The sequence below is a fragment of the Erithacus rubecula genome (assembly GCF_903797595.1).
Source record: "Erithacus rubecula genome assembly, chromosome: 5".
Lineage (NCBI taxonomy): Eukaryota > Metazoa > Chordata > Aves > Passeriformes > Muscicapidae > Erithacus > Erithacus rubecula.
In genome coordinates this window covers 64,510,579-64,620,040 of record NC_136687.1, presented here as the reverse complement: position 1 = coordinate 64,620,040, position 109,462 = coordinate 64,510,579, and the positions used below count along the sequence as shown (strand labels likewise).

Here is a 109,462-nt window from a genome sequence, read left to right as displayed (position 1 = left end):
ATTGTTAACAAACCATTGATTTAATCTCAAGTGCCCAACAGACCCCGAAAACTCTGATGCCAAATATCTGTTCTTTTAATTAAAACAAATTCATTTAATGAAGATGACTGGTATGGTAATTAGATATATTATGAAGAATAGGCTACTTTGATCTAGAACATGCACCCTTTAATTCTTGTGTGAAGGTGTTCCCACAGACACAGCCCAGATCCGAGTTCTTGTTATATCCTTCTTCAAAGAATAATTGTTTCAGACATGTCACTGCACAGTGTTGATTTAAGACACTCTTTTCCCACCACAGTTTACACACTCACACAATGGAGCAACAAGAATCAGCTGTGCAGAAATGGCAATTGAAACTAAAGGCTAAATTTTTAAATTCTTTTTCATTTAATGCTTTATGTCCCCTTACCTTCGGCTCTGCACATGTGTGGGCAAATAGGACAGTCTGCTGCTCATAAATCCTCAGTGCAAGAGCAGTAATTGCAATTTTTAGGGCCAATTTGGGGACTGAATAAGTGGTTGCCTGTGAAATGCAAAAGACTGCAACACCTAGTAGACTGGAATGGATTTGAAGATCTGATTTTGGGTTCATGTGATGGCATCTGATCAAGAAGGATTTACTCAGGACAGACAAGAGTAGTCTGTAATGTCCTAATTCCTTCCAGGCCACTGACAAATCCATGGCATCAGCCTCCTCTGCTTCTCCTTCCTCTCTCCAAGTGAGGACCAGCCTTTGATATCCTCAGTTCCCATTTCAAGACTGAGACTTCTTCCCTTCTGGTTACCAGTGGCACCCAGGATTCCCAGGAAATCAGAATATGCAATTTACTGAACAGACAGAAAACACTAACAAAGAAAGAGAAAGGGGAAATAATCACTCATTGACCAGTGATAACATTACTGGGAGAAGCTGAAACACAGCAGAACTACTATTTGATTCTCTGTCCTTATTGACAGGGAGCAATGAGAGAACAAACCTTTCTCTTCTGGGGAGCCCCAGGTCCCAACTTTGTCCATTTTCAAGGTCTGCACTACAGGCTGTAACAACACAAGGAGAGGCTAAATTAAAGAGAGCTTAAATTAAGCATGGTGCCACATCTGGCCACTGCAGAACTACAGCCAGCACTCAGAGCACACATTCAACTCTGTTAAAGCACACATGCTCCTTTTTTTCCTACTCAAGTGCATCCAGCAGCACTCAGCAATTAGCAGGGATGTTTTGTGTGCTGGCACTCACATGCACACAGCAGAGGAGAGCTCCAGGCAGTGACAGAGTGAGATGGCCAGCTACAGAATGGTTCTTCTAAAGGCTTTACTGATGGCAAGCTCATCCTCTATGATATAGAATAAAAGCTCATCTCACTGGGTTTTGTCTCACAAAGCAAGAAATCCCATGGCACGAGGCAGGAGGCCCAGCTTCGTGCTGGCTGAAATTAAAGCCTGTTAAATATGAACACATTTTTTGCTTGGTTGGTGGAGCTTAAAACAAATCTGACAGCGATTCTAACTCAGCTTCACCTTACCCCCAGGATGTCCCCAGTGCTACCAGGATGGGTGGCAGGGAACTCGGGCTCTGCTCGGAGCAGGGGCTGAACCCACCGGTGCCTGCACCGCCCGTGTTGAAGATAAGCGCCGTGTCCTCAAAGCCAGAGTGTTTACACTGCTCCCTGATGTACTGCTGGAGCAGCTTGATTACACAAATAACAAATGGGCTGCTAAAAACGTGGTTTTAAAAGCTTTTGAAGCACAAGGCCAAGGGGTGATGTGCACACCAAAATTAGCGTGGCAATGATGTGTAGCTGGACATCTGAATTTGTGGATTGCACCTTTGCAGACTCAGACATGCTTAATTCTGCTTTCTTTGCCACACTCCAAAGTTTTATTAGCTGTCTTTTAGGTAACTAAGTTGGAGGCTGAATACCTTTCCTTTCCACTCCCTAAATGCTTGAGTTTTTTCCTTTTAAACCACTAAGGAAGTTCTCCACTGCTTTGACTTCACACAGATTTAGTAACTAAGGGGTGCAGTTATTATAATTAAATATGAGAAGCACACTAAGGGACAGATATATTTGAGGGGATGAGTGCTAAAACCGGTCTGCAAAATAAGGCAGTGACAAGAAAATTAAAATATCAGTGAAAGCTCCAAGCACTTGTAGCTGCAAAAACATTTCCTTTTTCCACATCGTTAGCACTGAATGTTTCCTGTTACAAGCAAGAGCTTGGGAAGCCAGGCTTGCTCAACTCACCCTGGTTGCTGAAACAATCCAATAAAAAACAGGTCTATGTCCTATTTTCCCAGCAACTCGCTGGAGCTTGATCCCTCAAACACGAGCTCCACCTGGTGGACTTTCCCAAAAAGTCAGAGCATCCATCCAGCCCTCCCCGGGGCCAAATACACATACCCCAGCATGGGAATTTCAGCCATAACCTGCTTCAGGGGATTGATTTTGGTCCTCAGGGTCGAAGCTAGAGGTACAAACAGTTCCAAGGACCGACCATCCAGCATCAGCCCTTTGTCATAGAGCTTTGGAAATTAAAGCTGCTTCAGTCTCCTGATGAAAGCACCCAACACAATCTGAGACATCTCTGGGGTCCTGCTTGGCCACCACTCCCTGTACTGAAGGGCAAAACCTCCCATTGCAAAAACCATGTCTGCAGATGCTTTGGTTACCCAGTGGCATCTCAGGTGGCACTGGGTGACTGTCCTTAGACAGAAAAGTGAGCCAGGTATGACACATGGTGAGCAGGGACAGCAGCCCCAATCCTCAGCACCCACTCCAGCAATTGCACAGAGCTCCATCGATGGGAGACAGCACAGCTCAGGAAGGACAAGTTCCCAAGTTTGCACTCCAGGATGTTATCAGAGTTTTAAATCCTCTCTTATAAAACTTGGTGTCCTGTGAAAGACATTTTGCTGTGTCTAAGTAGGACATCTCTTCCACAGATCTATAATTGCTTCCCGTCTCAAGCAAAGAGATGATAAAGCCCAATGCAGCAGATTACAAATTAATTGTAATAAACTGCATTGGCCAAGAAAGCAAAATTTAAAAACACACAAGATTGAAATGATAAAGAACACAATTATGCAAAGCTTCAAGCTCAACATCTTATGTAACTGCAGGAATTTTCCTCTGCCTCAAGAACAGGGCGTGTGGGAACGCACGTAACCGCTCTGCCTTCGGAAGCGCCCGCTCCTGGTCCAGCTTCCCCAAACGGGGCAGGGGAGCAGGATTCACATGGATACCACCTCACATGTGCATGTGGAGGCAACAAACCCCACTGGTGTGTCTGTTTTTTCATAGCATTCATATGTTGTGAGAGGCAAAAGGCACAACAGAGACTCTTCTATTGATTTGCCATTCCCCAGTAGCCAAGCACATCCGAGCTATTCAAAGGAAGTTGTTCTCCACTCTGGAAAAGCTGCTTGTTAGAAGGTGGGCAATTAGCAGAAAAAAAAAATGCCAGAAGAAGCTGAGTGTCTGTGTGGTCCCCAGGAAAGCCCATGGGAGAGCTTGCCTCAAGACATCAAGAAATCTGTACAGAAGAGCTGACTACCAAAGGGCCAAGGAGGAATTGATGGGATACATTTAATTAATCTTTCCTGTCATTTTTACAACTCCAGCTGGAGGAACACAGGGAATCAACTCAATCAGAGAGTGTGGAAAGAGCACCCCTGAACTAAGGCTGGAAATGCTTTTGTGGTATTACTATTCCAAGTAGAATTGTTTGCTTAAAGCTAATTATTTTTCTCAGGACTAGCTTTAAGGTTTTTCGTACAAGCTGATGAAATACTTTTCCCCAGTTTCTTCTCCCACTTCTCCACACATTTATTGTCTGTAAACATCCCAACAATCTGTTATATCTACCCCAAGGACAAGCCCCAGATAATAGGGCCATCCCCTACCTGGTAATATTCCCAATATTGCTGAGAAAATGGGCCTTCCAGAGTTCCTTTCTAAGATTTGCCAGGGTTGGCTCAGCAAGGAAAACAAGGAAAGGAAATAGCATTTTAAAATCAGACAAAAACCAAATAGGAAACACAGCTTAGAAGCTACTAATTTTCCCCATCACAATCTTTAAAAGCAAGGTAAAATGCAGCACATTTGTTTTCAAATGGCATTTTACTCCTGTTAAAGAAAGATGAAACACTAAAGAAATAGATGGCTTCAGCAAAAGGTGCTTCCTTAAAATGCCCCACTTTTCCAGACAAGATAAATTGGTTCCTCTGTTTAGCCATCAAGATGATGACCATGTCCACAAAAATCCCATTGCCAAATCAAGGGAAGGCCAGCATCCAAGCACTTCAGCCTGGCATCAGCAATGACATTCCAATGTATTGATGGGATCAGCTGCCAGCTCATTTATCATGCACTAATTCATTATGTTCTCCTGCTTTATTGACAACTTTGCAGATTTCCTCTGGGTTGGCCTGGATCTGGGTTACAAATGTCCCACAATTTACATGCTCATTCCCTCCAGGGCCAATGAAGATCCTTCCCAGTGCAAAGTCACACCTGCAGCTGTTTGAAGACATTAGGATCTCCAAGGCAGAGGTGAGTCTGTACAGAGTAGTGAGTATATTTTGACACCCTTTTTCAGACAAAGTTCCCACTGATAAAAATGGTCAGGTTGGATTCCATCTTCTGAACGTGCCCTGATTTTTACTCATATACACACAAACATGCCCATAGTATCACTGACACTTTGTCAGTGTGTAACACACATGCCACATTTATGTGTTATGGACTGGCTCTCCCCCTCAGAAAATCCTGCACCCTACAGAGGCAGGGATGGAGATCAAACAGGCCTGGTTCACTGAAGCTGGGTCTCCTGGGGACAGGTCCCACCTGGATGAGGTCCTGTTTGCATTCTCTGATGTCCACCAAGCCCAGAGAACACACTGACATTTCCTTGAGCTAAAAGGTTCTCCTACCTTCACCTCTGAAGAGCCAACACCCTTGAAACCTGCTGGCTTTGTATCAAATTTGACATTTCCTAGGTCTCTTTCTACAAAAGACAAGTGTTTAAATTGCCAGGAATGTTTTTTCAGGCTAATCTAAAATCATGCCATTTTGGACAAAACCCTTACTCTCAGCTGAGCCCAGCTCTGCTGGGGAGACACTGACCTTCTCCATACTGGTGAAACCTCACACACTGCTGGGTGGAGGAGGATGAGGAGAGGAAAAGTGTCCATGCCCATTCTCATCCCAGAGATGCACCAGGAGCCTTTCCACATCCTGCAGGCAGGGAGGAGACAGTGGTTTAGCTCCAGAGAAACTTCATCACCAAGGGAAAAACAGAAGCAGAGCAACTCAGTTTTGTGAGTGGGAGAAACTGCTTTGGAGCCCAATTAAACTCTTCCAGTAAACTGGGAGTAGTCTTATAAAAGAGTAAATAAAACCCAATGGAAACAAGTTCTCCCTCAGCAGAGGATAAACATAAAGCCTGCACTGAGAAAGCAAGCAGGGTGGCAGAGAGTGAGCTCTGCCAGCCCTGAGTGCAGCACATCCAAAAACTACCACAGGCAAAGCTGCTCAGCCTGGGGAGACTTCAAAAATCAGACCCTGGTGAAGTTTGAACTCCAGGCTGAAGAGAAATAATTTTCTCTCACTACAGCACTCCCCCCTGGGGACATTGAATCTTGTTATGTGGCCAGGTTAAAAGTTTTAGCAACCTTGCTAAACTTCCAGGAGATTTCTCTCCTAGAGGGAAGAGCACGTGTATGGATATATTTAGCTCTTACACTCCAACCTTCATAAGTGAACACTTGTTTTCTATGTATATAATACTAATAAAAACAAGCAAGTACACACAGGAGCACAGACTGTGCACAAACATCATCACCTGAACACACAGGCCCTGGACCACCTGGAAGAGGCTGATTTTTCCACACACATTTTTCCTACAGAGCAAGGAAAACCTGAGCAGTTTAGCAAAGCCAGACCCAGTCTGGGCTCTGCAGAGCCCTCCCTCTGGGGACTTCAGAGGCACAATGTCTGCACAATTTCAGGGGCTAATATGTCAAATCTTAAAGTAGCCTGAAGAATTTAATGGGGATTTAGATGCCTGCAACTGAAATGAAGTGTTTGTGAGAGCAGTTGCCTGAGATGAATGGCATGTGCCCAGGGGTCATGAGGCATCCTGGCAGTGCCACACCCTCCCAGCACACACAGATCGAGGTGCAGTGCCTGCATCCTTTTCTTCTCAGAAGGAGCAAGGCTGACAGCTGTCATAAGCTGAAGCTGTTCCAAACCAAAATGAAGCACTGCTTATAAACAGTAGTGGTGTTTACATACAGAAACTAAACAAATTTGGGCAGAATAGGCTGAATGAACACGAGCAAACAAGGAACTCATAAAGAATATTCCTTCCTTATTAATATCCTCCCCCTCCCTGGTACTACTCAGGCTTTTTGTTTGCATTTCCCACATCTCTTATCTGTGCTTTCAGGTACAGAAAGCCACACAGCATGCCACAGCTTGAATGTTTGCATTCATCAAAGTAAAAATGCCTATTAATAAGAATTCAATTATTTGGAAAAAAGTTCCTGCCAGTATAGCACCACCTTTCTAAGTTCTTTTCCAATGGGAATTTTACTTTCTACAAACCCTGTTTGATTAAAAAAAAAAAAAAAAAAAAAAAGACAACAAATTACAAATAGATGGCCTGCTGTGACTCTAAAGTGAAGGGCTGCAAAGAAATGAGCATGGAAAGCAGAACCTGTCACAAGCATCTGTGGAACAGCAGGAAGTTATGGCCAGCTTGTGACAGTAGCACTAAGACTCCACATGGGAATACTATTAAATTAACAGCACATTGAGATTAATTGCCTTTTTTTTTTTTTTTTTCCTGGGGATTTATTTATTTTTTTTTTAGTTGCCCAATAGGTATCTTGTAATGCAGTGGGTTTGATTTTGAGGGGAGGTTTTCTGGTTTTGCAGCTCTGAGCTGTGTTTCCAAGTCCTGTGTTATTAATTTATCACCCAAGAATAGAAAAGCAGCTCCAGTGCTCTGACCCAACCACACCCAAATCCTCAGGGAAGTCAGATGTCTCTTCAGAAGTCATGGGCAGTGAGATAACAACATCACACACAGGCTTTGAATTTTAATTATCACTATTAAGGATTAGGAACAATCCCTGTGAGCAACAATTTTTCTGGCATTACTAAGCCAGACTCAAGCCTGCTTTTAGTTAAATGTAATGCTATATTCATGCCTCAAACCTGATTTTAGCAAGTTCCCTTCCCTTTTGGAGCAAGAATATCACTGGAGGCTCCAAGTCCTCTCTTTGGCATCCCCACCCCTCAATTCTTGACCACAGGGGAATTTTAACAGGGAATAAACTAATCCTCTCTTGCTACTGCCAGCATGAGAGAGTATTATTATTTCAGTTCAGAAGAGATCAGCTTTTCTCCTGTTCAGCTTTTCTTTCCTAAAAGAAAGCTGGAAATACGGGGAGACTGACTGCCCCTCCAAAGCTGCTTTAGTGTCTGAACAGGTCACTTACACAGAAAGAATCTTCTTTGAAATATCCTGGTGTCAATGAACATGTTTTCCTGGTAGCATTGCTAATCCCCTCCATTCCATAATTAGGATTGTTTCTCCTGACATTATTTCTACAGATTCCATGCTGGGGTATGACTATAAAGGACAGGTTGCAAATCTGGCATTAAAGAGAAAGAGAGAAAAGGAATAGGAATTGCAAAAAATCAGCTCTCTTTTCATCCTTCAGAAAAGTGCAGTTTTAGCATAGGAAAATAATCTGGCTGATGCTTTGTGCCTAACCTTAAGTGAGAGTTTTAAGTGACTGCTACATGTAATCAAAGAGAGAGGTGGTGTGGTGAACAACTTGCAAAGAAGTTCTGCATGTGCCAGCCCTGCAGGGTGATGCCATTGTCTTAAATGGATTAATGTGGGATTAACATGACCAACAGCTGACACACAGGATGCCTGAACACAGGAAGGCACAACACGAAAACTTCCTCCAAGAAAATTAAAACATCTCCCTCTCTTCTCCCAGCTAAACCAAGCAACTCAATGAAAGGAACCACCCAGATGACAAAAAGGCCAACAAAGGAGTTTTACCATTCACCAGAGCTGTCACCTCTCTCTCAGTCAGCTTGTGTGCTACAAACATTAGCAGCACACATCCTGCTTTCACTCCACGAGACTTCCCTTCTCCAAATCCTTTCCCTCGGCCATGGGAAGAGCCTCAAACCCCTCCTTGGTCTGATATCTCCCATTAGACCAAAGTTTCAATCTACACTCTTGCTGTTGTGAGGTCCTAACCCCTGCACTGATGACCAGACTGTGAGGAACTCACCAGGTCCCTTCCCTGGCTGCCCCAGCCCTGCTCCACTGCCCATGGCCAGCCCATGGCCAGCCTGGGCCTTTGGCTCTCTCAAAAGCTTCCTTGGACAGGAAGCACCTGGGTGCTGCCCTTTTATAGGGCAGGTGGAAGCAGGGCTGTTGCTGCTCTAAGTGAAAACACAGCATTAACCAGCCTCCTGGCTCCTGGGGGGAAAGTGTTTTAGTAATCAGAAAAATGCTTTCCACCCCATGGTGTCTTGCAGACCTTTCAACTTGCATCTGCACAAATCAGAGAAATTCTTCTGTCATTCTCACAACAGTTAAAACACAGAAACCATTTTTAGACTTCAGGATTATTGTTTTTTTTTTTAAATAAAACAGACAAGTTTAGAATTAAACTTGATTAGAATTACCCTCTCAACTCGCACAGGGTGTTATGGGCAAGGTGGGATTTCCAGGGTACATTCCCTGTTCATTGTCATGAGAAGCTGAGACTGCTTGACCAAAAGGCATGGTCACAGACCACCTGCTTTTCCTCATTCTATTCTAGACTACTGAAAGAGAGGGAGAGGGATGAAGATCAGAAATGTTGGGCACTCCATAATCCTGAAACTGCTGTTGAGCAGTGGCTGGTAGGAAGCTGGGAGGATGATGTGAAGATAATGAAGTGCAGGTCTGTGGGTGTGAGGAGCCAAAGGGTACAGAGCATTATTTCACCCACAGCATTCACCATGCATTTCTAGTTCTACTATTATTACAATCCATTTCATCTGAGAAGAAAATATTTTCACGGATGGTGTGTTCTTACTATAATTCATGAGACTATGTATAAAAACAAAACATTTTTCTCCACAGAAGGAGAAAAAAGAAAAAAGAAAGGGACAAAAATTCCCCAAAGACCCCAAGTTTTTAAGGGAGAACTGGGAGTGTTGATATCCAATTTTGGCACAGCTCGAGGAAGGAAAAAAACCCCTGTTAAAAACACTATGGTTGATTTTAACTAAAATAACTCACCCCCTCAGAGTTGTCTGGGTCACTGCAGAAAGCATTTCCTTTGGGGGTGTTTGAGCCTGACAATGCTAATTCAGACAGATGACAGCACCTGCATTGGGGAAACATACATCATTCCAAGAAAATCGAGTGGAAAAGCAACTTCCAGGCACTTCATGTGCGTTTTGAAAGATACAAACTCTCTATCATACAACACCAGGAATACCCCGCGCTTGGTGGGATTTGTGTGAGCCAAAGTTTCCAGTGTTGTGCCCAAGCCTGCCAAACACAAAAAGCCCGTGAGTGTAGAGCTCGCCCCGCAAGCAGCGTTTTCTCCCGGTGGAGCGCACAGAGCGCGTCTGTTCGGGGATTCCCGCGGCTCCGAGCGCGGGGTGCGCTGCCCGCAGCGCCGGCACCCGCTGGGAGCTCCCATTCAGCGAGGTTACATCCTAATTGGATTTTCCGAAGGCAGCTCATTAGCATTTTCCACGATCTCACCCTTATTAGCCAAATCGCTCATCGGGAGGAGCGCGGCTGCATTGTGCGCTGGTTGCATTATCGGCTGCTGCAGTGTCTGCAAGCCAGCCCCAAATCCATGCAGAGATAAAAACTCCCCTCTCTCCCTCCAGCAGAGGCTCGGGAGTCTATTGTGGAGCTAAGGTTGCAGTCAAACTCCAATTTTCAATAGTTCACCAAAAAGCAACTTCTCTCCAGAGGCTGCCTGGCTCAGTGCTTTGCTCCTGCCCTTCCCGAGTCCATGCTGTATGTCAGGAATGTCTCTTCTTTCATCCCTGTTGGCAGAAGCAGCATCGCTCTACAATGCAAAAGCAGAAGAATCCTTTCCCATGGACTGTCCCCCTTTCATTCAGAATCAAATGCTGGACATGTTTAATCCTGTAAGGTTATTATTTCTATGCACAAGCCTTGGTATATTGAAAGGAACGGAAATACCTGTTCTATAAGCAGAAATGACACATGCAGGCAGTCCTGTAGCTGATGACTCTCCTTCGCACAGCTCAAAAAACTTTGTATCAGAACTTAAATCCACATGAAATACTCCTGAGGTACCAGAAAAGCAGGCAGGACATCTCACATTCTGCAAAAATCTGTTTCTTCTTTCAGGTGGGGTCCCAGCAGGTTTGGATACCTGTTTCTCAACAGCAGCCTTCTTAAAAACCTGAAGGGAAGAGACAATCTTGCACATAGATTACCAAGTAATGCTTGCTGGACACTTCTCCACCAAAATTTTCTGAAAACAATTAATTTTCTAAATTTAATTTCACTTATAAAGCCAGGTTTTATTCTTGGTTAGAGGTTACATGATGATGTTTAGATTCATCACAAGAATAATTTGAAAATATAAAGCCATATTCACTGAGAAGTTAAACCCATTCCATATTTCCACTAAAATTCTTGCAATACAAATAAGCACACACACACAAAATACCAAACCAAACCAAACCAAAACAAAAAAAACCCAACTCCATGATTATGCTTTACATGTAATTCTAGAGCCAAAACAAAAGGAGATTTGACCTGAACTCAAAAAGGGCATCTTTTACCTGGCCTGGCATTGGTGGTACCCTGATTACAATTACACAAAGGGGTTTCAACAGTGAAGCAGTTTCCTTTCTACCAACCAAGGGAAGACAGAATTCAAAGCGATATATGAACAAATCATTCCCTGGAATCAAATAAAACCCCTCATAATTCCCAAACAACAACAACATCATCACACCACTATTTGGCTTGTAAGCTCTTGAATCAAACCAGATGTGACAGTCTGAATCCCCAGCAAGAAGTGCATCTCTTCTCATCAGGCTTTTAAAGAGATTCTCACAAGGCAGCACAAACAGCATCTTCAGAACAAAGGGCAGTAAGGCTTTCCAGCAGAGTCTAACTGGATCCTGAGGATCACTAGCCTGTGTGAGCTGCTTTTCTATTGTCCTTGCAGGGATTTTACCAGACATAAATCACATGCACTGAAGAGATAAGGGGCAAAAAAATCCAGAAGAAAACAGAATAATGAAATTGCAAGGGTTCCTTGCAGCCTTTGGTTTACACTCCTCCAGGCCGGAGGCTGTCAGCAATGGGCTCCCTTCTCCAGGGAGGAATCTGCAAAACAAAATCAATGGGAGTTATTGTGACATTGAGAAATACAACTCACTTAGGAGTAATTCTCCTCTATTTTGTAACACTTTCACACACACACACACACCCCAAAGCCAACACTGTGCTTCATTACAAGACTGTAATCAAACCAATGCAAGTGGCAGTGGGGGTGAAGAAGCAAAAGAGAGGAGGGATATCACAGAGTGCTCCAGGAGTCTCTGTCTCAGCTTTGCTCTAATCCTGATGGTTGATACAAAGGGTATTGAAACAGTAGGGTCTAATGGCTTTAAACCTCCCTGCAAAACCTTTTCAGACTTCTAAAAAGATCAGCTGGCATTCAGCGAAGCTAAATTGCACTAGGTACACCCAAAAGAGCAGCTAAATCTGACAGAGGGAATAATTAGGTGGTAGTGGCTAAACAGGTGTCTCTGGTCCAAAAATGCATCTGATAATAAGTCACTCAAGCTAGGAAAATAAAACAAAATTGAAGAAAGGAAATACACTGTTGGAACACATGGTTCCTGAAGCTTCAAGAGGTTTTAGAAATTCTCTAACACATCTCTAGTGTCACAAGCACAAGTGCACTCAGTATTTCACTTAAAGAGAAACATTAGGAGTGATGAGTCCTGATCTGTTGGCTCATTGAAATAAAATGATCAAATCTTGCAGCTGTTTAAATCACATATCCTGTTCCTCTTCCCATGAGACTTTTCTGCCTGGTACTCTGAAGAACTACAACACATTCTGTGATCTTCAGCTCAAGCTGACTTTTAAAAACACTTTAACTACACATGTTCTGGAGTTAGGAATCAGAAATGTGCTAATGGCCTTTTTGCAGTAGCAGAAATTGAGTTGTATCAGTAAAAATGCTGAAAATAATCACATTTCCATTCCCAATGGGGATGGCAAGCTGCTAATTAAATCTGTCTTGACTACTTGGAAGCACTGATAATTTCTCATTTAATGTATGCACTGAGGACAGGCTAATACCAAAAATATTAAGGGTCTGGGAATTTTTCCAGGAAAATTAAGATGTCAATTACTTTTTTTTTCTGTCTGGTTTTTAGTGAACACCTCTACAAATCTATTTTTTCATATTTTCCCCTCTCTCCCTACAGATGTCATTATTTTCAGTGGCAAACCCCACACTTCTCCCTCCTCTCCTTCCAATTAGCTGTAATTATAACAACATTAGCAGCAAATTAGGTGCCTCGAGGGCAAAAATCTGGGAAGCAGCAGAGTGTGTGTGGAAAGGAAGAGGAGATGAGATTATAATGGAAGTAAATGGGCACATCCACGTGCTCATCTGGGCACCCTTAGGGCTCTGCAGGTTGAGCTCTGTTGTGCCAAGATGAGGAGCTGACCAGCTGCTCCCACGAGCTTCCAGAGCTGCCCCTGGAGAGGGAAGCAAAAGGCTCCATTTGGGCTTCTCCCTGTGCCTGGCATCACTGGGTCCAACACAAACCACCCAGCTCAGGCTGGAGAAACCCATATCTGTATCTGATCTTCTGATGGGGTAACTGGGACCCTTAAATGCATCTACTGGCAATCTTTCTGCCAAGGGAAGAAATGCAGTGGGATTAATTGTGGAAGTGAAAAAGCCAAAATGTGCCAGCAGTTGCAGCATGCAAAAGGGTTCTTGCTCTGAGTAAGCTTTTGAGCAATAAACCTTTTTTCCAGAGAATTTTGCATTAAAAATCCAGGGAAAATCTCCAAGATCAAGCTCTTTTTTACAACTGTCTTTTCAATTTTGCACAGTTGGATAAGGAAGTCAACAATGCTTGCCAAATAAAGTGACATTAAATACATTTGCTGGAAGTCTTTCTGCCTTGGTCCTTAAAAACTTTAAAAAAAACCCCAAAAAATAAAAAAACCCAAACACAAATCAACCTCAAAAACCAGAGTCATATAACCAAGAACAAAAAGGTCATCAGGAATGTGACAGAGCATAGAGAGACTTAGGAGCTAAAGTCCCTCCTAAGGCAGCACTGCTGGTCCAACCAGGCAAGGCTGGGAGAATTTAAGCACAATTAAGAACTAAGACTTTCTGCACAGCAAGGTACCTGGGGAGGCATCAGTCCAGAGATGGGAAAGAAGAGTTATACATTGCTAGTGCAGTAAGGAAACATCTCATCATCATCCTTAATCTCTGTCTTGTATCACCCACATTTCCACTTTGCTTCTCCTTCTTTATTGTGGCCTTAAAGGAAACACCTTTGCTTTTTTGGAAGACTAGCTGAACTCTGTTATGAGTTATCTGAACATTTTTTTGAGGGTTGGGGTTTTTATTTCCTCTCATTTTGTCCACCCTATTCCTCTCACCCTCTCCTGTTTTCTGATGAATTTATACCCAGTTTATTAGGAAGGGCTCAAATCCAAAAGTGCCAGAACCAAACCATCACACAACCTTGAGAGCTCAGTGCTGGACACAACATTGTATAAGTGATCCTCTGCCAACTACCAAAACACATCTCTGGGGAAAATAACAGTCTGGAGAGCAAGCTTCAGAAAATAACATCAAATAGTGTTGATTAAATTTCTGCAGCAAAGTTTGTTTTTTAATTTAAAAATTCTTCAGAGATAATCCTATATTTATAGAAAAAACATCTTATATTTATGTCAAAAAAAAAAAAAATTCTTAAACAAAACAGGGCTTAACAAAGGCAGCAGTCCTTTGAGACAAGCCTCCTCTTACCACAGGAGCAGGTAAGGAAAGTGGTGCCAGTCAGAAGAAAAGTACAGATATGGTTACAGGAGAAGCAGAAAACGTGAGATTACAGCTGGTTACAGAAGGACCTGCAAAATCCAAGTCAAATGCCAAAGGACCTCACAAGAGAGGGAGGAAAATGCAATGAAGGTGCATCTATTCAAAACAACAGAACAAAAATATTGCTTAGTGACATACACCTTTAAAGTCCAAATCACATTATGGGACTCTGACAGATTTCAGATATCTCCAAACCAGGATTTTTAATGGAATATTATCAAAAATATTGATTTCCCAATTCATTTCGCTTGTGTTCAGCTCTGAAGCTACAATGTGTGACCTGTGTTGCATAATTATTACTTAAGAAAAAAAATGCCCATTGTCAAAAGAAAATTTGTTAAGGGAAATTTAAAGGTTTTCCCTAGAAACTTCAACCTACTGAAATATCATTCCTAAAGGAAACTGTTTCATGCCTAGAAGTTGCTGCACTGCTGATTTTTTTCCTATAATAAAGACCTAGCTCAGCAGAGAGAAGATTTATTGGTCCATTTATAATCTACTGAGAAAATGAAGGATGAGAACTGAGAATCAGGAATGCTGCTGCACATACTGGCTCATTTAGACCAACCAGGGTAATTAGCACTTGTACAAAATGGTGCAAAGAAATGGGAACATCAAGAACTCTTGCTCATCACATATTCTTGGAGCTTCTATCTTGGAAACCTTTCTCAAAATACTTACAGGCAGATTTAACATAGACAATTATACATAAAGCCAGGCTAGTGATTCAATATTTTTGAAGTTTGACCTCTGTGTGATCAATGGATAAATGACCAAAATCATCTGTTTTAGCTGCCAGGATAAAAAGAATAAGAGCCCAGAAGGTGATAAAGCAGACATCCTACACAGCACTATGACAGGACTATTAAGAAATTATCTTTTAAGTGACTGGAGCAAAAAGGGAAGGGAAATGTGTCCAAGTATCCTAATCCCTGTCCTGTTGAGAAGGAGGTGTTTGGATATTTGGGCAAGGAAAAACAGAGCACAGATTTTCATGAAGTTTTTTTCAGGGAGTGGGAAGTCAAGTCACATAGTCAAGCAGGACAGAAGAAGAATAATAATAAGAATTCTCTTTCTTAGATCCCCCAAGTGCAGTGCCCTGGACCCCAGCTGCACTTGGTGGCCGGGCTGGTTTCATCCCCTGTTGCAAACATCCTCCCTGTATCCTCTGGTGCAGTAAATCACTTGGAGTTGGAGTGGGAGGAATGGCAAAATTCATCTCCTGGTCTGTTGTGCAGGCACAGCACTACTTTCCCTGGGACCACATCAGAACCCTCCAAAGAGCTGCTGTGCAATTATGGGATGCCCATCAGCCATTTTGGTGAGCTACATTCCCACCCCACCATCTCTTCTGGATGACAGCAAATAATGAAACATCTTCTTCTTCCAGATGTAACAAAACAGCTTCTGGACTCAGCAATTTCAAATCCAGATACTAATATTAATTTCTCCACCCTGTTTCCAAAAAATTGTTTGTACTGATACTTTGCCAGGTATTTAACTCTGTTCACTTGCATGGTTCTATCTTCAGACCTGGCACCCTGAACCTCCAGAATAGATCAGGAACAGCAATGGGCATTTTGCCTTTAAAGTGAAACAACACCCTAAATCTGCATTTTGTTACCAAGGACTCCTAAACCTGTCCCATGTTGGCCCCCAGTTTTGGCACATCATTAAATTCAGTCTTTGCTGGAGAAACAGAAGCTCTAAGGAGAATTCTGAGGGTATCTTTACTTTAGGACTGTTACTAGGTGTTTAATGAGGCAAATGTGTGATCCTATAATGTGTAATAGAGACATTTTATGAATTGCAACAAAGCTGTAACATAGATTGCATCAGAAACCTCACCTGCATTGCACACACACCAATCTTGACTCCCCCAGGCAAAGCTGTCACATAAGCACTCAACAGATAGACAGGAAAGTTTACTCTACATCCCTCAAAGGCCTCCATTTGAAAAAAAAGTACATTTAATGCATGCTCTGTACAGCTGTTGTCTTACCATTTGCCTTGTGCTGCACATCTGGCGGAAGCTGGTCAGGAACATACCACTGATAGTCTGGCTGCACAGAACAATAAAACATTATTGCAGCAATATGGACTTCACAGGCACTTCAAACAAAGGAACAGTGACATGATAAAAACATAATTGTGCTGTGAAGCTTCTCATTAACCTCAAAAAAGCAGTTTATGAAAAAAATCTTATATTTAGGTTTGTTTCCACCGATCCCAGTCTGCCAGTTGCTTCCTTTCCTATGGCTTTAGAAAAATTGGTGTCAACCTTTCTAGATCCTACAAATCACAACGAAACATTAAGAGAACCAAACCAGATTTTAAAAGAGCTAAGGAATAAAGTGCAGCAGAAGATACCAGCAGACATCTCCCTCTACCAAAGAACCCCCAGAGAAACCTGGCCCACCTGACAGGTGAAGCTGCTCCAGTTTGAATGCATCTGTAACAGCTGTAAAATACTCCAGGAATTAACCACAGAATAAAGTTCTCTCCCCTCCTCCCTTTCCTCACAGGTTAGCACTGCTGTTACTACAACATTAGTTATTATCAAATGACTTCCTGAAAACACCGTGGGATAGGGAAAATTCCCATCTTTCTCCTAAGAGGAAGTACTGGGAAGGTTATGTCCATGCAGACATAGTTTTGTCCAGGGAAATCTTGGAAGAAATAGTGCATTATAGTTTATACCACCCACTGTGGTAAATGAGTAGCAAATTACCACTAGAAAAAACAACTTTGGGACCAGCCATTTCAGCTGAAGCTGTGTTAGGCTCTGTCTGGAATAAGTAGTCCATGCAAGTTTGTCAAATTCTAGGTAATTGCTGCTTCAAATTAGTTACACTGGAAAAATGATTCTTGTTTTGCAGAAATTACTCTGACAAAAATCATTGAGTAGTCCCAAGAGGAATCTTGCAGATTTCAACTTGCAGGGAAAAAACTTCATACACTCCTACAGAAGTTTTGCCTGGATTAAGATGGCAGGATGAAGCTGTAGACAGAGAAAATGGATTTAACTTCTATGTTTTGCTGTCTTTTATGCTTATACAGCAGTAATCACTCCCATACACTGCCAGGAAAAAAAAAAGAGCATTGTATTTTAACTTAAATTGTACCAGTCACAAGAATTATTAACTAATTCTGTGCTTATGGGCAAAAAAAGTAGACTTTGATACAAAGATTTAAGCACAGGTAGTTTTTTACCAATGGCTCAAATTACACTCATTTGCATTGCTTCTTTTGAGTTTCTGTGAATTTCATGTTCTCTGATCAATTCTTCTCTTTTTATATACCTGTCCCTCATAACCTTGAATGAATTTCAGGAACAAAATATTTATTTCACATCAGACTAACTAAAATGTTTCTACTAGAGCATAAAAAGGAAAGAAAAAGTGCAAGAACAGAAAAAGAACGAAAAAGCAAAATCACAGTCTAAACATGCAGGATTACGTATCAGGACACCCATTAAATTCTAACACCTTTCTTCATTGCTAACAAATTGCTCAGGGAGGTACCCAAAGCTCAGAGCAACAACTCACACAGGCAAAGAATTGGGAAAAAAAGGGTCAGAATGAAACTGGGAGTTACAAAGCAACCAGTCAGACTGACACCGGCGCTCCGGCAGGAATGACAAAGTTGTAAACCCGGTGATCCCTCACAGAATTAGAAACCCAGATGATGAAAGTTCAGGGAGAAGAGCCAAAATAATCTGGGCCAGTGTCCAAATTGCAGGGAAAAACATTCTGCAATACTTCCAACTTTGATAAATAGGCAGATAAGCACACTCCTGAAGCACAGAAATTACTGTCTGACCACAGCTTTTCCATTGGATTTCTACAGCCTGAAAGCCTTACATGCATTTTGCAAAAATTCAGCTATAATTTCTCAAATAATGAGCATCTTTCCATATGCGACAGTTTTATAGCCAGAAACAGATATTGTGTATTTAAAATGACATTCACCATGTTTAAATGCATTCTCACTAGATTGGAACAAGCCAGCCCACTTAGATAACCCAAAGCACTTCAAAAATACTCTTTGAAGCAATATTTTCCTTGGAATAAATAACTCCCACTCACAGAACCTGCTCAGTGCAAAGCTATTCTTCATGCTGGGGGAGACAGGACCTTGTTATGTTCCAGGAAAAAGGGCACATTTCCCATTGTGTTAACCACACTCAGCTAGAACTTCCACTTCTGCTGATTTGGTTTTTATTATCTTCTGTTGAAGACTCAGAGCAGACCCCTACTTCTGAAGTGGGGTAATTATACAGCTAGAAAGGGCTCTGAATGTGTGTCATGGAAATAAATTAATCTAAGAAATCAGCAAGATTCCAATCAAACCACCTCTTTTTTTTTTTTTTTTTAATTAGCAAATGTAAAAGAATCCTGTTTTTCTTCCTAGTGCTGTTAGAGATAAGAGTATCTGCCAAAGTAAATTCCATCTTGATCTGGACTCAACAAGAGGCTAGGAAAGCACAGATGCAGTTGCTGCCAGGGATGGCAAGGTGATGGCACATGTGGTCCCCAGGCTGTGGCAGAATCACAGTGTCCTTGTCACACAGGAGGGCTGGGAGCCTTACCGAGCACTGCTGCTGCTGTGCCCTGTGGGGCACCGAGTGCACCCGAGGATCTGGGCAGTGAAGAACCATCCCACAGCCCCCATAACTGACACATGGAGAGAGGAAGAGTGGAGCTGGGAAACTGGGCCTCTCAGGCTGACCTGGCTGGTCTTTTGTCTGTCAAGAAAATAACAACAAGAAGAGATGCATCAGCAGTGGAAAACCAACAGAGCATTCCGGTACAAGTGGGGTGCAATGCTGCTTGTTTAGACCCTTCATACAACTTCTCATTGAAAAAATTACTTAAGACAGCTGACTTGTGCCACACCAGGGTCTTGATGCCTTTTATGTGAGGAAAACATTGGTTTCAAGACAAGACAAGCACATTTCTCTGCTTCTTTTATATTCCAAAACTATTCTGTATTTTCATTACACACAGTAGCTTCCAATAGTTTGAAGCAGAACTACATGGACAATCACTTGCATGACAAGATTAAATAAATAATTTTGGTATAAGACCAAAGTCGTTTGCCTCAGATTTGGGTCTGCCTTTTCTTAGGCCCCCTGCATTCCAGTAGAGTCAACAGGAATTAGCCTAAGGACAGACCAAGGAGGGGTAAAAGACAATTAATATTCTGCGACTCTGTGAGTCACAACTAAATAATTTGACTTAAGAAAACAAACTAATAAATATTTTATATGCTTGCTCTCATCTTTAAAATCCTCCACAAGCCCTGTTTAATCAAATCCCGAGGCAGGAAGAAACAAACAGGAAGATCTCCAGAGTGAACTGCTGGTGCACTGCAGGGACAGTCAAGCACAACATTGCTGAAACCAGCCAGAGCAAGGGGCACTGGGCAGCACCCAGCCTCTGACACTTCAGCAAGACCCTGCCACCTCTGATGCAGGGCTTGGTTGAGAATAAGATAATCCTGAAGTTTCTGTGTCACAACAATGTTGGGGAGGACAATAAATCACCACAGAGCATTTTGGTAATCAGCCATTCTTTTAAAGCATTGCACAATTTCATCAAGACAGGAAACCTCGGAATTTCGTCATTCTAAAATGGGGATTGAGAAAGCTCAGAGTTTTGCATGTCATGATTTTACTATGGCTTCCTACTGACACTACTTTGAAGAGATAAAAAGGATGTTGCAAGGAAAAATTATTGCAGAGGCTGCTTAGCTAATTTGTATGGAGACCATTTTTTTCCTCACTGATATTAACATCACTTTGTAATTCAATTGCAGAGGTCAGGATTAACTACAGAAGCTCTTTATTTCAAAAGTTGGTTTGATCTTACAACTCTTATATCAAGTGCCAGTGAAACAATCAAAGTCCTCTGGATTTGTTTTTGGCTGTGTCCACCCTCCCCCTCCTCCATTTTCAGATATGTTTGAAAAGTTCTTGCAATAAATACTCCCTTCATCTACTTATTTTGGAACTCTTCTCTAATCGTTTCTCATCTTCTTACTGCATTACTTCAGAATGATTTCATCCCAGGTGGTGACCTCATATAAAACCCAATGTCAATTAATGGAAGCCAGAAAGCCTTGAGTTGTGTGGAAAGTGAGAAAAAAAAAAATAAAACACACATGTGCTGGCAATGGGAGCTTTCTTTTGACTCATACCTGAGAGTGGAGTTTACTCAGTTGAGATTGCAATCTCTCATTAATTTTCTGCAATGCTTCTTTCTCCTCATTAAGCCTCTCTCGGTCAGATCTCTCCTTTCTGAAGTCTTCCTCGTATATTTGGACCTGCAATCACCATGAACAGCATGTGAACTTCAGCAGAGCCACTTTGTGGTTTGGTTGCTTTCTAAGCACTCCCCAAGCAGAAGGGTGAATTCCAAGGGGATCCCTGCTTGGTAAGATCCTCCAAACAAAAGTTTCCCTGGTTTATTTTCTTGTTACCAATACAAAGTGACAAATAATGGCAATTCTCCAGTGGCACACAACAACTGAAACAGTCCCCAGTGCCAGTTTTTGTACAACCTTGCAATTCAAAAAGCTGACTGGCAAATATCAGTTTTAAATATTTAAATGAGATAGCAAATACTAGTATTGATTTTTTAAGGGATTAGCAGTAGCAGAACAAAAATTTTACCAACATTTTTCCAGTTTTCTCTTCAGTTATGGGCACTTTCAACTCCCTTCTATACCTCAGGTGCAAGGACTTCCAGAAGAATATCCCCATCCCAGTGTAGAGGCAGAGGGGAGTGTAAGGTACACAATTCCAAATGGAATGTACACAATTCCCAGTGGAAATACAGGTGTTTGACCCTGTTCCTAGAAAATAAGCTGCCTTGCAAATGCTAAAGGATGGAGTGGCTTAGTTCTTTTTTATGTAGTCAGGAATCAGAGAGCTTCATTCCATTAAAAACATCTGACCACCTCAGGCATGTGCAGTAAGCACACAGATATGGAAACAAAACACAAATCCATAAATTATTTGGAATTAAGATGACTGCCTTAATTCTTCAGTTAATGGGCAGGCATCCACCTGGTGAGAAACTGGAGGTTGGTGGTACTTCTACTGACACATAACAGCAAAGGCATGTTTGGGTGGGAACCACCACCAGAACTTTCAGAAGCCCTTTCATGTCCTCTTGTTTGCTCAAAAAAGCCTGCTGACAGCCTCTTCCCAAAAAACTCACTTGCTGTGGCTCATGCCCTGCCCAGTGGACAGATCCAGTTTTCTTTTTGCTTTGACTTCACTGAAGGACTAGAAAAATGTTAATATCTCAGGGGAAGGAAAAGGTTAATACAGGGCTCTATGAATTCTTTTCCTGACCCTCTGAAACAGAGACAAAGCTGTCAGAAATCCCTGCATCCCTTGTCCATCTACACACTTTGTCCTCAGTATTTCCTCATTTCTTCTCTCCCAATTCCCTCTCTGCTGTCCCACCTCCCTCCCACTCCCCAGCTGCACAATTTGCTGGAGATGCAAGGGAACCTCTTTGGCAGAGTTTTGCCCTTTATTCTGTTGCCCTGAGAAAGAGGAGGCATCTCCTAAGGAATAAAAGCCTTCATCTCTGTTGCTGTGACCAGGGATGGGCTGATGACAGCCAAGTTCCCATGGGACTCTGTCACATCCCTCTTTGTCCCAAGAGTCCCTCTTCCATCCAGTTAGAGCCTTCTGCTCCATTTTGTACAGAAGGAAGTCTGGACTCACTGTACTGATTTATACAACTAGAAAAACACATTCATAAAATGGATAACCCATGAGAATTTTGGAAAAAAAAGGTTTACTCTATTTTATTGTGTAGAATGAAATAACTCATTACTGTACAATCAAGTGCAGGATTTTGTTCTCCAGCATGTGGCAAGCATTATATTAGAGAGCAAAATCTGGTTCTGCTGTCAAACGTGACAGAAACAAGTATTTTATTCCCATTGAATAAAATTCCCATTCTGATCACATCCATTTGTGTGTCAATAACATTAACCCTGGACACTATCCAGGACAACAGACCCAAAGTGTTAAAATTACCTGAAAACTGTATTGTTTTTAAACAGATTCTTTCATATGGAAAGAAAGACAGTGCTCTAAGCATTTGAGTTGCTTAGAACAAAGATGAAGAAATAAATAAATACAAATCTATAGCCCTTGGGATGCAGGCTATGGATGCAAATGGTTTGTCTCACACTTAGAAAAATTGCAGTGCTGGTGCTCTAGCTTTCCAAGACTAGGATCCTTTGATAATTCACTATACTGGTAATTTCTAAGATAAAAGGAGCAGAAAACAAACCAGTAATTGATGAAATTTGGCATTCTCTCTGGATAACATTCAATCCCTAGTAGAGAGCTGGCAGGACACCTCCAGAAGTCAGGAGACCCATTCTGCTCCTCTGAGTCGTCCACAAGTCCTCACTCCAGTCCTCTACCAGGACTCAGTTTCACTTTGTGGACACTGCTGTGATGACAACATCTGGGGAAACATCATTCCAAAGGGCTGTGGCTAAACTGGCTCTTCCTTTACAAAGCTCTACACAGCAAGTTCACCAAGCACAGCCCCTGGCAGAGAAGGCAAAATTATGCTGTGTGAAATCCATCCAGGCTCATTTAAGCAGTTCTTACCTGCTGTTTGAGAACTTCAAGTTGGGTTCTCATCTCCTCAATGCTATTCCTGTCACCCTTCCCTGGAGGAGTCCCAGCAACAGGTGGGTGCTGCTTTTTCAATGCATCCAGAAGGGCCTGCAATGTCAAACAGCAAAATTACTAAATAGAGATTTGCTACATGAAAAATAAAAAATATCCTTTAAAATTATTGGAAAGAGGTTTCTCCTTCACTTGTAGTTGCTTCAGTTATATACACTGGATATAAACCCACTTTACTACAGTAAAGTCTGACTGAAATGTTTTTTGCACTCAAAGTAGAGATTCCTTCCCATGGAACCAAGTAAATCCTCCTGTTTGAGAGGAAGTCATGTAGTCTCAATAGTTTGTCACTAGAGGGAGTTACAAATACACACAAAACTGGTACCACTCTTGACTCTGTTTTACACTGATATTATGCCACAGTTCTTTGCAGACTTTATGTATTTGTAATAATACCACACAGCTCTCCCTTGGACTGGAATCTTTAAATCACTCCTACATCTCTCTGTCTATACTACACATTATAATTACATATTATTTTCATTACTCAAACACAAATATATTTCAAATTCTCTCACATAAGATATGAAACCCTAACTCCACCCCTTTTAGAAACTGCATTAATGCTGATGATCCTCAGCTCTCCCTTGCTGCCCACACTCCATGTGGGAAGGATGGAAGGTGTTTGGAGGGGGAAGAGGCAAAGGGGGGAAGAAGTGGCCAAGCAGGATAACCAGTATCCAAAGTAATCCAAGGACTGGTATTAATTACCCAAGGCCCAATGAAAATTGAGCAATTTCCATGGAAGGCTCAGAAAAGGAAAGATTTCTATCTGATGAGGTGCAGAAGTGAAACTGGTACAATAATGGCAAAGCTAGTGTTCCATGCCAATACATAAAGAAGGTTGAACCTAGAACTGGGAGGGTGAAAATACACACACACTGATTACTGACTAACCCTTCTTCTCCCCCTTTAAACCCCCCTTTAATATCTTTCTGAGAAGGTTCTACAACTCAGAATTAGGGAGGGGGAAAAAAAAAGAAAAACCCAGAAAATTCAATCTTCTAAAGGTTAATGGTAAAGAGATTTAGGAACAATACTGTAAGACCCTGCTTTATCCATTCACATAAAAAGAAGAAAAAGTTGATTAATTTCAGAGAATTTATAACTCCAAGTGGCTGAACCTGGAATAGTAGGGGACTAAAGTTAAAAGAGCACAGAGGGTCCCTTCCTGCCTCGTGTATTCATGACATGAGATTTGAAGGATTCAAATGCACAGAAAAATCAGTAAATTACTGTTTGGAAAGTGTATATGAAATTGATGTTTCATTTAAAAGAATGGTCATATACCCATCTGTCTTATTACAGCCACTTCATAAGACAGCAAAACAAAACATTTAAATAAGTTGGTTAACAAACAAGGCCTTGAATTAAAGTTTGACTGGAGCTTTGACCAAGTCTTGTCAATGTATTTTAAAGAGTTAGAGATCATGGGTTCTGTCAGATTTTTTTCTTATGGCAACATTATGTTTTTTGGCTTGACTTCTGTACATCATGGCCCTCTAGCTTATTAAAGCATTTATTAAAGTTACACAGCAATGGTTACTGCAGTGCATTTCCTCAGGAAGTGTTTGTGGTTCACCATGAAATACAAAATTGCTAGAAAACACCCACTGCTTTATGCGATCTTTAGATGAAACTAAATTACTATACTTTACTTTTTATTTATTACTTTCCCTCTGTTAAAAAAAATCCCATGTAGCTATTTAACAACAATTTCCTCAGTGAGACATATATACACATAATATTAGAGGTATGAATGTGTGTGTGTATGGATATAAAAAATAGGACAGGACCCTGTCTTCTGAAGAGAAGCCATCATTCTCAAACACAGAATACATGTAAAATGAGTTTTTAAGCTGTGTGACCTTTCCTTTCAACCACAGTCTGACACTAGGTGCATACACAAGTATCTTTGTGCCATTTCCCTTTTGCTCTGAGGAGGGAGGATGTGAAAGGGCTTAGACATGACATATAGAGAGGTTTTATAGGAGAAGCCAAATACTCTCTGAATTTTTCTCCTTGCAATGCATGCCCTGTACCTGCCAAGAGCAGCATGCACAGATCTGAGCTGAAGTGAGTTCTTGCTTGTTTCCCCAGCTCCCAAATGGTGATCATGTGTTTGCCACCAGGTTGCTCATCCAGGATGGAAAAGATGGTATCTGGTAGGTCACTGACAACAGAGAGCCCAGAATTAGAGGCATCAGTAGCTCACCCCTGTTCCTACCTTGTTGAGACGACTTATTTCACTCTCATAGTGTTCTTTCTTTCTGGTCATTGAGGCATTCTTCTGCTTCAGGAGCCTGTTCTCTTCCTTCATTTCATGGAGAGCTTCACTAAGGACTTCTGTATCTTTCTGGGATGCAAAAATACAGAGAGATGCTGCAGAAATGCAGATGGAAACATTTTTCGAGAACGATTTTCAGAATAATCTTCTGTCTGACAGATGTGCTACATTTTTGTTGTCCCAAAGACAGTTAGGAAGGGAGGCAGCAGGAAGGCAGATCATTAGTACACCCAGATATGATAAAGTCTGTAGAAATTGTTTTGACCACTCACCATATGATGAGACAGACAACATACCAGACTAAATCCCTGCTCTCTGCAGTTGCACGAAGGCATGGGAATGCTGGCAGGCCAAGCAGATCAAAATCACATCCACAGTTACCCCAGACCTGCATTTCTGTTATGTACTCAGAGAATAAGACCAGGGCCAAATGCTTGTGGAGTCCCAGCCATCCCAATTGCCATATGACATTGAAGACAAAAACAGTAAAAAAAAGTATTTCAAATAGTTTCTGCAGCTGCTTTATGTGAATAAAAAAGTGAGATCCAACAATCACAGGCACAGCACACCACAGGAATGGGTTTTTTTTCTGGGTAAAAGGCTCATCTCTGTGCAGCCAGCCACAGTTAGGGCTCATCAGAAGTTCATCACTATGTGCTGCTAACTGAACCAGTAAAAACACCCCTGAGTAACTGCTGCTTACACACAAGGAAGCCTGACTCTGCTGTGTTCTAAGTTAGCTGGGACAATTTCATTTTCTCCAAAAAACTAGGAAAGATTAGCAGGCTATATACAATAATTATAAGAACTCATCCAGCAGCTAGCTCAAGGTGACAAGCACTTACTGGCTACGTGTGTAACTATAAAGAAATTAAAGATTTAAGACCAAAGTTCCATCCTGGTTAACCTGTTCCCATAAAAAGGTTTAGACTATACTGTCATTTAATTCATTACTCAAGTATGCAGTAAAGAATTCTGAGATAGTGTACTACCTATCCTTATTTTTATGGTAGGTATTTTCCCAGGTGTTATACATTAAAAGGCAGGCAGTAACATGAACAGAAATATAGACTGTGTCACAGTGAATCGATACTCAGGGCAAATACAGGCAGTGATTCAGCAAACACATAACACAGTTTGTGTTAAAACATGTAAATTGCACTACAGATTTGGAATGAAGCATGTGCTTAGCTAAGATTAATTGATAAGCAAGTAAGAAGAATATTCTGCTTATGCAGATGTAAGCTAAGGAAGTTGCATTTCTTTTCCTGCAGCAGCTAACTCACATCTTATCTGAGCCTGGAAGTGATACAATCGTGATGCAATTGCCACTTGTTTCAGGTTACCACGTGAATAGAGAAGCCCAGCTTCAGCCATCATCACCATCCAGAAACTCTCACTAGAGGTCATGAAGTACATGATATCATGAAGCAGAAGGAACAGGAAGCATTTTAGAAACCCGTGGGGTTTCTAAAATGGAGCACAAAGTTTTGTGCAGGTGCCCATCAATCAGGCTGGTGGTTTTACTGAGGTGGGAATCCAGCTCAGGGGTCTAAATTTGGATGCAAAAGCCCATCACAAGAGCCAGTGACAAGGGAGTCCTAACAGAGCAGGCCTACCACTCTGAGGTGAACACCACTCTGGAAGAGCTGATCAACCCAGACACTTTCAGCCCTGATAACTGCACTGAGAGTGTCACTAATATTTGCAGGGAGCTGAGATAGCCAGCACATCTATGAGAGCCTGCATTGTCAATGCCAAAACCCAGGGGACTGGAGCTGCATTCACTTCTCAAGTATTTCTTGCCAAGCACTTGATGCAACATCTGCACTGGTGTTACTCTTCCATTAGAAATAACTGGAGCATTTTCCTTCACAAAGAAATTCACCCTGAACTGAACTGTGAGGAGGGAAATCTGTGCAGTTTAGATACTAACCTGCTCTTTACTCCCCCACACACACTAATGCTGTGCTGTCTGCCAGTCATATTGGAATGACTCTTCCTCTGTACACAGTTCTGTGATGAGGCAGCTCAGCAGCCCCTGCCTTGGGTAGGATATTGAGGAGCCACAGTCTCACCTCTGGGCTGTGCACAACCCACGCTCTGCCTCACACAAGGGGAGAAAGATGAAAGGCAAGAGAGAGCTCACCACAGAGCACAAAAGGGGTGCCACAGGGCACCCTCCTACCTTTTCCTGCAACAGGCTCTCTCTGCCCTGTGCTCTCCACCTCTGCTCCTCTGGAGGCTGCCAGTGTCTCTCCTGCTGCAGCTCGCTCACTCTCCTCTCTGACACATCCAGCTTTGCCTTCATCTCTGCCAGCTGAAAAGAAAGTGACAGACCATGCTGGGCTCACTGGGGATTCTGAAAGGCACAGCACCTTCAGGGTGTTGAGCCAGAGGCATAAAACAGTTTCAGATTAAATGAGGAAGAGCCATTTGGATTCCTCTTCTCTTTGTGGGAAAAAGAAAACAAATGATTAAGATCTCAGTAAAGCTTTCTGGAAAATATTAGAGATAAAATTTTCCTGATAAGCACAGTAAGTCATTCTATAAACTTCCTTTTCATAGCAGGAAACAGTAGATGAGAAGTGTCAGTCAATGAACCAATCTGGGTTCTGGAATACCAGACAAAACTGTAAGCACTGAACTTCACTAGGCAACTGACAATAATGTCTGCAGCAATGATGCCACACAAACATAAGCAAGGAATAAAAGTTATGTCAATTGGATCTTGGAGGAAAAAAAATGGGAATCAAAATATTTATTTACAATTTATTTTGAAAGTCTATGCTTAGAGAGGGCAACTTTCATGGAGAATTTATCAGGGAGCTCCCAGGCTTCACAATAGATGGGATAAGAACCAGCACATGTGTGATGATGTGGATCAGGGGCTGTGCACACCAGGCTGATTTTCTGCTAGTTGTGCTCCCAGTTAGGTGCCATTCTTACCAGAGTGTGGAGGGCATGAAAATCTCTGCTGTCATGTCCACACTGGTTCCTGCTATTTTAGGGACACCCTGCTTCTCTGTTAGTTTTTCCTACTGAAGATTGACACACATTGGCTTCACTTTTATATGATGAAGCGTTTTCAATGTGAGCTCAAGACAAAGTAAGATATTTACCAAGGCTATGGCTGGCTGGTATTTAAACACACACAACTGTCAGCAGGTGGCACACATATTGCAACAGAAGCTGTCAGCATTGTTACCTGCTTTTCATAAAGCTGTTTCATACTTCTAAATTGATGATCCCATTGCTTGTTCACCTCCAGAAGCTGTAATTACCAGGAAGGCACAGTAAATAACCCTTATTTCAACATTTTCAGTAAATCAAAAACAGACTGGCATTCTAATCCTCTGTCAGTGAATGTTCCCAACCTCCTCATCATCTGGGCAATTCATTTATTCCAGAAGAAGCAAGTTTAAGGTTTGGCAAGCCTTGCAGCCCATCTGCCAGTGCTTTGGTATTTTGGCTAAAGCACATGAACATTCAGGAAGCAGCACTCAGCAAACATGCAAATATACAATAAGCTACAGGTGGATCATTTGCAACACTGCACAAATCCTAAGATGCAACTACTACAAGGCCAAGGACTTTGCTGCTAGTTTGCTACAAGTTACATGAACAAATTTCCAATTAGGTGGTCTTGGGCTTCAAACAAATGAATGGAAGACTTCTACTGGTTGGAATAGTATTGGGTGCAAACCCTGCTTGCTGTTCCTTGGCCATTAGCAATAGTGGTCATTAATAAGATTTGCCCTTTGTACTAAATAAAGTACAATAATAAATCTGCCCTTCCAGATTCATAGGCATGGTACAATCAGTCACCATGTGGCTAAGGGTATATTTAGGATTACCTCTCGTCTCTGTCTTTCCAGTGTGAGGATCTGTTGCTCCAGAGAATTGGATGATAAAGGCTTCTTTTTGCTCAGTAATGTGTGCCTTGACTGGAGAAAAGGAATGTAAAAATATTAACATTTCTTTTTAAGATTCTCATGTAAAGCTCCCATCCACCCTGACAGGTGCACATAAACAAAGAGAAACAAACATTTTCTTACATCAAATTTGTATGTAAATACCTTCACACCTGCTGATAGCTGATTCTGGAGTGTACATCTGCTTTACACCCACTCAGGCTCTGTTTTAATTGAACCATTATGCAAATAGTCACTGAAATAACCAAAATTGTATCTATTTGTACCATCTGAGACATACCACACAAAACAGGATTTTAATTATCTTGGAGATGACAATACAAACAAGGAGTATATGCCACAAAAGTTAAGCATGACCTGGAGTGGGTATGAGTAACTCCCCTCATTTACAAGAGCTAGAATAATTAGTTAATTGCCCCTGGTAAGTGCTTGCAGGCCCAAGGTGATAAACTTTAGCACAACGGGCTCAAAACAAGCAACACACAAAACAAATAGGCTATTTGGAGAAATTTAGAATATCAGTCTGTAACTGTTCTATTATTTTGAAGTGTGGAGTTTCAGCCATGCAGGACAGCAGCAGATAGATGCTCATTTATATAATGGCAGTGTTGTATATCATAATTTCCAGGAAGTTTCTATGGATTGTCATCAAAACAAACATGTGATCTACAGAGAACTGTCCTGGAAAAAAAAGAGACAGCCTCATAAAAATAGAACATACTCTGTTCAGATACATACTCAGGGATTTTTGTTTCCCTTCCTAAGTTCTCAACCAATATAAGAAAAACAAGAATAATAGTGTGAGACCTCTTCTGAGGTCTGGAATAAATTTTCTGTAGATAGATAATTTAATGCTGAATACCAGTGAAGATTAAAGGACAGTTTTGCTGTGTCTTTTCAAAGGCAAAAATCCCAACCACATATTTGCCCCATGGCCAGTCCTGCTGAACTCTGATGTGGGGCCCTTGACTTCCAAGCCAGAAAACACTTAATCCCTCTTGTAGTTCACAGACATGTTTAATTTAGAGTATCTGAAGCAATACCTGGCAGCTAATGGAGTTATTCCCATGCTGAATTGCTTTCAGCATTTGGGCCTTAGGCATATATTGAAGAGTATGTTTAAGAATAGTGATAAGGTGAATAGGACAGCTCACAAATCTAACAACTACACATACACTTGGCACCAACTAGCCCAAATAGTGCTCACAGAACTTGTGGGGTCACTCAAATGAACCACTTTGCACCCTTTGTGCAACTACTGGAGGAAAAAAAAAAAAAAACCCCAAAAAAAAACATTAGGAAAGCTCTTCTTTCTAAGAATGCCATCTGCAAAAATATTTCTAACATTTCCTTCCACTCTTACATATTTCATCATTCAGAAAAATCTATTAGAACACAAAGAGCAGCCCATAATTGTTAATCTACAAAGTGACCTGCACCAGCTCCTGTTAACCAGAAAACATTTCAGAGAACAACCAACACAGTCACTTACTTCCAATGGTTCTTCTGGAGCTTCCATGTCACTCCCACCTTGCCAGGTGCATCCAAAACAGCCTGGAGTGTTTCCTTCACTCTGGGTCTTTGGAGGAAGAAGAGCAATGAAACAGATTTTATGTTGGCTAAAGGAGCAGGAGAATTACATTCAGACCCAGAAGATCCAGGAGTGCTGCCTGTGGAAGCAGCCAAGGTCCAGAAAGAAGTGGTGGAATTCTGATTTTAACCTTTTCCTCCTTCCTGGCTGGGGCTTCCCAGAATGGATGAAGCACAATGCCTGTGACTAATGTGCCAGGCAAGGCAGCTCTCTGCTTTGTGTGCATGGAAATCACAATTGCCTGGCCAGTTCCCCCCAGAGAGGAAGTTGCATTTGTAAGGGAAGGAAGGGTATTTGCTCTTTCAGTAAATAAGAGGACAGGCTTTTCTATCCCTGCTTCCAGTTATATAAAAGGATTTCAGTAATTACAACAATTATTGACACTGAGAATGAACTACCAGAACAGAAAAATGAGTGAGTCATGCTTCTAAAGGAGCAATAGCAAAGTCTGTTAACAGCCACAGGGAAGAGCACCCCCATACAAAAACCCCAAGATGTTTAGGGGAAAACCAAAATTGGAAAACTGTTTTGTTTCCCCAAAGAAAAGCTGCACAATGATGAACAATGACAGATGTTTTATTTGCACTTCTACCCCTTGCTTTACCTGGGCATGGATCCAGCTTCAAGCTACTCAAGAGCTTGGGTGCTCAGAGGTACCCAGCACTCCAAACATGGGCCTGTCTCCCATTTGGAGGAAGATGTTAACTTTAACCAAGTTAAACTCACAGAAAAGATTAACAAAGAAAAGGCTTCCACAGCCTTCCTATACAAAGTCAGAATGAAACAGTAAAGTGTTCTCGTCTTCAGTCTTGCAATTGTGAATAATAATGGATTTCAGAGGAAAGCATGAAAGAAAAATCCTGTTCCTTATTGTGGAAATATCTTTGGGTCGATAGCTTTTGCAGTGACAACAGAGTTGCTTATTTTATTTTCAAGGAATGAAATGAAAGCTAGCCTGTGAAATTTGACATAAAATAATAGAAACCCTTCCTTCAATTTCCAACAATGGATTTAGACAAAGTAAAGCAATCCTGTGAAATGCTGGAGTTTTGCAGCCACGTTCCAGATCTCTGGTTCACAATGTGCGACTAAGAAACTCCTCTTTTACAAGATACAAACCACAATTTGGAAGAAAGCTACTATTCTATAATATTTGCATATGAAATATGTCCTGTTACCCTGAGGTTCTTTTCCATTTTTCTCCTGGTTTATGGAGCAGCTGGAAAGCTTGTGGTGCATCAAGAGAAAAACTAAAATAAAAAGGTTATTTTAATGAAGACATTTCAGATTCTACATAGAAGTCATCCTAAAATTAGAAGTCATCAAAAATTAGAAGAATTTCATCTGTACCTCTATCAAAACCAGACATGAGTAAAGATGAAGACTATAAACTGGTGCAGAAAAGCACCAACACTGGGAATTTGATTAATAAAAATACAATCACAAACCTCCCACAGTGCACATCTGCTCTTGAGGGAGATGCCTGGCCCTACCCCACTCCCACTCTCACCAGTCTCATCCCCACTCCAGCAGCACCTTCACTTTTGGGGAAGGCTCAGGTTGAACAGCTGCATTTTCTGATCTGGCCTACAAGGCAAAGCAGCCCCAGTTTTTGGTTTCCTCACCAGAGCACACTGGGGTGTGGTGAGTGAGGCACTGAGTGGTCCCCACAGTGAGGACAGAAGAGCAAACCCAGAGCACAGCCCCACTCATGAACCACAGCTCCCACTTGAAAGATATTAATGCTCAATTTACTTTGAAGAGAGGATGAGGCTGAGACCTTGGGTGATACTCTAATTTATATCACAGTAGTTTACTGGAGAGCTGAAGTAATTTCCTAGAAAGCTACTTGGACAATAGGACACCAAGTTCTTTGTTAATGATTTCTTCATGGCTGCAGTAATGACGACTTAAAGTGAATGATTTTACATAAAATTGGACAGACTAGAACTAAGACTAAAGTACTTTTCAGTGCCTGTCTCATCCAACTTAGCATTCATAGGCATAACTGTTTGCCACATAAAAACAGATTGGAGAGAGAAGAGTATGTCTGAAATTATGAATAGAAGAAATGCCAATGAATAGGGAACAAAAAGTCAAGCCCTTCAGAGGTATTCTGGTGGTATTCTTTCTGCAAAAACTGGGAGGTTGAAAAAAAATCACTACCTGTCTCTGTAAGAACAGTTAATAGCACCAAAAGGAAAGAGAAGGAGATGACAACATTCATTTTCATTGATATCACAGTGATAAAGATAAATTTGTTCACATTTACTGCTATCAAGAAAAACTTAGTTGTACAACAGCACTCCAGAAACCTGAGATATACAGAAATCCTTGAAAGAAGGACACTGAGACCTATCATGTTTCAGATTTCCACAAATGTTTTCAAGCATTTATACTAGATTTGAAGCTATTGAACAAAACACACAGCTTAAAATTGCTTGGAAAACTCCAGTTGAAAACCAGACCATAAATGTAGCCACAAACCTAAAAATCTGCCAGGTATGGAAAAAGCTGCCCAGGAAGTAAATTGGAGGATTTGTTGCCCCTCACACTCCTTAAGTTAACTCTCAAGTGGCATCTTACAACAACTTAGATGCCTCTTAATAATTTCTATCTTATTTCCATGATACTCTGCAATTTCTATTAGTAGAAGATTTGAGATTGTTGTTTTGTTTTCTTTTAATGTCTGTTTAATGTCCTGTTTAAAAACAAGAAATATTTTAGTTTGCATTCTAGGACAACCTGAGCTTCCTGAGCATAAAGGCCTTTTGAGCATCTTTGGGAAATTTGCAGTGGGAGAAAATCAGAGCCTTGGAGCTGTGGTCAGCCCTGAATCCTCTCACAAGCCTCGGCAGCACAAGATGATAAAAGTTCTCATTTTCAGAGTGCTGGATCTTAATTCTGGGAACAACTTGCATCACAGTGCTACAAAATATAACTCATAAATTCAGATAATGAAAACTATTTTTCACTTCTGAAAAATCTTGGTCTGTTCAGTAACTGCAGTGAAACCAAGAATCATCAAAAGGCCTGATGCAAGCAAATGTGAGGCTTTCCTTGACAGTAACAAAAGCATCCAAATGACCAAGACATTTTTTTCCCTGGCTGATCATGCATCTGCTGTGAGGTTTATTGGGGATTTTATCTTATTTTAATTTAATGTTCAGTTGCAGACTTGTAGAAGCTAGATTAACTCTGCAATTACTTTAATTAAAATTTGGTAGCTTTTTGGGGAGCCTTTACTTTGCTTATTTTTCAGCTGAGCCTTGTTTTTTGGCTTTATTGCTGAAGCTGTTATGCCAGCAGTGACTGCCAGAATATCCATTTTCCCATTCTGAGGCATGTGGTAAAATTGCAAAAATTGAGAGATTTTAGCTGAAGAATGAAATTGGCTCTTAAACCAGAAGAATCTGCCTCTTCCTGCTTCAACCTGGCTCCCATGTCTCAACAGAGAGGTGAGCTAGAAAGGGATTTCTCCTTCAGTAAGTTTGCCAGCCTCAGCCTTTTGTGGTGCTCAGTTACATGCTCCCTCTAACAGAAAAATAGGTGTAGATGCAAATTTGTGTCTTAATATGTGAGAACCAGATAAAATTAGAGCAAGATAAGGTTTTAGAGTAAATAAAAATATTTGAGCACAGGCTCCTGCATCAGGATTTCCTTTATTCACTCACCTTAAGGGCATGGCCTCCCATGTACCTGAGCATTTGCAAACTCAGGCCTGTTAATGGAAAACCAAGTTTCATGTGAAAGTAATTGGATGACATTTGTAAATCTAAAAAATGAAAATGTATTCCCTTTCCTAGAATGGAGAATGCAGCATCAGGACAAGCTGCAACTGAAGGAATCATAGACTGAAGGATATGCTGAGAAATTAATTCTGCAGATCTGTATTTTCTCTCTCTCAAATATTTGCTTTAAACCACACTAATATCACAAAATGTTATGGGAAAAAATCCTGGGAAAAAAGAGGAATTTGTTTACAGACATTTACAGATTTGCCTTGAAAGCAATTGAAGGTCAGATGGAAATGCCATTCTGCCGAGTGCAATTTGTACTCTTCACTCCAGAAAAAAAGTTACAGAATGAAAATGACCTGCTGGCTCTGACAAATAACTTCCTGATGAAAGACTAACAGTGTAGGGAAAGGTACACTTTTGTTTCATTATTAACTTTTTCTTAATTCTTAAACATATAATTTTAAGTCAAAGTGAGCATAATTTCACAAATGGATATTTTCTGGCGTGGGTTTTTTTAAATTATTATTTCATAATCTTAATGAAGTACTAGGTGTTAGAAAGTATGATGTCCTTTCCCAAAACACACAATCCAAGACAGGTACTCCTTACACTGAGGTTGTTGAAGCTCATCAGAACTGTCAAGTTCTCACTCACTTGAAGCCCAGCTCAATAACCAGCCAAGTGAAAAGATGCATGACTTTAAAGTATGAATAAAAAATAGTCTGTGTCTAGTGCAGAAATATCATGGAGTGTCCCTCTCTAAAAAAATCACACACATATATATTTTACAGCAAGAAGTCCTATAAGTGCAAAGAGCATAAAAGCACCACAGATTAAACGGTGCCATGGTCTCTTGAGTGAAGCACTGCAGCACCCTCAGAAAGTGTCCAGGTGAGCACATCTGTTCTCTTTCTTCCCCATATCTCCCAAATCCTTTCCTAAGTCTCCTTCTACTGGAGAGAGGCTGGAACTCGGTGTTTCTATGGATTTCCATCTGTAATTTCAAAAGTAGATTCTGCACTGACTTCTGCTTCACCACGCTGATTTCTCCCCTGCCTCCGGGAATTCCCCATCCCTCCCTGTGGCTTCTCTCTCACCGTTTCTAATCCCGCTGCTCTGACCCTGCGGTGTCTCCCTAGGCAGGGCTCAGCTTCATGCCCCGAGGTCATGAGTCATTCTGGAGATGGCGGTTTGCATGTGAAAGGAGCTGTGTGTAATTTCGGATTTCGTAGAAGAGTCATCTCCCTTTTACCTCCTCATTAATTTCCTGCATCGTGCCTCGGGGTGCAGCCTTCAGTTTTCCTTTCCCCATCCCGTGCTGGAGTCACACAGGAGGAGCGTCATGCCTTGCAGGTGGATCATTCATGGTTTAATCACTCCTCTCCTCCACACCCCTCCCTCCTCCTGTTCCCAGTTTGTGGAAAACGGGCAAATTCCTTCTATTCTGGCTATTTTAAGGGAGAGGAGTGAAACTGAGAGGGAAACCCAGAACACGTTTCTGTCAGGCTTGTTAACCACTGCATCACTGCAGGCAAAGAACCGCCTTAGCAGGTGGCTTCTGATTTTCTGTTTGCAATACCACAGAAATGTGGGTTTGAATCATCACCATTTTCCTCCTCCTCTCTTCCTATTCACCTAAAAGCTTTTTTGACACTTCCACAGGTCTTTGTGTCCCACACCTCTGCTCATTCCCAGTTAAATCAGGATTTCCAAATGCATCAAAAATGACAGTGCTTTGGGAGTTACACAGTTCCAAGGATCTGCATTATCCAAAAGGCACATCTGGCTACAGGGTTTGACACTTAGGATAACAATCAGCGGGTTTAGCTGACCTTTTATAGCACTATAAAATGTACCTCCTCAGTCACTCTTCCTCATACCAGGAAGTAGCTATATCAGGGGAAAAAAAATGTGTAGCAAGTTTATTGCATCATTTCAGAAATCCTAAAGTTTCATGCATAGTCAAGCCCTGCATAGAACATCCTCTGAATGTTCTTTCCTGGCACATAAACATTGCAAAAGCACACTGTGATTACCTTAAAGGAACACGAAGTTCTCTGAGAGCTCAGCCTCTCTTGGGCAAGAGGTTTGGGGTCCTCACACATCTCCAAAGTGCTGCTCTTCCCTATCAGATTCCTTATTTCAACATCCAGCTCTTTACTTTCACACCTGCTTAGGAAGAAAAAGGAATATTAAACTTTACACCAGAACTTGAGGCTTTGTTCTGAATTTAAGAGCTGGTCCTGCACCAGGCTCCTGCTCCCTCCCCTCCTGGTAAAACAAGCAGAGAGCACCAGGACAGTGACACACAATCTCTAATGCTTTGTAGCAGAAATTAATTTAAAATACTTACACCAGAAGCTTTTATGAATTGTACCACTTTTCACCTACAAAATCCAAATTAACCCTTTTGGGGATTATATGAAGTCTGCCACGTGCCCTCAACCTCATCCACTCACAGTTTTAAGAGTTTTAAATTCAACTTCAGCAAAAATGCAATCAGAATAGTTGAAAGGTTTAGAACTGCAAAACTAGGTGCTCAGTTCACAAAGTCTTTCAATGGCACATTTTGCTTTTTCTATCACTTTGTGGCAGAAACCTGGCATACATTTTCAATTTTTTTTTCCTTAAAGGTTCCTTATAAAAACATTAATATCTTGTTAAAAAATTGGTCTGTTAAGAACATTAAAAATTCTATTTTTTAAGTGGGAAAATTTTTTTCTTTCAGTCTCTCTGCTAAGGAGATACAAGCTAAGGGCTCGTTCCAAATTCACAGAACAATCTTACAACTAGGGCTGATTCATGTGATACAGTGTAATGGTGGAATGTGACTTCCAGATAATTAACTGAGATATAATTAACACAAATCCCCTAAATCTCCCAGATCAACCCAAATTATCAAGAAAGATTCATCTGTTTTGCAAGCTTAGATTTCATCATCTAACCAACTTAAACCAATTCTAAATATAAGTAATGCATGACCAGAATGCAAACTACAAGGCTTAAAAATATCACCAACCTGTTATAGCAAGATTACTTCTTAATTTAAGCAGAAAATACAAAATTCTTTATTTGAACCACCAAAAAACTGAAAGCTGTAGGAGTTTATCAATTATACTTCCTTAAGTTTAGACAGGCAATCCTCCAGGATTGCACCACAGGTTCTGAGGAAACTCCTAAAGCAAAATTGATAAAATTATCCAATAAACAAAACAATCTATCTTAATCATAAGAGTAAATAAGTGTGGTGAATTTCATGCTGATAGCATAGAATGATTCATTTAATGCTGTATATGTAAAAAACAAATGTATTTTCACTAAGCATAGATACAAAATCATTTCCAAGAGGAAATAAAATACCAACAGTGGCAAATAAGGGCTTGTAAAATTCTAGAGTTTTGTTTTTTGGGTTTTTTTAACTTGGTAGTTAGATAACCTGTACTTTCATGGCCATGAAGATTAAAAAAAAGACCTTCTAAGGCATATTTTCATGAGCTCCAGGGTGGTGCAGAAGGCTGCAGCTGCTCTGAGGGCTGGTGGCACTGGCTCAGCTGTGTGTGGGTGGCAGGTGAGCCCCAGCAGCAGCATGGGCAGCACGTGGCAGCTCAAGGAGAAAACTGCAGGAGGAAAGCAACCAAACTTGCAAAAGAAATCCAGCCCTTCTCTGTCTGGCCAAATGTTGCAAAATCCTGGATAAGCCAGAGCAAGTGGTACTTTTTCTAAGCAATTCTGTGCTGAGGTTCCTGGAGCTCAGGCAGCAGCCAGAGCAAGCACTCTGCACTCTCAAGTGCACTTCCCAGGAAAACAGCACCTCCAGCCCATTTGGACTCCAGCTCCTGATGCTGAGATAGCTCTGTGGAACAGAGGTGCACACACCCTGTGCAGAGCCTTGGCTGCTTCTGAGGCTGTTCAGAAGAACTGAAAAGCCACAGCACGGAAGCAGCCACTCGCTGCTGCCAGCACAACCTACTCCCCCAGCTTGGGTCAAGTAGCCAGTGCTTCAAAATGTTTTTAAGCCAAATAAAGCAGCTCAGGCTAAGAAAAAAATACTCAGAATAAAGGAGAAATGCTTAGATGCAGCCCTGGGGACAGTAAAAGATGAGCAGCAATCTGGCAGGAGTGCAGCACCAAATGCTTAGGCAGGCTGCACTCAGCTCTGCTGCTGGTTCAGCCACAGCAAGTGGAGATGTGTGACCACAACCTCCTGAGGTCAGAGCATGAACCAAGCTGAGAAATACCCCATAAACATGGGGGTTGGCTCTTAACATCTTTTCTCAGCCAGGAAGTGTTAATTCCTCCTCTCCCCACAGTTTGATGTTGCTGTAAATGACATTCACCTCTGGCTGCTCCTACCTTTGCCTCTCTCCATTCTTCTTTCTGGACTTACCTGGGCAAGACCAAGACCCAGCTGTGCCTGGGTGAAAGAAAGAGAACTGCAAAAGGCTCAGATCTCTACAAACCAGTTTCTGCTCTGTAACATCCACGTGTTTGACTATTATCATGAAAGTCAGAAAGTTACTTCATTTTTAGACTGAGAAACTATTACTGCAACTATCTGCATTTTATTATCAGCCACGTTGATAATCAGAAGGATACATTTGTGGTGAGCTAGAACATTAATCATAGCTGATGTGTAGATCTGATTTAGAATCTGGACTTTCAGAGCACAGAGATGCTCTGAGTGCCTGAATACATCAAGGCACTCGTGATTAGGAGCTACCCCAGACCAAGACAAGCTGACTACCAGAGCTTCCCCCAGAGAGCTCTAGAGGGCACACAGCATTCAGACTCTGCACTGAACAGCTTTCAAAACTGCTGTTGATTTCCTGAAGTTCTCAGGTACAGACCCTGCACCATTAAAATTTTTCAGAAAATATTAAAAAGCATTTTTTCTGTGGTCATACAAGACAAAGTATAACCCTTCTAGGTGCTAAAGCTTTCTAAAGTATACAAAGATATAAAAACTACTCTAGCAAGTTGAGATTGCTGCAGGAGACAATAAAATATTAGAATGCTAACTCTCCTTTGCATACTTTGAGTTAGTTGCAAAATTTGCTTCTTTTTTTTAATTAAGATATTTTACATGGAAGCAGAAGGTACAAATGCAGTGAAGGAAGCTGGCCTCCCAACACAAGTTTTAGCAGCTTGTAGGGAAAGAAGAGGACCCAACTTTATTCACAGTTTCCATGTCATATCTGAAAAGCCATGTCCTCCAAGACTAAAAGATTAGGCATGTTCCCTTTGGTTTTCAAGTTTTTACATCCATGCAGAACTTAACTGTGCACTCCATTAAAGGTGTTTTCATTTCTCCCACGTATTTAACTTGCTGCCTTTAAAATGGTTTTCACTTTATGCACCATGGTACATTTTGCACCACTTCAGTTTCTAGGCTCCACTGGTCTATTTATAATTATTGGTATTACTTTTAATAGTATAATGCTCTAAATAATAATGATCATATGTTTAAAAACTGTTGCATATTTTTGACAGCAATTCTCTTGTTAAGCTGAGAGCCAGAACACGATCAAACCCATACTTTGGGTTGAGCAGCATAGATTGAAGGCTGAGAAATACAAGTTTCTCAAATAAGAAGGTACAAGCTCCCTAAGTTTCACAGTTTTGCATCTCTTGGCTTTCCCTGTTTTTCACTGGCATTGTTCCTTACTCATAGCAGTTACATGGCAACAATGGACATACCTACAAGATATCCCAAGGCATTTATTGCACAATATTAATACCTAAACCATATAATTCTATTTTAAATATTAATTTCAAGGCTGGTGTGTCAGGGTCATTCTCTTGTGGTGGTGAAAGCACAAATACACACCATAAACAATTGTGAAAAAAGGCTTTAAGCCAGGATTTACAGCCAGACGCCAACACCATGGAGTCATATTTTGATGGGAAATGAATTCCAGAGTTTAATGGCAAAACATGTGCTTCATCCCCTTGGGTGGGCACTTGGGATGTAGGATTCTTGCTTGGCTAAGCCTAGAGAGTAAATTCATGGAAAGAAAGAAAGAAAGAAAACTCTGGATTTGAATTACAGAGAATGAACTAATGAGATAAATTAAAAATGTGGCAAATTCCAAGTGAAATTGTTTCAGCTAATATTTTGGCTGCTTATGATAATAGACTTCATTTCAGAAAAAAAGGCCTGTAGAATAAGGGGGAGAATCAGACTCAATTGCAGAATATTTGATCTAACTTATACTAGAAACAGACCTAATTTAGGAATAAAAATAGGGATGTAATTCTTTAAAATAACAGTTTATCTGTAGAACGAGCCTATTCCCATATATTCCATTTAATTTGGCTCCCTTTTAATTCCATTTTGTAGAATTCTTGGATTTTTTTTCATGCAAATGCATTGGGGTTTTATATTATAATCTTCTATATATATAATCTATATTATAATCTTCTTCTAAGACTAAATAATAGCAAAAGAATTTCCAGTCCAATAAGCAATATGAAGAATAAAATTTTGCCAAAAAAGACAAAAAGACTTTTGTTACTGAAAAAAAATTTTGCAGCCCTGTGAGTTTTTAGAAGTTGAGCAGACTCTGAGCTGATAGAGAATAGTTAAAAAGTGGTGCAGCTCCCTAAGGACCAGTAGTGCTATTCCAGTGCTCAACACTCCACTAAAAGTTTAGGCTTGGGAATTTGAGCCAGAACTTTTGAAATTGAGCTCCACTCGTTCTGTGTTCCACCTCACATGTACCACCATAAAAAATAGTTTATTGGGCATAAAGCATACTGTGCTGGGACAAACACAAAAAGAACACCTGCCTTTGATGATTATGAGTAGATACTTAAAAAGAGAGTTTAAGGGGGAAAAAAAAAGGCAACACATTATTTCAGATTGTTCCTAACTTAATGTTTTAACCTGAGTTTCACTCTCAAAAATGTACCCAGTATTTTAAAAGCATAGCTGGAAAGCCAGCCAAGCATCAGCTGAGATCTACCTGGCAGAACTATGCTGTCTTCAGAATGAGATGTCCCACAGCTCAGTGTGGGATTAGGAATAATCTCACCCCAGTGCCAAGAAGAGAGCTCCATAAGGTGTATGATAGGGGTTAAAACATGCACTGTGACCATAACAGAGAAACCACTTAAAACTTTCCCTCAAATCTGATGTAGCCAAAACATCTGCCTCTCACCCCATAAACGTCCCTACACTTCTGTTCCCTTTACGACAAAGAATGGGCCTTTTAAGGCACATTTAATAGCCAGCAGCTGTTGGGCTGTCAAATGCCACATCTGGAGAAGCTGTGCGCTGTTAATGTGAGCAGAAACAATTATTCCCTAATACTTTTGCTTAATTTTAAGAATTACACAAATGACAACAAAAGGGAGGCATGCTCTTAATGGAAACACATCTGGTTTTCTCTAAAAACTAGCCAAAAAAAAAAAAAAGGGTGGGGGGCCCCCAGTGATTAAGTGAAGCTGCACCTATAATCCATCCCAGCTCAGTGAGGACAGCTACTGGTACACAGGCACTCAGTGTCTCTCAGTGTTTGACTGCTCCCCTCAGGAAATTTGCAACATGCAAGAAGACCATGGCTGTTGGTTTGCATTAAATGATGTTGCTTATCACATGATGCTGTTGCCTCCATACCTGGATATTCCTGTCCCTTGGGAAGTTCCCATGCTGCTGCCTCATTCCTATACAGTTTGTACATCAGGAAAAGAGCATCATCCCCCTTCCACTTGAATCTTCTACTTAATTATACTACCAAGACATTGGCTGTCTTCCTGATGGACAGCATTTGGGCTGTGTTCAAACCTCAGGGAAGCCAATTAAATTATTTCCATCAACTTCCTCAGGCTTCAAATGGGCTGTGAATGAGTTGCAGACAAGTGTCTCCCTGGAGAGGCAGCAAGTGGGGCACTGTCCCCCAGACTCATCCCAAGGCCTCACGTAGCTGCGTGTGGATCACCAGCTGAAAGGGAATTGATTTTTGCCATGGAAATCAATCAACTGGAAAGCTTGGCCAAGCAGAGCCACCAAGCAGCACGTGCTGCCTGAGCAGATGAACTCCCCCACTGAAAGGCACACATGCAGAAAGCTGTGGGGAGGTGGCAGGAATGTGTTGAAAGAACTGAAAGCTAGAAAGACACGAAGGGAGGCAAATCTACATGTTTTCAAGGGCTCACTCTTTCTGTGGAGATCAATGCCTAGAAAAGCTTGTGCTCCTTTCAGGGCACTTTCCTGGCCTCAGTACATGCCTTTTTGGAATGGTGGCCCTCCCACAGCCCCTTCTGGACTGGCTGCTTGCCCTGCAGATTCAGGTGGAGTCCCACGAGTCTGTTCATGTCTTACATGTGCTTGTTCCTCTGGAAAGCTGTGACTCTGCACAGAGCTGACATTTTTAACTGGTGCTTGACACCACTACTCTCTTTTCCAATCAGGCATCACCACAAGCAGCCCATTCTGCCTCCTACTTCAGCCTGGGCCAGGATGGGGGTGCTTCACCAATGCCTTGCTGAGCAGGGCTCAGAGCTGAGCTGAACCTTTGGAGGAAAACAAGCCCATGATTTTTTGAGTCCACGTCTCCCACACAGAGCTGAGGTATTTGCAGTGATCTACTAACAGGAAGGACAGACAGATGAAAAACATTTGGAAATGCAGCCAGGAAATGCAACATACAGTAGCTGACAGGGGACAACCAGCTCCTTAAGTCAGGTCAGCTCCTTGTCTGTGGTGGCTGCCAGGCAGCCTCAGCTGAAAAGCAGAGGGCACTCACTGCACCACATTTAATACTCCCCAGTATTATCAGTAGACCAATACTACTTGTGAAACTGCAGGTGCCCAAAAAACTTTGAACAAAGGAGTTTTTCCATATAACATTAACACAGTACCTTTCCATCTCAACACACTGATGGGGGCACAGTTCCGTGCAATCCTCTACATCTTTCTTCTTCATTTTGAGCTCCTCACAGTGAATCTATTAGGAATAGGGATGAAAAAATATCTAAGAAGAAAAGGTTACATATCCAATTACAATGAGAACAGATAACAGTATTTTATATTTCTATTTTATTCTTCATGAACTACAAATGGTTGACAAGCAAGCCAGCAATCTACTTCCTCCTTCCCAGCACCATCCTCTATTAAGTTCACCACTGTGTCAGGGGCAGTTCTGCAAGGGCAGGAGCAACAGCAATCTCTGGTTGGGGTGACAAGCAGCTACACAAGGAATAAAGTTGCCAGCAGCCACAGGAACATTGGAAGGGTTGCAGAAAAGCCTTTAGTAATCATCCTAAAAGAATAAATTAATTTTCATACTTTAGAGTTCAAGCGTGTCCTCATATTGTTCAAAAAATTCCTATGCTTCATTGAAGGGCCCAGTAAAACTACTGCTCCAAAATTAAGGGAATTTTAGTAATGTCTGATCTAAATCACTTAGAGAGAAAAGGAGACACATGTAAGTTATTGAGCATGAGCGTGTTGTTCAAGCTCTCTATAAGCTCCTAACAAGTTCCCTCTGGTCAGGCAAGTTATTCTCCAGCACTGCATGTCCAAAGAAAAGGAAGACAAAAAGCCCCAACCAAGCTGCCAGAGAAAAAGGCTGCTACAGGGTAACAGTAGCAATCCACAATTAAGATAATCCATTCAAACTGGAGGTTTTGAATTAAAACTCTGAACATGAAAAGAAACAATCACCACCTTCCATCTCAAGTGGGAGAAGAGATTGTACGATGAGTGAGCCAACATCACCTCATCCAGAGGAGCCACTCTACTCCTGTGCTGGTGACAGGAGGGCTGGTGACAGCCCTGGGTGTGTTCCCTCAGACACCTCTAGTTCATCAGAAAAAGAGCCCAGAAGCCTTATTCTTCTCTTTAGATCAAACAATATAATTATGGTAGTTACTAGAATTGAAAATTGACAGGCTTTGTAAGACCTTCTTAAGGACAGCAAGGTGACCACTGAAATGAACTGGGGAGCCATCCAGAGCTAAACCTGCTATTTATAAGCAAATAAGTTTTCAATTACTCTCTTTATTGGCAATATCAACTTAATGTGAAACCACAGCTGAACATTTTATAGAAACCATGCTGCTTCATCTATGTGCAGGGCAGAAATTTAAAATGAAAGGTTGCCAGCAGAAGATCTGAGGTGTTTGGCATCCCTCCCCCTTCTTAATTCCAATTCCTGCAGGCACTTCACACATTCTATATGCATCTGGTAATCACTAATTACAAGGATCCTATTTAGAAAAAAATGTCAGTTCAGTTTCATGTGAAACTTGATTCCAGCTTGTCTGAGTTTTATGAGTGTCTGTTTCATCATAACACAATCACATTGAAGTATGGAAAGCTGCATTTGATTGATTTCAATGGGAGCAGCAGACACTGGGGACTAATGAGGATTAAACCTTATTTTGGAGCCCCTGAACTTGGCCTGCATATGTCTAAGTCAAAAATACCAAATTTGAAAAATATTGACCTGGAATAAATACATTCTACTGCCGCTGAAACAACAACAACAACAACAACAACAACAAAAAAAAGAAAAAAAAAAACAAAAAAAAAAAAAAACCAAAATGACTAAAAGAAATCAGAATGGAAAAAACCCAAAACTGACCCAGAACACAACCGAATTCAGACTGTTACTCCAGCTCTAATTTGTCCCACTGAGCTTTGACATTTCACCAGTTTCAGATGTATTTGCCAAGCTGGGCACAATATTGCAGCCCACATTAGAGGGATGCAGGTCAAAGTTACTGAAAATATGACGCCCATGTTGGTAAGAGTCACAGAAGAAGCAAGCAAAAAAAGAGTTTTCCTGCTGAAAAACTGGAAAGGAAAAAAGCCCTGGTGAATGAACAAGAAAAGTATTTATTTAGTTATTAATGTGATCTTTACTGGTTCATCAGAGTGAGCCAGATTTGGGGACCCTGCTGGGGAGCTCTCTGGGGCTGCAGTGAGGGGACTCCAGGTTTTCCTTGTCCCTGCTCTGCCGAGCCAGGGAAACACAGAAAAAGCTGCTAAAAGCTGACAAGTCCCACATCCCTGCATGGCCCAGCTGCACACCCAGGCAGCATAAACATGCATTTCTTGAGAAGCCCTGCTGCTGGGGTGGGGGACATTGTGCAGGTCTCCTGACTCTTAGTCATATGCAGATTTTGCAGCTAAAATCCAAATCTCCATTTGAGAACCTGAACGAAAGAGATGCGACCCAATCGTTGTGCCCCGTGCAAGTGTTTGTTATTAGGACAACCAGAAGTTTTTACAACCATAATATGCAGTGTAATGCTGTAGGTTTTTATTAGATCTGGCAGACTGAAGCCAAAATGGATAAAATTCAGCTACTTCAAAGAATTAAGGCTCTGTAAAAGAGGGGGTTGTAATGGTCATGTAAAGGATTGCTCAGAATTACATAAATTCTCTGCTTTCTGTCAAGACTTTTAAGAACAGGAACACCCTGAAGTAAAACAGCATCAGTTCTGCTCACAGATTTATGGGGTTTTGCAATAATTGGAAATGTTTGTTAAAAAGTGTGAAGAATTTCCTTGGTGCTCACCCACCAAATTTATCATGGCTCCAAGCCTTAGGTATTTCCTAGATATACCCAGAATAGGTCAAAAAGGCACTTTTTTCCTGGAGTATTAACTTGCATTAGAAACAAATTTCCCATATAGAAAAAAACACATTTGGAAAGGGAAAAAAATAACCCATTTTTCAAGAAAGACAATGAGGCTCACTAATTCTAATGAAATCTTAACTGCAAAATTGATTACAACCAGAGAGGCACTCATTGCACTGGTGTTCCAAAGTATTTTCCAAAATGCTTTTCACAAACATCCTCATTGTAAATGTTAAATCCTGCACTGCTCTTGCCTCACTCTCTTTTTCTTTCCCAAGTCTAGTTCTAGCTTAAAAGCATCTGATGCTTCCAAACCCTTGCTCATTTTACCCAAACTTGCTCAATAATTCACTTATATTTCATTTGAACCAAAGCAATATTTTGTGGGAATGCAATGTAAAATGGATGCAAAAGATGAGCCAGACTAAAAGTGCAGAAAAGGGGAAAGGAGATGTTTGGTTTGGTTTTCCTGCCTAGATCAACTCGATAGCTCAATTTTACAGATCATCACCATCTCCAGATATTGTCCCAGTAGAGAGAACAGAAAAGCAGCAATATGCCAAATAAATTAAAATACATGCAAACAAAATTCACATAAGGAATAAAACAACTCATAAGTACCTTTCCAGTAATACCCATTTTTATGTTGTGAAAGCTGCAAGGCCTGTCACAGCCAGTCTGAGTAAACTTACCTCATTTAAGCATTACCCATATTGCAAAATAACTCCAAAACAAAGTGGAACAAATACCATCACCAATGCTGTTGATAAACAAGCCAGCAGGTTAGATATTATTTGTGTGTGGCTGTCGTGTAGGAGGAGTGGGAGGGAGAAATGCATTATTACAGTAAATGTGATCAAAATGGAAGAACAACCAGACAAATAGAAGAGCATTTGAAAGAAAGAGAGCCTAAGCAACACTAATCTAAAACAGGCATAAAGCCTTCAAGACTTTTTTGGCATGAAGAAATCAAACACAGAACATGTCTGCCATCCCCCCCTACCTAGATATTCCCAGGTTTGGTTCTCAGAGCAGCACCTGAACCAGCCATTGCACTGTGTGTCTGTCTGCCCTTTGCTGAAAATGCAGCTTCATACACACAAATGCTGCCTAGAAAAAGCCACAAACACAGCAAGACCTGCCAGTTGTCTCCTCCCCCTGTTATTTCCTGAGAAAGTGCTGAAACTTCAATATAAGACAGTTTCTAACCAAAATTTTAAATCTGAAGCTTGATTTTAGCCAAAAATAGAGTAGATAGTTTCATCAGTTCTGTCTTGCCTCATTTAATTTGGACAAAATAAAACTGGTATCTGCCTTGTGTGATGCAGGAAAATTTAATGCTGCATACCTTAAGCTGATCTCAAGATTAAGTAGAATTATCTTGATGAAGGTAACAGTAGATTCTGAGCAGCAATCCCTGCAAAGAACTTAATTCCCAAATGCTCTCCCATGGAGTTGTGATATCCATAACTTGATAAGAAGTGTGGGCTATGCTCCCCCATACTGGGTGTGGGAAAATGCTCCTCCTGACACACACAGATCTGTGTCAGTGGTAACTGCAAAACGCTGCTTTAAACTACAAGACCTTATCCAAAATCAACACTTGTTTCTTGAATTGAAACTGAGACAAAACCAATCTAGAGGCATGTTTCTCCCTTTGCCAATCTGCAAAGTTTCTAAACATCTTTGGACTGAAGATCTTGAGATCTCCAAGTTAGAAAATGATTCCTCAGTGAGTATAAATCCCTTGCACAAATGTCACCAAAAAGCCACCACAATCGTGCTCAGCCTGGGGTGACACACATTCTACATTTGGGCTTAGCATGTGAGCCACTCCACACAGGCACCTGCACAAGTGAGTTTAAAGCACACAGACTCGTTTGAAAGGCCACAAAACACGAGCTCAGTGCCAAAAATATCTTGACCACAATTCCAACATGCAAAAGAGTCACATAAGAAGTGACCAGAGGAAATTGCAAATATCATCTTACCAAGCCATCAGTCACACACAGCCTACCTCAAAACAACCTTGGTACTTCTCCTGCTAAAAATGAGACCCCTCACTTTTAATACATTTAGAAGAAATCTTTTCTTCATGGCAGATGTTCAGTTCAGCTAAAGCCAATTAATGTACAGAGATCTGGGTGCTAAGTCCATGATACTTTGACTACACTTACTGTACACAATTTCTGTGGAAGCAAGTAGTTAATAGAATACAAAATAATTTTTAAAAAACTATAAAGTATGTTGATAAAATAAAGCCATTGATAATTAATATCTTTTCAATGTTATTTTCTCATTATCTGTGTCCAACTTTAATTTACTCAACAAATTATTAGCAAGTGGGCAAGATGGGAAGGAAGTACTTAGTTATTTGTTAAATGTTAACTGTAAATTATGCAGTAAAGAGGTTCTTTATTATTATTCACTGCCAAAGCACAGATAGGAAGCTTTCTGAAAGATAATATACAGAAGTGAGAAGGAAAAATGCTGCAGGGTAAAAGCAAGATGAATAACTATGATAGTCATTGATAGCACCTAAAATGTGGAGGTTTTGCTAAACAATTTTTAATAGAGATGTTACTGCAAGGAAACTGTGGTGCCGTGACAGGAAAGGACGAAGTTTTCTCATATAATCCAAACCAAGAGATAAAAGTTAGGATGTATCAAGTCCATGACTTTGGAATCAAATCTCTGCAGTATAAGGAGGTAGAATAGAAAAAAGTAAGAGAAAAGAGATTGTTCCAAGCACAGGAGCCACGTGGACATGAAAAAAAGGCACAGGCAGCCCTAGCTACAAAAAGCTGTGCTCTGAAAAGAAGGGAAGTTTAACAGCAAGAAGAAAAGAAGGGCTGATTTAGAAGAGGAATGCAGCTCTGTTCTATGTAAGATTCATGCCCTCCAAAAAACCTTCAAAATCCCAGGACAAAAAAAAAAAAAAAAAAAAAAAAAAAAAAAAAAAAAAAAGCCCACAGAAAGGTAGGAACAATCCAATCAGCCAGTAGCAAAAAATCACTGGCAGGAACACCAGTCCTAAATGACTCAGAAGCGTAGGTTGCTTTCTATATATTCCAGCACTCCCATATTTCTGCTGCTGCTGCTGCCAGAAATTTGGACTCTGCCAGCAGCACATCATGATGTCTTGAGGATCCAGAATCAAGTCAAGGGAAGATAAGAACTTTTGCTTCATTTTGGGAGGGAGGTAGAACAGTCTAGAGCTCCTAGAGCTGCCCCAGCACAAACACCAGTGTGCCTTCTGGCAGCAAACAAAATCTGTCCTGGAAAAAGAAGGTTGTAATACTGCAGCTCCAAGCATTCCTTACTCAAGGTTAGGATGCATCAAAACTTCTGAGGTGCAGGTTTAGTGCAAATTTACAGCCACAAGGCAAGCAAAATATCACCTAGCTCATTCCCAAATGCTATGTGGATTACAGAAAATAATAGTCGATGTCCTAATGATAGGACTACCTAAGGAAATCCTGTGCGTTCTCCAGGCAGAGTTAGTAGCTCAGGGGACATCCCAAACTCCACAGAACAGAAGAGACTTCCAAAGTTCTCAGTAGAAACCTTATCCAAAAAGAGGGATTTTGGTCAAACACAGTACAGGTGCACTGAATCTTTGTATCACTAAATTTACCCCAAAACAGCTGTTTAATATAGTCAGTAATATATATGGCAATATACCCTTTACTATTGCTGTACTCTTCATTGTCCAACTTTATTCAGGAAAAACAAATAAAATAACATTCCTATAGTGATTCTATATAAACAGGAGGAAGAAATTTAAAAGCCACTTAGAGAAAAAAACCAACCCTTGAAAATATCAGGTTTTGGATTTGAGGTCTTTTTGGTAGATGAGAAGGGAAAAGAGGCTAGGAAGAGATCCACCAGTAGAAATTTCCAACAAATGCAGATGTTACTCACCATATTTAAGGAAGCTGTCTGTCTCTGAACTGCCAGGTTAGGACATCCCAGGCTCAAATAAAGGCTCTGTGAATCAAATGAGAACTAAGTGGTTTGGAGGCAAATGTGTCTATATATCTCAAGGTATAAACTACACCCCAGGCTTAAGGGAAACCCCTTTCCTAAAGTCATTCTACCACTGAGAGCACGTTCATTTCTCTCAAACAAACACAGCCCACACAGACCTACTTGAAAGCACTGCATGTAAGAGACCACAGAGGATTCCCTCTCATTCTTCAGATTAGCACGGAACAGTGACACGACGCTGCGCCCACGCACACCCAAGAGCTGCTCTGTGGGAAAAGTGGTGGTCTGGCATGGTGGAAAAGCTGCATCAACTGCAATTGAACAGAATATAAGCATCAATCTAGAAGCAGAATAATTTACTGTAAGGGGCAAATAGGTCAGGGAGCCATTTCTAGGAATGCATTTTATTTAGAATTGGTTCTAAAGGTTTCCCTTACAGAATCAGTGCTCAGTTTGACCAGTTACAGTCTCCTCATCAGCAGTGACATTCAGCTCTGCCCCGACAAGAAACACCACCCTATCATATCTGATTTTCATTCTGAGGAAGAAGGCTCATAGAGGTGAAGGCTGCAGAAATGCCTCCCCTTCACCAGATAAGAAATGATGCAGCATTTTCAAGAATCTGCTATTCATTTCAGTCTATAGGCCACTGCACAGAGGAGTTGATTAATCAATTTTTACAGATGATAAAAATTAACATTATCATGCTGTCACCTAAAAGTGAAAGATTCACGGTAGGTAAGCTCAGAAAAACACTCATCTCTAAGTCTGATTGTTGTATCAGTTTCGGTTTTGATGACAACAAAACCTGTGCAGCTCGGCACCGAGGACTAAAAACCCTGCTGAGATTTTTAGGAGACTCCTGTTGTAACACTCATGATCTATCTGCCTTGAGAGCATTCCCATCCTCCTAGCAGAAATATCTCAGCTGCTCAGGAGAGCAGGATGGATTTTTCTTCTGTTAGAGTGCTTACTCAGCTCCTCACATGCAAGTAGAGAGCAGTCATTTGCAAATTCATGTTCAATTCACCACAGGTTTGCTCAAACAAAACTATTCTGGAGGCATTTACAATTATAACAGAGTAAACAACAGGCCAGGGTCAGGATTAGGATGTGAGAAACCAAGGTCCAATTCTTTCCCCTGCCTTCCCCTGAAGGGAGTTTAACTGTGTTTGTACTTCCTGGATTGATGCTTTAACTGATGGAGATGCAGGCTGATTTCTCCAGTCTTTTGCAATAGTGTTCCACTACATATGAAATATTTACTGTCACTTTCTCAGAAAAAAAATATTAATGACTTCAGTTTGATGGTTCACACATTTACCAACAAGAGTTCAGATTTACTGGCTGCCTGCTTAAAATAAATTTTAAAAAAATGCAACAGCATCAACATCTTCCACTTCTCAGAACAGCATCCTATACACTCAGCTCCACATCAGCCACTTGTTCTTACCCTGACCTCTTATTTAATTTTATATAAATATTTATAAAAAGCTGAACAGCCTCAACAGGGGACATTTGAAACCCAGCAAAGGCTCAGTAGCCAAGTGCTGGAGCAGTGTCTTGGAAAGTGAGTGACACATATTCAAATCCAAGCAGTAAAAGAAAGCAAAGCCAAGAGGTAATCCTCTGAGGGGAAATGCTTTTCCCACTGGATGACTGAATAAGAAGAGAATAGAATTAAATATTACTCAGCAATGCATTCACACAGAATACAGTGAATTTAGCCTTCTATGTTTTTGGGTTCCACTGCCCTCAAACACAGATTTCACTTTTGGACTGACCAACATGCTTGATTGCAATGGGACTGAAAATAGTTCAGGGTGTGTGTGTCATTCTGTCATCATCTGTCAGCTCAACAATGATGGGGCTAAATTAAAACTTTGCATGTGTGCAGCTCCTGGGTTTATTATCCATTACCTGTTCAACTGAACCACTGTGGTTTATGCCAGGGATGCCAGGAATAGACACTTCTCTCCTCAGGCAAGACTAAGCAAAGCCAGGACTGTTAAGGCTTCAAGGTCAGGTGCTTTCTTATGCCACCCCTTGAAGCAAGAGAAATGACCAAAGATGAGAATTGATTCTAGGAAGCATTCCCTGATTAAAATGCAAAACACAAATATTGAGTGCTTCTGAGCCTGGACATTTCCTGGGCTCCTCCAAACACCAGCCATGCCCAAAGTAAGCACAGGCAGGGATGGGATGCTCAGTCTGTGCAGCAGAGGTTAACAGGGTACAGCACCCTTCCAGAGAAGAGGAGATGAATATGTGGCCCCTTGCCTTCCTGTTAGGAGCAGCTTCACAACTCTCCTGACTCAAACAGTTAGAGGGCTTTCTTTCTTAATTCCTATAAATATTGGTGATATGAAAGTACTGACATTTTCAGCACAGCAAGGCAGGTACAACAAAATGTTTTATGGAGGCAGAGAAAAGCAGTCAATGGAAAATTTGAAGGGGGAACCCTTTCTTTTTAACCTCCAGTGGAAAATTGTGGGGGTACAGCAGAAATCACCTTTTTACCACTGTCCCCCATCAGAAGAAGAAAACCCCTTTGGCTACACCACACATAACTGAACAATAAAAAATTCATTGCTCCCTATGCATCCCCAAACCACTTATCTAGAAAAAGGCCAGGTTGGATGGCTGCCATTCAAATTATTTTATTGTCCACTGAAGAACTGCTTGTTTAGGGGCTTCCCATAGGGGAAAAATAAGGAAATGAGTTAGAGAAAATTTAATATAATGCAAAGACAACAGCTTAAAGTACCAGATCCTTGGTGACTTGTAAAGGGCTTAATTGACATGTAAGTATTATTCAAAGAGAAAAGAAAACTACAAGGAAGAAAGAAGACTGGGGGGAAAAGCAATTTCAAAAGTGCTCCAAACACTTTGGGGCTCCAGTATTCCGGAGAGGCAGCTTAAAACAGATTTGCTGCCCAGAAATGTTGTGAGATTTAGCTTGAAGTTGACACTTTGATACCACACTTAGGGCATTAGGAGTTTGTTCTGCTGAAACAAGGCAGCCTGAAACAAGCCTCACTTACTCCCTGCAGCTGTACTCCTCTCTCTGGTGCATGAATGAGAACTGCTCCCACGCACTCAGGGCTTTCTCAAGATAAAATACTCTCTTCTGCTTCTCTCCCAAGTAGGTTGGCTGCTCCTTTTTAGTTATCTAGTCTTGAACAGGTTCATATAGCTCAGATCAAGAAGTAGCAGTGGGACAGCCAGTCCCAGCTGTCAGGTTTGAGGTGAACCAAGCACTTAAAGGTGAGGTTATCTGTTATCCACTCTTCATACACTATTAAAATATATTTTTCTGCTTACAGAATTGGCTAAAATTTTAGTGAACTGCTTTAAGTTTGGACTAAAACAGCTTTTGCCTGAGATGTATTAAAAGTCAAGGCACTTCCCACCCCTTTTGTTCCTACACACTGTGTGGCTTTACTGCTTAGCCATGAACAGAAGACCACCCACAACAAAATCTCTCTTCCTTATGGGAAAATTGGAAATGCCACAGCTCCTTTATGAGGTCTTAGAAGTTGATTCTATGAAATTTTTACCTTTACTCTGACATATTATGCTATTTCACTGGATTTTCCTGAAGATGTTAAAGAAGTTCATACAACAAGTATGAAAATAGGCTTTGCATCAGGCCAGCAGTGGGTTTCAGCACAACATCCCTTCCATCACATTTTTCAATGCCACAATCTTTAAGCATGCAGCTTAGTGTCATTTTTCCTTGGCAATAAGGCCATCTAATTCTCCAGCTAGTTGCTCACTCACTGGTCTCTACCACTACATTTTTCATTGAATTACTGCAGTGGTTAAATTCTGGTTCAAACTGGAATAAAACCTAATTTTAAGCAGTGCCTAAATCCTCTAACAAAGCATTTTCCCTTTCTGTACCACCTTCTGAGAGGTTTCTACCCTATCCATAAGCACTTTCACCTGCTTGCCAATTACCAAGAGAGAAAAGTCAACCCTGGAGCTATACTAAATTTACTACTCTCCACATCAATGAAATCTTAAAGTAACATTTAGTGGTTTGACAGAAAAGTGACCTTTACCATATGGAGACATGGCATTTTTGCAGGAAGCAAAACATTTTCACCCAGATTCAGGGACAGCCAAAACCTGCCAGCTGCAGACACTTTGCTGCCTTTTGCTCTATCTTGGCTAAGCTGCAAAAACAAAATCAGACACAGAGCCCAGAGGATATAGAATTTTCTCAACAACTTGATCTACCACAAAAATAAATTTTTCTGGTCTTTGATTTTTATCTCCACAGCAAGGAGGGCAATGAGCTACTGTGTTCACTTAGAATAGTGGATAATTCCACAGACAGGGATGACAATGGAATAAGGTGATAGACAACAACATGAGTCTGGCTTAAAGCAAAAGGAAAAAGGAAGAAAGGAACTAACTCTCATGTATCCAGTGAGAGATGGTGTTTGCCCCAGTACAAGTGGCTGAATAGAAGAAGATGCCTCCACCTGGGTTTGTAGCTGACCAAAAGAGAAGTGAGGGTATCTCAGAGGAGATATCCTGGCTGTTGGTGGACAGGAGGAAAGGCACTTTGGAGGAGAGGAAAGTGGGGAGAGGTTACACATCTACATTTCAGATGAGAACTGTACTCTTTCCCAGCTTCTCTGGAGGATCTGATGACCTTTCCACAGCCACCAGTACTCATCACAGCCCTGAAGCAGAAGTTGTTTGCCCCACCTTCCTCATGAAGCATATGAACCTAATTTTCCCTTTTTGTGAAATCAAGAGTAATATCTGCTTACAACTCTGCAATATTGTTCTCCAAGTGTGTGGTAAAGCTAATAACCACACAAGAGAGAGCTCTCTGGCTGTTAGAAGCCAGATCCAAATATTCCTAAGGCAGCTCTCCATCCCATAAGCATGGAGACACACACACACAAATCTATAAAGGCAAACACTCCTATATATCCAACAAGCAAACTGCCTTAGAGCTGTTTCCTGTTACCAAAAGAAAGCACCATAAAAATGAAGGAACTCCTGATCTTAGGCTGCTATTTCCACCTCATATGACCTTAATTTTATGGAAACTATACCCTTGTGTTATTTAGATTTTACTCATAAAACATAGACAGAGGCAGTGTATAGGCATTGGGGAACAATCAAGAAAAATGTAAAACTTCTTTGAACAGTAAAGAAAAAAGTTGTTTAAATGATTAATTTTTATAAACAATGTAAGGAAAAGCCATTTGCTGGAGTGAAGATAAGGGGGTTTTTTTCCCTTTTCTGTTTTCCTTTAAGAAGGAAAAAAAAAAAGGAGAAAAATAAGTTCTTGGAGCACTGAAATGTTATAGCAAGCAAAGTTCTACTTCACTCATGTACTTCCCCTGCAATTATAACCTAGAAAAAACATTAAACACTGAGGATTGTCTTATAATATAGGGATATTTATCCACCTATTAATCATGACCTTACTTTAAGCTTCTGCAGTTCTCTGTGTGTCTTATTTTGAAGGAAGCCTTAAACTACAGCAGAGTGCCAGTGAGTCTGATAGATTACTACTTTTAAGTCTCCTAAATGTTTGCAAGCATTCAAGGTCAGTTCAATCTGAACTCCTAAAAAAGCATCTTCAGCCTTTGGTCCTGTTACCTAAGAGGGTTACAGCTAAGCAAATCTGGCATTATAGGGCATTGCTATGGGATTCTGAGTCTTCAGCATTAAATACCTTTGAAGAGATGCAAACCCAAAAGCATTTTGGAGGTTGAGGGATGGAGCTGTGTCCTCCCATTCAGCACAGGGACTTCTGTTAGGAAATGACTGTCTCCCAGTCTGGTTCAGAGCAAGGCCCTTTCCAAGTATTCTTCCTAAGGAAATCCCCCCCACCTTCAGCTCTGAGTGGTTTTTAAACTGTGTCTTTCTTACAGCATTAGTCAAAGGCTATGGGAAATTGTACATCTTTGTGGCTTTTATTAACTTATTTCCTTTTCAACAATATGCTGTAAAATCAGTAGTGAGACTCTTTTTACACTTTATACTGTGGAGCTAGCAGCAGCCTCATGATCTTTTTCAATGCTCAATAACCACAGCCTTCAAGACCTTGATATTGAGCACATTGATACAAAAATGCCTTTAAATGGTGCCTTTTGTGGTTTGGGAGGTTGTTTTGCTGTAGCCTGTGGAGGTTCTCAGGTGAACTCTGAAAATATGGACAGAAATGCACAGCTGAAAGAGGGTGCAAAGTCAGCACTCAGAGGATAGGCCTGGATTGCCTGCATCCCTGACACGAGCAAAATCTACTTCAAATTACCATCTCCATCTCTTGTATGCACACACAGGGATTTGGAAATTGCTCACAACTCCAGCATGACAGAGCACTGCAGCAGTTAGTTCAGATGAAACAAAGTGACAGACGATGGTTTCAGAACATTACAGCTTAAAGCAGTAGGGCTAAACCAACAGTAATATAGATATAAGGATAGTCAAATTCATAATGAAAGAAGAAAATTGAAAGCAATCTTCCATGCCTAAAAGAACCATTCCTAAAGCAATTCAATTTTGAATCCCTAATGAACAGACACAGACACAAAAAAGCCCAAACCAAACTATGCTTCTTGCTGAACTCCTTTTAATATCCATTGCTAGAAACACACAAACTATTACGGTTTGGGGGTTGTTTTTTGGTTCTTTATGCTCAGCTTCAGAGATACAGACCTGCTTTTCAGCTAGTGTTTGGTTTTGATCTACTGGACTTCTAAGCTGCTTACTTGTTACTGGAATTGCTAATAGGCCCTAGTAAACAAACTAGCAGCAACACTGCTTGCTCACCCTACAACTCCCCCAGACCTTTCTCTCTTTCAACTGCAACCTACGCAATGGAACAGGATTCTATTTTAGCAATAATACAATTTCATAGTTGGAATCCCCTTCAGTTAGAAGCAAACAGCAGCAGTGACTCATCACAAGGCATTTTTTTAAAGAGGGGGATTTCCTACTGAAGTAAAGCACCAATGAACATCACAGGAGGCAAAAATCGTCCAAGATCACAGTAAAGAGGAGACCAAGGATTCCTTAGCAAGGTGATACAACTACAGAAAAAAAATGGCTGTTTCAACTGGAGGCTCATGATCCAAACAGCTATTCTAAAACTGAAACCAGATACACATCAGAGTGTGAGGCTTCACTCTGAAAACCAGCAGAGCCAGCACAGAGCTGCTTTCAGCAGCCAGTAGTGGTTTTGGAGCTTTTGATTTATTCTGGATTCTGGCAGGGACAGAGCCATAATCTACGATATGGTACCTGACGCAGAACTAGGTTTGGTTTAACTGCTGAACCAGGCAGTAGAGGGAAATGCTATCATTCCCCAATACTGGGCTCCTTCCATGAGTCACAGCCAAGCACTCTGCTGCTTTCAGTAGGTAGGAAGGTCTCCTTTCGAGTTACTGTTTCTAGTGAAGATAAACTCCCCTGCACAGTGAAGGCAGCAGAGGGAAGGGGCAGCCTCCTGCCTTGCATACAGATGCCAGCAATTAGGAGTTTTACTAACTGGGTCTTTGCTCGGTGGGTGAGGCTCTCAGAGCACAGGCACACCAGCAAGTCCCCAGTGGCATCACATTTTTGGGGAAAGATCAGCAGGCAGAGTGAACTCAGGGTTGTTCTGCAACTAGACTACAGTGCTACTTCACCATGTCACAACTCCTTCAGTCCAGTCCAGGACAGAAAGAAAACTGCCCAGCTTCATGGCCCTCCTGCACTCAGCCCCAACAAGAGCTGCTTTAGCAATCATCTCTGCACTGAGTTTGGCTGCAGAAGTTCTACTTCACTACAGAGAGATGGAAAGTGGAGGCAACACCAGCAGGTCAATTGGTCTTCTGCCTCTGCCCTCTACCTGTACTATCTGCATGCGAACAAAACACCACAAAACCGTGCAACAATTCAAATATCTCACTTTCAAGTGCTAGGCATGGAAAGCAAGAAGCAAGCAGGCAGTATCAATTTACATGAACTAAAAATGAAAGCAATATAAAGGGTATAAAATAGCTTCATTTCTCCACAGAAGCTACAGAAGAAGACCTGGCTAAAACCTCCCCCAACTTGTTTGTGTATTATGAATTACTATATCAATTAGATATCAAACTCACCCCTTTATAAAGCTGTTACTCTTTCACAGCAGAGTTTTGTGGAAGGTCTTTGAATAGAAGAGCTCCTCTGGACTCATTAGTAGATTCAGGTGTTAGAAACCCCTTTTCACTTTTCTCAGGCTCAGCTGGCCCAGTGCTTCCATCTAGGGAAAAGACAGAAACAAAGAACACTGTCAATGGACTCAAGAGCATCAATTAAAGGACTAACCACACAAATCCACAGAAGCCTGCAATGACTAAGGGAAGGGTAGAAAGCCAGAGGCACCAGGCATGCAAGGGAAGGAAAGACTGAGTGTTTAGACAAAAAAAAAAAGAAAAAAAAAAAAAAGAAAAAAAAAAAAAAAAAATATTCTTTCCAGTCCTCTTTCCCAAATTCTCTTCATGTAGCAATTTATCTTGCTACATCTCCCACACTATTACCTCCACATCCATAGTCCCAGCAATAAAAATTCAAATTTTATTTGGTTCAAATTATTTCAGTTTGGTTCAAATTTTTCAGAAAAACTGGTCTATCTCAAAAAAAAAAACCTGCTCTGTTTCCCCAGTGTTAGCTGGGATTCATTTTCTGACCAGTGCAAAGCAGCAAGCATTTTGAAATGCCAGATAGGTGAAGCTGCAACCAGCATAGAACTTTAAGAACCTGAAACAGATCCATTTTTACATTCTCTACAAGAGATTTTGGTTACCCCTGAACTTGGCCATTTCCACAAAATGAGAGCAAGCAACAGGAAACAAATCTTTTAACACATCAAGCCAAAACAGTTATCCACTATCACTCAATAGGTAAAAAAGATCTTAGGTGAAAATCACCAGAAGGTTCTAAAAATGAATTATTGGATATCAATTGAAGTTATCTAAATACTAATTTTTAACAGAGAAAAAAAAATAAGCTGTAGGCAATTCTGTGAAACATCCCACCAGGTGTCACTAGAGATGCACCAACCAAAAACACTCCTCGAACGTCCCTCCCTATCCTTGCTCCCTCTTCCTTGGAAACGGGTTAGACAGCTTTGGAACGGGATGAGAAAGGGTTAATGCCAGAGCAGGAGCGTCCTGGTGCAGTGAGCACCTTTCAGCTGTAAGCAGCAAGGCAATGATTTCAACAGTAAATGAACCCACACATCAATGGGAAATGCAAACAGCTTCAGGCATCAACTTTTAATGAACTGCCTCAAAAAATTGACCCTAATAGAGAAAAAGAAATAAAATCAATCATCAGTTCTGCCTCAGTTCCATGCTAATGTTAGAAAAGATGGCTTGTCTCATTTTATTTTGATCATTCACAGTTTCATGCCCATCTTTCACACCTAACCCTGAAAGCTACACAGATGTCTTGCAAAAATCTGCTATCAGATATAATGGTGTGCTTGTTCCTCATCAATAGTTATCAGTTCAGGCCCTTTCTATTGAACACTGCATGAACTCAGCATGAATTCAAAACTACTGTGCTGGATTAAAAAGAAAAAACTACTAATTTCCCCCTTCTACCACTCTCCTGTATTTCCCTTTCTTGAAAAAAAAAAAAAATAAAACAGATCTCACTTGAGAGAAAGGTTGATTTATTTGAAAACCATCTCTGATGCAGCTCTCAGGCAGAAATTGCAATCCAGTATCTAATTTTTCTTAATCTCTAAAAAATCAGTAGGATTTGGAGCCTTAGAAGATGACATGATCACTCACAGGTGAACAGAGGCACAGCTGCTCCAAGTTGCCCCAAGTACACCAGGTGTAAGGACTTACTTTGCTTACTTTGTCTATTGCCTGGCAGACAGCTGCAGCACATCTTCCAGAAACAAAGTTCCAGGAGCATTTGGGATCTCCAAAACCTATTAAAAAAATCAGAGAGGGGTAACATGGTTACTCTGTAAGTTTACTTTGAAGAAGAAAATACCACATGTTAAGAAAGCTGCATTAATATGTTCCTTTAAAAATAAAAAAAAAAAGCCAGTATTTGCCTTCTTTTTCATAAGATTAATGAATATTTCCATTCAAAAGAGCTGATTGCTGTAAATTCAGAAAGTCCCTTTGCCTGTTCAGGTTATTTGCAAACAAACAAACCACTTTTGTGGCTCTCTGCTCCTCCCCCCTCATCAGTAGTGGGTTTATTCTATTTGAGACTTTATGAACACACATCAATACCTCACTGAAAAATGTTACCAAATGATGACAAAGACTTTCCACTTCTTCTCATGGTTTGTGTTACTTGGGATAGCCAAGAGTTTTATCCTCCATTTGCCTTATGAACAAGTTCAAATAATATCTTCATTTGCCCTTGTATTTGTGGAGCCTTAACTTAAATCACTATGGCAAGACTTGTATTTTATAGCTGATCTTGACAGGCTGCTAAATTTGTTTCCTTGCACAAGGGTATTTTTTTGGGTTTTTTTCAACTTTAATAGCAAAGTTCTTCCACACCCTTTGAGAACTTAGAGGGTTTTTTTAGTGCCCATAAAATGTTTAAACTAATATCTGTGAAGACTGTAAGAAAAAAATTTTTGTTTTGGCTTTTCCTCACTTTTTGAGACTCTTTATATTTTTAGGTTCACTATTTAGGAAGTGAGGTTTCTCCTAATTGCTAATAAATAAAACTTCCCTTTCCATCTCCCCCTTGGCTTCCTTCCACTATATCTCCAGATTTGGGAAGGGGGATACCTACAGCTACAGGCTTTTTAGTGCACTCTGGAGAATGACTTGTCTGAAGGATTTCAGAGAGCTTTGACTTCTTTTTTTTTTTCCCTTTGGTAGATCCATTCACTAATTTTTATTTCAAATGTTAAATTTCAAAAGCAAGAGAGATCTAAGGGTGGTATTTATTTGTCTTGGAAAACAAGTTTGCAAAGCAGAAGGGATGACTTGTAGATGAAAATGTAAACATCTGAAATACAATAAAACCAATTTTGACTGGGTTGTTTATACCATTGGTCCTTGTTCATTCACAAGCTCCAACTGCTCTTCAAAGCACTGTTTCACAAAGGGTGGAAAAAAATCCAACACTTCTCTCCACGTTTCTCTCTAATCCTAGGGAAAGAACTCCATCAAGCCCTTCCCAAGTCCTACCGTGATATACATTCTTCCAAAGGCCTGTGGGATAACAATTCCCCTGGGAGGGACTGGAAGAGCTCTGTTTTCATGTGCAGCAACGGTGCCATCTACAGCCCGAGCGAGGCCACAACAACACCAGCTGGAGCCACGCCGATGTGCTTTTGCCACATCTGCTCTTCCAAAATTCAGTTCTGCCCGAGAACGAAACTTTAATACAAAATTTAATACTGATATTATTAGGATATATTTTATACTTTACCCATGTAGACACGAGATATTTTCTAGCTGTTTATTTTCAGGTTGCATAGTTTTTAAGACTCTTTAGTTACGGACTGAACTCGCCAATAGCTAAATTGGGTGTTTAGCAGATGTATCTATGGAAACCATGTGGTAGAGGCAAGAAGCAGAAGGACATTACATTTCTGTTGTCACACACACACAAAAGACACTGCACAGAGCATATTTTACAGACTGCCAGAACAAAGTTACTGGACCTTTTTATAAGCCATAGTTTAGCTGTCATCTGTACAATAAAGACTGACATCTCTATTTGTTATTTAAAGGGAAAAAAACCCAAGTCTTACAGTGCAGCTGGCATATTAATGAGAAGCCTCACTTCCTAGGAACTAAAATGGAAATATGTCAATAAGCAGCCTGAGAAATAAAATGTCAATATATAAAGTCAGTTCAGGAACAATTTACACATGCAAGACTAATGTAACCAGTAGAGTGGGTAAGGTCTTTCCAAGGGTGCCTGAAATAAGGACTGGAAATGCAGTTTGGAATCTGATGATCAGACTTGATGGAATAAAAATTCTGAACCGCAGGGCTGCTTCACTTAGTTCTCAAATTTCATTGCTTGGTTATTCCAATCTGTATAAAAGTGATAAGGTTACAAGGAGTTGCTTCAGGCAGAGCAACAATAAAAATTAAAAAAAAAGGACAGAGACTAAGTGAAAAAGTAAAACAAACCAGTGAGCTAAATAAAAAGCAGCAAGGCAAAAGGCAGAAGTCAAAGCTTAACTTCCTACTAAACAAAGTTCAATAGTTAGGAAAAGAGGGATCTTGGGCAAAGACAGCTGCAGAGTTCAGTGACACCATGAAAGCAGAAGGTACCCAGGATGCCAACAAGCAGAACACAGAGTAGCCCTGATACAAACTGAGAACTATAATTCAGCCTCTTCCCATACACTCAGCAGCTTTCTCATCCTGCATAGCAGAATATGCACACTAGGGAAAGACACCCTAAAAAGTAATTAAAAATAATTTTTTAAAAAAACCCCAAACATGCTGACCTTTTTTCTTTTACAAGGAAAAAATGTTTTGCCTAAAATATTTGAAATCTTTTTCCCCTCCAGTGTGATGGATTTGTAAGTCAGTGCACTTCTGCCTTATCAAGTCAGTCAAGAATTTATGTGTCAGCATTGGAAAATACAGTTCAACCCTGACTGATTTTTGCTTGAGCAAACTGTTGAAGCAGAAAATGAAATTAAATATTGCACCTGTGATACCACAGGAGAACTATCCTGCAACAGTTCTATGTCCATATATTAGAATATTTATCAAGGTGGCATAAATGCAAATAGTGATGCAAACACCAGTCTTAAAGGTGCAGAACTTAATATCAGCATAAACAGAAGATTGAGGATACAGGCATCATAAAGCCACCCTAGGACACAAGGATGCCTGTTTCATATGGGAAAATAAAATAGATTTACAAATCAGATCTGAGAGCACTCAAAAAGCCTGAAAGCTTTATCATTAATTTCCAAGATGTGACAGGAGATTTATGGAGACTCTGCCATAGATTTTAAATAATTTAATTAAAGCTTTGATCAGGAGCATGGGGGAAGATGGTATAAGACCATACAATTTAATAAAGCATGGAAAATATTGGCGGAAGAAAAGGACCATGTCCAAGGGAACAGTAAATTCACTTGATGAGAGTGAGTTCTGAGAAACCCTGGTGAAATTAATTTAGAAAAAAACAGTCATGGCTTTGAAAAGAGCAAATAAAAACTAGAAGGCTGCAAAGAGATCTCAATAGAAACTTAAAAAAAGAAACCATTTTCCTCTAAGAAGTGCTAATGTAAAAAAGCTTTTCAACACAAGCACATTATGTCTTTTAGGACAGAGTCCCTTTCATATATTGAACATATTCCACAATATGTTTGGGGGAAAGGTATTATGATTATTTCTCCAAAGAATAAGAAATAAACAGAAATTTCTGTTTTGTAAAAGAAAAAAGATGGAAAATGCAAGGAAATAAGAGTATTTCATAGAAAGCTTTATATTACTCTACAGGAAGCTGAGAAACAAAATTGAACCTTTTTCAGGCAGCAAGTCATCTTTTCAAGTCTTGGTTGGCATTTTAAACACCCTACAGGGCACAGATGCAATTTGTAGATGTTTGTTTGCATCTCTACTAGATTTCTTCTTTTATGAATGCATAAGGTACACACAAATACCATTAAACCTTCTCAAAAACAGCCCTGGCTTGTAGGACAGCACTTTTGCAGCAAAACAGACCTTGTGTGAGCCTGACTTGTAGGACTGTGGGTCTGTTTTTCAGAATGAAAGGAATCAGGCCTTGCTGCTTTTGGCTTACTGCAGGTTTTGTTGTACTGATGTGGATGAGGTGTTGAGGGGAGATTGAACTCTCATAATAAACCAGCATGTGACCCTTCATCTCAAACCACACCAGAGCTTTTAAGATCACTTCATAATCCATCAGCTTCACTGTAGCTTTAACAGTGGAAGCTAATGTTGGCTTGAATGCCCAGCAGTACTCCTGGAAGCCAGTTTTAGGGGTCAAAACAGGACTTTGAGTAAATAGAAATAAAGAGATTGTTATGTCAATGTTTCTGAAGGGATATATACAATCAATCCATGTTTACCTGTCTCCTTCTCGGGCTGATGAAGCTCCTGGTCCCTTCAACTGCTCCCACTGGAGAGGCAACAAAAAGGCAGCATCCACTCTTCCCAGCCTTTTACCCTGAGATGCTGTTCTGCTCATAAATCTTCTCTCTGAATATTGTTCCTAAACTCTCCCAACTTTTCTAAATCAGATCAGCTCTAATCTATATAAAAATATAGTTTGCCATGACTATCTTCTGCTCCCATCTCTCCAAGCTAACAGCTCTACTAAATCCTCTACTTTTTTTTTTTTTTTCTTTTTTTTTTTTCCCCAGGCAATAATAATCTAAGTCTCCTCTTGAATGTATTTCTCCCATCTTTAGGTGTCCCTTTCACCCTGCTGGATCACTGTTTCAACAGCTTCTGCCAGGCTCAAACACTGCCAGCAGCACATCAAACCACTGCACATGAGCTAATCCAGTAATCAGCACACAGACAAGGCTAACACATCTCCAGGCTGAGAATTTATGTACTTACTCCCTGGATGCAGGCACATCACACATCTCTGCTGCTTTGGCCATCGTTGGCAATCGCTTATTCCTTGGAACAGGCCAACACTGGATATTTTTTATTGCTACTGTCACAGTTACTGAGAGGGTTCACTTCCTTCTACTCACTGTTTTCCTCATCAATGCTCTGGTATCAGTTGAACAAGCTGACAAATCTGACACTTCTTCCTCATCCACTCCATTTCCAGTCTTTGTTCAGCTGAATGTGTCCTTTCAGGCTCCTGTCTTCATCAGCCTGTCAGTTCCAGGCATCATCTCACTGCAATTTAAAAGCTTAGCCCCTTGCAGCTGAGAAAAAACAACTTTCTCTTTAATTTTATCAAAGAAATTATAAGTAATTCATAACTAAGATAATTAAAAACTTGAAGAAACACTTTTTCTCAAACAAGGCAACAGCTTTAGAAATATTCTCAGTTAAGGGAAATGAGCATGGTTATTTTTTCTGTTCTCTGATAAATTCATTAGCCAGGAATATTTTGCTATCAGAGGAACCATGCAATTCCGTTACTGGAAAATGGAAATAAAGCACAGGCAGGCTGAGGGACAGCAAGGATTTTCCTGGTCTGAAGCACTCAGTTACAGCCACACCCTGGGTACAAGCCACTGCAAGGGACAGGCTACCAGCCTGGACTCGAAACTGACACACTTCAACAGAACATTTGGTTTTGTTGGCTAAATCAAAGCTGAAGCTCTGACAGATTTTAAAAACATGGGCAAAATCCTGGTGTACTTATATCAGTAATGGATCTTTTATTCCCTGCAGCCAGGATAAGATTACCTACCTTCAAAACAACAACTCTGTCAAAAATGCACAAATAATATAATTACCAATAATAACAGTATGAGAACTGTCTTTTGTATTTTGGTTTCCATTTAATCTAACCACAGCCCCATAAATCTGTGCTGAAACACTTATCTCTTCTACTTCAGAAGGAAGTCCAAGAGATTAGACTTGTTTTCCCCCTTTCTCACCTTATTCTGTAGGGTTCTTTAAATCATAGCTCTCAGGATTACAGCAGCAGCTGGCACCCGCAACAGGACTGGAATTTAACCACTAAGGAGGCACAGATAAGCTCACATGCATCTTTAAACAAAGAGAGACTCCAACTGAAGTTTACAGCAGACATTCCCCTAGTGCAAACAACAAAACCATAAAGGAACTTTAATGAAAATAAAATTAATACTACAACAGTTATTCATTGACACAACATTTTATGAGACAACAGAAGAAGCAGGTAAGACAAAACAAAAACATAAGATACTTGGAAGTTTTGGTTAAATGCTTGTTAAAATCTGTCACTGAAATTAGCAGTGCACTGAAATTAGCTGTCCAAACACATAGTTCTCACCATCAGGCAGTTAAACTTTACATCTGCTGAGGAAAACTATTGTGATAATAACTCATTAAGCTCTTAATTCCCGGCCCTCAGGACAAGTCAGGAACTTTGTCATTGCACAGAAGTGTATCATATAGAATATAAAAAAACATATATGTTAATAAAATGTGTCACAAACCCCTAGCAATCTGTAGACATTAGAGAAGGATCAGACTACATCCAAATTATAAAGGGATATTTTATCCTAAGTTTTCATTTATAATGAAATGTAAAGCAGCAATGTAAAAGAATCTTAAATTGACTGGCAGAACCAAGGTCCTATAGGTGAGGCAAGGGGTGACAGAAGAGAGCATTGACATTTTACAGACTATTAAAGGATCCAACCTAACCCCAGCTGGAGTGAAATTGTGTATTTCAAGGCCTCATTTATGGGATCAGATCCCAGTGTACACTTCTCCCCCAGTCCCACACTTGCAAACACCTTAGCAATTTTGCAGTTTGGCCCACTGAGAGCAAAAACATTCAGAATTTATGTGGATATCAACTCCACAATTGACTGTGAAGCCTAAAATAGCAAAGCACTGGCCCAGTTCTCAGACAGCAATTAATCCCCTTCAAATATGATGGACAGACAGAAAAACACAAACATCTCTTCAGAGAAGTGTCTGGTCAAAAGACCATGATATTCCATTAAAAGTCTTCTGTGAAGTTCCAACAGACTCTGGATCAGGCCCTTATAACCCTCCAGAAAATGGCAATACCAGCCTTTCAACCTGAGAGTCATGTGTTCAAGCATGACTGGAAGTTCAATGCAGTGTTTACAGACAACACCTCCTGCATCTGCACTCTCCTGTACAGCACTTTTTCAGCTTCTCCATTTTCCAGCAGAACAATGCAGTTTGCAGGGCAATGCAATGGCATTTAAATTTGTACTCAAGAATTAACCCCTATAAACAGCACAGTAATTATGCATGCATTGTTAATTACTAATATGCTTCATGCTAACAAAATCTAAACATGCATACGATGTTTAAATCTTAAATCTCTTCAGAGTCATGTTCTGGATAACTCTTTCATATTCCTTTTCATTTCTCTAACATAGAATTGCATCTCAGTCTCCACCTTTCCTGAATGCAGATCTGAGGCTGCTCTGTCCTCAAAGCTGCAGACAGCAGATCTCACAATGTCAGCCCCGTTAGAGTCCACAGATCATTTTCCCCTCTCATTGCAGCATGCAAAGTAGCAAATTCTTTGAAATGGCTTATTGAAATGATCACAAAGAGAATGATTTCTCCATTCCCAAACCCCTTGTGATGCTACTGCCCATTTCCTACTGCAGAGTGCACAGTAAGCTCAGAGCTGAAGAGGACAAGGTGCCTTCTCAAATTCCTTTTGGAAGCTGGCTGATCACAGAACTTGACCTCAATATTGCCATCACTGAATGCCTCCTTCCTGCCTTCGTCCGAATCCATGGGATCTCTCTGAGCTGCACTTGGCTTTTGCCTCCTCATGGTAATTCCTGAGTTCCCAAACTGCCTGCCTGTGGATATGTTGTCTTTCACAATGCAGAAGCAGAGGGCAGAGAGAAAATTCTTCTTGAAGTTCTCATTCATGAAAGCATACACAATAGGGTTGCAAATAGAATTGAAGAATCCTATGATCTGGACAATTGCAAAGATCATTTTGATTGTCACTTCATCATACTCCTTTTCAAAATTACCTGGACAGGAAAAGAGAAATATGTTGTAAGACAGAATGTCATAAATGCTTACTACTCAGCTTATTTATATGCAGTTTTAGCATTAGCAATTGGGTTTCATCAACAAGATAAAATCAAGATCTACTACACAGTCCTGCTTTGTAAGTAGGTAGTAACAGAATCCAAAGGAATAGAAAATTTATGAGTCATAAAAGCTGACTGGCTGAACTATTGATTTATCTGCTACCATCTTATTTGTGATAGGAGACAAAGAAACAGTTCCTGCCTTTAGCAAGTAGAATACAATTACTGAAAATTTCCTCTTGTACCTGCACAAAGGCTGCTCCAGTATCCATGGAGGAGGTGGGAGATGAACAGTGGAAGACCCCAGAGAACAAGGCAAATAGCAAAAATAAGCCAACACAACAAGCACTGAGGGCATTTCAAAGCCAGTTTTCAGTAAAGAGCACTGAAAAACTCCATTTGGATTCATTGAGAATCATCACTGTGATGTCTGGTATTTATATTTCCAATATGCCTACCTCAATAAAAAGGATAAATGTTTCATTTTAAGTTTAACTCAAAACAGTTAAGTTAAATTAAATATAATAAAAAACTTCAAGAGGTTTTATGCTCAGAAATAAATTTTACCTTCCGGCCAAGTACTTTTGACTTTTCAGCAAATGTGGGCAGGATAACAGACATGGTAAGAAAAACAATCTACACAGAGATGCTCACTCCTCTAACAGTCCTGTTTTTCCTTAAGTCTTTCTTGTAAGTAGAACACTTTGCTAGCAGAAGGTATTCTAGAGCTGAATGCTGTAGCATCATTAGCTTTTCACAACCCAAAGTTCCATTACTAAAAAAAACCAAAACCCCCAGACCTTATTCTATGAGATATGGCAGGTACTCACTGTATTCCATCATCATGTGAATCACATGGAAAGGGGCCCAACAGACTGCAAAGAGAAACACCACTGTCACCATCATAACAATTGCTCGCTTCTTCTTCCTGAAATTGCACCAAGAATTCCACACTGAATCACTGGGAACTGGCTGGCAGTTATATATCTCTCTTCAACTTAGACCTGTGACTGTGCTCTGATGGCTGCAGATGCAAATAAAACCCTCAAGGAATGCTCAGAAGTACACAATTGCCTTGGAAACAAAAAAATGCATCATCATATAAATCTAGCACTTCATTTCTCTTTACTGGCAGCAGAGCATTTCATTAGCATGTCTTGAAAGGCTTTTTCAACTCTATTCAAGAGGAATAAAAAAGTCAGGAAAAAAGCTTTCCAGAAGTCAAAGTTCCAAGTGTACTTTGCTTACAAACCTTGATATTTTAGACATTTCACTCCCATGAATGGTTTGAAGAACTGAAGCGTCTCCCACTCGTTTCTTAATCCAGAGTTCATAGCCAATTTTAGTGTACAAAAAAAGCATCAGCATCAGTGGAAGAAGGAAGAGTATAACAAGAATAAAGGTCGTATAAATCTTCTGATAAATGGGACTGGCCCATTCTTCCAAGCAACAAACATGCACTTTTTCATACAGAAAGTCATATTTAACCTGTAACAAATGCAAAGAAGATGAGTCACTGAGGTGTTTATCTCAAGTGTAAAACCCAAGCACGTTCAGATAATCCTTGCTCTCAATGTAACAACCAAAAGTCAATAGATTTTTTTGAAGTGACAAAATTCTTTCAAGCAGTTTTTCACATCGAGTGTTGGGCTCAATCCAAATTGGCAAAGAGAGGCTGTGAGATGCTGTGATTTACACTTCAAAAGAGGCCTTGGCTACATATTTTGTAAGCAAAGATGGATGCATAGAAACCTCACATTAGCTATTTAAAAAAAAAAGGAAAAAAAAATAATAACATTCAGACTCACAAGCAGCAGATTCTGCCAAGCCTCCTACTTAACCTCCAAACCTGTGTGGTAACTCAACTCTAATGAGCAGCTAATTAATTTTAAACTAAGCACAGTTCTTCCAGATCTTGGGGAGCACTGTGTCATCCTGAAACAGCAATCCAAGCCCTCAATCACTGTGTGCACAGTGGAAGTGACAGATGTAATTACTGTTCTTTGATGAAATTAGGGAGAGTAGGCACGACTACTCCCTGTTGGTATTCCTTCTTCCAGTGCATGCAAGTTCTAATGCTTAGCTTTTCCCAGGCTGGCACAGAGAAACAAAGCTCCCCCTCCCTTATCCCCATCTAATTTCACAGGAGTTAATTCAATTTCACCTAAAAGTACAGGAAGATCCAGCAAGGACTGAGTTTAATAAGCAAACCCCCTTTTGACCTAACCTACCTCAAGCCGTTGCACGTACCACATGGGTGACCCAACAATAAGAGCCAGTAACCAGACTACGCCTGCAAACAAATACACTTTTTAATACTTTGTCCAACAAGCAGGAATTGGTATGAACAGTTTCATAGCTTTGAAAAGTCAGGGAAGGCAGAAAACTGTAGCCAAGAATCAAGTTTTCTATGAGGCAAACATCAGTCAACACCAAGATCAATGGAAGGAGCATTTCCCTGTGACATTGCTTAAGCAGTGCTTGCACATTTTTAACCTTTCTTGGAAAAAAAAAAAAAAAGATAAATGGCTGCTAAAGGTTTATCTTTGTTAAGTACATTTTTGACTTCAGATGTTAAGTCACTTGTGAGAGTTCTGACTAGTAAATACTGTACTTGTAGGCACTATCCTTGAGCCAGTTTATAAAGGTCAATTAACTCTGCCTCTGAAACATTGGTCATATCAGTGCCTTCAGTTCTGGCTGTGGATGGCCATGCCATCCACAATGAAGATAATTTCTCACACAGAATTACTGGAGATGCTTAAAATCTTACCAAGCATTGTGAAAGCTCTTTTATTGGTATACTGCCACTTCATTTTTAGTGGATGCACAATTCCCTGGTGTCTTTCCACAGCAATGCAGGTCATGGTAAGAATCTCAGTTACAATAGCAGTGGACTGAACAAATGGCACCATCTTGCAAGCGAAGGCACCTGCAATAGTCAAAAAGCAAGGCATGCAACAGGTATTAACACTAGACTCCATTACTAAAAACAACAGACCAAGATCCTTAGATTTATTGCAGCATCTAAACTGCTAAATCACCTGTTTAAGCCATTTGTCAAATGCAGCTCTTCACAGCCATTCTTTATTATACATGTCTGTAAAGCCAAGATTTCTAAGGACATATTCACTTGCTCTGCTACCAGTCTGACACTTAGTCTATTTCACTTTCAACCAAGTCTTCCATCATCTGATTTCAAACATGTCAAGTTACAGAGGCATTTATTATGTTTTCATTTTGGCAGACTACTCCCCAGTTTATGAAGGTCTGAGTGCTACCTGTTTAAAAGTTTACCTTTTCTGCTGTTGCAAACACATTCCTTAAGCTCGTTTAGACACCTGTCTATCTGTATACTTCAGAATTTAATGCATCATCCTGTCAAGAGAGATACATAGGAGGCATAGGAGGGGAAAAAAAAAAAAATCAACCTCTTCATCATCCTTCTGTTCTCCAAGTCTCCTTCTCTGCTGATTATCAAATTATGTTAGTGCCACTGTCCAAACCAAATGCATTTTCCTGCCTGCATTTTCTAAGTTGTACAGATTCCTATTGTGTTTATGCAACTTCAAGTTTTATTGCTGCCATAGCTTTCCAATGTCCACATTCAATTCTTAACACATTAGTCATTCTCCACTACTCATTCTCAAGTCTTAGCCATCTTAGAAAGTGGTATAAATCTTTCTGTAAAAATGTTCTTCCCAATCTATTTCTCACTTACCCATTTTCTGACCCTGAGATAATTTTCTCTGTCCATACTTCCACAGTTCCATCACACTCTTAGAGTTTAGTATCAGCTTTTCATATTTAACACCAGCAACACGATGGATGTGCACATAGATCTGGCTTAAACCAGAATAAAAACACACCATGCAGCCCAGTTTCAAGCTCCTGGAAGGAAATTTTAGCATGGAGTAGGAACTCTGGCTGAGGATGCATAGGGCTGCCTGTTTTTCACCCAGTATGTATTTCTTTGGGCATCAGGAGGAGTGAGACAAGACATCCTCACATATTTTATCAACTGCAATTTATAAAATAAAATTTTTCCTGCTTCTTCCTTGGCTTCAGTAACGCCTAAGGAAACACCTCATGAAATACAGCCAATATTTTACTAACTCAGCATCTCATTGGTTTCTCACTACAGTCACAGTATGTGCTGAATGTACAGAATGTGTTGGTCATAAGGCACCAGACACAAGTTGCCAAATTCACATCCTTCACTCAGAGGGCTTAAACTTCTGTTGTGAGATAAAACCAAAAGCAACTCAAATCCTACCTACTCTGCACATGGCAAATAGTGAATATGACCAGAGAGTTGGTTTTAAATTTTTGCTTCACTAATTTAGGAGGGACTTCTGCTACAAATAAACAGAAAAGCAAAACTCGTCAATGAAATGTTTAAGTTCCTGTTTCACTCACTTGAACTCAAGAAAATGAGTTCAAGTCTGAGTGTTGAAGCTGGGGGAAAACCAAAAACAAGCAAACAAACCCAAAAGAGAACTGAAAAAACAATCCAAACTTTCATCATAGGCTACTTCTTACAGTTTGGAAAAGGCCAGACTTGATTTAAATCCACATGAAGCATACTGCCTTACAGGGGTTTCCTTGTAATGCACTACTCCTCCAGAGTATTCTTAGGAAGCAAAGAAGTAACACTATTACTCAAGTAACAAAATGAGACAGAGACTTTCACCATCAGTCTGGTGGAATTTCCAGCTGGTGCCCAACTACTCAAAGAACAAATACCCCAAATTGTATATCCCAAATCTGGGGAGAGAACTCACAAATTTCCCAGATGCCCTTTGTATTTTTACAGATGTCTTCTCATTTTCCTCCCAGTAACCATACTGTTAAAGAGCACAGACTACCACTCACCATGTCTTTAGCTGAACTCCCAGGAGAAAAGGCTGCAAAAAAACCCTGTTTCATCATTTTGAAGACAAAAACACAGAAAGGAAGCACTTGAGCTATATAAAAGAAGGTAAAACCAAAAGTCTACATAATGCCTGCAGGCTGAGCCTACTGAGCTGGACAAGGAGTGACATTAGCACTTCCAGAAATAGGAAGAAAAAGGATATTTTCCACTAGACACTGTTGGCTGGAATAGAAACACCTGCTCTGAGGCACACAGCACACACTTTAGGGACTTGGAGGCTACAGCAAAACAGCCCCAAGATTTTTTTATAAGCAACAAACATCACAATATTTTCAAATGAGTAGTAGGTAAAAGCTACTCAAAAGAATCTATGTACCAAAAGTAAAAATAGAACATAACTTCAGCTTCCTGGAAGGTTCTGGTGCCACCATGCACAGGGTCTCTGAGCATAACTTCTATTAACAATATAATATCATAATATCCCTGCAGGACTCTTGTGCTTGCCCTGAATTGTCACTCACTACACAAATGCTTCCCATTTTCTGAAATCACAAGACCCTCAAGTGCCTTGAAATTCAAACCTTCATCAAGATTTAGAGACTGTTGGGCAAGAAAGTCAACTCTCCTTCACAGAAGTATTTAAAACAGATTTGCTTGGGAGAAAAAGAGAAAGAAATAAATAATTTCAAATGTCAGGGCCAATTGAAGAGCCATCAACTTCAATGGAGTTCTGACATCAACACACCTGAGATCCAGCTCCACAATCCTTAGTGTTTGAATGGGATTTAATGCTGAGATACCAGGAGTCCTTGTACTTGGCAGAATAGTGAATGTCTTTCACACCATGCCTCTTCTTAGTCTTCAAACCCATTATTTTATTTATAAATATACAGGAGCCATTCCCTACCGCTTAGATAATTGCTAGAGATTTTCTCCAGATCTTTCAATACTTTAAATTACATAACTTATGTTTTCAAACTACAAACAGACTTTTACACATGGAAAATGAAATTAACCATTAAGGCTATTATTTCAGAATAATGCAAGCACATCTCACTTAATATTTAATCCATTTGAGTAGAACAGGCTTCACCTGTAGCAAGAAGAAATTGATACAACCCCATTCTCAAGTGTCTGTTAGTTCAAAGTCCCTTATGGAAAAACTAAGAAAAAAGTGCCAAATTTTACTATAAGAAGAACATGGTAAGTTTTAAGGAAAAATAATTAATTATGTTACTACGTCATAGTAAATACAGTGAAATTAAAATAAGACAGAGGCAAAAAAAAAAAAAAAAAAAAAAAAAAAAAAAAACAACTGTGTCAAATACACACATTAAAACAATTTCAAGTGAATTTCCTCACTTGTGTTCAGACTTAAGCCAGAACAACAGAAGATTTTAAAGGAATATACTAGCTTAAATCTTTGTTATAATCCACCTGGTAAAAATGTGGCTGTTTGGAATCTGCTTTGAAAATTATATGACAAACAAACACACACAAGGAACAAAAGTCCACTTCAATGAGGTTCAGTCTAGGTTATTGAAATCTCACTCTGTTAGTTTTCCCAGTGCTGGGATCACCTCAAAATCACTGGAACTGTGTTAATTTCTGCACTGGTGACAGTACAGAAAAGTGTTGACTCTTCTGAATGATTTAAATAATGATAACATTTTAATTAATATCTTAAGTATCAAAATGCTTAAATTTCCACAGTGTTAGGCTTTCAGAGAGCACTTCCAAGAGATTGTCAGTCAAGACAGCACTGCAGCATCTAACACTGACCACTTTCAACTGGGAAAGAAAACAATTTGAAAGTAACTAATTGCTTCTTTTTTGCAAGAGGCTAAAAGTATTCGTTATGCACTGCCTGCTAAAACCTGCCTCAATTATTCAAGCAGTGAACAGTTTTCCCAGTAATAACACATTCAAGACTGCAAATGTAAATAGCATTCCCTTAAACAATGTTTTATGCCTTCATTATTAGACATTTTGCCTGGAACTGTGATTTAGTCATTTCAAATATCACTTTTTCTTTTATCAGGGTAACAAAAGTAAAAGCCTGAAACCATTCTCTGATAAAAAATTAAATTGCTCCTTCCTCTGGTAAAATGCTGTTGATCAACTCCTCTCACTAGAATTTCTATCACAGCTTGTAATGAGCTCTCTCCACCTCGCTTGAAGCAAACTTGATTTTTCTCACATTTTGTAAGTTGGGGCAGTACACATCAGTCATCATCACATAGATAATATCCCCATGGGTGCTGTACCCCTGGGCAATGCATTTTTTTACATCAGCTCTTGAAATAGATGCAAGATTTAGTTCTCATCCCTCAGCAAGGAATGTTTGTGTGTTCTCACACACGGAAGTTCTAAGGCAGCACGCTGCTTGACACAAGACATTTGGTAAGTAACAGAAAGCACCTTAAAGACTCAGCTGGGTTAGAAGGTGTCAGCTTTTCACCAAGCCTTTAGAGAAGAGGAAACTACCACATCAAGAAGCTCCAGACCTGACAGCAATACACAGAAGACCCACTCCTCTCCTGAGTGGCAGCTGGAGGCTGGATGAGATACACGAGGGCACCTCGGTATTCAGCACTGTCTCAGATGACTCACTGCTCTCAAAGTGACAGGCACAGTCACCCTCTGACACCTGTCTTGAGAATACACATTCCTACTGATAAGATGCAAAATTCACAAGAATGTAGCACAGTGCTGGCTGTACTGTAAGCTCAAATTGTGCCCTTGTCTTTCGCCAGGACTGTTATATCACGCAACATTAAATTAATCCTCCCATCGCCCCAGGCAGCTCTGTAAAGACAACACTCAGCTAACTAAGCAACATCAGGAAACAAAGCAACTGTTGTAATATTTGACCCAGAGACAAAAGCTCAAATGTATCTGTAATAGTGCTGTCATCAGTATGACAAGACCACTACCACTGCCTCCCACCTATGACTACATGACAAGAAGTCCTCAGCTGCTTCAGCTTGCACCAATACGCACTATATTGCTGTATGCATCCATTTGCTCCCATTTCATCCTTCTTATCAACAAATACAATCCCAGAGATCATTTATGACAAAGCCAAAGTCTTCATTTCATTTTGCATAACAGAGAGATGAGCATGCTGCATTTTCATTCAAAGCTCCCCTAGAAATGACAGCCATTTCAGCTGCAAAGTTTGAATTTGTAAATTAGATCATATATTACCACTATCACACTCATACAGATTCTTGAAGAGATCAGAGAATCAAAAGTAGGACCAATTCAAATCTATTTTTAGTCACTTTAGTGCCACTTCCAGTTGCTACCCATATAGAGCTAAAGGATCTGTTTTAATGCTGCTTGATCAGGCAAAGTGAGATTTTTTAACTGCAGGTGAAGTTAAAACTGTTTAAGTGAAAATGCTATGGAAAAAGTCGCTGTTTCAGGTACTCTGAAACTGACTGTTCTTTTGTTTGCAGTTCTCTCCTCCTCTCTCCCATTCTTCTGTGGGTTTCTGAAGGGGAAGAAACACAAACACATATACAAACATGGAAATAAAAGAACCAGTTCTAAATTAAAGACAAGGACAAAACATACACATTTCAGCTCACAGCACCTAGTAGAGATGCTTATTTTAGTGATGGAAATTAATCAAGATATAAAGTGCCTAAAGACTCAGAATCCCCAAGAAATTTCTAGCATCAAATGTCTCAGGATGCTCCACTTCATCCACCAAGGACACACCACAAGTCAAATCACCTTTTTTATAAGAGTTGGATCTTGCATTACTCAGTGATGTTACATTACAGTGGATGAGAGTAAGATTTTTTTCAGACTCCAAAATGAAAGGCAAAAGGCATATTGAACCAATTAAGCTAGCAAAGAACACTCCTCCAGGACTGGCAGACTCTGATTTGCAGAACAATTGTAATCACCATTCACACTCCACCGTGTAAGCATCAGCAATCAGATACCCTTGGGATAGCATCAGCTCATGGATTTAGTTTCCTACATTTTACTTCACACCCCCCATCTCCCAGAGTAAAGGGTTAAACACCCATCAATGACATTACTGGTGTCTTCTCAACACTGTCTCAGTAGAAATTCATGATTTCACCAGATCAAAAGACCTACAGACTCACTTGAAAATGCTCTAGCAAAGAGGGCAGGCAAAAGTATACAGTAATTCCCAGGGAACAGCATACTTTAGCTACCCAAATACTGAATATCTGAAAAGATTTGTTGTAACTATGGTACCTTTTACATTCTGAATTTTTGTCAGGCACTCTCAGTAACAAAGTGTAAGTGAAGACATACATATTTTTCCCTCTCTGTTCCACATGCCCTGTAATTCACCCCACACAGAGGCTTCAGTTGATTCTGATCAGTGTTTGGACAGACCAGAGCCTTCCTTACGAGAGAGAAGAATCACAAAGGTTATCTTCCCCAAAACAGCTCTTAAGAAAGTAGCACAGTTGTCTCAGAAGCTTTGGATTCACCACTTCCCACTGAAGTTTCTGTAATAAAGCCCATTCCTCACATGTGCTCCAAGTCTCCTCCAACCTGTCAATTCCCACCCAGCATTCTAGTCTGGGAAGTTCTGGAATTAAATTGCCATGTTCTGACAATAACCTTCACTGTCTCCAAACAACAGAACCACAGTAAGCCTTGGAAATTGAAACATAAATGTGTCACTTTATCAACATCTTCTCTGATCATTCTGAAATAGTCTGAAAAATATTTCAATTTGTAGCTGTACAAGATGTTGTCTACAACTAGCTGTAAAATCATTCCTTTTTCCACTTATTGTCAAACACTGTTTTAAGAACTGAAAAAAAAAAAGTAAGATAGCTACCATATACAGTTCTATTGCACCTTTCTCTGCTTGCTCTTTACTACTTTGGAACTGGGATGCATAGAAAAGGTAAAAAAAAAATCCTTCTTACTAAGCATCAGGGAAGCTTTGCCAAAAGGTTTTTCACATCAGCAGGAATACAACATAACTCCCAAAGGAAAAAAAAAAAAGAATTACAGAAAAATTTAAAGGATGCACTATTTCAGAATAAATTCTACATGTTCTCTGTCACCTGTTCCTCCAAGGACATTCTTTTTCCTCACAAAAGGTTAAGGAGGTCTATCTACGAGCTGACAGCTGTCAGAGGAACTTAAGCTGCATAAAGACTGATATCTCACTTGCCAGACAGATTTCATTACTTAGCGAGAAAAGGAAAAAAAATTAAAAAAAAGCAAGGCTCCCTGGCCAGCTCCACACAGCGAACCGCTTCCCACACGCGCACCGCAACTTTAGGGGAACACAAGCAGGAAAAGCGCGCTGGGTTATTTTAACATAACCTGAGGGAAGGATGATGAGGGCATCCCTGACGGAGGGCAGGCAGGAAGGGAGGAAGGGTCCCTCAGAGGCGGCGCAGCGGGTCTCGGCGGCGGCGCTGCCCCTCACGCCCTCCCCGCTGCCCCCAGCCCGGCCCGGGACCCACCGCCGAGCCAGTTGGAGGAGATATTCTGCAGCATGGTGAAGGGCACGCAGAAGAAGGCGATGAATAGGTCGCTGAGTGCCAGGGAGCAGATGAAGATGTTGGTGACGGTCCTCATGGCTTTGCTGCGGGTCACCACGTAGAGCACCAGGCAGTTGCCGAAGAGCGCCAGGGCGAAGATGAGAACGCAGATGAGGACGAAGGCCACCTTGGTGCGCCTCGGCAGCTCCGGGATGTACACCAGCGGCTGCAGCCCGTAAAGAGCAATAAACTGCTCCCGCGTCACGTTGTTGTCCCGCAGGAGCTGCGCGAACTGCTCCGGGGTGATGTTCAGGGACCGCATGGCTCCCACTCGGGGACCGACACCCCTTCCCTCAGCCGCCTCAGCGCCGCCGCCCGCGCCCCCCCATGGTCGGACCACTGCCCCTCCGGCGCTCGGCCGGGCCGGACCCCGCGGTGCGGCGGCGGAGAAGGGAGCGCACAGGGAGGGGAGCAGCCCGCCGCCAGCGGCGGAGAAGGGAGCGCACAGGGACGGGAGCAGCCCGCCGCCAGCGGCGAAGGGAGCGCACAGGGACGGGAGCAGCCCGCGGGCAGCGGCGGCTCCGCTCGGACACAAACTTGGAGCGGCGGCGCCGCCCGCGGCCACGGCAGGCGAAGTGTCGGGGGGCGGCAGCCAATCAGCGCCGGGAGCGCCCGCCCCGGCCTCAGGGATGTGGAGCGGGGCGAGCGCGCGGGGACCCCCTCAAATCGCCGCACCTCGCAGCGCCAGAGCGCCGCTGCTGCCTCAGCCCCTCACAGCGCCGGGTGCCCCCTCAGAGCATCACAACCCCTCACAGCGCCGCTGTTCCCTCACAGCGCCGGGTGCCCCCTCAGCTCCGGGAGCCCCTCAGAGCGCTGAAACTTCTTCACAAGTGCTCCTCACAGCGCTGGGAGTCCCCTCAGAGCTGCCCCCTCACAGCCCCAGGAATTGCTCAGAGTTTTCCCTCACACACCTGCCCCGCGCTGTCCTGGGCCCCCCAGTCTCCCACTGCACTGGGACCCCCTCAGAGCTGTCCCCTCACAGCGCTGGGACTCCCTTCACGGGTGTCTCCCCAGCCCAAGCTCGAAATGCCCAAGATATGTGCTGAACTCCCAAACCAATCTCTCCTCACGTTTGGATCAGGCTGAGACGGAAAGTAAAGAGATGATGCTGTGGGGAACATGGCCCTCTTGCATGGGGGCTGTTCCCACCCACAGGTCAGCAGGTCAGGCTGCTGCTGGTTCGTGCCCAGCCCAAACCATTTTAGCACAGGGATTTTATTTGTCCCTTTGTGCCAATGCCACTGCAGGCCTTCCCCAAAGCTGAAAGAGAAAAGTAGTTTTCTAAACTTCTCTGAGAGGGCAGGAGGCTACTGAAGACCCCTTTTCCAGCAGTACAACCACTGTTACCAGAGGGGATGTGACTGAATTCCATCCCACACAGCCTGGCTGGCCAGGCTACTCAGGAAGGTCATGGATGCTGCTGAGGTGCACTCAGCTAAGTGGCTGCAAAAAAAAAAAAGCCTCTGCAGTTTAAACATGAATAACAATGACAGTTAATGTCTAACAGCGGGACCAAGTTGAAAATATGCATTGATTTCTCTTCCAGCCTAATTTCGATTTCCCAGCACAGTTTTCTTCCTAGCACAGGTGATATTCCCTTTGTACGATATTACACTGAACAGCAACGACTTGCTTTAATCAGTCACACAAGAAATTACCAAAAAGTATCCAGAGAAGGCAATAACAATATGGAACCTGTGCTGGCAACACTTCCCACCCCCGCAGAGATAGATGTTTCATAGGGAAACCACATCAGCAGGGAGAATGCTCTGAAATTAGATTTTGTATAGAATGGATGCTCCGTGCCCTGGGTACATAACTTCACCTTACAAGGGAACTCGAGAAAAGAATGGAAAAAGTCCAGCAAAAGTTGTCTTTCTATAGAGTTTCTGGCTTGCCAAGGAAGAGTTCACCACAAATTCATTTTCAGCAAAATAAATATGCTCAATAAGATCTAAGATATTTTGCGTCATCTTTGAAAAAAAAATAAAAACTCTGTTAAGTGGAAATCAATGGAGAGACATTCCAATGCCTGCAGTAACCTGTGCTGCTCCAGTCCTCCAAGTGCTGACAACCCTCTCTTAAGCTGCAGGTCCATGGCCAAGACTGCCTTTATCATCCCATGGCGAGAGAAGATGTCACTTTTCTTTGGTGCAGTTTTCCACTTGAGACCAAGGTCATCAGGCTCCCTCTTTCTAAGCCTTGTTTTGGAAGGCAAATGCTCTTTAGACTGACTAAGATGCTTTCACATTCCCTTAGGCCTGCCTTGTTGGCTAGAAAAGCTTGGTCTATTATTCCCATAATGATCCTGCTAGCTTATGCTCCATATCACACACACAGCATTCTTTTGAGATGAATTTTCCCAGCACCTTCCCTTGAACTATCATTAACTGTACCAGGTACAGCCTGAAGCCACTTTCATGCCCTATGTTCACACATTCTTTGCTGTACCTCTTTTTCTTTTCCCTCTTCCCCCTCACTGCTAGTAACATAAACCTCATTTAGGAGCTCTTCTATTAACAAACAAGCCAGATGTGTTTTCAGCAGATTTCATTCCTATTATTGATAAAGGGCCAAACCTGGAGGCCAGTCTGTCATCATGGAACGCAGTGTTGTGTTGTTCATTGTAAAAAGCATCCAAGTGTATCAGGAACAAATAAATGGGAATAAGCTCTCACCTAAATACTGCAGATATAGTCTGGGTTTATGGTTAACATGGACATTTGTTTTTTCCTATATCCTTATTTTATTACTATGATTGCTCATTACAAGTAATCAAACAGCATTAAAAATGAACAACATCAACAATGGTTATATGGTATTGGAATAACAATGGTTATTCCACATAATATAAACAAATCTTGAAGCTGTAGGCAAGGGAAGGGTGCCATTGTATCTAATGCTGATTTAGCTGGGTTTTTTGCATGCAAGGAGATGCACAATGCAGATAATTTTAAGATAACTTTTCTTGTCAATACTTACCTACACGGAGAAGATAAATGTAGAATTTACAGAAACTTTTTTTTTGAGCATTATCCATCCTCTTAGCTGCAACAATAAGAGCAGAGACATCATATAGGTTGTAGGGCAAATCACTAGTAACTGTATTTCCCAGCTCCTTGACTTGGATGAAATTGTATTTGGAGTTAAAGGGGTTGAGTTAGAAAAGGTGACCTCATCTCAAACCTGGTGAAATGACTTCTCTCCTTCCCTAGGCTACAAATAATTGGCAGGGAGTGAAAAGTGTTTACTCTTCAGAGCAGCACTTCGTGTTCTGCCTTATCCTGCACCCCACTGCTCCAGCTCCTGCTGCTTCCTGTGGCCACAAAGCAGAGCCTTGAGAGGCTGCCCTGACTGCCCACACAGTGAAATCACCAGCCATGTCAACGTGTTTTGGCTAGAACTGGAAGGAGAGCAAGTCTTCTTAACCAAAAAGGTATGAAACTGCTTTATGGAACTAAAGGGTTCTTTTTCCTTAATTGACGCTCCCAATTCCAAGATATCAGCAACTTCCCTGCTGCCTTGCTCACTAAAATATTTATGTACACACATACCTTGCTTTGTCCTGCATGACTGCTTTCAGATTTTAATGATGATTTTTCCCAATTCTTATCAGCAACCTCCAAATCCACTTCTGGTACCACTGAAGTCTACGCAGTTGTGATATTTGCATCAACGGGACATGGCTCATGCCCTTACGTAATCTTTGCAATAACAAATGAATCTCTGCTCTAAATTTTTAGTAGCCAATACATAATAATAAATTAAAATGCACTGTTCTGTTCCTTCGACAATTATTTATTAAACTGATGCATTGACAAAAATAAAATAGGATTTGAAAAAGCCCAAAGTCTTCTAGTAAATAATTGATTATATGGAAACAATATTTCTCAGTACTCCTAGCTGAAAAAAAAATATGCCTCCTACTAATTAAGTGGCTAGAAATATTTTACTTCTGTATCTAGAATCCCAGTGGAAAAAAACTTGCAACTTGAACACAGATCAAATCTTGGGTAATTCTGCTTTGGCTTCAGAAGGATTGTGTATTCTTTGGTCACAAACTGATGGGTTGATAAGCACAGAAAACTGTGAAACGTGTGTCGTACCAGATTGTACTCTTGTCAAAACCACTCATTGCCACCATATGCTAATTTGGTTTTTGCCTACTTGATTTATCTGCATGACACTTCTCGTTCAAAAGAGACAGTGGATTTTCTGCAGACTGAGAAACCCTGTTAGTCAGTGAGTAACCTTTTCTCTTACAGAGAGGAAAGATGCTATACTTGCATTCTGCTTCCCTTATAATAGCAGGCAAAAAGGTCCATGTCTGGCAGCTGTGAAAAAAAGGGATGACAACAAAAAACTATGTGCCTTCATAGTTTTGCATAAGTTTTGACAACTGAGTATAAAGTCTGTAGAAACTGTGAACAGCAGGCACTTGGAATACTGAGAAAACACATGGTGTACCATCCTAAATCAGAAATTTTAAAACACATTTTTTTCCCTTCCAAATCTCTAGTCATACTGTCTAGTTCAGGCAAAACTAACCAAGAACCCCTTTCCTCCCTCTCCTCTTTCATTTTCTTGACACATCAAAATACTTTAGAAGAGACAATTCAGATCCATGTTACCAACTTTTAGACAGCCACTGCAACTAATGATTAGCAAACCTTCCTGGCCTTGAATCCTTTGGTAGATACATTGACAAACGAACTCCTCTCTAATCCAGATCAGTACCACAGCTTCTAGGATGATTCTTTAAAGCAATGCAACAGCTTACCATCATCATTAGGTAATTTTTGACTAAGTCAGAAATAGAGCAGCTCTTAAAATTGTCAAAGCAGCCTCTGAAACATAAATTTAGATAAAGCATTTGCTGTTGTTGAGAATATATGTTTAGAGAAAGCACTGAGGCTAAAACTTCAACTTTAGATTTATATGCTTTTATACACTTTGCCAGACTGTAAATTATCTTGGAAAAGGGAAAACTTGACACTAATTGGACTAAAATCTTACTTGCTATCTAAGGATACAGCTCAAAGTTGGTCTTATCAGTGTATATTTAATTTTGGATATTGTCTCATCTCCATGCATGCTTTACTTTCCATCACTTGTGGAGACAAGCAGCTTCCACAAAACAGTATTTATGAAGAGAAGCATCAAACCCTAAAGCAGAGTAGCACACAATTGCAAGGTATGTTGGAGTGGCTGAACAGACAATAAATTTTGGTAACTTAGCACATCAGCTTAACTCCGAATGTTTTTTCTCCCACTGTGTGCTGATAAACACTGCTGGCTGCTAATCTTTATTCTTGTGAAGCCTCATGTCTCTGCACCTCTAGATTTAGGGATCCCCACTAAGCTTCATTACCCAGCCCCTTCAATCAGTGATATTAATGCACATTGTGCATGGCACAGTGGAGGACACAAACCTGACAGCCCCATAGAGCCTGCTGGTCATACCTGATACTGCAGTTCAATGACAAAGAACTGCATGCATGAACTGGTCTGTGTTTAAGCTTGGGAAGCCCAACCTCACCAGGCTGCAGGTATTCCAACAATTCCCCATGGGACCCTGCCACTGTGACATCTGTGAAGAATTAACACAGAGACTAACTTGATGTCTTAGAGCAAAAGCAGCCACCCAGCCCAGTGCAGACTCTTATTCAAAGAATTTGTTGCTCAGGCTGTTCTGACATGATTTGATTTACAGCTTCTATCCCAAATTGTACAGCTGGAACAGACATTGGTCCATTGAGCAAGAGGCTTTTATAATCACCTAGAGAAATTGTTCCCTTCCCTCCAAAGAAACACATTTCTCATAGCTCCTGGGGCATGTGACACTTACCTCCACTGACTCTTGCCCTGCCTTCTGACAACCTTCCCTTGGGCTCCTTCCTCGGGTTTTTTTCCTACTGCAAATGAATACTTTTTTTTAACAAAGTCTGTGCTGGACTAGGACTTTTATTCTTTGAGATACTTGGACTCCTCCTGCTATTTGTCATCCCAACAATGTTTAGTGAACTTGTGGAATCAAAAATAAGCTGTAGCAAGCACAATATCCAAAGGAAATAATTTAATGTACTTGCTTTTTAAATTTCCTTCCTTTTCTCCCCTATTTTCTTTCCTCATGCAAATGAAGCAAAAAGAGAAAATGGTGAACAGTTCCACAGCTTAGAAAATATAATTACATCTCTTATATAAAATATATAACTTGTGAGGGTTTGGGGTTTTTAAGAGTAAGTTCAATTTAAAAAATAGCTAGTGATGATGTGCAAGCAGCATTTGATATACATGCCAAAATAAAAACCCAATCAATATACGGCTTAGTAAGTTCCTTCCTGGTGCAAAGCAGCAGTTCATCCATCCTCAATTCACTAAAATTTTCCATTTCCATAGACAATTCCAATTGGCATTCTGTTTTATCCACGTAGACAGAGAACCAGTTATTTTTTGCCACCAGTTATCAACTGCCACAGTTCGCCTAGATATGAAATTAAATTTCCTCATCTTTTGATTTAATGCCAAGTCTAAACCCTGACCCAGTCCCATTTGTTAGGGATGGTCACAAGTTCAACAACAAACAGTGATCTCCCTGCACAGCCACAAATCTATTTCTGTTGTTCTCAGGGCATCAGGAGACAATGGCAACAGCACCATGATGCAAATATCCTCACTCTTGGCAGCCTTTGTGTCATTTTCATTTCTTTCAATGATTTCCAGATGACTTGTACCCAAAAATCAGTTTTAAACCTCCTATAAATCTCACTTGCACTTACAGAGAAAGGTTTGCAAGAGCAACTTTTTTTCTTTCATCCAGATTCTTTCAGCTCCAAATATATTAGAAACTCTGAATACTCCTTACTTGTTCTGTCACTTTAAGTAACTGTTTTTTTAGTAATTTTTAAGACTTTGGTTGACTGCCACACAAAGCCTTACCTAATTGTAGAAGGCCAATTACCTGGCACAGCTTTTAGCTGTTAGCATTCTATTTATCTTGCACCAGAATTAATTCTCCATCCAAGAGCAGGCACAGTAATTTCCACATTTTCATTCAAGAAATAAAATATAACAGTAATTTCACTTTCTGCTAGTCCAATTCTCATTTTCTTCCTTTCTATTGACACTAGTACCCAACTTTGTCATTTGCAAAATATGGTGTTAAATGTCTGTACTGCAGTGACCTGGATCTTTTGCTTCTCAAGTAAAGACCTACTTATCACAAGAAAACTGATTCATTTCTAGATGTCAGCTTAAAATTGAAGGAGTCTTTCAACCTAAGCCTGCACAGGGACATGCAGAGCATGGTGCTAAAGAGATTGAAAAGGGAAGTTGCTCAATTTTGGGGAAAAAAGCACTTATGAGAATTGCTATTAGCATTTTAAATTGTAAATTACTGTAGTGATTTGGTGTATTATTATTAAAATTCTGCGGTATGGACATTATCATACTGCAATGATCTCAATAATTTAAATTTTTTCTATTTATAATCCCTAATTTCATGTTGTCAAGTAGAGATTCAAGCTATTTTCACCTGTAATGACTGTGGGACAATTTCAGCCTCTCATTTTCACATATCAAACTCACCTCGGGGAAGGTTTTTTCTAAAGAATATAATGCTACAGTTCTATATGTCAGGTATTCAGTGAATATAAATTACCCTAAATTATTTCTGAAAGAGAAATCTCTGATAGAAAATGTACTTTAAAAGGCAAAATAAGTTCATTAAACTTCTGTAAGCCAAATACCAGAATTCTAACTTCTGGCTAAGTGAAATAATCTTTTGGAAAGCTCAACAAAAAGAGCTTGAGATCTGCAGCAGAGTTCAGGATAGTTCACTGCTGGAAATTTCACAGCAATGATCCATATTTTGCTTTAGGATAGTGGATTTTGTGTTTTATAGCTTCTGCATCTCCAATAATGACTTTTGCTTTCTGAAAAGATACTGGTAAGTACTTAATGCATGTTCTAACATTTTACAAGCTTTAAAGGCTGCATATTCCACACTCTGGAGCAAAACAATTGACTGACTCCCTTTTTATCCTAGTCTTCAATAAACATTTAAAAATGACAACTCCTGTTGGATCAAATGCTAACAGTAGCAGGTAAAAGAAGGTGTCATATTCACTTCCATGTAATGATTTTTTGTAGATTAGTATTTGCAACCCTTTAAAAATCCTTTCACAAGTTACAATGGATTTATAAAGGAAAAATATCCACTTCAAATGCAAGAGATTGTTGCTGAGAAATTACCTGGGGGAAAAGCTGATGAATAGAACAAGAAACCTTGGAAATACAGATTGCAACAGAAATAACTAGGGAAGACCAACATAAAAGTATTAGCAAAATTTGGTAGTATTGTTTGGCCCCATAATTCCCTTCCACAAAAGAGCTTTTAGAGTAGAGTGAAATGAAAGTGGCCCACAGGGAGATAAAATATTTCTTATCCTTTCTGATGAAATCAGAATTAGACTCTCAGACTTGTTTCCACATAAGAGTCTTCCTACTGTGCATAATCTGCACTTTCTCTGAGAAGGTAATTAAAACAATCTCACTTCTACAAAAGATGTTCAAAAACCATCTGATGGCTTAACAAGTACTAGTCCCACAGGAAAGGCACCACCACTTAGGAAATGCTCAGGAAATGGCTACTCCTGATGGAGTTTGCTGCTTTGCCATGATTTGAGCAGCAGCTGAATTTCTCCCTCCAAACACCAGAGGGTTTTATTACATCCAAGAACATTCTATCCCCCACGTTTGGTCTGATTGGCAGCGCTTTCCTAATTAAAAGACAATCACAATATTTCAGAAAGGCTTAAAACAAGATCAGTTCATGAAATGCCCTGTGCACCACTCTACATCAAAGAATCCATGTGGTATTCCAGGACAAAGCCCAGGCCCAGCACCATGGGGTTCATGTGAGGGTTAATGAGGCTCTTGGTCTGTAAGCTGAGTATTGTTTAAGCATTTTTTAATACTGCTGTGACTGGTGGCCTTGCTACCGTGCTATTGCACCAAGGTTTAGTTAGACGTGATTAATTTCACATAACCCTTATTATTCTGAATTAGATCAGCTTGCTCTGAATGAGCAATTTCTTTCTTGCAATTAGAATATTAAATCATTCTTCTTCCTTTCTAATGTTTTGCATAACGTCAGCTAGACAGGGTGCTACCGTGCTGCACAGCAAGAGGTTTGTACTAGCACATTTCTGCTGCTTGTATTACTGTTACCACCTGCTGTCCCCAAAAATAAAATTTAAAGAAGGGGATGTGTGTGCAAACACACAGATTTCAAAGTACAGGCAGATTCTAGGGTGTAACTATAAATAAATTATTTTAGGACATTTAACTGAAAGCATATTAAAAATGCCAGGAGCAGCAGCATACAGAAGCAATGGACTTTTGTGGTTTAAGGGTTTGGGGGTTGTTTTCCACTTGGTTAAAGATGATGATGATGACTGTGGGGACAGATTGGGTGATTTATTTTCAGTTAACACATCTCCATGAATCAAGTGTCATACAATGCCACATAAGGTTAACAGTAGGAAGAGGTACAATTTATCACAGTCACAGCAGATTAACGAGGTAGTCACTGGGCTGGCAAAAGCATTGGCAAGTGGAAGACCGAGGGGAAAGAACAGGAGTGGGAAGAGATAGGATCTCACTCTCACAGTTCCCTGTGGGGAAAACAAGAGTTTATCTTCCCTTCAAGCACCACTGGATTATACTTTGCTTTTGAATAACAGGTTAAAAGTGAATCTAGTTTAAAAAGAAGTTAAAATATTCATGTATTGAATAAGCAAATATCATAATCAACTAGAAAAAGAGGATGTAGGATTTTCATTGTCCGTCACAAAATTTCAGTCTAAGGCTGAAACAACAAATAGCTCTCCTAGGCAGATGCAACCACCAAGGACCAGAATTTTGGACAATTTTATGTACTAGGGTGATACTAAACAACAGGAAGCTTTTATAGGTACCTAAACTGTCCATAAGAGAAGAGTTATTTTCACAGGTAGCAACTTCTTCAGAGTCTTCCAAAAATAAAAAAAAAAAAAATCAAGGAAGTAAGAAAAAGCATTAAGGATTAAATTGTGTAAAAAATCTTGAGAATTTTAAATTAACTGAAGTGCAACAGAACAATCTTTAAACAGTGTCAGTATCAATAAGCATTTTTCACATTACAAAAATGCATTCAGGGCCACTGTGGCTTTTGTTTTGCACGAATGTGAGTGCTTTACAAAGTGAACACCAGGAAATAAATCTGAGGAGTTTTCTGCTGAATGTAACAGAGACAAGAAAAATAGAGCTATGAATCAAATTTTTGCCATTTAATATTTCATAGCTATTGTTGTATTGTACACTGCTCACCATGAACTTCTAGATAATTTTATATGGAAAAAAGAGTTCAGAAAATATTCAGCCTATTAAGAAATCAAAGGCAGAGAACTCCATTTTTTTTTTTTTTTTTGAGGGAATGTTTTGACTATGCTCCATGGATGGTTCCAGTCATTTACTGCATAAACGAATTCTTTAGTTGAAATAGGCAAAGACATTTGGCAAAAAAATCCAGTAAGTCACAGTCTTATGCCAGAACACAAGTTAGATGTTTCCCAAATCCTCAAAAGTTATCCACTTGTGTACAGAGAACCTATTCCATGTTTCCCTAGTAGTGCAAGGAGTTTTCCAAAGCTTTTGTGTTTGAGAGGGCCAAAGATAGCAGAGTAAGTGCAGAAGATGAGGTAAGTGCATAACTCCTCAATAAATTCCTAGAAAAGTTTTCTTAAGCAGTGAACTTTCCCATTTCACTCACATCCAGAAAAAACTCCTGGCTGCAGTCCCAGATGAACAAAATCTAGTTTTAACAAGGAGCTCTTCCTTATGTTAAAAAGGACAGAAAAATGACAACAGTTAATGGCAAGTGCTCATGACACCTCTGGAATGCAACCTGGCACGGCCCACAGACTCTCATCAATTGACATTAAAATCTTTGACCAATGCTGTTAAGGGGGAGAGTGATGATTTCCTAAAGGTTATTCCACAAACAAAACCAGGCTTGGAGCTTGTGCATTAGACCAATGCTTTTTCCACTAGAGTACAGCTCCTCCATCATGAGAACTTCATTGCTTAGGTTTGCTCTTCTTTCATCAGCTCTTGCCTAAGATAAAATGTGTGCCACTAGACAGTGTTCACCTTGGCATGGGGGAACAGGGCTCTCATCTAAGAGCTCCTCCTTTTCCTAACACCATGCCCCATATCCCATCCTGGCAAGCTGGAAAACTCATCTGGGACAAATACATGTGTGGAATCAGTTTTAGAGTCAGGAAAAGTTAACATTTCTACTAAACCTTACCAATGCATCAGTCTTTTCAATACTAATATGTTGAACATGAAATGCAGTACTGCTTACTCTCAGTTTAAAGACAATCAAGCCAAGCTGGAAAAGGTGTGGAGAATGATGGTTAATGGGACCAAGTTTTCTCAAAACTTCCAAAACTCTTCAGCTTGGAAATGCACAAATAAAAGGGGGAGAGAATAAGAGTCTAAGAATAGCACTGAGTGACAGAAGTTGGTGAAGTGAGCATGACTGTTGCTTAATACAAACAAACAAAAAAACCCCCAAACCCAAATTAATTTCCCTGTTTATGTTTTCTCTTTTCAAGCTGACTACGGCATAAAATATTAAACCCACAATTCTGAGAAGCCAAATAATGTTTAGTTTTCCAGCTCATTGTTAACTCCATTATGCTGAAATATTAAATGCCACAAAAGAAAAAAAAAATTCTTTGACCCAGACCAAAAACTAGAGATGCTCATTAATGAACATCATACCTTGTCATTCCCAGCTCCAGCAAGCAGCCAAATCTCAGTGACTCGGGGTTTTTTTGTTCATTGCCAACTTCAGGTTGTAGGCTGACAACACTTGACAAGCTTTGCAAATTGCCCCTCCTTGACTGTTATCCTGAGAAAAGTAAAAAACATCCCAAGCCTACAGGAATCATGAAATGTAAGAAAGATAAACTTCTATGACACAGCTAAGTCCAACTGGGAAGTGTCCCTTCTGTGTCACTGCCCAGCCTTACCTGACATCAGCTGCTGCTTCAGTCTGAGCCCTGGCAGCAGAAACGAAGCAAGAGCTGTGAGATGGGTGACAGCTGAGCTGGGGTCATTACTGTGAAACAGCTTCTGATCTGCTCAGGAAAAACAGAGCAGGAAGACACAGCAACCAAATGAACTGAGGCTGGAGGAAGACCAAAAGAAAAGCAGGATGCCTGCAGGAACCTTTTCCCTAGTGCAGACTCCTGTTGACTTCCTGTCTGAAAACCCAAGCCCTCTGCCCAAGGGCCCGTTTATGAGTTACATTCACAAATGGTAGGAATTTGCTTCACCTTGTGCTGCTGGGACACAGATGAAGAGACATGGGATAGAGGGGAGAGGGAGCAGGAAGTGGTTACTGGACATGGAAACAGCATTTTCTCTTAGCACTCGTTTTAAATGACAGCTGAACTTTATCTGTGTGCAGGAAAAAAACATTATTTTCTCATTTCTCTGTCTTCCACATACTCAAGTTTATGACAGTCAAGTTATTTCAGTGCACAAAAGACTTTTAAAATTACTTTTGAATAACAAGCCTGCAGCTTAGCTTTTGCCTAAATACATTTTCTACCTAAAATAACATTTGAAATAATTACTTTTTTTTAAACATAATCTAGAATTTTTAGCATTGGCAATGAAGCAGCAACATTATACAGAATAAAATCACTGACTCAGGAATTGGTAATGGAGTGTTTTGATAGCTGTCCAAGTGGACTGTTATGAATTGGTCCTGTAGACTTTGCTTCCCTGCAAATCAGCTTACCACAAAAGTTATCATTCAGTGCAGCTCAGCTGATCTTTGCAAACCAATTAAGTATGAATGGTAAAGGAAAGGAAATTTGGGTATGAAAACATGATTGCTTCCTGTTGCTTTAAATCAGTCCTTATTAGGTATTCTTATTTTTTGCCTTTGCAGAAGAGTGTCATTGAGGTCCTCTTCTTATCATTTCCATGTAAAAACAAAGTTTATTTTCCAAAAGATATTATGGAGGTTTTTTTTTAATTCAGAGGCAAAATAAGTGCCACAGCAATCAGACACTTGGCCTTTAATATGTGATAAAATTAGAGACCTTCAGGGAACCATCTGCCAGGTATCAAGATTTCATTTGAGAAAGGCATATCCATCTTTTCTTAGCATTATAAAACTCTGCTAACTTCAGAGATTACCCTGCCTCATCACGTGAAGCTTCTACAAAAGAGCACTGCAGAAAAGTTGTAACACATTTTTTCTTGCCATCTCTCAAGACCTCACAGTGTCCTAGACTGGAATTCTTTTTCATTTTAATATGGTTCATGAAAATATTCTTATAGACACAAGCTGAAAGCTGAAACACCACAGGCAACAAGATACTTAAGAAATGTTTCAGGAGAAAGTGATCCCTGTTTCACCTGCTCCTAAGCCACTTTAGTTTTTCCCAGCTTCAAGTAGCTGCTCATCCTCTCAAGTGTTCTTAGTATACTTGTAAAGAGCTGTCAGCTTCTCAGACACTGTTTTGTTGGCTATTTACTGGAAAAAAAAAACTCTGGAGGGAACCTCACATGTGTCATTTGTCAGTTCTGTTTTGCCCTTACTTAAAGGCATGACTCATTGAGCTGAGGTATACAGCATAAATAAACTGTGTCAGGCAGCAAGTGCTAGGTTGGCCTGGTATCCCTTTTTGCCCTCTGTTCCTGTCACTTAAATCTCCAAAGTTTTGTTTTCTTTTGACCACAGTGTAGCTCTCAACCCTCTGGGAATGAGAAATCCCTAACCATTTTCCAGAACCACAGTCCTTTGGGCGTCTGACATAAATAATCAGCTGTTACTGTTGTTTCATTGTCCTCACAGGAGGCTCACAGCAGCCAGGCTGAGCCTTCTCTGTGATAGGGGCTGCCCCAAGTGATGGCTGGCACAGTGCCACAAGAAAGAATACCTGAAAAATGAATGAACTCCTAAGAAAAACTGTCAAGTAATTAAAACTGTAATATTGTGATGATAGACAAGGCAAGCACCTCTGAACAAAGTTCCCTTCATGTTGTCACAGGCTGAGCCCAGTAGTGTCAAAAACCTGCTTTAGTTATCTGCCATGTGGGAATTTATTTTATACTTTCTTTTTAGGTAGATCCATTCCACACATGCCTTTTCCAAGTGTTGAATTTACCATATTCTTAAAAAAAAATTTAAAAAGAAAGCAATATTTTACATTTAAAGCATTTTCAATCAGTGCTTCTTTTGGCTGAGCCTGAATTCAAAGGTGTGGTAAGAACCACTGGGTTCTTCTCTCTGCTGTGAAACAAGGTAACACACCTTTGAAAACAGGCCCATATCATACAGCTAGGTACAGGAAATTCCTTCCCACCGTGCATCTGCTAGCCCTTACTAAACTACTTAGATTGGGACATCAGGACTACAGGAAATATCTTTGAATTTTTAAATCTATCATTAGAAAAAATAAGTGATAAACATAAATGCCAACATTTACTAACGAAACTGAGTTCTGGGGCAATAAAATTTTCATTATACGAAACACATGCATATTTATTAATTTTGACTCAAATTTATGCATTACTCTGACTTAAAAAAAAACAAAATTACTAGGACCAGATCAGTTTTTTTGTGTGCTTGTTCATCTTATACATTATGCCTGCCCTTGGAAAATAATTCCCTATTTTCCTTTTATCAAGCTCATGTGACTGTGTGCCAAAATGGATTTTCACTTGGTCAACCTAGATTATATAGCTGGGTCTTTTCACTGATTCCTATGCACCATAAAAATTGCAGCTCAGAGAATGTGCTTTGTTTCAAGGAACTGTGGTAGCAGCTTTTCCCCAAATTAGCAAGTTATTTCAGTCATCATGTCTGTTAGAATAACAATTAGGATCTGGTACCATTGCCCACAGTACACAATCTGTACTTATGGCTGGTGTATTTTCAGTAAATAGTTTGACAGCTGCAGCTAACAATAAATATTCTTCCCAAGACTTAAAACTTCAGTATGTGCTCTCTTTCTCTTACAATTCACTGCTGATTTCTAATGCAAGACTGCATTCTCTCTTCAGGTAACACACAGTGATAAGACTAATTAATTTTAACAGTATTTTCCAACCAGATCTGGAAATGTCACCCAATTTCTTTATAGGTGTATGGAAAAAAAAAAAATAGCACTTGGAACCCAGTTTTGAATGGAATTCACAATGAAACTCTAAGGTAGTCAAGTGGGCATGCTCCAGGGATCCTACTTTCAAGTGCCATGTAACTACTGGCTTATTTTCAAGATCAGCAAAAAGCATTAGGAATGAATGTTTCCAATGCTTCTCAAAACTCTAAATTACCATCCTTTAATTGGGGGATTTGGAGAGAGGAGGAGGCTTGACAGGCACTCAAGTTTAAAAACAATCCACAGCATTTTCATTTCATGTCTCAAAAGATTTGACAGCAAATGGTGACATGCAATTCAAGGCAACCCTGTTTTCACATTTCAGATGAAATTCAGGAAGCAATTCCTTTGTTGGCAAACCTCCCTAACAGGCTCTTGGTTTTGCCTCCTGTGCCCTGCTGCACAATTGTCTTGTGGATTCATGGATTTCATCACCACCACTGAGACACAAGCCAAAGAACAGACACTTAAATTAGAATTTAAATTATTACAGGAATATACCTTTGTGGCTGATGCCATTACCTTATGAATTTTTGAAATAATTTTTTTAAAGGTTAGGACTAAGATCTTAAACTGGCTTTGGAAGTTGGCCAGGACACACTACAGGACTGTGAACATAGCAGCAATATAATCTTGGAAAACAAGTTTTGACAAAGTCAGGCCATTTTATTTGGTTCCTGTGGACAATAGGTACCATTTTCCTAAAGACATCCAATAATGCAACTGGAGGTGACCAGTATATGGATGACCACTGCTCGGTCCAAACAATGAGGACTTTTACAAAGCAAAAGGATCAGGCTTTTTGATCACCTGTGACTAGCAATAAATTCAACAGGAATCTTCCAATAACAATAAGCAATGCTTCTGTCACACTGGAAAATGAGAAAAAAGGCCTGGAATTTTAATTTTTCAACTGCTTCTACCCTCAATATTTATGTATATGCAGATGCCATTTCTGGCAGGAAATTGGGAAAACTTGTTTTTGGTCATGAAACCTTTTTTTTTTTTTCCTATGATAACTTTCCTTCCAAACTTCAAATTATTATTTTTACTAAAAAGAGGCAGCTCAGAATAAATTATAGAGAACATATCTACAGAGAATTAGTTTCAAGAGACAATCATTCTCACTTTACCACCAGCAGCAACTTAATGAAAGCAGCAGGTGTTTGGTAATGCCTTACAGGCTTCACATAGGCAAGGCCCAGGAGATGTCACCAATCCTGAGAGTCACAGTAAGAGAAGGAATATTGCCTCAAGGATTTGATTTTCTCTAACTTTTCAAACTTTTGGAAACTACTAACAACAAGGACAAAAAAAATCAATAAGAGTGATTTCTGCAGGCATTCCTATGTCTGTTTTCAGCTGAAATTACTTTCCCAGCAAGCAGCACTTACTTGTATGATTTCAAAAGCAACTGGCTGGAACCACTTTAATTACTATCTCATTCTTCACTGGAAGATTTCCACAGTGCCCTCATATTTTTTACAGCTTGTTAGCCTTGAAACTGCTTAGGTTAGGCAAGAGAAAAGATACAAGAGGAAATGACTGACCACATTTAAATCCTTAATCTCTCAGGCCAGTGAAGGGTAGCCCCCATTTTTGGGCTGCTTAAATAAATCTGCTTCATTCTCCCCAAGGGCAGCATCCTCCTTGGCACCTGAGTGGGACCTGAAAAATCTGCATATAAAACAAACACAAACACACACTGTCAGGCAAACAGAAAAGAACGTGTGAAATAAGATATACTCAATGCTTTGCACACAGTGAGAGGAATCAACACCACCAAGAGAGATGAAGTCTGAGAACAGAGCATGGAAAGAGAACAGTACCTTACCATTACCATCCATTTTGAAAGCATTAACTCCACACGTTTTCACTTACCAACACAATCACTCATAGAGGAGCAAGAATAACCCATACAGCATTGTGCTTGCATAAGTGTAATCAAAGTTTCCAGTTTTCTCCTAGTTTAACGAGTAAAATAAGTTTTGAACTATTAGGCTTGACTTAAGTAGTTTTTCTTTCCTACTTATCCCCCAGAGAAGCACCTCTCTTGCAATGCACTAGCACTTGCATTGACAAACAGGTTTTTTCTTAAACCTGATGTGTCACAGGACTTTATACAGGCTGACTTCTGAGAAGTGTTTCTCTTGAATGGCTACAGAGTGGCTCCCTTTCTGACCATTTCCTCCACTAACTCTGTGCAGTGGCAGGTTACAAAGCCCTCTTAAAGCTCTGAGATCACAGTGATCTAACTCACCCCAAGGCTGTGATGGTGCAGAAAGGTTGCTGAGCTCAGACACCTGCCCTCCAGCACACCAGTGAGTGAGAGCTGTTCCCAGATGGAAATGTGACCATCTATACTTGTGGCAACATTTATTTCTGATCCTGTCCATGAAAAGGGCACAGCTCCTATTCTAATGCTCTGGGCCAGTGAACATGGGGTGAAGGACAGCAGAGTAAATACTGCTTGCTGTCACAGATATGTGACAAACTAGGGAACTGCTGACTCCTGCAGTGATTCTCACTTCCTTCCATAAGCTCACTGCTTTCAGGAGAGACTCCTTTTCCCTGAAAGATGTTTTTATTTTAACACTGGGCTCCATTAATTTTGAACTAGGTGACACCCTTCTTACTGCTGAGTTGAAGAATCACTGCTTTTATTTCTGCCTGAGATTTGTAGCTGCTGACAACCTCTTCATCAGATACTTCTTGAAATTTCAGTCACGGGAAGGCATAATCATTTCTGGTTTGTTAAAGCATATATTCCCATGACAACCTAGCATCTCTTCCTTAAAAATGAAACCCAAACAAACAACAACAAAAAAACAGTAATAAGGCTATCCTGCTTTACATTTATATCCACCTCTGCATATTTGAAGTCAATCAACAATAAAACATTAGGAAATACTTTAAATTGTTGGAAATACTAATCTTTTTTGCAAATTTTCTTGTTACTGAGCAATTCTACAAAAGTCAATATTAAAACAACGCTCCAGCAGCAGCACCTTTGATGGTAACTTTGTGCTGTCATCCACAATTCAAACCAACCTATAAAAAGGAGTGATCCCTTCCCAACAGGCACACTAGGAGATTATCTTCACATTCAACAGCTTCCTCATCTGCAAGGGCAGGTGTTATTTTCTTCCAGGAAGGACTGGGAAAAGTTCAGTGTTGATAACCTGTGGAAACATTCTACTCTTTCTGTTCTTAGAAATGCAGGAATGCTTTTGCTGCACTCTGTTTGGTACAACTGAACACTTCCTTGGATTAGGGACCTCACAGCAGCACCAGGGTCCAGACAGGAATGCTGGGAAGAACACTCCCTTTCCAACTCAAAGAACCTGTAATTCCCACATTTCACCTTCTCTTGAACATTTTTTTGATTAAGCACCACAGTGGAGTTTAATAGATGTGACTTCGAGTCCATCCTGTCTCATTAGTAAGTCAGGGGTTCACCAGCACTTTCAGTTCCAAGAACAAGTTTCTGAAAACACAGTAGGACACTGCTTCCACACAGGCTGCAGGTCATAACAATGAGCCCTGCCTTTTCTCTCAACAGCAATCATGAAGAGAAAACCCTGGATACACTTTGAGATTGCCAGCTGGTCAGATACTACTTTGCAATTAATTTCAAGGTAATAAATGGCATTTTCATCCTCAGAGAAGACCCTTAAGTCCAACCACTGAGCCAGCACTGCCAAGCTCAGCACTAAACCATGTCCCTACATGCCACATCTACACATCCTTCAAACAGCTCCAGGGATGGTGACTCCATCACTACTCTGGACAGCCTGTGCCAGGGCTTGACAGCCCTTTGGGTGACAAAGTGCTTTTAATATTCAACCTCAAGCTCCCCAATGCAACTTGAGGCATTTCCTCTTGTCCTGTGGCACTTGTTACCTGGGAGAAGGGACTGACCTCCACCTGGCTGCAAGCTCCTTTCAGGCAGTTGTGGAGAGTGATAGAGTCCCCTCAAGCCTCCCCTTCCCCAGGTTAAACACTCCCAGTTTCCTCAGCTGCTCTTCAGACCCTCCACCAGCTCCATTGCTCTCCTTTGGATGCAGAGAAAAGGACCAGAAGAAAAGGCCATGGGAAAGAAATAGTTACTCTGAGTCATTCATGTCTGTCACACAGAAATCCAAGTTGCCATTAAGTTAAAGGCAGGAAAATCACTTGTTTCTTAAATTGAAAGATCAGTTAAGAATTTAATTTTATTTAAAACATTTTTAAGAGGGAATGTTAGCTCTGCTCTTGGAGGCTATTATTCTTACAGCTTAGAATTACATTTTATTGATGGGTTTCCAATGCAGCTGTACTACTGCCTTGGTTCTTCTAAAAATTCAACTGCGGCTATTCATTCTACCATAAAGGAGAGGTACAGCATTATCAAGAGATACAAAAGAACTACCATCTGGTAAAGATAATTAGATCCAATATTAAATGCAGCTTCAGAAAATCTTACTGATTCTTAATTGCTTTTCTCCATTAATGGCTGCCTGCATTGTACTGCCCACACTCATTAGCCAGTGGCATTTCTGTCACCTCATGGGGAGCCAACTGTGTGAGCAGCACAGCACTGGCTCCCCAAAGCTGTGGCAGCTCCAGCTGAGGTGTGGATCTCTCCCTTCACAGGGATTATTATCCAAGGCAATTGGCTTTCAGGGCTCAGCCATTACACAGGGGTGGAGACAGCTCCCAGGCAGTTCTGCAGCACCATCACCCTCTGCAGAGACCACAGGGGGCTGGAGGCTCCATAGGTGGGCTCCAGGCAATGAAAGAGCATCACTGGTGAAAGATAAGAGCATAAACTGCCTTTTTTTCAGGATAAGGGCACAATTTACCTTTGGAAAATGCTGATGTATCCATTTCATTGCATCTTCTTACAAATCTAAGGGAGGAAAATCACCTCCCCTTTAGTTTCCCTCAGACTTACTATTACAAAGCCCAGAGAACTTATTCTGAAGTGCTGCAGCTATAAGGAGGCTCCTGTTTACCAGACAGGGACAAGACAATTATCCCTCAGGTGGCAGTAGAAGCAGAGAAGTGAGTGAGTGGCATAAGCCCTAAGAGTTCCAGCAGGAGATCCACTCCCCAGGCTTCAGAGAAAGGTGAAAATCTGACAGATCCCTTTGTGACAAATTCATTTCCAGCTCATCTCAAAGATGCTCAAAGCTGAGCATATACATGGAAGCAAAAATGTCAAGGAAAGACTAGGAAAAATCCTTTGTGCCACCTCAAAGGTCTGTCCCATTAAAGTACATGTCTCATCTCCAGCTAAGTTCAGCCCCAGTGTGCCAGAGGAAAGCAGGAAAGTGGATTCTGTACACTCACAGCTGAGGAACAAAGTGCTCCTGGCCATGACAGGAGAGCCACCACAAAATTTGTCTTAATACAGACCCACAGTGATTAAAGGCAGAGCAGGGGAATCAACCCCAATTACCTCATGCAATCACAACTTTAAACTGCTGAACATGAGATCTTGATTCAAATTATGACTTCCAGTTTCAGTTTGCATCTGCATTTTTTAGTGATTTGCTGTTTCAAATTTTCTCAGAAACCATTGGAATTTACAAGTAAAACAGGAGCATAGACACTGTACTGAAACCAGTGCTGCTATTCTCAAAACAAGAAGGCAAATTTAAATATGCACATATTAAATAGCAGCCACAGAACTCAATACTTATTTACTGCATGATCAGGTGATACTTTGTTTATAAGTATAGGCTACGTGCCAATTCCTTTTGAAATCATAGTAACATAGCATTAAATATTTATTAATTTAACCAGCACTACTTTATGACTGCTGCAGAGTTCCCCAGGAGTGCCATAAGCAAGTCCCTCAAGGTACCATTTTCTGTTTTCCTTGTCACACTCAGAACCTTTCCGTGGGCTGGCACAGGCGTGCTCTGTACAGGAGACTGCTCACATGATGTCCTGACAACCTCTACTTTACATTTCCTTCCTTGCACTTGCTTCTAAACAAGCATACTTTGTGCACACTTATTCCCCAGCCTTCAGCAGCTGCAAGGTTCCCCAGATTATCTCCTTTTCCTTTACTGGGGAGCTGAGGTTATTTGGTTCTCTCAGGTTTGCCTTTAGCCTTGAACACATGCAGTGTGTAACACACCCCCTCTGCTCCCTTAATTTACCTTGCCCAGAGTACAAGTTATCTAACTCTAAGAAAAACATTTCAAAGATGTCTTGCATTCGTAAAAACTGGTTTATATATTTTTAAGCTTTCCATACTTTAAAACAGACCTCTGTCCATAGTCCAGTTCATGGAATACAACCCATGCATGTCCTGCTTGCATATTAACGAGAGATTCCAGTGAATGCTCAGAGAAACTAACAGGAAAAAAAAAATTAAATTTGCATTAGCTTGGAAGTGCTTATTTCTGCTTTTTGCTAGGATTAATTTCCTCATATCATTTTTAAGAACATAAATGATGTTTCTTTCCTGCTGATGATTTTATTTTTCTTTATATCAAGAAAACAAGTACTCACACATCTACAATTTCTGAAACTTCTCTGCCTTTAGAATCTACATAAAGAAACTCACCCTCTACTCTGTGTAAAAGAACATCCTGTTGGTAAAAGAGGCAACCAGTTGCCAGGCTTTGAAAGCAGCATCTCTTCCCACAGGTCGATGGATAAAGACCATAACAACACATGATGCCCATGAGTAGCTTGTTTCCAGCAAAGATGACAGCTATGCACATCACACCAGTCTCTGGCTAGAGTTCTCCAGAAAGGCTTGATGCCTTTTTCTGGGCAGCTGTGGAAAATAAGGGCTTGGGTGAAATTCTTCTATTTTCATCTGCTGGGCTAAATCAGTGTTTTCACTGGCACTGGCTGGCAGAAATTATTTATTGGTACATTTGTCTTTGCGCCGCTGGGCAGCAATTGCAAATCTAATTACTGCCAAAGTGGCTCTTGGGGCTTGTGCACAGGTGTCTTGCTTAATACTAAATCTAAATAAAAAACTCACTAGCAGGGATATGTTAATAACAATTTGTGATATGCACACTCTAGAGGAGAAAAGCACAGCTTTCAACCCCCTCTCCCCTCCAAGCCCCTTGCTATTTAATTATTCAGGCAGTAGCACTGTGCAAATCAGCAATCATCATCACACCATTTCCAGGTAACAGCTTTCAGAGCTGCCAAGCAAGTGTGCTCAAATGGGGCTTTCCCTCTCTGGCACTGCTGACAACAAAACCCTAATTGATTTGTGAAGCTTTATCTCAACGGGACAGCTTTGTTCATTTTTCTCAAGCAATGTTCTCAGTAACATCTGTATAGTCCCACAGAAGCAACCGTCAAGAATAATAAATAATTCCATTCCAAAAGCCTAAGAAGAAGTCGAAAGTAAGCCAAAATGCTTCAAAAAGCAATTTAAAATGTGTTTGCTACTCTATAAGGCATGCCTTTCTTTTCAGTAAATACATAAATACAACAGAAATTGCCCTTCTAACACAGTGTAGTGTTTCTCAGCATAAAAGCTTTTTAGTCTCAAAATAAACACATTAAAAAAAGTGCTGGAGTTTTCAGAGCTTGACTCCAAAATTGTGATGCAGAGTACAGCTGTCACCAATAGAAAAATACTCTAAAAGGTTTTAACACTCACTGTTCTTTATCATGTGCTTCAAGATTTGATATTAAATCTCCATGTAGGTTAGAGGGGTCTTAAATGAATGATTAGCTCATTTATAAACAACTGTGCTTCTCTAGCTCTCTCAGCAATTTATATTACAGAAAGTTATGCTCAGAGTTATTTAATTAGATTTTCAAGTTTTTGGTGTTTCAGGGGAATAGGGGTATAGAAGACAGGAGAAGAATAAAAACATGAAACAGGTTTTTTTGCTGACTTGAAAGAGGTTTTTGCTTAAACTTAGCTTCTTCAGAGTCCTGAAGGTCTTGCACATATTTTAAATCAGCCAGTGCTACTCCCCTTCTATCCCCATCAATGACTGTTTTGCCAAAAGAAACAGGAATAACCCTCCAAAGAGCCTCCTGTTGCTGCCTTCTTCAAAGTAATGAAGAGAAATGCCCATAACATGTTTTTCACTTTTTCAGTCTAACAGGGAAGAAAAGCAAATTTCAAATTATTTAGCCAGTGATTGCCCACCTTCTGGTTTTTGACTGATTCAATCATATTAACTCAATCAAATTCAAGGTTTACAAAAAAATTGGAGCGGAGTGGGGAACTTCATCTGTACCATGTCACTACTTGTGATTCTCAATACACTCAGAATGTAAAAAAAAAAAATCCAAAAGATCAATTTCAAAAAGAGAAATAGAGAAACAAGACACTTAGTACCTTCTGTAAATATCACTGGTGCTTAAGCATTCTATTTTTAGGGATAGCTGCAATTGGTTTAGCTGTTTTTTTAATAATGAATCAACAGAACAATGAGTAAGGAATAAGAGTACAGATTAAAATATCAATTATAAGAGTCAGTGTGCTTTCCATGATGATAAAAGCTGCAGAAATGCCTTATTTTAGCTCGTGTTGATTAACTATCAAATAGGATATTCTAATACAGTTAGAAAATTGCTACATTTTTCCTAATTAGTTCAGTACTGTCAGTCACATTCGTACTGTTATTGAACCATAGGTATTTCCATTTCATTACTGTGGCTAGAAAAATGTGTGTGGGCTAAAACTATAGTTCAACTAGAAAGAAAACTGTTTCAAATCATCTTACTAGTAATTATTTCTTCCTCAGATTTGTGTGCTTAATACTGAGTTTCAACAACAAATGGAAAACTGTTGGGGAAGATACAGTGATAAGCCTGAAAGTATAACTGGCAGTAAAAACTCACTGAGAAGATCAAAATGTTTTCCAGAAAAAATGTGCCAAGTCAAGAAATTTGTAATTCCAACCAGGGCAAGAGGTAATGGTCATTTTCTTTTTCTGAATGCTTAAAATGCTAACATTTTTAAGAAGATGTTACCAAACATGCTCCAAATCTTCTGGGGAAAATCAGGAACTAGTTCAATGTCCCTTGTTAAAAAAAAGTACATTGAAAAATGACTGCTGAAAAGCACAGGTGACTATTTGAAATCACTCACTTATCTCAGTTTGTAATGTTTGACTAGATGCTTCTAGACAGCTTCATATTCATGATTTCAGAGCCTTTCACCTCTGATCTAAAAGTACCTGGCAAATTGTCATGATAGTGCACTCCATCCACTTTGTCCAGCTTTGATAAGAGCAGATTGACAGACAGAGAAAGTGATTTTCTGCACGTTTTAGAACTCCAGAAAATTTTGAACTGAATTTCATTTAAAAAAATGAATAAAACTGTTAAATTAGGCCAGAGAGAGAGACTAATTTTTAAAGTGAGCTAGCTTTGGTTCTCAAACTATAGTCTCACACTTTTCCTGAGCCTGAAAGCATTTCCTTTGTAAAAGCAACATCTTTCCATGACAAAATAGATTTTAAATGAGTACAAAAAAGGGATGTTAGCTATTCTCTGGGAGGAATCATGAAAGAAAACATGAAGGCATTCTGCAGAACACTGGGACAGAAGGGCATCCTATGTACTGCTTAGAGCCATAGCATTGCCAGGGGAATGAATTCCACACAAGTCTAACACAGCTAGGGAAGGCAACACAAGAGCATAAGAGTGAACAAGGAAGGTGTCCTCACACGTGGAGATTGAACTCACCTTTTGCTGTGATTTCATCAGGTGTTTAAAGATTAAAGTTTCAGAGCAATTGAGGGTGGTTTTGGCAAGTCAAGAACTTGGAGCAATTTTATCACTGACCTGCAGAGGAAAGACAAAGTGAATCTTTTTGTCTTCAGCTTATTCCTATCCCTGGGTAGCTGACTGCCTCACCTACTCCAAACCATTTTTATTTAACTGTAGAGGATTCCTGCTGCAAACTAATAGAGCATTAAAAAACAAGTTAATGTGATGTAGTGTAATCCACACTGGCAGTTACAGAACTGCTCCTTATCTTTGGGCCAGGTGCAGAGTAAAAGGCAGCCTGAATTCCCTATATCCCACAGACTGAGCTCTGAAGACCACTTGGTGGTGGCTCTGCTTTTAAAATCCTGTTTCTTGGTGCTTTTATGGATTCAGAATGCAGTTATCAAAATATAAAAGATACTGTTGTCTTTACCACATAAAATAGATCAAAAGAATGGAATATTAGCAAGTCATTCAAGTATTTCAGTGAATAGCTCATCCAGCAATAGTTTTTATGCATTTTATAGCCACCTACCCATTTCATAATAAACTTTCAATATAAAATTATATTGACAGTTCTTAGAGACCCTAAAGAGGTCAGACTCTTCTCTGAAAAATTAAAAACATTCAGTTTATATAAAAAGGAAACAAAAGAAAAGTATTTAAATACTAAAAGCCTGAAGAACTAGACACTTTATCCATTAAAAGGAAAGAAAAGCCTAACAGATTCATTCATTCCAGAAAATATTTGTGTTGAATTTATTTTACTGCCTGAAAGAAACTTTCAAAATATATTCACCCCACAAAAGAGTAAATCCAGCTCATAGGTAGATAGGTAGGTATAGAGGAAATAACCAGCATTTTTGGAAGACATAAAAATTGAAAACCAGCAGTAGCCATTACACTTGATTTAAGCTTCAGCTCTCTGGGAGCACACTGCCTTCATGCCTGAAGCAGACTTGCAAGCACACACCAGGACAGAGCAGGCAGGATACAAATTCCATCACAGCCTGGTTAGATTTTCCCAAATAAGCTTTTAATAACTCACTACCTTTATCTCACTTCAGCTTATAAGAAAGGCCATTTGAGATGCATGGTTGCTGACATCACAAGCAACTCAGCAATTGTAGATTCTTCATTTGTAAGGAGATCAAAGTGCCAAATGTGAGGAGCTGGAGAAAGCAGCAGATTTTGGGGAGGGGGCCAAGGATATGTATAAGTGACTGTAGGAAAATTATTGTCTATCAAGAGCTGATAAATACTTGTACACTCCACATCACCCAGTGAGCTCATGCTCCTGTTCACCACTGCTATTTAACACATGGAAGCTGCACAGGCAGTAAGATCCCCAGAATTCATGGCCAGACTGTGAGCTTGGGAAGGATTCCTTTTCTGTGCCTGGGGCATGACCAGCTGTACATATTATTCCTGACATGTATTTCTGCACCATGTTCTTAAAGGTTTCAGAGCCTGAGATATTTCAGTCTGTACAATCCTTGCTAACAATTCTGTACCTTAACCTTAGAAAAGTCCGAGGAAGCACCCTCTAATTTCCTTCAATTTAAGCCTGTTCATGCTTGCTTTACCAAGAGCAGCCAGGCAGAACAAGCCATTCCCTTCCACACTGCAACAGTCTGTAATTAGGTACAAAGAATGGATCTTCTAAATCCTCTCTTCTTCAAGCTGAAGAATATCAATTTGACTCATCTTTGTCACAAGACATGTTTCCACACTTTCAGCAACTCTTTTCCTCTATCTACACAGTCCTCATTTGATGCACAGCTAGGTTGGATTTTGGTACCCAAATGCTCTAGGATTTGGTACCTGATCCCCTTGGACAAGCTCTAATTAAGCAGAACAAGTCACTCATGTCCCACCCAAGCTAAAAATCTCATGCACATGCCTCAACAGCATTTTTCTTTTCACAGTATTCCCTGGAAATAGCCATCCAGTACAAATCACTCCATAGTCAGCTCTCCCCATGCCATTGCTATTCCTAAGCAAAGAAAAAGAAAAGATCATTCCAAACAAATCCTGTGCTTTTCATTCTTCCACATGCTTGTGGCATCTACTCCACATAGTGTGCTCAGAGGATTTGAGTTATTCCATCTCCAGGTCCTTGTCCTAATCATTAATAAAAATCAAACATGTGATACCAAGGAACATAGAGATTCAGCCCCCCCTTGCACAATCAGATAGGGAAGTTGGAATGTACATCATTACTCAACAGCAGTGAGATTTTAGTTTCTCCAAAACTAAACCAATTGAATCAATCTTTCTCTAAAATTTTTTAGTTTCAGCTTTTGTGCTCTTTTTTATTCCATTTACTGAACTTCTTCCTTTTTATGTAAATCCCTACTTTAAAAATGCATCACTGGTACGATGCAGTTACAGTAATTATTGTTGAAAGATAGACACACACTTATTTTGAGGAACTAGCTTCTCACTGACAATGAAAGCCATTATTTAAGAGTAAGAAAATCAACTCATGAAGATGCTTCTCATCTCCAAGAGAGCTTACTTTATTTCACCTAAGAACAGTTTGTCAAGAATCTTTATACTCCTCTAAGCCTCGCTCAAGGTTATCTCACAGATGTTCAGAAATTAATTGAAAGTAATGGGAACAAAATAGAGAAAGCTTTTGCTCCTCCAAGTGATTTTTAAGTGGCAGTTAAGTCTCGCAATCTCTGTGCACAGCCAGAAGCAGGTGCAGGCGTGACCCAGAATAATTTAAGCACTAACAGTACTCACACTGAGTTGTATCCAACCTTGAGAATCCTGCAAAATAAATGAAGGAATAGCAGGCTTCCCTCAGGAGCTTAAGACAGAAGAGTAGTTTTCCTGGATGTTACAGGCTGGCTGCTCTCCTTCCAGTGGCTCAGGGGAAAAGGGCTGACAGGGCTGTGTGAGCCCCACACCACCTGGGAAGCCCAGCCACGAAAGGTGGGGTCTCAGAGCACCTCTTCCAACCTTTTATGGCATTGATATCACCAAGGCAATGGTGAAGGTGCTTGAGAAAGTTCCAAATCAGATCAGAAACATCCACATTTTATCTATGACCCCTCTGCTTCTGTGGCGAGGAGCAGCAGCTGTCTAAAGCACCATTTGGCAGCACTGTCCAGCAGTGGACAGGCAGCACAATTTCCCATCTGACTGGGAACAAGAAGTCAGCTGTAACACACATCAGCCAACCAGACAGAAGCCTGTTGCCAGCCCTTTGTGGCCGAGCAGGGAATCACAAATCAGGAGCTGCTGCTGGAGAGACAGGGCCAAGTGAAGCACAGCCCCAGCTGTCAGCCCTGCAAGAAGGAAGCCCACTGCACAAGCTTCTCAGGAGGAAAACCAAAGCAAGGCTGTATGGTTAAGCCACTTTACTGGGAGAGGGAAAGGTGGGGTGCATGGGAAAAGACCTGTGAAAAAATCACATTTCTACCACAGAAGCCAAATGTACCTTAATCTATAAGGTTTAGGAGAGAAAACACCTGAAAGGAAAGTACCAAAATTCTGATCTCACTGCAAGATGTCTGAGAAACTGTGAAGCCCAAACAAAGATGAGTCAGATTTAGAGTCTCAAGTCTTCTAGATGCCCTGAGAACTGCACCCTAATGCAAAATAAACAAAGCTCTCAGCACAAACTTTGCAAAGCGTGCCAAAGGGGCTGACACCTAATGAAAAGGTTTGTTTGTAATTATCAGCTTAAAACACAATAAGGGAGCTAACATTAAACATAACACTGATTCCTTTTTTCCCTCAAAGGGGAGAGATATGGTCATTTCAAGTAAGACAGAGACAGATCGATGTATGCAAATGTATGGAGACTGGGAAAAAAAAAATGGAAGGTCAGAGATCTCTTATTTGCTTAGATCCCACTCAAACTTGCAGAGTAGTGCCAGACACAAGACACAGGGACAAGGAGAAAGGTCCCTGAAAATACCCAGAAGAGCTGCAGGAAGTGGCTGTGAAGCACAGATTTTGGGCTGACTGGGGCATGGTCTAATCAGGAAGGAGACTACCTGACTGTAAAAATTTGGTACTATCTTTATACCCAGAAAAACCCAGTGAAGATGAAGAGAAGGAATTAAAACCTCCAGATCACTACATGCACCTGGCTTTCATTCCTATTCTCTCATAGACTGCAAACTAACAACTTCTTCAGTTTAGAAGTCTTTTTGCCCCTAAAATTGAAGTGCACACAGGTGAAGAAAAGCAACTAAATTCAACCAGTGTGCCTTGGATATTTTTTTTCCCCTAAATATGATTTGGCTGCTGGTCTGTACAATTGAGTCAGTGTCAGTGAATATTATAGAGGCTGACTCACCAGGATCAGTCAGTCCCAGGCAGTTTCTGTTTTAAGGGAACATTTGGTAAAATCTCACCTTTTATTTGTTGCCTTTTCCCAAATTAAATCTATTCTTGCAAATAATGCTGTTATTCAGATGCCTTTATATCAAGATAAGAATCTCCAACTATTCAGAAACTCCTTCAAATAGACATTTTCAAACTATAAAAAGACACAAATAGGTTGCCTCTGATATGCTATTTTGGCTACTAAATACCTGATATTCATTTAACAAAGATACACACAACAAAATATATTTGTTTCTCTGCTGTCCACAAATCAACTTTCACAGCCACTGCAACAGGGAATTTTCCTTGGGATGTAGCCACCACAAGCAAAAAACAAAGCAAATTGTTTGGACAACCAGTTCTGTAATCCTGGCTTACTTTCATTTGAGCTGTGCAGGCACTGACAGACTACTAATAACTAAAAGGTCTAAAACAGAACCCATTTTTTCATACCTGTCAGCACATTTGCCTGCTGTGACTTCTCTCCTAGTAACTCTTCTTGCCCCTAGTTTATCCTTCTAAACCATATGTCATGATCAGAAACAAAACTGTACAACTCCAGGGTAAGTAAATGTGAAAGATTTTGATTCAATAGAGAAGTCAAAGTTTTTGATGGCTGACAAGTCAGGAACCCCCACAAGTCCAAGCTCAGCTTTACAACAGCTTTTTGTACTTTCCAGGCTGTATTACGTGGAAAGGATGTCTAGTGCTCCTTTGGGTACACACAGCACAGAACACTGATCACTTACAGTTTCATTCAAGCGTCTCTCATTTGCATATCCCGCATTTATTAATCACACAGATTTTGGTTTTCCTCCAGCTGGGAGCACAGCAGATTTGGCAAATCACCAGCAAACTGGCAGTTGCTTTCCTGAGGCTGTGACCAGAGTTGCAGAGGCTCCCTTAATTAGTGAAACAGTGACAAAAGCCAACCACATGCTGCTCAGCTGAAAGAAGTAGCCAGCCTGACCCCACTCCCAGCCGTGTGGCACCACGAAACTCATTGCTCCTGTTGTCTCCACACCTACCTAACACCCAGGGCTCCTTTGTACTGTTCTGAGTCTCCAACATTTTGAAAAAAACTAAAGCAAAACTCAGTGCAAATCTTTGCTCCTCACTGTCAAACACCCTACAGTGTCTTTTTTGGACCAGTTTATCCAGCTATCATTAGAATGAAGTTTTGAAGTGACATGTCCCACATCTCACAACAAAAATGCTGTTTGATTCCAGAACAACTTGACCCAAGCACCTTCACTTTAGATGCTCTGGTTTAATGACAAGAGACTTTTCCCACCAAGAAACCATAAAAATGAAGCTAACAAATGAAAACACTTGATTTTTTTAATCTTCCTTCTGAACTTTCACACAGACTTACAAAACAACAAAGTGCAGAATTTAGCTGTTGCTGTATCTGAGGAAATAGCTCCCAGGCCAACATCACAGCTCTACTAACTATAACAGGTTCATAAAGAGTTCTTGGAAACCAAGAGCAATATTGCAGTCTATGGCAGGGTATAAAGGTTTCTGAGCTTCCTTCAGCCTGGTAACCAGAAGCAGATTGATTGCAGCAATAATATGGCCAAATAGATTAATCTGCACTGAGCTCTGTGCTGGCAGAGCCACACTGCCTGCTCATGTGAAGGGGCTTCAGCATCTGCTGAGGAGTCAGCAAGCTGCTACAGTAGTTTCTGGGTTTCTGGCTCATTATGAAAGGAATTCTATTTCGATTATAATTTCAAAAGGCATGCCCTTGTGCAGAGCAATGCTCTGAAATTCTTAGGCACATACTTGAACTTGGGATAGTGTCAGTTTTAATCTGTTTCAGGGTTGATTCATCTGACACTAATCATAGCAGAAGACAGTTGATGCTTGCAAAAGAATAGCATAGGTATCCATCATCTGAAATGTTTCATCTGAAGCATCTTATTTAGTATTACTATTCCTCCTTTTCTCTCTCCATGTAATCACAGCCCTCAGTGTCATTATTCAATAGAC

General features: G+C 40.5%; 2 protein-coding genes across 2 annotated transcripts; both read right to left on the bottom strand.

The window, feature by feature from the left end:
• Positions 1 to 625: 625 nt before the first annotated feature.
• Positions 626 to 58,310, bottom strand: TNIP3 (TNFAIP3 interacting protein 3). The gene is made up of 17 exons (XM_079307274.1): positions 58,168 to 58,310; positions 43,329 to 43,414; positions 36,503 to 36,635; positions 30,628 to 30,714; positions 29,058 to 29,147; positions 28,409 to 28,474; positions 27,389 to 27,520; positions 25,141 to 25,269; positions 22,833 to 22,949; positions 20,384 to 20,509; positions 18,774 to 18,929; positions 16,185 to 16,245; positions 10,255 to 11,418; positions 9,328 to 9,415; positions 5,130 to 5,240; positions 981 to 1,041; positions 626 to 849 (listed from the first exon to the last, which is right to left on the bottom strand). Exons 2-13 carry the CDS (start codon positions 43,391 to 43,393, stop codon positions 11,387 to 11,389), a joined length of 1,194 nt encoding a protein of 397 aa, XP_079163400.1. The 5' UTR covers positions 43,394 to 43,414; positions 58,168 to 58,310; the 3' UTR covers positions 626 to 849; positions 981 to 1,041; positions 5,130 to 5,240; positions 9,328 to 9,415; positions 10,255 to 11,386.
• Positions 58,311 to 65,966: 7,656 nt separating this feature from the next.
• On the bottom strand, positions 65,967 to 78,646 carry QRFPR (pyroglutamylated RFamide peptide receptor). Its single transcript, XM_079306689.1, has 6 exons — positions 78,111 to 78,646; positions 70,528 to 70,686; positions 69,986 to 70,047; positions 69,007 to 69,242; positions 68,585 to 68,682; positions 65,967 to 67,691 (listed from the first exon to the last, which is right to left on the bottom strand). Exons 1-6 carry the CDS (start codon positions 78,448 to 78,450, stop codon positions 67,288 to 67,290), a joined length of 1,299 nt encoding a protein of 432 aa, XP_079162815.1. The 5' UTR covers positions 78,451 to 78,646; the 3' UTR covers positions 65,967 to 67,287.
• Between the last annotated feature and the right edge of the window lie 30,816 nt (positions 78,647 to 109,462).

What these genes read in the sequence shown, in the direction of transcription:
- QRFPR (XM_079306689.1), bottom strand. Translation starts at nt 78,450, where the DNA reads ATGCGGTCCCTGAACATCACCCCGGAGCAGTTCGCGCAGCTCCTGCGG. An exon ending in CTCCTCCAACTGGCTCGGCG is followed by an intron (nt 70,687 to 78,110) that starts GTGGGTCCCGGG and finishes TGACTATTGCAG; the next exon opens with GTGCCTTCGCTTGCAAGATG. An exon ending in AAGAGCTTTCACAATGCTTG is followed by an intron (nt 70,048 to 70,527) that starts GTAAGATTTTAA and finishes ATTTGTTTGCAG; the next exon opens with GCGTAGTCTGGTTACTGGCT.
- TNIP3 (XM_079307274.1), bottom strand. Translation starts at nt 43,393, where the DNA reads ATGAAGAAGAAAGATGTAGAGGATTGCACGGAACTGTGCCCCCATCAG. An exon ending in CAGTGTGTTGAGATGGAAAG is followed by an intron (nt 36,636 to 43,328) that starts GTACTGTGTTAA and finishes CTTCCTAAGCAG; the next exon opens with GTGTGAAAGTAAAGAGCTGG. An exon ending in TGTGCAGCACAAGGCAAATG is followed by an intron (nt 11,419 to 16,184) that starts GTAAGACAACAG and finishes TTTGTTTTGCAG; the next exon opens with ATTCCTCCCTGGAGAAGGGA.